The 144179-nt window shown below is 43.9% G+C and overlaps 2 protein-coding genes and 1 long non-coding RNA gene across 9 annotated transcripts; 1 reads left to right on the forward strand and 2 right to left on the reverse strand.

Annotated features, from left to right (window-relative positions):
* Window positions 1-6452: 6452 nt before the first annotated feature.
* On the reverse strand, window positions 6453-24522 carry LOC147379716 (uncharacterized). Its single transcript, XR_015163336.1, has 4 exons — window positions 24392-24522; window positions 19924-20085; window positions 13624-13761; window positions 6453-13203 (listed from the first exon to the last, which is right to left on the reverse strand). It is a non-coding gene; the product is annotated as an uncharacterized LOC147379716 (long non-coding RNA).
* RTP1 (receptor transporter protein 1) lies at window positions 22064-27028 on the forward strand. 3 transcript variants are annotated; one of them, XM_086398651.1, is made up of 4 exons: window positions 22064-22266; window positions 22416-22511; window positions 22914-23066; window positions 25108-27028. In XM_086398651.1, exons 1-4 carry the CDS (start codon window positions 22064-22066, stop codon window positions 25625-25627), a joined length of 972 nt encoding a protein of 323 aa, XP_086254777.1. In that variant the 3' UTR covers window positions 25628-27028. The 3 variants fall into 3 exon arrangements, with proteins under 3 accessions (XP_086254777.1, XP_086254775.1, XP_086254776.1); XM_086398649.1 differs by lacking the exon at window positions 22064-22266 and having other exon boundaries at window positions 22454-23066; XM_086398650.1 differs by lacking the exons at window positions 22064-22266; window positions 22416-22511; window positions 22914-23066 and adding an exon at window positions 24529-24663.
* Window positions 27029-33938: 6910 nt separating this feature from the next.
* Window positions 33939-101835, reverse strand: MASP1 (MBL associated serine protease 1). 5 transcript variants are annotated; one of them, XM_086398655.1, is made up of 17 exons: window positions 101737-101835; window positions 95682-95913; window positions 73211-73388; window positions 71453-71584; window positions 69150-69346; window positions 66796-66943; window positions 64552-64670; window positions 63541-63619; window positions 56930-57067; window positions 56026-56100; window positions 46117-46254; window positions 42936-43049; window positions 41867-42052; window positions 40022-40089; window positions 37593-37692; window positions 36908-37133; window positions 33939-35407 (listed from the first exon to the last, which is right to left on the reverse strand). In XM_086398655.1, exons 1-16 carry the CDS (start codon window positions 101739-101741, stop codon window positions 36943-36945), a joined length of 2100 nt encoding a protein of 699 aa, XP_086254781.1. In that variant the 5' UTR covers window positions 101742-101835; the 3' UTR covers window positions 33939-35407; window positions 36908-36942. The 5 variants fall into 5 exon arrangements, with proteins under 5 accessions (XP_086254781.1, XP_086254780.1, XP_086254778.1 ...); XM_086398654.1 differs by having other exon boundaries at window positions 33939-37133; XM_086398652.1 differs by lacking the exons at window positions 33939-35407; window positions 36908-37133; window positions 37593-37692; ... (2 more) ...; window positions 42936-43049; window positions 46117-46254 and adding an exon at window positions 49368-51795.
* Window positions 101836-144179: the final 42344 nt, after the last annotated feature.

The following is a 144179-nucleotide window of genomic DNA, read 5'->3' on the forward strand; positions in this document are numbered from 1 at the left end:
CACTTTGGATAAAGCATAGAATGGATAGAATGGAATAGAAGAGACCTTGTCCTGGAGGTGTTTTCATATATTAATACTTCAAATATGGCAGGAAGATGCAGATGTTTCCCAAAGGCTTCTAGCATCTTTTATTTAATAGAAGTTTATTTACAGAGCCATTTCTAAGGCTTGTGTCTTGAAGTGAGTGCTAGAAAAGTTCCAAGGGTCATAACTGCAGCTGCCTTTAAATATCTGAAGGGTGCCTTAAAGTGGGGGAAATGGCTATCATTTACTCAATGTGAATTCATAAGGCAAACCTAAGATCACTAATGGATGAAACAGGAAAACAGATGGTTCACTGCATTGAAAGAAAGAGGTTAAAGGAAGACAGTGTTTTTTCAGAATTAGGTAGGTTTTGAAGTAGTGAGTTGACTATAGGAGGAGATATTCAAGAAGAAGTTGGAGACAATATTAGAGAGAAGATTCTTTCTTTGGAATTGGCAGTTGATCTAAATAAACTTTAAAGCCCATTCCAGCTCAGAGGGGCTTCCCAGGTGGTGCAGTGGTAAAGAATCCACCTGCCAGCACAGGAGACATAAGAGATGTGGTGTGGGTTTGATCCCTGCGTTGGGAAGATTCCCTAGAGAAGGAAATGGCAACCTACTCCAGTATTCTTGCCTGGGAAATCTCATGGACAGAGGAGCCTGGTGGGCTGCAGTCCATGGGGTTGCAAAGAGTCAGACACAACTGAGCAACTGATGCCAGACACAGATGCCAGCTCAGAGATGATATAAGAATGACAAACATTTATTCAACATTTGCTATATACCAAATACTCTTCCAAGCACTCTGAATGTATTACCTAATTTAATCCTCACAAGTTCATAAAGTGGGCACTATGGTTCATTTTATATATAGGAAATTGAAACTAGGGAGATCTAAATAAGTCATTTAGCCAATTGTCACATAACTAGGAAGAGGTAGTGCCAAGATTTGAATGCAGAAGGCTGACTCTAGAATCTGCTTTCAAGTCTGAGCCTGTGGCGTCATTGACCACCCCACATCAGTAGGAAAAGCCCAGGAATAACAGTGATAGACTCTGATGAGTTAGTAAATGTCCCCTCCACTCTGTCCCCTCCACTCAGTGAATTACTTAACTCAGTCATCTATAAAGTGTCCACAAACAATGGTACCTTGATGAAATTAAAAGATGCTTACTCCTTGAAAGGAAAGTTATGACCAACCTAGATAGCATATTAAAAAGCAGAGACATTACTTTGCCAAAAAAGGTCCATGTAGTCAAGGCTATGGTTTTTCCAGCGGTCATGTATGGATGTGAGAGTTGGACTGTGAAGAAAGCTGAGTGCCGAAGAATTGATGCTTTTGAACTGTGGTGTTGGAGAAGACTCTTGAGAGTCCCTTGGACTGCAAGGAGATCCAACCAGTCCATCCTAAAGGAGACCAGTCCTGGGTGTTCATTGGAAGGACTGATACTAAAGCTGAAACTCTAATACTTTGGCCACCTCATGTGAAGAGTTGACTCATTGGAAAAGACTCTGATGCTGGGAGGGATTGGGGGCAGGAGGAAAAGGGGAAGACAGAGGATGAGATGGCTGGATGGCATCACCGACTCGATGCACATGAGTTTGAGTCAACTCTGGGAGTTGGTGATGGACAGCGAGGCCTGGCGTGCTGCAGTTCATGGGGTCGCAAAGAGTCGGACACAACTGAGTGACTGAACTGAACTGAACTGAGGGGTCATATCACTGCTATTTACCTGAGGCAGGAATAAGATAATCAAGCCCTTGACAGCCTCTAAGTGATGGATGTTACCCAGCAAGTGGAGAGTAAGTTTGCAGATGCATTTCTTTGCTTCTCTTGCGAGCTTAGAGGGGGACCAAGAATATATGACCCAGTTGTCCTATTCGAGTGGAGGTCCTTGTGGGCAGGAAGTGTAGCCATATTTCTTGAGGCCCAGCATATTTCTTGGGGCCTTGCCTCTTGAGTCAGCCTGGGTTCCCAGACAAGAGCACCAAGCCTGGATAGTTCTGGCAGACACAACCCTACTCTTAAGGGGCTTGTGAACTATTAGAATTGCTGTCACAGTCATAACTCACTCACACTTAAGATAACATCGCAAGTGTAACAGAGGCATCAGAAAAGAGTTTGCAGTGGCTTAGAAGACAAAGGGCGTTTTCTCACAGGGCAGAGTGGGGAAGCTTCCCAGGGCAAGCAGGACTTTAACTCATTCATTCAGCTTTCTCTGATGCTATGCCTTACACATCAGTGAGCTAAGCTGGAGGAGGAACTTGTTCTCAGCTCAGCTTTTCTTGGAGAAGACGGATTATCCTGCCATCACCCAGCACAGTGGATAAGACAGTGGGCACTGCCATCAGATTTCAAATCCCTCCAAGTGACCCATGGCAAGATGCTGAACCATTTCACTGCTTGAGTCATCCATGAAAAGCAGAAAAACAAGAGCTTACTTTATAGGGTTGATATGAGAGTAAAACATGGACCTTTAGCAGGGTGCCTGCTTGGCATATAGTAAGTGCTCAGTAAATGCCAGCAATCTTTATAAATGTGGCAGTATGGAATATGTGGGCTGCTACCGAGAACATATGCGCTCTCTCCCCTTCCACCATATAGGGGAACAAGCATACCCGGCTGGGTAAACTGGTGCTCTATGAAAATGGCAACAAGGCATGTCAGGTAGAAGAAACAGAAAGAACAAAAGAGGAGGTGGATTCCAGGTCCTGTTCTGGAGAAAGAAGCATTGGCAAGGGGGGTTGAGAAGGGCTGATGTGGTGGGAGCTGTGCTTGGTGAATTAGACTGAGAGCAGGTGATAGGAGAACTTGAGTCCCATGGGGACTTATTTCCACACTTGTACATCCATCCTCCTTTGCAGGCTCTGCTGAGTTTATGTGGAATCAGAAAAGACCTGGAGGATACACTGACTCAGGTAAATACATAATCTTGAATTATCTGGATGTGAGGGTAGTTATTTCATAACTTTGGCCGTTTAAAAATCTGAGGAGTTTTCTAAATAATCACCAGTTCCTGTTTATTCAGAAAATATTTCATGAAGAAAACTAAGGGCATAGCAATATCTATTCATTGGGAAAATAGAAAGTAGCTCCTTATATGTTTCTGAGTATCTAAGTAGCTTTTTAAAAATTAATTTATTCTTTTACTGAAGGATAATTGCTTTACAGAATTTTGTTGTTTTTTGTCAAACCTCAACATGAATCAGCCCTAGGTACACATATATCCCCTCCCTTTAAAACTGCCTCCTATCTCCCTCCCCATCCCACCCCTCTAGGTTGATACAGAGCCCCTATTTGAGTTTCCTGAGCCATACTGAAAATTCCCATTGGCTATCTATTTTACATATGGTAATGTGTTTCTGTCTTACTCTTACCATACATCTCACCCTCTCCTGCCCTCTCCCCATGTCCAAAAGTCTATTCTCTATGTCTGTTTCTCCACTGCGGCCCTGTAAATAAATTTTTCAGTACCATTGTCTAGATTCTGAAAATTTGCATTAGAATACAATATTTATCTTTCTCTTTCTGACTTACTTCACTCTGTATAATAGGTTCTAGGTTCATCCACCTTATTAAAATTGACTCAGATGAGTTCCTTTTTATGACTAGTAGTCCATTGTGTATATGTACCATGACTTCTTTATCCATTCATCTGTCAGTGGACATCTAGGTTGCTTCTGTGTTCTTGCTATTGTAAATAGTGTTGCAACGAACAATGGGATACATGTGTCTTTTTCAATTTTGGTTTCCTTAGTGGAAATGCCTGGGCTTCCCTAGTGGCTCAGATGGTATAGCATTTGTCTGCAATGCAGGAGACCTGGGTTCGATTCCTGGGTTGGGTAGATCCCCTGGAGAAGGAAATGGCAGCCCACTCCAGTATTCTTGCCTGGAAAATCCAATGGGCCGCGGAGCCTGGTAGGTTGCCGTCCATGGGGTCGCAAAGAGTCGGACACGACTGAGCGACTTCACTTTCACTTTCACTTTAGGGTATATGCCTAGGAGTGGGATTGCTGGGTCATATGGTGGTTTTATTCCTAGTTTTTAAAGGAATCTCCATACCATCTTCCAAAGTGGCTGCATCAACATTCCCACCAACAGTGCAAGAGCATTCCCTTTTCTCCACACCCTCTCCAGCATTTACTGTTTGTAGACTTTTTGATGATGGGCATTCTGACTGATGTGAGGTGATATATCATTGTAGTTTTGATTCGCATTTCTCTAATAATGAGCGATGTTGAACATCTTTTCATGTGTTTGTTAGCCATCTGTATGTCTTCTTTGGAAAAATGTCTGTTTAGGTCTTTTTCCCACTTTTTGATTGGGTTGTTTATTTTTCTGGTATTGAGTTGTATGAGCTGCTTGAATATTTTGGAAATTAATCCTTTGTCAGTTGTTTCATTTGCTATAATTTCTCCCATTCTGAGGGTTGTCTTTTCACATTGCTTATAGTTTCCTTTGCTGTGCAAAAGCTTCTAAGTTTAATCAGGTCCCACTTGTTTACTTTTGTTTTTATTTCCATTACTCTAGGAGGTGGGTCATAGAGGATCTTGCTTTGATTTATGTCATCTAGTGTTCTGCCTATGTTTTTCTCTAAGGGTTTTATAGTTTTTGGTCTTATATTTAAGTCTTTAATCCATTTTGAGTTTATCTTTGTGTGTGGTGTTAGAAAGTGTTCTAATTTCATTCTTTTACATGTAGCTGTCAAGTTTTCCCAGCACTATTTATTGAAGAGTGTGCCTTTGCTCCATTGTATATTCTTGCCTCCTTTGTCAAAAAGAAGGTCCCCATAGGTGCATGGGTTTATTTCTTGGCTTCTATCTTGTTCCATTGGTCTATGTTTCTGTTTCTGTGCCAGTACCATACTGTCTTGATGACTGTAGCTCTGTAGTATAATCTGAAGTCAGGAAGGTTCATTCCTCCAGCTCCATTCTTCTTTTTCAAGACTGCTTTGGCTATTCAGGGTCTTTTGTGTTTCCATATGAATTGTGAAATTTTCTGTTCTAGTTCTGAGAAAAATGCCATTGGTAATTTGATAGGGATCGCATTGACTCTGTAGATTGCATTTGGTAGTATAGTCATTTTCACAATATGGATTCTTCCTACCCAGGAACATGGAATATCTCTCCATCTGTTTATGTCATCTTTGATTTCTTTCACTAGGGTCTTATACTTTTCTGTGTACAGTTCTTTTGTCTGCTTAGGTAAGTTTATTCCTAGATATTTAATTCTTTTTGTTGCAATGGTGAACGGGATTGATTCCTTAATTTCTCTTCCTGATTTTTCATTGTTAGTATATAGAAATGCAAGTGATTTTTGTGTATTGATTTTGTATCCTGCAACTTTGCTAAATTCACTGATTAGCTCTAGTAATTTCTGATACTATTTTAGGGTTTTCTATGTACAGTATCATTTCATCTGCAAACAGTGAGAGCTTTACTTCTTTTCTGATCTGGATTCTTTTTCTTTCTTTTTCTTCTCTGACTGCTGTAGCTAGGACTTCCAGAACTATGTTGAATAATAGTGGTGAAAGTGGACACCCTTGCCTTGTTCCTGATCTTAGGGGGAATGCTTTCAGTTTTTCACCATTGAGAATAATGTTTGCTGTAAGCTTATCATATATGGCCTTTACTATGTTGAGGTAGGTTCCTTCTATGCCCATTTTTTTAAGAGTTTTAATCATAAAAACTGAATTTTGGGTGCTGAATTTTGTCAAAGGTGTTTTCTGCATCTATTGAGATTATCATATGTTTTTATCTTTCAATTTGCTCATATGGTGTATCACATTGATTGATTTGCATATATTGAAGAATCCTTGCATCCTTGGAATAAACCCAACTTGGGATCATGGTGTGTGAGCTTTTTGATAAGTTGCTGAATTCTGTTTGCTAAAATTTTGTTGAGGATTTTTGCATCTATGTTCATCAGTGATATTGGTCTATAGTTTTACTTTTTTGTGTTGTCTTTGTCTGGTGTTGGTATCAGGGTGATGGTGGCCTCATAGAATGAGTTTGGAAGTGTTCCTTCCTCTGGAATTTTTTGAAAGCGTTTTAGAAGGATAGGCATTAGTTCTTCTCTAATTGTTTGATAGAATTCTCCTGTGAAGCCATCTGGTCCTGGGCTTTTGTTTTATGGGAGATTTTTGATCACAGCTTCAATTTCAGTGCTTGTAATTGGGTGATTCATAATTTCTATTTCTTCCTGGTTCAGTCTTGGAAGATTGAACTTTTCTAAGAATCTGTCCATTTCTTTGAGGTTATCAATTTTATTGCCATATAGTTATTCATAATAGTCTCTTATAATCCTTTGTATTTCTATATTGTCTGTTGCAACCTCTTCTTTTTCATTTCTAATTTTGTTAATTTGATTCTTCTTTTTTCCTTGATGAATCTGGCTAAAGGTTTGTCAATTTTGTTTTTCTTCTCAAAGAACCAGAATTTAGTTTTATTAATCTTTACTGTTATTTCTTTCATTTCTTTTTCGATTATTTCTGCTCTTATCTTTATGATTTCTTTCCTTCTACTATTTTTTTTTTTGTTATTTTTCCAGTTTTTTTAGGTTTCCAATAACTTTAGGTTTAGACAACCTAAAGTTGTCTATTTGATGTTTTTCTTGTTTCTTGAGGTAGGATTGCATTGTTATAAATTTCCCCCTTAGAACTGCTTTTGCTGCATCCCACAGGTTTTGAGTTGATGTGTTTTCACTGTCATTTGTTTCTAGAATTTTTTTTTATTTCCCCTTTTGATTTCTTCAGTAACCTGTTGGCTATTTAAAAACGTATTGTTTAATCTCCATGTGTTTGCATTTTTTACATTTTTTTTTCTTGTAATTGATATCTAGTCTCATAGCATTGTGGTCAGAGAAGATGCTTGATATGATTTCAATTTTCTTAAATTTACTGAGGTTTGATTTGTGACCCAAAATGTGGTCTATCCTGGGGAATGTTCCATGTGCACTTGAGAAGAAGGTGTATTCTTCTGCATTTGGATGGAATGTCCTGAAGATATTAATGAGATCCATCTCATCTAATGTATCATTTAAGACTTGTGTTTCTTTATTAACTTTCTGTTTTAATGATCTTTCCATTGGTGTGAGTGGGGTGTTAAAGTCTCCTACTATTATTGTGTTACTGTCAATTTCTCCTTTTATGTCTGTTAGTGTTTGTCTTAGGTATTGAGGTGCTCCTATGTGGGGTGCATAGATATTTACAATTGCTATGTCTTCCTCTTGGACTGATGCCTTGATCATTATGTAGTGTCCTCCATTATCTCCTGTAATCTTTATTTTAAGGTCTGTTTTGTCTGACATGAGGATTGCTACTCCAGCTTTCTTCTGCTTCCCATTTGCATGGCATATATTTTTCCATCCTCTCACTTTCAGTCTATATGTGTCTTTAGGTCTGAAGTGGGTTTTTTGTAGACAGTATATATATAGGTCTTGTTTGTGTATCCATTCAACCAGTCTGTGTTTTTTGGTTGGCACATTTAACCCATTTACATTTAAAGTAATTATTGATATATATGTTCCTATTGCCATTTGCTTAATTGTTTGGGGTTGATTTTGTAGGTCTTTTTCTTCTCTTGTATTTCTTGACTATATAAGTCTGTTTAACATTTATTGTAAAGCTGGTTTGGTGGTACTGAATTCTCTTAACTTTTGCTTGTCTGAAAAGCTTTTTATTTCTCCATCAATTTTGAATGAAATCCTTGCCAGATACAGTAATCTTGGTTGTATATTTTTCCCTTTAAGTACTTTAAATATATCCTGCCATTTCCTTCTGGCCTGTAGAGTTTCTGCTGAAAGATCAGCTGTTAAGCGTATGGGGTTTCCCTTGTATGTTACTTATTGCTTTTCCCTTGCTACTTTTAATATTCTTTCTTTGTGTTTAGTCTTTGTTAGTTTGATTAGTATGTGTCTTGGCATATTTCTCCTTGGGTTTACCCTGTATGGGACTCTTTGTGTCTCTTGGACTTGATTGACTATTTCCTTTTCCATGCTGAGGAAAATTTCAACTATAATCTCTTCAAAAAATTTCTCATACCCTTTCTTTTTCTCTTCTTCTTCTGGAAGGCCTATAATTTGAATGTTGGTGTGTTTGATATTGTCCCAGCAGTCTCTGAGACTATCCTCAGTTCTTTTCATTTTTACTTTATTCTGGTCTTCAGTAGTTATTTCCACCATTTTATCTTCCAGCTCACTGATTGTTTCTTCTGCTTCAGATATTCTGCTATTGATTCCTTCTACAGTATTTGTAATTTCAGTAATTGTGTTGTTTTTCTTTGTATGTTTATTCGCTAATTCTTCTAGGTCTTCGTTAATTGATTCTCGCATTTTCTCCATTTTGTTTTCAAGGTTTTTGACCACTTTACTATCATTATTCTGAATACATTTTCAGGTAGCTTGCCTATTTCCTCTTCATTTATTTGGACTTCTGTGTTTCTAATTTCTTCCTTAATTTGTGTAGTATTTCTCTGCCTTTTCATTATTTTTTTTTTAAACTTATTGTGTTTGAGGTCTCCTTTCCCCAGGCTTCAAGGTTAAATTCTTTATTCCTTTTGGTTTCTGCCCTCCTAAGGTTGGTCCAGGGGCTTGTGTAAGCTTTGTATAGGGTGAGTTTGTGCTGAGTTTGTTTGCTTGTTTTTCCTCTGATGGGCGAAGCTGAGTGAGGTGGTAATCCTGTCTGCTAATGATTGGGTCTGTATTTTTGTTTTGTTTGTCATTTAGATGAGGTGTCCTGCACAGGGTGCTACTGGTGGTTGGGTGATGCCCAGTCTTGTATTCAAGTGGTTTCCTTTGTGTGAGTTCTCACTACTTGATACTCCCCAGGGTTAGTTTTCTGGTAGTCTAGGGTCTTGAAGTCAGTGTTCCCACTCCGAAGGCTCAGGGTTTGATCTCTGGTCAGAAATGAAGATTCCACAAGTGGTTTGTTATGATATTAAGTGAAATTAAAACAAATACCCCAAAATGAACACCAGACAAATGACAATTACAAAATCAGACAAATAATGATTAAAATAATGGAATATACAGATATACACCCATAAGCAAAATCAAAACAGTCCAACAAAAATAAAGTACTGTAGACTGACCAGGTGAACAAAGGAAATCAAAAATTATATTTACCAGTTAAGAACTGCTGCTGCTAAGTCGCTTCAGTCGTGTCCAACTCTGTGCGACCCCATAGACAGCAGCCCACCAGGCTCTCCCGTCCCTGGGATTCTCCAGGCAAGAACACTGGAGTGGGTTGCCATTTCCTTCTCCAATGCATGAAAGTGAAAAGTGAAAGTGAAGTCGCTCAGTCATGTCTGACTCTTTGCGACCCCATGGACTGCAACCTACCAGGCTCCTCCGTCCATGGGATTTTCTAGGCAAGAGTACTGGAGTGGGGTGTCATCGCCTTCTCTGACCAGTTAAGAACAAAACTGACTAAAGCACAAACTGGAAAACAAAATTAAAGCAGGGTCCTAAGTGGGGAATAAAGCAATGAAAACAAAATTTTAAAATATGTTGAGAGGAAAGGAAAGAAAAAAAAGAAAAAAGAATAGATATGCATAGTTAAATAGAGGTAGATGAAGAAGATTTACATGCATTAAAGATTAAATAGAAGAGGAAAAGAACAGTAGGAAAGGCAAACAAAGGAATAAATGTAGAGAAAATATAATTGGTTTTAAAAGATTAAAAACTGAATTTAAAAAAGATAAAAGAAAAAAAAAGGAAGAAAGAAAAAGAAAGGAAGAATGAAAAAAAAAAAAAAAAGGAAAACCACAGAACTGCAAAAGCCTAACATAGAGGCAGAGGTTTATAACAATAAAAAGTGTGACTGAATATTCACATATACATATACACCCATAAGTAAAATCAAAACAGTCCAACAAAAAAAAGTACAATAGATTGACCTGGTGAACAAAGAAAACCAAAAATTATATCTACCAGTTAAAAAAAAAAAAAAAAAAAACTAACTAAAGCAAAAAGGTCAGTTTTTATTCCAGTCCCAAAGAAAGGCAATGCCAAAGGGTGCTCAAACTACCACACAATTGCACTCATCTCACACGCTAGTAAAATAATGCTCAAAATTCTCCAAGCCAGGCTTCAACAATACGTGAACCATGAACTTCCAGATGTTCAGGCTGGTTTTAGAAAAGGCAGAGAAACTAGAGATCAAATTGCCAACATCCACTGGATCATTGAAAAAGCAAGAGAGTTCCAGAAAAACATCTACTTCTGCTTTATTGACTATGCCAAAGCCTTTGACTGTGTGGATCACAACAAACTGTGGAAAATTCTGAAAGAGATGGGAATACCAGACCACCTGACCTGCCTCCTGAGAAATATCTGTGCAGGTCAAGAGGCAACAGTTAGAACTGGACATAGAACAACAGACTGGTTCCAAATAGGGAAAGGAGTACGTCAAGGCTGTGTATTGTCACCCTGCTTATTTAACTTCTATGCAGAGTACATCATGAGAAACGCTGGACTGGATGAAGAACAAGCTGGAATCAAGATTGCTGGGAGAAATATCAATAACCTCAGATATGCAGATGACAGCACCCTTATGGCAGAAAGTGAAGAACTAAAGAGCCTCTTGATGAAAGTGAAAGTGGAGAGTGAAAAAGTTGGCTTAAAGCTCAACATTCAGAAAGCTAAGATCACGGCATCTGGTCCCATCACTTCATGGCAAATAGATGGGGAAACAGTGGAAACAGTGACAGACTTTATGTTCCTGGGCTCCAAAATCACTGCAGATGGTGATTACAGCCATGAAATTAAAAGGCACTTGCTCCTTGAAAGAAAAGTTATGATAAATCTAGACAGCTTATTAAGAAGCAGAGACATTACTTTGCCAACAAAGGTCCATTAAGTCAAAGCTCTGGTTTTTCCAGTAGTCATGTATGGATGTGAGAGTTGGACTATAAAGAAAGCTGAGTACTGAAGCACTGATGCTTTTGAACTGTGGTGTTGGAGAAGATTCTTGAGAGTCCCTTGGACAGCAAGAAGATCCAACCAGTCAATCCTAAAGGAAATCAGTCCTGAATATTCATTGCAAGGACTGACACCCAAGCTGAAACTCCAGTATTTTGGCCACCTGATGCAAAGAACTGACTCATTTGAAAAGACCCTGATGCTGGGAAAGATTGAAAGCAGGAAGAGAAGCGGACAACAGAGGATGAGACGGTTGAATAGCATCACTGACTCAATGGACATGAATTTGAGTAAACTCTGGGAGTTGGTGATGGACAGGGAGGCCTGGTGTGCTGGAGTCCATGGGGTAGCAAAGAGCTGGAAACGACTGAGTGACTGAACTGAACTAAACTGAACTAAAGCACACATTGGAAAACAAAACTAAAGCAAGGTGCCATTGGGGAGTAAAGCAGTAAAATAAAACAATATGCTGAGAGAAAAGGAAAGAAAGAAATAATAGATATGCAAAGTTAAATAGAGGTAGATAAAGAAGATTTCGGAGAAGGCAATGGCACCCGACTGCAGTACTCTTGCCTGGAAAATCCCATGGACGGAGGAGCCTGGTGGGCTGCAGTCCATGGGGTCGCTAAGAGTCGGACACGACTGAGCGACTTCACTTTCACTTTTCACTTTCATGCATTGGAGAAGGAAATGGCAACCCACTCCAGTGTTCTTGCCTGGAGAATCCCAGGGACGGGGGAGCCTGATGGGCTGCCATCTATGGGGTCGCACAGAGTCGGACATGACTGAAGTGACTTAGCAGCAGCAAAGAAGATTTATATACATTAAAGATTAACTGCAATGGGAAAAGGACAGTAGGAAAGGAAACAAAAGAATAAATGTAGAAAAAATAATAATAGGTTTTAAAAAATTAAAATTAAAAAAGAGAAGAGAAAAAAGGGCAAGAAGTGAGAAAAAAATTAAAAAACACACAACTGCAAAAGCCCAACATAGAGGCAGAGGTTTATAACAACAATAAAAAATGTGACTGAGGAAAAAAAAATGCTCAAAAGCTTAATTAGATTTCATAGTGCCAATAAAATCGACAACTATACCAGAGGGGGGACAAAAAAAAGGGGGGAAAAACCCAAAGGTCTATAGAACAAGTAGAAATGTAAGAATAGTAAATTTTTTCTTGAGTCACTGCTGTCAGAATCCTTTCCCTCACTGGGAGTCACAGTACACCTCACTTTCCTAAGATGCCCTCCAACACTGTGTTGATCTCTGGACCTGCTGTGGGGGCAGCTCAGATTCTAATCTGGTCCTACTCCTGTGTTTTCTTGCCTCCAAAGTCCACAGCTATCAGAATTAGTGCGTTTTCTTTTGGGGGAGCTCTCAGTGTCCTTTTGTATATCCATATACACAGAGTCTGCCTAGTTGATCGTGTGGATTTAATCTGCAACTTGTTCAGCTGGTGGGAAGGTTTTGGGTCTTCTTCCTTAGTCACACTGCCCCTGGGTTTTATTTCCACCTCTGCATGTGGGTCGTCCACTAGGGTTTGCTCCTGAAGCTTCCCTGGAGGACTTGGGTCTGTCCCATTGAGGGCCAGGTGTGGAGGTAGTGTAGATGCTGGGGTTGCAGAGGTTCTGGCAACACCAGGTACTCAGGGGAGTTGGCACCTAGGTCAGCAGGAAATATGGTGCTCTAGAAGGGTATGGCAACCAGTATTGGCCAATATGCTCCAGTATTCTTGCCTGGAGAACCCGCCTGACAGAGAAGCCTGGCAAGCCATGGTCACCAGTGCTGCAAAGAGTTGTTCACGACTGAAACAACCCTGCATGCACAGACATAAGACTTTTTTTGCCTGTGGTAGCTCTGCCCGAGTGAGGGCTGAGCGTGAAGGTGGTGCAGCTGCTTGGCTTGTGGGGACCCTGGTGGTGCCAAGTATGCAGGGACATGGACTGTCTCCATAGCAGAAGTTATGGCCCTATCAGAGTCTTTTTTTCTAGCCTTTTGTAGCTGGCGATCAGAAGACCTCTTTGGCCAGTCTTTCTCCATAGCTTCGCCTGTTCAGGCATTTAGAGGGCTGCCTTGCCTGGGGTCCTTCTCTGTTATCTGGAGCATCAGGCACATAGAGGGGACCCCCTGGCTTGGGTCCTACTCTGTGGATTGGTGTGTCAGGCACTTAAAGGGGCACTCTGGGTGGGTTCCTACTCTGTAGTTCCGTGCGTCAGGTGTTTGATGGTCCAGCCTCTCTATTGTTCAGCTGCTGATGCTGGCCTGTGGGAAGAGAAAGGATATGGTGATGGCTCCACCTCCTAAGCATGACTCAGCATATCACCTTGCTTCCATGGCTGCCTGGCTTCCCTCCACAGGCATTTCCCACCACAACCTCCTCCCTCACATACCCTCAATCCATCTCTCCACAGTGAACAGCAGCCCTCACCTTGGGATTGCTCCACAATCCCTAAACTCCAACTCCCAGCCACTGCACCTTCCAGGGGACCTGCATCCCTGTCCGGGGTATGTATGTCTGAGGCAAGGACTATTTGATTCTCATTCCATTTAGGCTGCCACAGATCAGCTGTTTCACTCTCAACCTTAAATGTTTCTCCTCTGACTCAGACAATTGCCCCGATGTGGGAATCAGACCCCTGCTTCCCCCACCCGCCGAGGGCAGGTCCAGTCCTACTAACATACCTGTTTTTCCCTCTAGTTCCTTCATCCTACTGAGTTTTGCATGGATCTATATATTCTTTTCCACTCATCAGGTACTCCTGTCCACTCTCAGCTGGTGTTCTGCATGCACTTCTGTGTGAAGGTGTATTCCTGAAGTATCTGTGGAGAGAGATGTACTCCATATCCACCTACTCCTCTGCCATCTTATTCTCCTAGGTGGCGTTTGAAGAGGGAAATCCTACCTTTGCCAGAGCTTTAGGTGTTTCATATAACTGTGGGCCCGTAAATTGTTAGGACAAAGAAGAAACTTACAGATATGTGGTACAATTCTATTAACCTTAGGGTTACAGAAATGTAGGACCAGAGAGGTCAGCTTCTTTGGGTAACACAGCAAGTCAGCGACAGAATGGAGACCGCCCCCCCACCTCAGTTTTTCTTGCTCTCATTCATTCCACAATTCTTTATACTTCTCTCTCTCCTTGTAGTTTCTGAGAGTTTATATATGTAGATATGTACTGAATATCATATTATATATAATATGCAGGGGTATATGGCACCATATAGTTAGACAAGAGGCCAGTTGCTTCCAGAAGCAGGTGAGGTGTCCCAGATGTTAAAATGCAATTCAGTCAAACAATGGCAAAGAGTCCAAAGAAAATAGTGAAGGTAACACTTGGGTTAAAATGGCTATGTATGCCAAAATCCTTCTCAGTCAGGCACAAGTGGTCTGGGTGATGCCTGGGTCACTATAACCCATGAGCTCACTCTGGGGCAGACTTGGCTAGTTCCGGGCTGGTGTGTTAATCTGTTTGAGCCTTCTAGACTTGTTCCCCATGGGCACTCAGATAAGGGGCTGAGAGAGGGATAACTTAGGAGTTTGGGATTAACAGATACACACTACTATACACAAAGTAGATAAACAACAAGGACCTATGTATAACACAGGGAACTATGTTCGATATCCTGTAATAACCTATGGTGGAAAAGAATCTGAAAAATTACAGATATATATGTGTAACTATATCACTTTGCTGTACAGCTGAAACTAACACGACATTGTAAACCAATGGTACTTCAATTTTAAAAAGAGGCGGAGTTCGTTTTCTATCTCCTTCACTCTGGCCCTGTGATTGCTTTGACCAACAGAATATGATAGGAATGATATTCTGGGATTTCTGACCCCAGACTTAAGAGGACTGGCAGCTTCCATTTCCTTCCTCTTGGAATGCTCCTTCCTGGAAACCATCCACCATGCAATGAGGACACCTAAGTAGCTGAGGAATGCCATAATAGTGAATAAGGAATTCTGAAAGTCCACAAATGCCACAGCATTATGAAGAAGGAAGAGAAACCTGTATCCATAGTACTTGTCTATTTCAGTTAAAAACAAAGTTCTACCTATTTTCATTTCCCTGATGGAAATGGTCAAGTATAATCAAACTGCCACCAGGTGGTTAGCGGGTTCCCCATGGGATTGTGCCCCCCAGTAAAGGGTTCAATGCTGATCATTGACATCTTGTCATTTGGACACTCAGCAGTGAGCCTAGAGAATACCTTATTTGCCACTATGATATTCTGCATAGCATTGTTTGGGTTCATGCTCACGGAATTCATTTGTCTTACTACATATCCCATCACTCTAAAGTGACTGACCTGAATAAACAGTGGGAGGCCTCTGGAAGACTCATTTATAGAGCCATCTAGGTGACCTTGCAGGGCGTCCCTGGTGGCTCAGATGGTAAAGAATCTGGCTGCGATGCAGGAGAGCTGAGCTTGATACCAGGTGGGGAATATCCCCTGGAGAAGGGAATGACAACCTACTCCAGTATTCTTACCTGAGAAATTCCATGGACAGAGGAGCCTGGTGGGCTACAATACATGGGGTCACTAGGACTTGGACACAACTGATCGACTAACACACAGCTGACCTTGTAGGACTGGGGTATTATTCTCCAGGATGTGGCATATACTCTAAATTAGCAACCAAGGTTTAGTGCTGTTTTCCTCAGCCTCAAGTATTAAGAGGTGGAAAAGCTCTCTCAAAATTACCTCTGATGGTACACTAGTGATTTTAGTTCAGTTCAGTTCAGTTGCTTAGTCATGTCCGACTCTTTGCGACCCCATGGACTGCAGCACACTAGGCCTCCCTGTCCATCACCAACTCCCGGAGTTCACTCAGACTCACGTCCATCGAGTCAGTGATGCCATCCAGCCATCTCACCCTCTGTCGTCCCCTTCTCCTCCCTCCTTCAATCTTTCCCAGCATCAAAATCTTTTCCAATGAGCCATTTCTTCACATCTGGTGGCCAAAGTATTGGAGTTTCACCTTCGGTGTCAGTCCTTGCAATGAATATTCAGGACTGATTTCATTTAGGATGGAGTGGTTGGATCTCCTTGTAATCCAAGGGACTCCCAAGGGTCTCCTCCAATACCACAGTTCAAAAGCATCAATTCTTCAGCTCTCAGCTTTCTTTATAGTCCAACTCTCACATCCATACATGACTACTGGAAAAACCATACCTTTGACTAAATGGACCTTTATTGGCAAAGTAATGTCTCTGCTTTTTAATGTGCTGTCTAGGTTGGTCATAACTTTCCTTCCAAGAAGTAAGCATCTTTTAATTTCATGGCTGCAATCACCATCTGCAGTGATTTTGGAGCCCAAAAACATATAGTCTGTCACTGTTTCCACTGTTTCCCCATCTATTTGCCATGAAGTGATGGGACCAGATGCCATGATCTTAGCTTTCTGAATGTTGAGCTTTAAGCCAACTTCTTCACTCTTCTCTTTCACTTTCATCAAGAGGCTCTTTAGTTCTTCTTCACTTTCTGCCATAACGGTGGTGTCATCTGCATATCTGAGGTTATTGATATTTCTCCAGGCAATCTTGATTCCAGCTTGTGGTTCTTCCAGCCCAGCGTTTCTCATGATGTACTCTGCATATAAGTTAAATACGCAGGGTGACAATATACAGCCTTGACTTACTCCTTTCCCTATTTGGAAACAGTCTATTGTTCCATGTCCAGTTCTAACTGTTGCTCCCTGACCTGCATACAGATTTCTCAAGAGGCAGATCAGGTGGTCTTGTATGCCCATCTCTTTCAGAATTTTCCACAGTTTGTGGTGATCCACACAGTCAAATACTTTGGCATAGTCAATAAAGCAGAAATAAACGTTTTTCTGGAACTTTTTCAGATAATCCAACAGATGTTGGCAATTTGATCTCTGGTTCCTCTGCCTTTTCTAAAACCAGCCTGAACATCTGGAAGTTCATGGTTCATGTACTGCTGAAGCCTGGCTTGGAGAATTTTGAGCATTACTTTACTAGCATGTGAGATGAGTGCAATTGTGTGGTAGTTTGAGCATTCTTTGGCATTGCCTTTCTTTGGGATTGGAATGAAAACTGACCTTTTCCAGTCCTCTGGCCACTGCTGAGTTTTCCAAATTTGCTGGCATGTTGAGTGCAGCACTTTCACAGTATCATCTTTCAGGATTTGAAATAGCTCAACTGAAATTCCATCACCTCCACTAGCTTTGTTCCTAGTGATGCTTTCTAAGGCCCACTTGACTTCACATTCCAGGATGTCTGGCTCTAGGTGAGTGTGAGTGATCACACCATCGTGATTATCTGGGTCGTGAAGATCTTTTTTGTACAGTTCTTCTGTGTATTCTTGCCACCTCTTCTTAATATCTTCTGCTTCTGTTAGGTCCATACCATTTCTGTCCTTTATTGAGCCCATCTTTGCATGAAATGTTCCCTTGTTATCTCTCATTTTCTTGAAGAGATCTCTAGTCTTTCCCATTCTGTTGTTTTCCTCTATTTCTTTGCATTGATCGCTGAGGAAGGCTTTCTTATCTCTTCTTGCTATTCTTTGGAACTCTGCATTCAGATGCTTATATCTTTCCTTTTCTCCTTTGCTTTTCACTTCTCTTCTTTTCACAGCTATTTGTAAGGCCTCCCCAGACAACCATTTTACCTTTTTGCATTTCTTTTTCTTGGGAATGGTCTTGATCCCTGTCTCCTGTACAATGTCACGAACCTCCATCCATAGTTCATCAGGCACTCTATCAGATCTGGTCCCTTAAATCTATTTCTCACTTCCACTGTATAATCGTAAGGGATTTGATTTAGGTCATACCTGAATGGTCTAATGGTTTTCCCCACTTTTTTCAATTTAAGTCTGAATTTACAATAAGGAGTTCATGATCTGAGCCACCATCAGCTCCTGGTCTTGTTTTTGCTGACTCTATAGAGCTTCTCCATCTTTGGCTGCAAAGAATATAGTCAATCTGATTTCAGTGTTGGCTATCTGGTGATGTCCACGTGTAGACTCTTCTCTCGTGTTGTTGGAAGAGGGTGTTTGCTATGACCAGTGCGTTCTCTTGGCAAAACTCTATTAGCCTTTTCCCTGCTTCATTCTGTACGCCAAAGCCAGATTTGCCTGTTACTCCAGGTATTTCTTGACTTCCTACTTTTGCATTCCAGTCCCCTATAATGAAAAGGACATCTTTTTTGGGTGTTAGTTCTAAAAGGTCTTGTAGGTCTTCATAGAACCGTTCAACTTCAGCTTCTTCAGTATTACTGTTTGGGGGCCAGACTTGGATTACTGTGATATTGAATGGTTTGCCTTGGAAATGAACAGAGATCATTCGGTTGTTTTTGAGATTTTAGTTACTGATTAGTTACCCCACTCCAGTACTCTTGCCTGGAAAATCCCATGGACAGAGGAGCCTGGTAGGCTGCAGTCCATGAGGTCACTAAGAGTCAGACACGACTGAACGACTTCACTTTCACTTTTCACTTTTGTGCATTGGAGAAGGAAATAGCAACCCACTCCAGTGTTCTTGCCTGGAGAATCCCAGGGATGGGGGGGCCTGGTGGGCTGCCGTATATGGGGTTGCACAGAGTCGGACACGACTGAAGTGACTTAGCAGTTAGTTAGTTAGAGTGTTTTGTATGTTTGTTTTTGGTTTACTCTTTGCTTCCTTTCTGCCACAACTTTTGGTTTCCAAGGGAGGAATGTTTCCATCAAGGAAGAAAAAAATCGTTTAATTAGGTGGAAGTTGAGATTACCACCTGGGCTCTTTATACCAGCAAATCAACAGATCATGGAGGGGCTTACTATTTGGGTTCAGAAAATGTAGGTCATTTTAGGAAGGACAGTTCTTTGTTGTGGAAATGTCAGGTGTATTTAGATCCTTGGTCTCCAGGCACTGTGTGCCAACAGAAACGTCTAGTCATTGATCCAACCAGCAAACATACCCCCTTGCCCTTTAGGGATATGGCATTGTTCATGGCTGAGAATCACTTGTCATTAGTGTGTTATTTTAAGAGCGAGGATGTTTATTTTTATAACATTTTGATAAGCAATAATAGAATAATAAACTTCAGGAAATATTTCTGATTGAGCCAAATACCAAATTAGACACATGGTTTTCTTCCTTCTTTCTCCCGCACTGCCACACTATTTTCTACTTGGGGATTTAGCTTTAAACTATTTAATGGGTTTAAATTGTGATCACAAACTTTAAGAAACTGGTCAAGGTGATGTCATTGGCTTTAAAGACATCTATATTTGAGACAGGCTGGGACAAGGGCCCCTCTGCTGCAGTGCTTGCAGCTGGACAAACATACCCTCAAGCAAAAAAAAAAACAGAAAACAAAAAACGAAGAAACTATAAGGGGCTAAAAACAATTGCAGGCATGTGCAGTTGGGGCAAATTAAGAACATCAGGATATGAAAAGACCAAAAGCCCACTGCCACTTCAGACGGGTTCAAAGCAAAAACAAGGTTCTGTGCATGCCCCTTGCCCTTAGTACAAGGGTCAAACTACCTAAGCTACCCCTCTGGCACGACCCCTGGACCCACCCCATACAAAGAACTAGCTCATTGCTCCCTTCAGGGAATGAGCAAGAGAACCCCTTACTTGTTTCCACCCCTTCCTGCTGCAGCACAAGTCCCAGCAAAGCCTTGCCTGAATTTTTCCTCTGGCCTCTTATCAATTTATATTGATTAGAGCCCAAGAATCCTGATGCTAAAAGACTGGCAATCTCTAAATTGTGGATTTCATGGCATCAGAGTTCATTTGATAGAGAGCAAGTTGCAATACAGTAGGGTTATTTGCATTGATAGAAATATTATTATATTAGAGAAAATATTCCCCTATACAGAAGGATGTACTACATAGATCTCCACAATAGTAAGCTCAGGTTCTAAATTAAACTTAATTTGTGCCAGTGGGAATTGCATCAGCTGGTTACACACACACATGTGGACACACGCACACACACACACACACACACCTCTGGTGCTTCTTACCTTCTGTGTTCTTGTCTTTCATCATAATGTTTATTGTAGCAACAACTGCAAAATACTTCTAGAGAATTTGTTCCTGATATCAGGTAACACACTTTGGTTTCACAACGAGTTCACATACTTCCTGGAAATATCCTCAGTTTCCACTCTCTCCTTGGCCTGTGGCTGCAATGTAAGACAGCTCCCATCACACCTCTGAGGCTGGTTAGTCAGTTTATGTACTTCTCTGGATATCAACTGCCTTAACTCAGAGACAAGAACACTGACTTGAAGGATAAAAGTTTAATGAGCCTAAAAATCCTTTCCAGCATGAATGTGCTGTGGTTCTGACTTAATTTCTGTCCTTCTTATTATGTCCTATACAAAGCTAGTGGACTGACACCTCCCCAGAGACCTTTAACTACGTAGCAGCCCCCAGACAGACAGACCCTGGCCCCAGGCACTACCTGCGATGCCTCATGAGAAGCGTCCTTCTGCCATCCAGTGGCCTCCAGCCTACATCTTGTCCTCCAAGGATTCGGGTTTCTAAGTATAAAGCTCCATGAATTCATATGTGCCTACAGTCAAAGGGGACCTTAGCCTTGCCCTCTACTCTAATTCTTCACTGAACAGATGAACAAACTGAGGCTAAGAGAAGTGACTTGACCATGGTCACAAAGGAAGCCAGTAAAAGGGCTGAGGATATATGTTGATATCTCCACCTTCCAGTTCAGTGTTCTCTACACTGAACCTGGGTTGCTGCTGCTGCTGCTGCTAAGTCACTTCAGTTGGGCCTGACTCTGTGTGACCCCATAGATGGCAGCCCACCAGTCTCTGCTGTCCCTGGGATTCTCCAGGCAAGAACACTGGAGTGGGTTGCCATTTCCTTCTCCAGTGCATGAAAGTGAAAAGTGAAAGTGAAGTCACTCAATCGTGTCAGACTCTTTGTGACCCCATGAACTGCAGCCTATCAGGCTCTTCCGCCCACTGGATTTTCCAGGCAAGAGTACTGGAGTGGGTTACCATTTCCTTCTCCGCTGAACCTGGGTGCCTTTCATCAAATGTCTATGGCATCACAGGAATGGTGAAGCTGCTGATATTACCTCTGTATAGAGATTATTATTAAGATGAAATAAATTAAGACATATACAGTACTTAGGAAAATGCCTGATACCTCGCTTAAGTGCGAGTGATTGCTGTTGCTGTGCAAATTTAAAATGTATTCACATAAAACACCAACATACATTTTGAAATGATATATATAAATATATTAGGATACCCAAGAGGATATAAGAGCATTCAAAAAAAAAAAAAGAGAGAGAGAAAAAAACTACCTAGGCAAGCAATTTCAGAGCTCCTGCTTTTAATCACCAGAGACACTGCTTCGTTATTATCCCACTGCCTATCTGAATAAACTGAGGCTAAAATAAAGGATGCCAAAGCATCAAGCATTCATGCAAAAGCAGAAGAATCACTTGGAAGACAGTCTCGGGTATCACATAGGCGATTTAGGCCCTTCTTTTTCATCCTTAAGCTTCAGAATCTGTAGGCGGTCTACAAGTTATGCTGTTGCAAGAGCCTGCTTATGTTCTAGCCACATCAAGCTTCTACAGGAGTAGAGCCACAAGCGTGTTTTCCAACTGCAGGAAGCATCATCTCTCATGCCTGAAATGCAGGCCCGTGAGCGTCAGCAATAAGCTTTATTCAAATAGGAAGTGAGTGTAATTGTGAAATGTTGAGAAAAATTAATGCCCCTGCAAAGAGGGTTTCCTAAATAAATTATGCTCAACCATATAACAGCATATAGGCAGCTTCTGAGATGGAATAATATTAATGATGTATGTGTGTATATATGCATACACATGCACATACACACACATATATATACACTTGTACATGTACAGAAAAATAACAGGCAGGGTGTGCACATCATAATATTAACAGTGACTATCTTGAGCACGGGTATTAGGAAGAATCTTATCTTTGCCTTGTTTGATCTATATTTTCCAATTTTTCTATAAAAAACCTGTATGACTTTTATAAAGGAAAATGTATTAAAGATTAGCCAAAGAGGCACCAATAGTAAAGGTTGTTTTCCCCATGGGTATTATGTTCCGCTTCTATAAACAAGTTGAAGATTATCTTTTCTGCGTCTGCCAGGCTGATGCAATGGTCCCACCTTTGTGCACAGGTGGCTGCTCTTCTACATGGCTGTCACAGCACAGATTCTGTTGCATTCTGGTTACTGGTACAACTGTCTGGCATACACAGAGCCTGGCACATGGGTATGTTTGACAAACGAATTGATGGATTGGTACAGGCTCAAAAGCTTGGATTTTGCCAGGAGCTCTGCCATTTATATGCTAGGTGAGTCCCAGTCTCCTGATCTGTATAGTGGCAATAACAGTTGTGGGTCAAGAGACCTCCAATCGTTTTTGTAAATGGCAAAGTGCTGGTTGCAAGACAGGTGAGGGTGCAGAGAAAGGGTTTATTATTATTGCTGCATCTATTAACAGGTCTGCATCTTCCCATCCCTTATTTCTCTTTAGCTCCCAAAGGCATCACGGTTACCACAGCAGCCAGATGCTGATGATACCTCCAGGGACAGCAAGGTAAAGCTGAGCCATTTCCCAGGTCCTCGCCTCTGCATGCCCTTGGCAGGCCATAGTGAGATGATCTGAAGCTCACTCTCCTTTCAGGCCCCCCACCCTTTCTAAGGCCGCTTAGATTCACAAACTCTGCCTCCGCAGCCTCAGTTTGGGGCCCTGAAACACCCCTTCAGAGACTCCCTCCTTCTCAACCTCTGTCTCTTGGCTCCCTGCCTGGTTGCCGTGGAAACAGGTTCCACTGCGGACAAAGGAGGGAGCTGGGTCCCGCTTCCTCCCGGTCCTACTGATGAGGATTTTTAGACCGTGGAGACTGCGCTGCCCTGCCCTGCACCTGCCCTCACTCCCTGTGTTCTCACTCAAGTGGAGCTTGCCCTCCCTCGCCCCTGACGAGACCATGTGTAAAAGTGTGACCACAGATGAATGGAAGAAAATCTTCTATGAGAAGATGGAGGAGGCAAAGCCAGCGGACAGCTGGGACCTCATCATAGATCCCAACCTCAAGCACAATGTGCTAGCTCCAGGCTGGAAGCAGTACCTGGAGTTGCATGCTTCAGGCAGGTAAGTAGCCCAGGAAACAGGCTCTGCAGGCAGCCCCAGGGATACCTTTCCAGAAGAGACAGAAACGTGGAGAACCCATGTGCTAAGGGTCAGCTTTGCTGTGAGGCCACTGTAGACTGGGAGACAGAGGAAGAGGAGCTAACTGGGAGTTGGGATATGTGAGTTTGACCCCAGTTCTTCCACTGAGCACCTGGTAACTTTCCCTCTCTGAGTCATAGCTCTAAGTGCTGATATTTTATCTATTTTTATATTTAATAACCTCTTTGATAGCTCAGTTTTAAAGAATCCACCTGCAATGCAGGAGACCCCGGTTTGATTCCTGGGTTGGGAGGATTCACTGGAGAAGGGATAGGCTACCCACCCCAGTATTCTTGGGCTTCCCTTATGGCTCAGCTGGTAAAGACTCTGCCTGCAATTCAGGAGACCTGGGTTTGATCCCTGGGTTGGGAAGATCCCCTGGAAAAAGAAAAGGCTACCCACTCCAGTATTCTGGCCTAGAGAATTCCATGGACTGTATAGTCCAGGGCGTCACAAAGAGTTGTAGGACATGACTAAGCGACATTCACTTTCAACCTCTTAAAAAGGTTGAAAGCCAAGAGAAGGGGGACGTGCTTGTGGGTTGAGAGATTTATGTTCTGGTCCTGTACCAATTCAGTTTCAATCTATTTAATTCAGCTTGACTTAATATAAAATACTGAACACATGAAGTATGTTGGAAACTAGCTCTACTCTTCATGGCCTTTGAACAATCCAGTTTCCTTCTTGGATCTCTTTCCCCACTTGGTGGAAGAAAGAGAGAACAGTAGTATCGGCATCACCTGGAACTTGTTAAAGATGCAGAATCTTGGGTCCCATTCTAGACCTACTGAATCAGAACCTGCATTTCAACAAGGTTCCTAAGTGATTCGTACTTACAATAATGTCCAAGATGACTTTCCAGCACTCTTGTCCGTGGGTAGATTATGTAAAGTCTTGCCGCTGGGGCACAAGGTTTGGAGGCTGAGTGGTGCAGCCTGGGGGTCAGAAGCAAGGCCTTCCTTCCTACTTTTCCTGGTTCAAGTCACTCAGTTTAATTCAAGAAACATCTACTGGGCACCTGTTATGTGTTGGATACCAGCTCTGCCTCTAACTCACTGTGTGTTCCGCTTTCTTACTCTCTGTGCCTCAGAGTAAAACAAAGGGCTAACTAGGTGACTCCTAAAGTCCCTCTAGTTCTGACATTTTCCATTCCAAGTTTTGTAGTTTTGTTTCAGAGAGGGGAAACAGTCCCCAAAGGATGTGAGTAAAAGAAAATAGATAAAAAATGAAAATGTGGAACCCCTTACCCAGCTGACAGGACAGATGCAAAAGTACTGGACACTCGTTGACAGGGCCCAGGGCTTGTGGGGCTGAGTGGGGAGGGCTGGTTTCTCCTCTTGACCCAGCTGACAGCCTGAGAGCCCCAGCTGGCTCCAGTTAGCTCACTCTGGGTGAAGATTGCCTCCATATCCAGGACTTCAGACACATTAATCTTGGCACTGGCCCAGAGGCTAAGAAGCGATAATGGTGTCATTTTCTCCTGATTTGGGTCTAGCCTGTTCACAGTCAGTGTTGACAGGTAAGAGCGTGTGGATGGATTTTGCGTTTTCTAGGTGATGTGGGCCATCCCTGCTATCAGACTCAAAGGATATTTGAGCAGGAAGAACTCCTTTCGTACAATGTGCACGTTTTCCATGTGAGGAAAGCTGCCCAGGGCCACTCTCCTAGAGGCAAGGCCCTTGGGCATTGAGATGGAGGGCACTGAGGCTTCTGCAGGGCACAGAGAAGGGCCCCGAGATGGCTGAGCACTGCTGGATCCCAAGCGCATCCTGAGGCGGGGTCTCTGGTCCTAGCAGAGTCCACAAGAGGGCGGGCTGAGCAGTCACCTGGGGAAAGCTAATGAACTCAGGGAGGCGTAAACACACCGCCTCCACCTCCCAGCTCTGCCTCCTGCCCCATACCTCCTTCCTGCAATCTGTTTCCACCGTCTCCACTCTGTCCTCTCCTCTCCTCGTCCCCGCAGGTTCCACTGTTCCTGGTGCTGGCACACCTGGCAGTCGCCCCACTTGGTCATCCTCTTCCACATGTACCTGGACCGCGCCCAGCGGGCGGGCTCGGTGCGCATGCGCGTCTTCAAGCAGCTGTGCTATGAGTGCGGCACGGCGCGGCTGGACGAGTCGAGCATGCTGGAGGAGAACATCGAATGCCTCGTGGACAATCTCATCACCAGCCTGCGCGAGCAGTGCTACGGAGAGCGCGGCGGCCAGTACCGCATCCACGTGGCCAGCCGCCAAGATACCCGGCGGCACCGCGGCGAGTTCTGCGAGGCCTGCCAGGAGGGCATTGTGCACTGGAAGCCCAGCGAGAAGCTGCTGGAGGAGGAGGCGACCACCTATACCTTCTCCCGGGCGCCCAGCCCCACCAAGCCGCAGGCCGAGGAGGGTTCTGGCTGCAATTTCTTCTCCATCCCCTGGTGCTTGTTTTGGGCCACGGTCCTGCTGCTGATCATCTACCTGCAGTTCTCCTTCCGCAGCTCCGTCTAAGATTCCCTTGCTGGGCCCAGGGCGATGCTGGGGGCCCAAGGCCCGAGGGGCCAGCCAGCTGGTGGGAGGGGGTGAAGAGAGACCTGGGTTGGGAGTGGGGTTAAGTTCTAGCGCTGGTGCCACCACTGACTCCACAGGGACCCTGCACAAATCACCCAGCTTTTCCATCTATAAAATTAAGGGTTTGGGTTTAATCATTGGCTTTTCAAAGTGAGACCCAGGCCCCCAATGCTCTACATGGTGCCTTAGGGACTTTTGCATTTGGAAGGGAGACTGAGAGAGTGGCTTTCCCACCCTGGTCCTACCTCCCATCCCCATCCCCAACTCCTATTTCCTCCTCTTGCTTTAATCAGAGCAGCTCCATGTTAGATGGAGTTTTATTTAAGAGTTTTGGATGGAAAAAGGTCCAACTGGTTTTAAAAAGTTTGAAAGTTACAGGACTAGGTGATCTTAAAGGGCCTTTCCAGTGATGAGCTCACCCTTGCTTTCTGGTTCACCCTACCCCTTCCCCTCATTATCGCCCACATCCGGAGCTTCGGCCTTAAATTAGCCTCTGCCTAGTGTATGAGTCTCTTCCAGAGCTCTGTCTCCACACAAACAGCAGAGGTTCCTCTCAAAGAGAGAGAGAGAGAGGTGGGGGCACTAGGCTGCCCTTTTTTTCTGGGTATGTCAGGGTCACACTCCCAGTTTCCAGCTTCCCTCCATTCAGGGAAGTCATGGGATTAGGGTGGAGTCCCATAGCTCTTGGCTTCCCACCTGCTACATATGAACCATCAGAGAATTTAGCAGGGGTTTAGAAGGTAGAGTGTTAGAAGTAAAGCACAAAATTCCTAGGAAACAAATCAGTGTGTCTTCATTATAGTGAAGAGTCTGCAAAGTTCAGGGACCAAGTGCAACTGATTCTCAGCGGTTCTGATGGTCAGAATACAGGAAAAGAGACCTGGCTTCCTGGGCTGTTTGTTGAGAGACTTTCCCATACTGGCCAGGCTTGGTTCCTCTCACCAAAGTCAGCAGTGCACCCAGAACTACAGGGTTGGGGGTTCATTAGTAAGAGCGGGAGCATTAAAGATGCAAAGGGTTTTGCCCATAGAGAAGTGCATAGGTCGGTGCAAGAATCCTGATAGTTTTCAAATGGGATGCAATATGGTTTGGAGAGGGGGGAGAGATGATTTCTGACAGTAGGGGTATAGAATAAGGTATGGGGGAGGCAGAGAGCAAGAAGCAGGAACCACCTTCATTTCTGATGGTCCTCATTCACCTCACTTTTGTTAATAACCGACTCCTTCTTCTTCCCTCACCACTCCCCTTTCTAAGAGAAAGTCACCACCATCTGTAGTGGTGGAAGGAGGAGGGCCATTTATATATAGGCAGGGTGCTTTAATAAAGATGAGATTTCTTCAATCAGGCTTTGTAGTCATTAATGTGTGCTTGAGATTCACCAGTGTCCTTGATCTGTAATAGGCTGTTGGATACCCTGATCCCTTCTCTCCCCTTTCTGGGGTCCTCACATAAACTTGATCTGGCTCCAGCTTCCAGGTCAGGGCCAATCATGTACATAATCAGGAGGGATGCAGGCAGCCCTTGGCAAGTCATTCAGGGGAGGACTCAGCATAAGATCAGTCTTATTCTCGGCCTTGCTCTGATTCTAATAACTGGCTGGTGACTTCCTCTGCTTCACGTACACAGTATTCTTTCCTTTATCCAGGAAGCATACCTGAGCACCTTCTGTCTGGCCAGGCTTGATGCAGTGGCCACTAAGGGATGGGCTCTGTCTCTCAGAGATCTCTGCTTACAGCAGATATTCTCAAACTTGGCTGTTGTTTAGAAATCCTGGAGAGCTTTTAGAGAAATGTCAGTGCTCAGCCACTACCTCAGACCCATAGAATCAGACTTCCTGGGTGGCACTTGAGGATCTGAATTAGAATCAGACCCCCAGGTGGCCCACCTGAGTTGCCTGGGGTAATGCTGCCTACCTGAGGAATAGGTTTTCTTCTGTACCCAGACTTATGATTATAAGCCCTGAGATCTTCCTTGATGACCTCGCTTGGATTCTTTAGGATTTGGGCACAGTTTCCCTACTCACTACCCCTCCCTGCTGGGAACTTAACCCTCCCTCAAACCTCCCTGCTCCTGCCTGTCCACCTGTGACCATGGCTTTATCTTGCTCTGAGAGTCTCCATTTTTTAATCTCTGTCACCCTTGCCAGATGCTTGTCAAACTTTGTTGCAATTATTTAATACTGGTCTATAGCTATACTGCATGCTAGAGCATGATCAAAGTTACTCCAGATCCCACTGTCAGGCAGTGGCAGAGCAAGGAGTCCAACTCTCACCTGGTTTTAGTCCAGAGATCTTTGCTAAAGCATTAGGCTTCTTACTGCTCTGTAGAAAGATGTCTAGAATCTATGAACACCTCCTCTGTCTCCCTTATTGTCCCTTATACTTGCTAGGCTAGCTCACAGCTTAGCCCTTGTCTTAGCAAAGACTTCTCAGGGACAGTTCTTTCTTTGCAAACATGGCCACATGCCACATGATGAACTTGTTAGATGTACCCTAGGTGTTATAAATACACACCTCAGGGATGTTTCAGGATCCCAGGCCTCTCCCAATAGAGGTTCTGTGCATTTGTCTTGATGTTCAAGCCAGGAGGAGAACTGTAGACACTGAATTGGGGTTGGAGAGGCTGCAATCCTTGGTTAGGGTCAGCAAGAAGTGCTGCCTTGATCACTTCCTTCAAACTCAGCAGGTCAGGGGATCAGCTCACTCTTCTTGGGGCTCAAGAGTCCTGCGGTTCTTGAGGGGGCTCCAGAAGATCACCGACTAAGGACAACTTCTAACATTAGTAAGTCCATAGGCCGTCAGAGCTATAAGACACATTAGAGGTGTCTTGATTAAGTGCCCTTATTTTATGGAGAAGAAACTGAAGCCTAGAGAAAGCACCAAAGTTACACTCTGGAGTAAGGCAAGATCATGAAATCTGAGGAAGAAACACTTAAGTCCTGGTTCTGCTACTTACTAGCTGTATTGTTGTTGTCCAGTTGCTAAGCCTTGTTTGACACCACGGACTGCAGGATGCCAGGCTTCTCTGTCCTTCACTGTCTCCTGGAGTTTGCTCAAACTCATGTCATTGAGTCAATGATGCCATCTGATCATCTCATTCTCTGTTGCCCCCTTCTCCTCCTGCATCAGGGTCTTTTCCAGTGAGTCGGCTCTTCACGTCAGGTGGCCAAAGTATTGGAGCTTCAGCTTCAGCATCAGTACTTCCAATGAATATTCAGTGTTGATTTCCTTTAAGATTTACTGATTTGATCCCCTTGTTGTCCAAGGGACTCTCAAGAGTTTTCTCTAGTACCACAGTTAGAAGATATCAATTCTTCAGTGCTCAACCTTTGTATTTGACATGGCCTTGGGCCAATTAGTTAAGCTCCTTGAGCCCCATTTTCCTCCTCATCAAAATGGGAATAATAGATTTGCCATGGATGTCTATTATAAGGAATAAATAATACATTATCTACGACATTCCAGATTCAAACCCCATATTCATTCTCTTCTTTCTGATGGGATTAAACAGTCATCCTTATCTTTCTTCTCCTTTCCCTTTCAATTGGCAGCCTCCCCTTTGAGGCTTCAAGGGCTCTTCCTCTTTGTGATTTTGGTTATGTTGCTAAATAATTTAGGAAAACAAGAGTTAACTTCCCAGCCCAAGAGTTGGAAACTGGTTTATTTTAATATATGTAGTATGATTTATTTTCTTCTCCTCATATATCTCTCAAAGCAATGACTTCATTTTTCCAGCAGCATGGTAGCACTCCTCATTCTTCAAAGATAGCTATTAAAAAAGTCTCCCCAAACAGAAAACACCAGTGATTTCTGGGCTCCATTCCCATTGGCTGAAATAGCCAAGAAGGAATTTAGTTCTTTTCCAAGTCCCATTCTGGTTCTCTGTAGGACTCCCAGCTAAGAAATGTCCTTTGGGAACGTTTTCGGCGTTTGCGTGGGTACTGCTGCATGCGTCAGGGGAATGAAAGCTGCCTATTTTATGGCTTTGTTGTGACAGGACCTTGTGAGGGTGGGTGGTGGTATAGAAAACTCATTGACCTGAGAGCCGGAAACCCGGGTTTCAGCCCTGGCTTAGCCATTATCTAGGCATCTAGGCTGCTGACATTGGGTGACCTAGTCTTTTCTCTTCCCTGGCTCTCAGTTTCCTCACTTATCAAGTAAAAAGGTAAGATGATCTGAAGAGTCCCTACTAGCTCTGACATCACTCAAAAACTTCTGCTTAGCCTTATTTTGTCCTCAGGCATTTGGGATGGTGCCCTGACCCTGATCCCTCTAATAGGTCATCTAGTTGTTACACCAAGATTTCTGTCTGCTTAGGTCAGCTTGGAGTTGGACCTTCTTATCTGAATGCCCATAGCATCTTCCTTTCCTTTCTGGCAGCAAACTGTTATATGTCTTACTTTGACTCAACCTCTCTTTAAAGGTATTCACATTTTGAAAGGTAGTTATTTTGAAAGGTGTCACCTTATACAAATACTTGTGTGGTAGTGATGAAATTTCAGCCTGTGTCTTATTCTCTCTCTTCTAAAATAAGCCCAATAGTTTTTCTTCACTTCCATCTTAATAGGCCTATAATTTTATTTTGAGGACATAATAAAATACTCAGTATTTTCAAGATTCATTCACTCAATGAATGTTTGTTGAGTATATATTATGTGCCAGTCATTGTTCTAGGTGCTGGGATACATGGAAGAGCAAAGTGACTAAATCACTGACTTTATGGAGAGTAGAGGAACTAGACAGAAAACAGTATAAGTAGGCTGTGTGGTACACTAGTTAAAGGACTAAGAAGAATCAAAGAGGCAAGGGGGACAGGAAGGGCAGGGGACAGAGTTACAGTTTTAGATTAGGTAGCTAGGGAAGGTCTCACTAAGAGGTGACATTTGGAAAAAAAAAAGATGAAGAAACTATAAGGGGAAGGGGAAGGGCATATGAAGGCCCAGAGGTGGGAGCAGCCTGGAATGCTGAACCATGAGGAGGCCAACGTGGCTGGAATGCAGTTCAGGCTTAGTAGCCATTACTAAGTGGGAATGGGGTGATGGATTCAGAGCATAGAATCCATATAGGTCATTATCAGGACATCGATTTTTAACTTAAACAAGATAAGATGCCATTGGAGGGTTTGAGCAGTGGGGTGATGTAATTCAGTTTACTGTCACTGTGTTGAGAATGACCACAGAGGGATAACAATGAAAAAGGAAAGATTAGCCAGGAGGCTGGTGCAACAATCCAGCAAAGAGGGGATAGTGGCCTGTTCCAGGGTGGGGGCCTGTAACAGGGTGGCAGCAACTGGGATTGAGTCTGGCTATATTTTAAGGTAGAGCTGAGAGGATTTGTCGATGACTCAGATGTGGGGTCTAAGAGAAAGGGGAGTCAAAGACACCCTAAGATTTTGGGTCAGGTCATCTGGAAGAGTAGAGTTACTGCTTTCTGAGACGGGAAGGCTGTGTGAGGAACCGATGTGGGGGCCATATCAGGAGCTTGACTGTGGACACATGAAGGTTGAGATGCTGAAGGCATCCTGTTGGATATTGAACACAAGAAACGCCAAGGCAGGTGAATATCCATACCTATGGTTCCGAGGCAAGGACCAAGCTAGAGACGCAGGTCAAGTCATTAGCATTCCCACCATATTAAATGTCATGAGATTAGATGAGATCCCTGAGGGAGTGAGAGTTGAGAGTCCAGAACGGAGGCCCAGAGACTGAGTCCCGGGGCTGTCTGAGTATAGAGGCTGGAAAGGAGACACCCTCGGAGACAGTGGAAACTGAACAGAGAGCATGAACCACTTGAGTTTTTGGAACTATCAGGTGGCAGAGCTGGCTCTGGAGCCCGAGTCTTCAGGGTCAGGGTCCAGGGCTCTTCCCATGAGTCTAAAGTGCCTTCTCTCCCAGTGGCACCAACTTACTCCTCAGATTGGAATCCTGCCCACGTCCTCCGTGTGGGGTGTGTTGTTTCGGCAGGTCTGAGCTGGACACAGATTTGTGTCTCTGTTTTTTTCTTTTTTTTACAAGCATTTCATAATGTTGAAATGCACTGAAATAAAAAGACATAATGGGAGGCCTAGACTGCCAACATGGATTTGGGCCTTGGGCATACAAACTCAGACCAAAGGGAGTTGTTTTTGGAAAGATTCCATTGTCTGGGATCCCGTCAACAGGTCTGGGCCACATGTGAGTGTTTAGTGGGCCTGGGTTAAATAAGCCAGATAATGCCAGAAGATGGGCAAGATGGAATAGTGGCATAGGATGAATAGCTCAGGGGGAGGCGAGAATCCTCACTGTTAAAGTAGGTCAGCATCTCTGCTGTGCCTTTCGTATGCCTGGGGCTTGTTCTGTTTGGTGCTGGCCCATTGGCATGTTACTTTGCAGAGTCTTCCCCTGGGACTGAAGGATATTAGAGGAAGCGTTCTGTTCCCACCCACACTAATCTGTTCATCATTCTGCACGCTCGCCCTGGGCACAGGCCCAGCTTGGCACATCTTCCCCTTGTCAGAGCACTGTATTGTCCTAAAGCCCCTTCCTCACAGGGGCCTCCCGTGGAGCCTTTGCCTAAATATTGGCAGGGTCCTGGCTCTTTTTCCTGTGATCAGGGGCTCATTGCTGAGAACAGAGCCTGTGTTTTTGCATACAAAAAACATTTTCCTTATCTTCTTGAAAAAAGGTCAGCACATACCAGACACAGGAGGGGGCCACAAAGGCTCTGTTTGTCTCTCTCTCTCAAGTTCAGAGAATGCCCTGGCTTTCTTTCTGGAGACCGCGCTGATGCCGGAGGGTCACAAAACATCCAGGGACCTGAAAACGATGACTGCCTTTGGGTTTTGGCCTCTGCTCTTTCCCCTCTGTGCTCTCTACTTATTCACTCTCACACATGAACAGACGTTTGAACCTCTCTAAACAGGCTTCTCAGGGCCCAGCCCTAGGTCCTCAGAGCCCCTGGAAGCGGGTTCCTCTCCTCCCTCTCCTCAGCCTGCCCTTGTTCAGGGCCAGGGGGTCCCTCGCCTGTTGTTCAGAAGCCATATTGAGTCTCCTTATCTTTAGGCTCTTCTCCCTCAGTTTACTCTCTGCAGTAAACTTGATTTTGAAAGATATAGCCGATCACGTCTCTCCTTGGTCTACAATCCTCAAATTCCCCAAACCACGCTAAGCATCCCAGTCGGGACTTCCTGAAGGTGATCTTTTTTCTCCTGATTTCTCTGGCTCTCCAGGGACAATGGGCCGCTCAGTCTTCCCCGTTCACTACCCTTTCATCTCCCTGCTTTTTCATATCCTATTGTCCATTGTTCAGTTGTTTGGTTCAGAGACTGGGATGCTTTCTTCTTCAGTTTGCAAAGTAAAAGAACACGGTTCTTTCCAGGAAAACACTAAAGTGGAATGTCTTAGTGATGGTGCTGCTGCTGAGTCAGAGTAGTTCTGGATCTAGGGCCAGAGCAGGAGGGTGTCTGCCTCGCCTCTGCCTCCCACCAGATGTGTGACCTGAGTTGAAGACCCAAGCTTGGGAAATACTCCAAAGTGTTATAATCTCCCATAGAACTATTTATATTGATCTAATTTAGTTTCCAAATTTTTTTCCTGTATGTTAATTCATCTGATAGCACAACCCTCAGACAAGGGTAGGGCAAAGATTTTTCTGCCAGTATGTAGATGGGAAAATTAAGTGAATAAAGAAGTCAACCAATGCTTGGATTACAACCTAAGTCTCTTGATTTCAAGACTCACTCTAGACCCAGATTGGCTACTGTTTCTGCTGCAAGAGGCTATAGATTTTCCTTCCCTGATTCTTGCTTACCTTTACTTAAGGACTTCTTGGTGGTGCTGATTCTTTGATTCTGTCACCTGGTAATAAGTTTAATTCATTGCAGAAGGAAAGTACATACTCCAATTCAGAATAGGCTACTCATCAACCTGGTACCATAGTCTCTGAACCAAACAATTGAACACATGATCCAAAAAAAAAAAATGTTTTTTCTATTCTAGGTGTGGATGAATCAAGAAATGTAACTTGGATATTGAAAGATGGTCTTCCTGGAATATTTTGATAACTTACAGGAACAAAAGAATAAGGTATTTCATCAGAACTGACCTGAGAAGCCTAAGAAGTGCTTTGGTATCAATGATTTGATTTTCCCATCATAATCTCTCTCTCTCTCTCCATGGTACAGGGATCCTAATTGGATACAGAGAACTGTTGATAAATGACAATGCAACTCACCAGAACCATCAGTCCATGAAAAACATACAAGCCAAATAGGATGCTTTGACTCAATACAGATGTTTATTGGAAAAAATGTGCAGTTACAGCTACACATGTTGTAGAGCAACAGTTTCTGTTTCTGATGAAATTGGGCATGATCAGTGTTGCTAATAACAACATTCCATGGTACAGAATCCTAGCTTTAGATATACTAACTATTCTCTGGGAGGTGAATTGTGGTTGCATAGAAGAGAGACCTCTCTAAGAGATAGTCATTTTGACGTTGAAATTGGCTATATTTGGAGGTAGCTAGTGTCATATCTTTAGATATGCTCAAGAATGAGGTCATAGAGTTAGACAATATGGTCCTAACAGACCCTCCAACCCTCTGCTTCTACAACCCTGTGAGACATTTGGGTTTCTTGGACCTTAGCAGCAGTGCAGGGGCTGGCATATCTAGTAAATGCTCATAGATCAAGGGTAAGGTAAAGTCCAGCAGCACATCTAGACATCCCTTAGATAAGGATGAAGTTGCAATTGGAATAAACAGGATAAACTCATCCAGCCAGAAATTGGCATTTGTACACAAATCTCGAGGCTGCTTCAAGTCCTAGAATTGCCTGAATTTAAGGAGAAAAGTTCTTCTAGATATTGACTCTGATTCCAGAGTCAGAGCACTGGTCTGCTGGACACGTCATTTTTATGAGAGAAGAATGGACATGTGCTCTTATTGTTGTGTCTAGAAGGCCTCCTTTTGTCTTACCTGTAGAAATGCCCACCTTCTTCAAGGCCAATTCCAACACCGTCTCCTCTGAGATGCTTTCCTGGTGTCCCCTCCTCCAATGCCTGCATACAGGAATGGCCTTTCTTTCACATCTGTGCTGTTCTGACACATAGCACGCAGTAGGGTTCATTCTGTTATGGTGGATACTTGTGTAGGTGTCAGTTCTTTGTGCAGGAGCTCCTGGAAAGTATGAATCATGTTCCCTTCATCATGGTGGTACCCATAGCAGTCATGACAGCCTGGCACAGGGAGGGACACTCAGGCAGTGCTGTGAAATGAGCAGGCATGATGTTTGGAATGCTTTAGGTAGTTCCAAAACTTTGCATTGTGATTCTTCTTTGGTATCTAAAATAGAGCTCCAGTTTGCTTGACAAATGTCTGGTGGGACTGAGTATGAAGGCCGCCTTCTTTGTAGAGAACAAACAGCAGGGCACAGAGAGGTAGAATGCCCTGCTCAGAGAATCAAAAACTGGCTGTAAATTGCTGTCCCTGAGTGGTCAGCCTAGAGCTTAGTGTTCATAAGTTCTCATTCCCAGTATCTTCTTTCGGCAAGAGACCTTGAATGATTCTGGCGGCTGCAGTGCAGGTCAAGAACTGAAATCTCCCATGAAGACCAATTTTGGAACAGAATTGAAGACAGAACAGAAGACAGGACTTGGAGCTTCTGATCCCTTGAAGGCCTCACATCTCAGAGTTCTGGAGGGGAGGAGGACCCTGGAATCTTCCTGAGAGAGAAGGTGGCTCCTGAAGGGAAGAGGCATTCTGCTTGGGAAGATTTTATGACCCTGCAGGGCTGGGGTGTTCTGGCTGAGGAACAGGGGTGAGGAACCAGGGGAACGGTGCTTGGGGTCAGCTGTGGACACAGGGAGCGAGAGTACAGGGGCCTGAGTCTGGCCTCCCAGGGCCCACCTCATGCCAGGTTCCCAGGAAGAAAAGGAGGTGGGCACCTAGAACAGAGGCTCTGCTTAGGAATAAGAAAAGGCCCCTAGGCTTGCACTCTGCCTGGGCTACATCCTGGGGAGCCAGGGTGTGGTGCACGGGGTAGGTGTTGCAGTAGCAGCAGGATTTGGTCTGCATCAAAGCTCTACGGGTTCTGGTGGCTCAAGTGGTAAAGAATCTGCCTCCAATGCAGGAGACCCGGGTTCAATTCCTGGGTCAGGAAGATCCCCTGGAGAAGGGAATGGCTACCCACTCCAGTATTCTTGCCTGGAGCATATGGGGTCACGATGAGTTGGACATGACTGAACAACTAACACTTTCACTTCAAAGCTCTATTGGCCCTTTTTGACCTTTTGGTAATTTTGGCTTTAACTCATCTCATCAGGGAGAAATGGCTTTGTTGGATCCTTGACTGTCAGAGCTGGGAGGGTCTTTGTTGGGATGAGGGGAAGGGACTTGCATAGAGTCACAGGGAGCTGGGGGCGAGCTGGTTCCCAGTCTCCCCTCTCCCTGTCTCTGCTTCTCTCAGGCACTCTCACAGTTCGGTATCCAGCTCAGTCATAAGTGCATCACTATGGGACCTGCAGAGACTCAGACTGTCTCTTTTACCTTTTCATGGAGAGGGGTGGGAACTGGGGTTGGGGAATGCGTGGCAGCAAAGAAGCATAGTGCATTTGGGGGCAGGCGAAGGCTATGGTCAAGGTTGAGGGGACAGGTACACACTTGCTCAACCCTAAGGCCCAGCCAGGATTTATAAGCGAATGCAGTGTGCCTGGTAGACACACCGGCCTTCCACTAAGTCACATTTATTCAGCACTTAGTTTATACCTGCATTGTGCTGCTGCTGCTGCTGCTAAGTTGAGTCAGTCATGTCCGACTCTGTGCGACCCCTTAGACGGCAGCCCACCAGGCCCCGCCGTCCCTGGGATTCTCCAGGCAAGAACACTGGAGTGGGTTGCCATTTCCTTCTCCAATGCGTGAAAGTGGAAGGTGAAAGTGAAGTCGCTAAGTGCTATGAAATAAATTTGATCTTCATCATATGTTTCTGAGCAGGTAAGGTAGGCCATTTCCATCACAGGGATGAAGAAACTGAGGCTCAAAGAGGTGAAGTCACCTGTCCAGTGTTGCAAAGCTAGTAGGCGATACAACCTGGGTTCTGATCACTCTGCTACTCTGCTTCTTTAAGGAGAGTGAGAAGATGGCTGAGATGCCCCCTTAATTGGCCAGTAATAGGTGGGCTGAATGAGGTGCGTGTAGGGTGAGGGCCGTCTGGCATCAGATAATTATCCTCTGGTGCTGACTGACCATGGGCAGGTGAGGCAGAGGGTGAGGAACTGAACTCAATTGCTCATGCCGGTGACCCTCCGGATCCAGTCCTTGTTGTGGAAGATGTACGAATACACTCCGTAGCGGTCCTTCTTTCCGCAGTCCACGCCCCAGGACACCGTGCCCACCAGGTACCACTGGCCTCTCTGTGTATCCAGTGTCACCATGGGCCCTCCAGAGTCACCCGCACAGGCATCCCTGCCCCCTAGAGGAAGAAGTGACCCGGGTTAACGTGACTCCTTCCCTAGACCCAAATCCAGAGGGCCCTCCCTCTCCCTACGACTGACATGTAGTTCAGAGAATTGGACACCAGGGGGCGCAGCAGACCGTTGGACTGAAACTTGGGCTCTGAGGGTTGTAGTCAGGCCTCCTCCTACCTCTGTGATTTTAGAAAGCCTAGGTTCAGGACTCTCGGTTACATAGGGGGAAACCCGGGCTGGGAGAAGGGAAGTATGGAAATCCCTTACTTGGCACACTTTTCTCTGATGTAACTTCTCCAGTGGAATCTTTCCTCTCATGATCTTCCTCCCCGTCCCCAGCCTCGTTCCTCCCCTTCCTCTGCTGTTCAACCTGCCAGCTCCAAGGTCTGCAGGGCCGCCTTTGCTGGGCGTGGTACCCCGCCCTGGCTGGTGGCGCCCTGCTGTAGGCAGGCGTCTTGACTCACCTTCCTTCTCCCCAGCACAGATCATGTCTCTGGTCACTTTTTTCTTCAGTGGAGCATAGGCCTCCCGACAGATGTGGTGGTCAACAATTGGGATTTCGATCTGGAACACAAGACCGTTTCTGACACCCCATCCCCCGCTCTGTCTCCTTCCTGGACAAACCTGGGTCTGCCTTAGACCTCGCCTCAGAAACTGCCCTCTGGTACAGGTACTGAACGCAGAACCAGGAGGTCTGTGTTCTGGTACAGTCTTAGTCATGAACCTGCGGTGTGACCTTGCACATGTCATTTGCCCCTCTGGACCTGTTTTCTCATCTGTCAAATGGAGATAATTTTGCTTAGCATATGCATTATTTCAAACACATCAGCATATGCAAAACCTATGGGCAGTCTTCTTTTCCCCACCCTTAACATTACTGGTTGTGGGATGTGGGACATGTAGCCTTCACTGTTTTTTCAGATTTCTGAGACTCTGTTTCCTCATCTGAAAAATGGGAATCATAATATTTGACATGCTAATTAAATGGAGTTGTTACGAAGAGAGGAGTTGAACGAGCAGATGCTCTGTGAACTACAAACCCTGCATACACAGTGGGTGGTGTGGGCTTCCCAGGCAGCGCAGTATAAGGGATCTGTCTGCCACTGCAGGAGGCACAAGAGATGCAGTTTCAATCTCTGAGTTGGGAAGATTCTCTGGAGTAGGAAATGGCAACCAACTCCAGTGTTCTTGCCTGGAAAATTCCATGGACAGTGGAGTCCGTGGGGATCGCAAAGAGTCAGACATGACTGAGCCACACACACACTCACAGAGGTTCGTGAGGCTCACCTTGCAGCAAACTTCACTTATGTTCTCCCTCACCATGGTTTGAGTTTCCATACCCTCAGACTGTATGTTGCACATTTCTATCTTATATAGCTTGGAACATGGTCACTACTCAGGAAATGTTATTTTGAATTGAGATGATGCATTGATACATAAAGGTAAGGTATTGCATTTCTTATTGCCCTTGATTCAGCTTGAGGGTAAATGTTGGAGTGGGTGCCTAGAATAAAAAGAGGAATCGCATGAGTCTCATTCAGCCAAACCAAGAACTGAATGAGTCACATCTCCCACAAAGCACAAATTCTATTGGCCCTTGCTGGGAGGGTACCAGAGGTATCCACGTCCCTCTGAGGCATGGCCTTCCCAGAGAGGTGGGGGAGGCGAAGCCAGGCAGGGTGGTATAAGCACCTGTCCTCAGCAAACCATCTAGTGTCTGACTAACCTCTATCCACCACTCATTACATCGCTTAACTGTCACTTCCTCTGGCCTTCTGCACTCCCAAGACAAAGTCAGAGCCTGGTTATATATTCTGAAGCATCCTGCACCTCTTCCTCATTCCGATGATCACACTGATGAATACTTTCTGTCTGTCCCTATAAGCCAAGAAGACAAGGGGCCAGATCTGTCCTCTTATCCCCCTGCATACTTAGTAGTTAATACAATACAAAGTCGTTAATACAATGTCAGTCGTGTCTGACTCTGCGACCCCATGGACTGTAGCCCACCAGGCTCTTCTGTCCATGGAATTCTCCACGGTTGTCATTTCCTTCTTCAGGGGATCATCCCAATCCAGGGATTGAACCCATGTCTGTTATGTCTCCTGCATTGGCAGGTGAGCTTTTAACCACTAATGCCCCCTGGGAAGAGGCACTGAATAAACACTCAAGAGTGAATGATTGAAGGGGTAAATGGTTGTTGCAAACCCCAAAATTTAAAGTGTGGTTAAAATAATGTACATTGAACAGTTTAGAAACTAGCCGTGGCTCTCGTAGAACCTGGCAATGTCCAAGCCAGACAGCTCTTGGAGGACATCTAGTGTTGCTGGTGGCTTTGCAGCTTGAGAAACGACACTGCAGTCCAGAGGCAAGATGACTTGTTTAAGATCACCCAGTAGGTTACTAGGGGCTGGGACTTGGAAGTGTGGCTTCTTACTCCTGGTTCAGTGTTCTTTTCTGAAATGATGAGAAATGTAAACTTTCAAATGCCATAGTCAAGTTCATTGCTGCAAGGACTGTGGCTCTCAGGGCCCATCCCTTGACCCATTCTTGGTTACTGCTATGTGAGTCTTCCTGATGTATACAGATGGATCACCTTTTAGGGTGTCCAAACCTTCTGTTTTTCTGGAAGTGTTTCCATAAATTGAGCTTTTAATAAGCTACAGAAATACTAAACAATGTTTACAGACTAGAGTCTTATGACATGTAGAACAAATAGATCAAACTAGTTGGGATTCAATCTCACTTAACTTTGAAGGTGAGTCTGGTCCCTTTGTACCTGTCTCACTCATCCCCAGTCCAAACCTCCAAACCCCTGAGAGACACTGGGGCTCAGAAATGCCCAATGTGGGGCACAAGTGTCACCCTCTGAAGGGTATATATTGAACTTCACCTCCATCAGGGTCTCTGGGAACCTTTGCAAGAACTGCTTCCCCCAACCACTGACGATGACCACGGCCCCTGGAGGAGAGAAGACACAGTGAGAGCGGACAGGCTGTCTGCAGGTTTTTGGAGGGTGGCACCTTGCAACCCCCTCATCCCCTGCATGTGGAGGAAGCACTGAGTGTTCCCCCTGAGAAAATGCCAGCATGGTGAGGAGGAAGACTTGGGCTGGAGCTTACCTGAGACAGTGGTTTGGGCATTTGTTTCTATGAGATGTTAGCTGGTTTATGTGTTTAGTTGTCTGTTCTCTCCCACTCCCAACTAGCTTGGAACCTCAGCTCCGTGAGAGCAGTAATCTCATCTGCCTTATTCAGGACTGTATCCTTATGCCTACAGCAAGGCTGACACAGAGTAGATGCTCAGTCAATAACTGAATAAATACAAAGTCCAGCCTAGCCCACAACAGGATGTGCTCCCTCCCCTTCTGATCCTTAGTTTTCTCATCCATAAAATGAAGAGGTCGGACTCGGTACTTCTAAAACCCCTCCTAGCTCTGATGTTCTAGAAGTCTGTAAGGTTGGCAAATCTTGAGGCAATGTGAACATGGGCTGGGCATTGATAGAGCACTTACTTGTTTCATCATTTGAAAAGAGCCTGGATACTGAAAACAGCTCTGGGCCTTAAGTTGGAAGATCTGAATTCCAGCCCCAGATCTACTTCTTACAAGCTGAACCTCGGGTAAAGCACTTCCCTTTGCCAAGCCTCAGTTTTCTCACCTGAAAATGGGACTACAATACTACTTCACAAGGCTTTTATAAGTAGCATGTAAATTAATTAATGTAAATCAAGTGGTACATGGCAGACACATGGTATCTGATGCATCAGAGCCTTTCCTGTGGGCTCACTTCCCCTCAATACTTCTCATATTCCATTCAGTCATTTTTTTAAAAATAACTTCGTTGAACTAAAGAAGGTTAGCTGTGACATGGCACCACTGAATTTAGAACAGGATGAAACAAAAACCAACTTCCCTGAGTTGGACTCTCACTCCATGCTGAATATGTTTGATTATTATTTCACTGAAACATCACAACCACCCATGGGGTATTTATTATTCCTAGTGTAAAGGGAAGGGGCTTGAAGTTAGGCAACTTCTTCAAGGCTGTCCAGCTAGGAGATGGCAGCCTGGAGAGTTGAGCCTGTGTTAGCGATTAAGTCATTATCTCTCAGCTCCAGCGTACCCTTTTATGCTCTGCTTTGTGATGCTGCGAATGAGACTCTGGAATGGCAGATCCATTTTATCAGGAACATTCCTGAAAACAGGGGGCAGTTCCAGGAAGCCCTGCTGTTCACCCTAGTGATGGCTCCCCACCCCAGCAGTGGCTGTTGCTTCCCGGCACCGTCAGCACAGGGCCTCTTCTGCAGAGTCTGAGTTCCTACTTCACAGAGCCCCTGCCTAAACTTCCAGGCTCTGTAACTCCAACCTCTTCCCTTTGTTCCTCCACCCCCAGGACTGGCAGTTCCTCCCTGCAAGTGCTCTCTCTCTGATCTCAGCATCCTGCTTTACTTCTCCAGCCCTCCAATACCCTGTATTAAATTCTTTTTGTTACAGTAACTAGTCTGGTTTCTGTTTTCCTGTCTGGACCCTGACGGATACTTGCTTGAAATACTGACCAAGCCTGCCTGCTTTTGTGCACCGCCTTGAAACTTGTTTTGGCTTAGCTGTTTTAGGGAAGGCGGCTGAGGAATCAGGCAGACACAGTCAGCTGACTCAGCTGGCACTGAAGCCTGACCAGCGCTGGAGTAAAAGCCTCCACGGAGGCTCTGCCGAGGTGGAATCAGGTGGGTGCGGTACCTTCCTCCGGTGGCCTCTGGGGTAGACAGATGGGCATCACAAAGTCATTTAGCACCGGGCCCCTCGACAGCTCCAACAGAGCAACGTCATTCTCGTACGTGTTGGGGTTATACAGGGGATGGAAGAAGAGTTGTTTGACACTGAGACTCTGTTCATTCTCATCTGACTGGGTCCTCCGAAGCTTGCCTGGGCAAGAAGAAGGCATGTGAGGCATGAGGGCATAGGAAGCTTGGAGGATGAAGTCCCACCTTGTTCCCTGCCAGCCCCTGCCCATGCAGCCCATGCTTCCAGCCCTAACCCTTACAGTGCCCTTCATGTACCTGTTTTAAGCCATCCCTCCCCATTTGCCTTTCCCCACATATTGTCCTGGGCTCGAACCTCTATCTTTCTTCATAATCTGATCTGATCCCATCGCCTCATAATTAATACTCATTCCAGGGCCCATTACCATATGTCCAAACCATAGTCGCCCTTCCGTACCCGGGTAATGTGTTGCCTCCTCCGTGAAACCTCGGAGATTCTTGAGTTAGACGCTTCAGTTAGGAATCTCTTCCCTATGAACTCCCCCTGTTCCTCTCCTACAGAACTTACTGCTTCCTGCATTTTATTAGAGGGCTTTGTGCTCATATTTTATTCCTTTATTAGACTATCAGTCCTTGTGGGCAGGAACTTGTGTCTTTAGATCTGACATAATGTCAGGACATAAATATGTGGTGAACTGAACTCCATCAGCCAGTTTACAAAGGAGAAGGGAAGCTTGGATTGTTTGTGTATGAATCACTTGAAACCACGGATTCATAGAAGCCTGAGACATCTTTGGAAGTTATCCAGATGGGAGTCTTTATTATAAAATATAAGGCCTCACCTTCAATGATCTGCTCATGGTCCTAACATCCAAGAATCACTGCCTTGGGCTTCGACTGTGATCCAGGACTTGGGCAGGTCCCTGGACTCCTGTCCTGGCTTGTCCTTCATTTCCAATGACTCCCTCCCTGATGACTGAGTGAGTAGATACACCCCATCCCCAGAACCACAGCTGGATTCAGGAATCAGCTTGGCCCACACTCACCCATGATGATTTTGAAGGCAGAGGGGCTGAGCAAGTCCAAATCACGGAGAGTTACGTCCTCTGAATCCGGCACTTCATGGAGACAGTGAGCCGCAGTCACAATCCATTTGGAGCCTGAGAACAGAATTGTGAACACACCCTGTCCTCATGGCCCCACCTTGTGTCCCACTACCTCAAGCTGAGGGCTTCAGACCCCTCTCCACAGCACCCTACTCCCTTGCATTTCACAGCCCCCAGGGCAGAAACTCATTGATCTTAATCTGAAGATGAGGAGTTGAATCTGTGATTTCATCTACTTCCCCAACCTAGGTCAACACTGAACATTTTAAAAATGATTCCAGGTTTCCCTTAAATGCATGGGGTTGGCAAGCTCCAGACAGCCCAAGGCGTCCATAGTCTTGCTCACCGGTTGCCCCTTGGGCCTTGCTGCTCAAGGTGCGGTCCCTGGACTAGCGGCCTCAGCCTCACCTGGGAGCTTCTTGGAAATGCAGACTCTCAGGCCCCCCACACAGGTCTACTGAATCAGAATCTGTACTCAGTAGTAAAATCTGAGAATCTTAAAAAGAACTTCAAGTAACTTCTAGGCGTATTAAAGTTTGAAAAGTATTGTTGCACATGATTCTTCTCAAATGTGAGTACACATTTATAATAGAATCATGTGGGGAATTAAAAACAAACAAAGAAATCCTCCCCAGACAATGTCTGGGCTTGAGCCAGACCATCTAAGTCGTGGAGTGAGGCCCAGGTACAAACACACTTTAAAAGTGCCCCCAAAGTTCTGCTGTCACGAAGGCTGGGAACCACTGCTCTGACCCAAACCTCTCATTTTATAGACATGGATTCTGAGGCCTGAGGGGAGCCGGGATGTCTAGGGCAGCTCTGTAGGTGGGTGGCAGGACCAGGGCTGACCGTGGGTCTCCTGATGATCAGCCTAGCACATCTCTTGTATCTTGGCTCTTTTTCCCTTGCTGGACACATTCCTGCTCTTTGCTTAATATAGGATCAGGGCTTGGTTCATCCCCAAGGTGAATCAGGTGACAAACCCGTAAATAGCTGAGCCCAGAGACATACTGGGATGAGCCAAACAGAAAGAAAGGTACCAGGGCTTTGGAGTGTGGGTATCATAGCAGAGTTCAGAGTTGCGGGCAGAGGTCCCTTTCTGTGCAGGTTCCTGACTCTCTCAGGGGCAGCCATGTGCTCCGGCTACTGGCTTCCAGATAGTGCCCTACACAGGCCATCCTCTTTCCCCTGGTGGTATTTTTGATCCCTGTCTACAGCCAGGGGCTCCTGGATAATTTTCCAAGTGGATAAAGTGGAATGAGGCACCCAGATTAGGAAGCCTGCCATGGAACAGGGCTGGGGAGAGCAATGATGAGACCAAGACATAGCTTCATCTCCCAGCTCTGCAGATAGTGAGTCCCTGAGTCAGGACCCCTCTGCACAGGCTTCATAGTGGGCACTGAACGGGCAGGTTCCCTCTGTCTGTCCCTCAGCTTCTTCTCAGTTTCTTACGCCCTCTCCTGCCTTTCCTTCCCTCTACAAAACTAGACAACAGGAGGAGGAGGAGATTCTAGATGAGAAGGGCTCTGGGCAAGGCTGAGGATACCTTGCAGAGCTCTTGTAGCTTGGCTGAGGTTAGGGAAGTGGGAACAAGCGTGCAGTAGACACAGTGAGCACTGAACATCATTGAGCTGAAACACCCAAAGCTTCAGAACAGGAGTCTAACCCTTAAACAGTGGGTACTTAACCCATCTCTCTTACATATAATACATTCTAACAAAATCAGAAGTGTCTTTGCTCTCGTCCACTCTCCCTGTCTGCTCCTCCCCTCTCTGCTTCTTTTCTGATGCTTTCCTCTCCTCTGGTCCCCCTGCTTTTCTCCTTTCATGATTCTCTATCTCTCATTTCCTGCCCTACCAGTTTCTCTTTCTCTGTTTGTACTTGTTTTCTTTCATTTCGCCCTTCGTCTCCCTTCACTCCCCTCTCTAGGTCTCTGACACGCCCTCTTACGCTATTTTTGTCTCTGTCCTTCTAACCCCTCTCATTCTTGGTTCTCTCCCCTGCCTGCTCCCCACTGGGCTCCCCTTTAACCTGTGCTCACTCACTGTGACCCTTTGGGAGGCTCCAGAGAGTGAGAGCTCCTGTCTTTGTGTTTGTGGGAATATAAGGATCAGCCCCTCTGCTGGGTTACCACTTCACGTAACCCAGATGTCCAGGCTGCAGCCTCACCAGTGCCCGCACCTTCCCTCAGGGGTCCCTTGTCAGGGAGCTGTCCTCCCCTGAGCGCACCCTGGAGGAGAGGGTGGCTCAGGGTGAGGCAAGGCCAGCAACCCTAGAGCTGCCCAAGCAGAGGTGGACCCGTCCATGCCTTCCTCCTCTGTGATGGGGTCAGAGGGACTTTAGATTGCTATTAATTTTTATTATGATGTCAGAGCTGGGATGGACCTTAGCTCATCTTAGCTGAACTGTGATAGGAAGAGCCATAAATCATTTCTTTCTTGCCTCTGCTGCCACTCCCAACCACGTTCAGTCCATTACAAAAGTCTGGCAGTTCCCTTTTCCAATGGCTTTGAATCTGACTCTGCCTGTTTCCATCCCTCATCCCCTATTCTTATTCTGAGGCTAATGACTTCCCTCCTCACTACTGCAATCTAGCCACCTCACTGGACTCTTGGCTTCCAGATTAACCCTTCTTTCAATCCATGTTGTCTCAGGAGAGGACTTTTAGGAACATGATTATAAACCTGGAGTAGCATTTAAGATGCATCTTGATTCCCAAGCATCGCATTCAAAGCTTTGAAAATCTCCCTTCTTTGACTCCTCTAGGGTGGGTTTCCTGGTTCTCCCTCGGCCCAGGGCACTGGCACACCCTGACTTTGAGCTGCATGGAAGTGCTTTGTGTTGTAGTCCATGTTTAAGGGTCTGACTCCCTGACCCTTCTCAGTGCCAGAGAGTGACCAGGGCTCAGGAAGTGTTGCCTGAAGGAGCCAGCTGGAACAGAACAAGTGTCTCCCTGCTCCAGCTAAGGGCTCTTTCTACCACATTGTGCTTCTGGGCCCTGCTGCTAGAGTGGAAGCTTCTCAGTGAAGAAACCTGGTCAGTCTCCAAGAAAAGGGTCAGGTCCCTTTCCTCTACCCCATCCTCTAATCCTGGATCCTCCACCCCTTCCACCTCTCCTTACCTAGAAGGGAGCCCCCGCAGAAGGGCTGCCCATTCAGGTGTGACAGCATGGCAATCCAGGGGGTGGTGCCCTTCTGGGCAGGGCGTCCATTGATGATCCTGGCCAACAGATTCCGGGAGAACTTGGGGATCCCACACACTGCAGCCAAGGGAAGGAGGATAGGTCACACTCTGGGCTCCACCTTGCCCTTTGCAAAAGCTGCTAGCTCATCACCCTCTGTAAGGAATATCTGTTATTTTTGATTTCCCAGCACCCATTGCCCCTTTCACTAATAGCACCCGAAGTTTCCTCTAGGGTCCTCTCTTCCCCCATTTCTTGTCCCTTTAGCCTGAGTTGCAATGATCTTACCTCTGGTTCTAGGGGTAGGAATGTGACCATGACCTGACTAGTGAAAGCCTCCTATACTCTGGTCACAGTGATTGCTCAGAGATGGGAATGTAACCCTGGACAGGCCAATAAAAGCCTGCCTTGGGAGTTTTGCTAGAAGGTCCTTCTCAATTGGGGTTGCTAGACTACGGACTATAAGCCCAGACCTGCCAATCATCACTTTATGGAAAGTTTGTAGAAAAAGTCTCAACAAACAAACACAAAGCCCACAAGAAACCATCCTCCTTTGTATCTACTCCCTCTCTAAACATCTCTTCAGAACTGATTCTGGGCTCTGGATCCCCTCACTTTCAAACTCTTGGGGACCTGGTTTTGAGGATTCATACCCTTCTCCTCTATCTTGCACTTCTCCTTTCTTTATGCCTCCAAAACATGATCAAGACTTTTCATGCTAAAAATTGCATTTTCATTTTCTCAGCTTCTCATTCATTCCATAGTCTCTCCCTGTCCTTTCTTCCATAGTCAAGCTTCTGGAAAGAAAATTGACACTCAGTATTCACATCCTTCCCTGTCCTTTGGAGGTGGACTCAAAAGAACAAAGTACCATGGTTCACACAAACTTGGACATAAAGTGGCCATTTGACAATCTAATAGATTTGTAATCATATGACAGAATGGCTCTGGACCCATAACTGGAACTTCAGTGGTGATATTTACATGTATAGGAGGACACTATTTCTGAAATTTTCTCTCATGTATTCTTCATCTCTAAGAATTCTCCTCACCTTGCAGCTAACCACTGTTAAAGCTGGAGCATCTGTTGTTTTAGGTGAGGCTAGATACAGCTTTGACTCATGAAAGAGCAAAACAGAAACCAAAGTCTGAAAATACAAACTCATTTGAAGAGTCAGACAAGAACAAGAGGTTTGTATTAATTGGTTTCAGGGGAGCAAAACCTGGAGAACTGAGCAAAGATGTCCCAGAGAGGCTGCCTCAGGAAAGAGATAAAAAACCTAGGAAAAGCTTGAGAGAGAGAAAGAGAGAAGGAGGGAGACAGTGGGAGGGAGAGAGCAAGGAAGAGAAAAGTGGGAAAGAAGGAAGAGGCTATGGAGGAGGAAGAGGAGGAGGATTAGGGAAATGGAGCATAAAGGAAGGGGGAGGAAGGGCTAGGGACTTAAATATGAGCATGGGTCTGTCCCCTGGATCCTCTTCCAGACTTGATGGCAGTTGTTGGTCCTGGTGCCTAGGAACATCCAGCCTGGAAGTGTCCTCTGGACTGTCCCGGCTCATTTGCATTGTTGATCACTTTTTTCTTCTTGACACTTTCTCTCCTTGGCTTCTGAAGCTCTTTTCTTCTCGTGTTTCTGATTTCCCTTTTCTATGTCTTTCTTGGGGTTTTTCTTCTTCTTTCCATGCAATCCATGCTGGTGTTCCCCTTCTTTAGTCCTCAGCCCCCTCGTCTTTTCTTTTCCTTTCCAGTGGATGATGCCACTTCTTCCCATGCCATCACACCACACTTAGACTCTGATGAATTTCAGATCAGTGTCTCTAATCTGCCTTCTCCTCTGGACTCCTCCTTTCTATACCTCCAGCTGGATTGCTCATAAACTCCTCAAACACAGCAAAACCAAGTCCTGGTCTCCATCCTTCACCAGCCATCTCCCTTTTGTTACTCCATATGTCTGTTAATGTCTGCACAGACAGTGTCCTTGTTGCCTCCCTTTTCTTCAGCCACCATCTTTAATCAGCTACTGGTAAAAAAAAAATTACCAGGAGAAGCAGAGAGTAATGTCGCCGTGTGCTCTTCATGCAACCCCATGACACTTCAGTGTCTCAATACATCAACAATATAAATCCAAAAACCTAGAGGATGTGATGGAACACAAGACTGATAATCTCTGAAACCAGCTGCACATAAAGTGTAAGGTATAATGTAGGATTCTTTTAGTTCTCAGTAGTGTAAAAAGCATGACAGTTTCAATATGATACAAATCCCAAACACAAACTGTGAGCGTATGACATGGGAGCCCTCACTAACATATTAGCTTGTGTTCCACTACATCTCCTGTCTGCACTATTTCACACAATGCCTCTGCACCAAGTTCTACCCACAACACTACTTGAACGCTTTCAGACTGCACCCCTACATCTTCGGTGTCACGCCTTGGTCTGGTGGTTTGCACCACCTCTCTCCAGAATGGTTGCACTGATTTCCTATCACTCTCTAGGTTGGTCCCTCCCTTCACCCCCTCCACTTGCCACAGCCTGCTGCCCACACTCAGCCTACTGATTCAGAACCTGCCATGGGTGAGACCTAGGAACCTGCATTCCTAATAAACACAAGTGATTCTGATATGCCCCAAATTAGGCAGTCACTGGCTACAGGACAGGGCACTAACACAAGTATGACATTCAAGACTGTCCACTCTCCCCTACGCCCTCTGTTCCCATCCACTCGGGGCACACTTTCCTACCTGACCTTTGTCCCCTCTGCCCTGCCCTCCCATCTCCCAGTGTATTCTTTGTAACCTCTTTGAAAAGTTACCCAGACCCCTTTCGGCTGTGTGAACCTCCCCCTCCTTAAATTCCCATAACACTACGATCTCCACTCCGCTCAGGACATTGAACTCCCCTTGCCTGCGTGAGACTTGGGTGCACACGATCTTGCTTCCTGTGCTTATCTGGGCACTTTGAACTCAAGGACTTAAATGGCAGGCACTTCTATGATGGAACAGGTAGCCTTTGAGAGAACACATGTCCATAACCATCTCCATTTCTCATCACCCTTTCTTGGATAATGTCCAGGTGACAAAAACTGTACCCTTTCCACAGTGAGAGAGATTGTGGCTTAATGAAGGGTCAGATTTTCTTCAAAAGGTCAAAACAAACAAACACCAACAATAACCAAACCCCCAAACAAAGGCTGTTGGTTATCCACAGAGGATTTATTTCCATTTTGGCCCCCTGATGGAGGAAACAGCTCAGAGGAACCTTACAGAGGACTGAAGCTTGTGATATAAATATACAAAGTATAGCATCCTCTACATGCACCGCTCAGACACAGGAGTGTGCTGTCAGGACCCAACTGGAAAAGCAGATGCTTCCCAACTGCTCTCTTGGAATCCTTCTCAAGGCTTCTGTCTCTGGTGGGGAGTCCCCAGGAGAGCAAACCCCAGGGAGGAGGACGGTCAGGCTGGGGATAGCCAGGGAGAGGTTGCTGGCATTGGAAGCAGTGAACGCTGGAGCTGGAAGCACCCTGAGGGGGATCCGATGCCTTCCTTTTACAAATGGGGAAACTGAGGCCCAGGGAGGGAAAGCAATTTGTCAAAAGTTACAAGCCAGTTTTGGGGCAGAGCTGCGGCTTGAACCCAGGACCCTGGGCTCTCCTTCTCCTCTTACTGCCTTTCTTGGGCAAGTCCATGCTTCTCTTGACTTGGCTCCTGGAAGCTGGAGGAGTGGGTCCCTCAGAACATTCATGCCAGGTGGGTTCTCTGTAGAGCTCAGACTGCAGGAATGCTGTGGGGGGAACAAGGTCTGGTGCGAGGAGGTCACTCATATAATCCTCCCTTCTTCCGTTTCCCTGCCCAGAGGCACAGCAGCATGGTGTGAGCCTTCTCTTTCTCCAAGCAATCGGGTTGAGTCTCCACATCTAGGGCTGGGGCTCGGATAGCCCTTTCAGGCGACACATTTCAAGACTGGAAGCTTGCTTCGTGCTTGTCTGGAGAGTCAGGTGTGGATGTACCCAGATACGTGTTTTGCGTTGATGATAGGAATTTAATGGGGTTGGAAAGCTTCCCACTGTTCTTCTCCCCCCGGTCATCATAGAGTTTCCCAGCTTTCTCTTTGTCCTTTGAGATTCCTTTAACAGGGAATAGAAGAGATAAGACTTGGACTACAAGAAGCTTTGGGGAGAGAAAACCCAGGGATGAAAGTACCACAAGGCCTTATATTTAGAGAGAGGGGCCTCTGGGGTGTCATCCCTGTCTCCTCAAATCTGAGGGCTTTTCTGATAGAAAAGGGTCTAGACCAGAGGGCAGAGTGGGGAAAATATATGGACTCAGCTCTAGGCAAGGAAACATTTTCTAACAGTCAGGTCCAAGCTCAGTTACACCGATGGTGGTGCCACTGGATTTGATGCACAACTAGGAGTGAATGAGGCCCTTGGGGTGGGCATTCCAGGAGAGGAGTCCGGGCACTGGCCCGAGTCTAGCTCCCTCCCCGTCCTGCGGGAGAGTGAGGCCCCGAGAGGGAAAGGGACTTGCCCCAGGGCCAGGGACCCAGGTTTCTTATGTAGGGCCTTTTCCTGTACCACACTGCTGCCTCTCAGGGAGCCAGGAGCCATCTGGGGAGGGTGGGAACAGTGTGTCCATCCCTTGGTCTTGTGAGTAACAGTGGAGTGCGTTGTCATTAGGAGGGTGCAGTCTTGCTGGGGCTGGGCAGGGAGGTTGGCAGGCAGGAGTCCGGCAGCTCACCGCTCCACCTGCAGCTCGCCCAGGCCCTGCGGGGAACCCATCTGCTCCCACACCCAGTCCACATAGTTGGAGACCTTCGTGTAGACCCCATACACCTGCTTGCTGCCACATTCTTCAGGGCCTCCCCAGGACACCAGGCCTTGGGCCACCCAGCGCTGGCTGGCGTCGTCGAGGATGACAAAGGCGCCACCGCTGTCTCCTAGGCACGTGTCCTTGCCGCCCTCGTAGTAGCCGGCGCAGAACATGTTCTCGGTGACGCTGTAGTTGCCTGACCGCGACTCGTAGCTGGTCTTGCACTCGGCGTGGGGCACCACGGGTAGCTTGACATACTGCAGGACGTCTGACAAGGTCCGCGTGCCGCTGCCGATGATCTCGTCCACTGTCACGTTAGGGTTGGAGATGCCCCAGCCGGCTACCAGCCCCAGCACGTGGGGTGCCGGGCCTGCCGGCTCGGGCGGCGGCAGGCAGACGGGGAGGATGTGGGGCCCCAGGGGCACGGGCTCCCGCAGCTGCACCAGGGCGATGTCATGGTTGTAACTCTGGATGTTGAAGTCCGGGTGCAGCACCACTCGGGCGGCCGAGCTGTTGACAGCCCCGGATTTGTCCCGCACGTCGTGCAGGCCCAGGTGGACGGTGACGTGCTCCTTGGAGACCGGTGTCACTGTGTTGTCTCTGCGCTGGGAGCGCAGCACGTGGGCGGCCGTGAGGATCCAGGACTCGGAGAGCAGGGCCCCGCTCCCAAACCACTTGTCATTGGGCACCCTTGAGGTGTCCTCCACCACAATCAGGGCCTGCCACGGGAAGAGGCTGGGCTCAGCGTTGCGGCCCCCAATGATCCGCTTGACCAGGTTTGGCAGCGAGCGTGAGGGCTGACCGCACACTGTAAGAAGGAGGGGGAGGGACGAGAGAAGGAGACTGGTCAGGTCAGCCAGGTGCAAAGAGCCTCTTAAAGAAATGCACATCTCACCCACTGTAGATTATGCCACTGTGGACCCTGGCCTATGTTTGGGGGCCGTGCTGGCCTGAGAAAGCTCTGAATGGGGTCATTTTTGGCCTAAGTCTTTCTAGCCTGGCTCCTCTGTAGTCTGACCCTTCTGTAGCCAGGACCCTCTATGGACCAGACACGTTTACTTGTGGGCCTTCACCATCCTGAACCCTTCCAGCCAAGACCACCTGTGGTCTGGATCATCTTTACCAGGGCTATCTCCAGCAGTAGTCCCTTTGCCCCTTTCTTCTCTAGAAAAGGCATCTCAGAACCCAGATATGGTCCATGCTGTGGGCACTTGGAAAACTTCTGAGAACCACAGGTCAATGGCTTTGAGAGACAGGAGATTAAAAGACTGTCTAGCAGGTCACAGCAAACACTGGAGTGGAAAACAAGACACTTGGGGTCTTGATCTGGCTTTTCTCCACTCTGTCCTGTGTGACTCTGGTAAGTAAATTTCCTTCTCTGGATTTCACTTTTTGATCTGCTAGATGAGACTGTTGGTCAAAATGATCTTCAAGGATCCTTTAAATTACAAATTCCTTTGATTTTTATTTCATTTGCCCTGGCCACTCTCATTTTATAGGTGAATAAAACTCTCCAGAGGGTAAGTGACTGACCCAAGGTCACATGGCTGTTAAGCTGGTTAGCAAGGGCTTAACTAGATTCTAAGATGAATGTCTTATCCTGTATTCCACAATGCCTCATTACATATGAAGGGCGTGGTCTCATGCCCTGTAACCTCTTCTTCTCTGGCCTATGGGACACATGCTGTGAAGGGATGGCCAGGGCATCCGAGCTTAGAGAAAGGTGGCGTAATCTACAAGCAATGATGCATGGGCTCTGCTCTGAGCCATCCATCATTGCACCCAGGAGCCCAGTAGTACCTTCAGGGGAAGAAGAAAGGTCTGATCAAACTTCATTCCACCGAGTTGTACCCCGAGCATGCACATGCACCACCAGTCTCCTGCAGCCATACGCCTTTGGCCCATGAGCAGAGGGTCTTCAGTACCAGCCCCCTGCTGGCTAAGAACCAGCTCACAAGGGCCCCTCTCAGCAGAGTGCTTAGGTCTGGTAGGTAAGCCTGGTATGAGCATTGACCTCCTCTTGGTTGCAAATTGCCAGGGCTACACCCCTTGGCCCTGGATACTTTCAGTAATCCTTTAAAGACCAAGGAGCATTTGAGTTGTCTTGGCAACTTTGAGAGGTCAGGCTTCCAGCAACCTAATGCTTTTCAGATGCTCTTCTTCCGGACGTTTTATGTGATCCTGAGGCACCCTGCTGTTCACCCCAGGCCAGATGTGAGCTGGGTTTTGCTAATTGGCTGTGGCCGAGCCTTTCAGAGTTGAAGGCCAGAATCCCAATTATAAGCAGCAGCCTAAAGAGTGACTTCTCAAGGTCGGTCTGTGACTAGCCCTTTGCAGCAACTTATTGAGTGCTGAAAGACCCGCATCTGATGAAGGACATGCCTATGGCTCAATCCATGGTCAGAACAAAGCCAGCACTGAATGGTGCCTTTTCCAACCAAGGTACCTGTGGCATACCCAGGTCACAGAATGTCTCCAAGCTGGGGAAGCTTGGAGAACGGCTAATTTACTGATGGCGAAATTAAGGTTCAGGGAATGCAAGAGATATATTCAAAGTCATTAGTGACAGAGCCAGGAGTGGAGCCTGTTTCTTTGGATTCTAGCTTCATTTTTTCCACTAAAGTCTTTTTTTCTTCTTGATATGCTCTTGTCCTTTCAAGACGTTGAATGATGCCACAAGCCTTCGAGAGTGCTCATTGAAATGGGGCCATTCTTTTTATCTGCTACCATTCTCCATCCAGTCTTTCCTGGGACAGAAGACTTGACTTGAAATACTAGAGCTTCAGCTGTGCTGAAATCAGATTTGGGCTCTAGAAGACTGGAGGTACTGAGGGAGGGCCCTAAAAACAAAATTGTGATATTCTGGAATCCTGGGTTCCTGAGGATGGCAGAGTCAAGAATGGCTGAGCATTGCTTGTGTTGACATCAGAAGTCTTGAGTCCACCTTCCAGTTTTGCCTTTAACTTTTTGCAGATAACTGTGGTTAAATCATTATACCTTCTTGGTCCTTAGTTTTCTCAGTGTAAAATAAGGGGAAAATAATATTTGCTTAATAGTTTACTTGGAAAGGTGGATATTATGATGCCAGATGAAATGGCTTTCTCTATTCTGGCTTGTCTCTGCATTCAGTCTCAGTGTTTTAGAAGAGAATTTGTAATTTCCTGGCCTGGTCCAATGATACACCATGTTCTGCTCAAGACTAGGTGTTACCAGAATTTCAAGACTCATTATATCCAACATGCTTTGTATGAATCTAGAGGATGATGACCATCAAGAGTCATAGAATGTCATGGATCACCTGATTCTGCTCCCCTACTTCTGAGGTATGAAATCCTAGCCCCAAAGAGGTCAGATGACTTAACAAAGATGGAGATCAGGAAAAGGCAACACCAGGACTAGGAGCTGGGCCCTTGACTCCCAGCGTAGTACCTCATCCCTTCTAGACATCACAACAGTACTGCCCAGGATGGAACCCACCTACACTGCCATTTTCTTTGGCCCACATAGTATTAGCAAAATGAGGAATTGATCTCTAGTTTGCCACAGCTGTACCATACCCCATCTTCTCCAAGGCTTTCCCAGCTGTGGCCCTTAGGTGTGCTCCTGGCTAAGCCTAACTGAGATGACGGGGGCCAGCAGAGTGTGGATGGGTTGACCTTTTCCTTCTTCCAGATCCTCATGAATTCTTTGAATTCTTGCTTAGATTGAAAGCACTCTTAAGTGAAGTCTTCCTAACCCGTCCTCATTTCTCTGCTCCCAGACAACCACAGGTAGGAATGTCTTCCTTCTCTGAGATCTTGTAGCAGTTGTGATGGCCAAAGCTGATGCCCAAATGCTAAAACTTTCTTCAGGTCTGGTAGACGGCTCCATAGCCTTTCCATTTTAATGCCTAAATCTAGAAATCTACTGAGTGAATATTGGAGGTTACTACAATGTACCATTCAAATAATACACTATCTCAGTTTACCCAACACTCTAATTCAGTAAAATATGAATGCCACTCAACCCTGAACCATATGGTAAAGCTACTGCTGTTCAACCAAATGATGAAATCAACACTGCTTTTCTTGAATGATTATATCTTTCAATCACTATTGATTGAATCACTATTCTTATTTCTTTTTGAAGTGTAAATTTCTGTGTTGTGAATATTTAATTTTTGGTGGGTTATTTATTTAACCCTAGAGTGTGCATTTAGGGCTATACTATTCTAAGTCAATTTGAATATGTGCATACATCATGATTACGATGTAAATCATTCATCCATTTAATACCAATGCAGATATCCATAAAATAGCCCCCAAATCTATATGCACAGGGACACTTCCTGTTACCACAAAACTCTTTGTTCATTTTAAAGTAGGGTCAGTAAGTGAGCTCAGGGGAGACAGCAGTCACTAAGACTTGAGCATACTGCTTTTTGGAAGAACTTGTTGCTATGTCCTGTGGTTATTTGGTGCTTGTCTGATTTCCACCTCCTCTACCCCGTGGTGGCTCAGATGGTAAAGCATCTGCCTACAATGTGGGAGACCTGGGTTCGATCCCTGGGTCAGGAAGATCCCCTGGAGAAGGAAATGGCAACCCACTGCAGTATTCTTGCCTGGAAAATCCCATGGACGGAGGAGCCTGGTTGGCTACTGTCATGGGGTTGCAAAGAGTTGGACACGACTGAGCAACTTCACTTCACTACCACACAGCGAGTGCTCGAGGAGCAGGTGCCCACTTTCTCACTTTTCCTGGTGCACAGCCGATACAAATACCAACTGTGTGAGATGAGAAGCCTGGCAGGAAGAGAGCAGAATGGCAGAGAGAGGAGGCAGGAAGTGTCCTGTTGTGATAGAACAGGTTGAACATACAGGCTGGTTTGTTCGAGAAGATGTGAGGCTAGGCTTTTCTGACCTTTGACCATCTAAAGATATCTCTTCAAAAGCAATCAAAGCATCATGCTCCCTACCCCTTACTCCATTAACAGCCAGAGCACCCGTGGACCCAGTGCCTTGCATGGGACCTTGAGGCAGAGAACTTGAGAGCAAGGTACCTGGCAAGCAGGTGGGCTGGCTTCTCCCCAGGACTTCATTCATCCAGACTCCTTGGGCAGAACAGGTATATACACCTGGGTGAGGGAAAAAAGGTTGAAGAAAAAGGAGAACGTGGTTGATTCATAGCACATGGAAAATAGATCTGAGCTCTTAATTCCTCCGCTGTGAATCACTGCAAGTCTTCCAAAGAGTCTTTCTGATGCTGTTCTTTCTGAGCCAGTCTGGTCTGCAACTTGAAGCATCTTTCTAAAATGGGAATCTGATTTCGTCCTGTCTCTGCTCAAAATCACAATAGCTCCCCATTGGCCCCCAAAATAAATGGCATGCTCTTCAGTATGGTGTCTCTGAGCAATCTGACTCCTGCCTGTGGGGGCCCCGCCCAGACCCTGGAGGGCACTTCTCATCATTAGTCACACAGCTCTGGTGGCGCACTTGCCCTGCCCCTGCTTCCCCACTTAATAAGCGCTTTCATAAACCACAGTCGTGCCCACCATCCCATGAGGCTTACACTAGCTCTGTGAGCTCTGCCACTACTCCTCTTCGAAAGAGAGGACTTGGAGGCTCTGGGAAATTTGGAGCATTTTCTTGGTTCTTGTCTGTGGTGGAGGCAGAACTGATTGGCCTTCACATCTTTTTGAGGGTTCCTTTTTTGCGGGGGGCTGTGAGTGTGTCTGTGTGGGTATGTCATATAGGTCCTAGCAGTATGTCATGCTGCTGGGGTGTCATGAAGCTTAACTCTCAGGGTGCAGGCCTGAGGCAGGGAGAGGTGAGGTACGTCTCCAAGGGTTTCTCCTCCCAGTTCCTCTCAAGCGATGGCCAGCAGACTGGCTGTGTTAGCCCCCAGCCTAACCCTGAGCTCAAAGTATGAGGAGGGAGTGGGCTGGGTAAGGATGCAGGGCTCACCTGTGGTATTGTGTAGCATCTTGTAGTAGGGCCTCTGGCAGGAATATCTGATCTCAGACTTGTATGTGGTGAGGTTGTTCCTGGTGGAGAAGGTGACCACTCCATTTTCCAGCTCTGCCGGAGCTCCACAGTCCGCAACTGAGAGGGAAGAGAGCAGACCCCTCAGATGGCCTTGCCCCTTCTTCTTGGGGCCACGTGGTGGGTCTGTCCCATACGAAGTGCAGGTTGTCCACTGCACACAGCTCCAGAGAGCAATGTTACAGCCTTGCATTTGGGGTCTCTCCCATCTGTGATAGTCCTGCTGGGTGGTCAGCTCACCTGGCCTGGTGTCAATTTCAGGGCAGGGGCTGGTCTGCTGAGATTCAAGCAGATCCTAGACTTTTCCCCACCAGGGCCCTCTCCTTGACTTCCAGTTCTATTGTGCAATCCTCTTATCCTCTTCTGTCCAAATATGAAACCCGTGGCTCAGTGAGAAAATTCTGGCTCATATAAACTAAAGAACCTTCACTTCTTCCAGCCCCAACCACATGCTGAGTAAGAGCAGTTACTGTGTTCACTTTGAAGCTTGGCATTTAAGAAAAAACAAAAACAAACAAAAACTCAGCTCCTGCATGCCTGCACAGCCCCACCCTGCTGGCTCCCCGCAGGCACAGAAGGCAGGATGGGGGCGGCTAGGGTGAACCAAACTTTCATCTTCACCTGCACATTTTCTCTGGTTGTGGGTGGCTGCTCCTGGGGGCTGGCTGAAGGACAAGACCAAAGATACCTGCTCCTCAGAGGTGGTCTTAGGAGAGCTTGCCAGTCCAGGCAAGTCTTGGGAGTTGCCAGCACGAGTCTGCCAGGAGCCAGGAGCAATATCTGAGGAGCCAGTTTGTCAATATCTCTTCAAGGGCCTTGTTAGGGGGTGATGCTCCATTCTAAGGAAATCATAATCTTAGACCAAACAGCCTCTGTCAGAACTGAAGAATCCCAGGGAGCTCAGAACTTCCCAGGGGGAATGGAATCTGAAGTTAGGCAATCTAGAACATCATCTTTACTTACAGATGAGCCAGAGAGGAGCCTTGATTGGTCTAAGGTCACACAGTGAATTAGTCAGAGAACTAGACCTGATCTTAAACTCAATGCTTTTTATAAGTAAACCAGACTGACAGTTATTAGAATCTGTTTTCTAGTGAAAATGGCCTATAATCAATATTCTGGGTAAGGCTAGACATTAGCTGTCTGATGTCAGAGGATCACATTCTAAAGCCAGTTTCCTTCCTCCTGAATTTGCTTGGAAAACAGAAACAGGGACAATTTACCTGTGAGATGCTACTCAGAAATTGTGATTTTTTAATATTAGAATTCCAAATTTATCTTTTTTACTGAATAGAGTGTTATCTAGCTTAAAACATAGGTGATCTTAAGAGCCTCCAGCATGGAGGAGAGGGATGAAGGATGGAAGTAAATGCAGGTAGGTACCTCCTATCCACAAGAAAGGCAAACACACCCAGAAAACTGGTTAGTGGTGTTTCCTGGCCTCCAATCCCCCTGGATGAATCACTCCCATTTGTTTTGATCGCCCAAAAGTAGAGACACCCTTCTACTCTGGGCAGGGGTGGGGAAAGTGTGTAAGGGTCAGCACTACGATAGCAAGAGGGAATAATATTTACTATCTAAAACTGTAAACAATTTTACATGTATTTTCCTGATGAGTCTCAAAGCAGCTTTTTCTTCCTTTTTTTTTAGGAAATATCATTGATTAGTGTCTGGATCTTTGTATGAGCCTTGTCTCCCTTAACTTAGGTCTAGCAGTTTATTTTGCCCAAATTATCCTCAAAACCTAGTATCTAGTATTAGGTGGAGCAGTTCCAGGGCTAGGTGTTCAAGCCCCTGAGAGCCTGTACGTGTCCAGCACTAGCAGAAATTGTCTGGACTGAGGGTCTGCTTTCACTTCCCTCCAGAGAAGTCACTTGGCCCACTGATGAAGCTGCTCTTACAGCCACACAGAGGGTGTGACAAATAGTGGAAAACAGAGGATCACTGCAGCTTGGATATAGTGAGTGGGGAAGAGGTGCACCTTCTCTCCAGGTCTACAGTAGTAGGCAAATTACTGTATCTCTGTGGGACATGGAGACAACTTCCCTTAGCAAAACCCTTTGAGCTCTGCCTGACACAATCCAAGATGGTAGATCAGGCCCTGTCTCCTCAGTCTATCTTCTTTGCTTGAGGAAGGGTCTTGACATCTTCTCTAAAGTGCACCTGGTCACTTCCGCACTCTGGAATCAAAATACGCTTCCTCCCTCCATTCCCTCGGCCCCCCTTTCTCCTGCATCTCTGCATGGGGCTCTGCTACCCAGACCCTGTCTTCACTCTCACTCTTGCTGTCGTTTATTTCCCTTCAGACATGTTTTTCTTGATCCGCCATCCTGAAGATGCTTTGACAGAGTCTAGGGGAGTCCTAGGCAACCACACACAATTGGCTCACCTGGCCCTCAAGATCCGGAAATGCCCAGCCCAGCCCACCCAGCCCCCAGCCCCATCTTCTGGGCATCCCTCCTGTGGTGCCCTCGTGCTCCAGTGTCAAGGACCCCTCACTGTGCTGCTGCTTTCCCACTCGGGGAAACCCTGTGGTTCATGCTCTGCCCACGCTTTGACCTTGATCAAATATTGCTGCTTCTTGAAAGTATTTTCTCATTCTTTTAATTGGGTACAGCTGCTTCCACATTTTTCTTTGCATGGCCCTTTATTCTTCACCCTCTGATGCATGTATCTTTTGTTTCCTGGTATTGTAATTATTTGGGTTCATATCACATCTTCTGCCTAAATGATGATCCCCTCTATCACACTGAGTGCAAGGCCTGTTATCCTTTGTGCTGTTAAAAATATTGATTCAACTGATGATTATTTTTAGTGATTGCCCCAGCTCCTCTCTCAGGGGCACCCTTGACCTAGAATGGCACTTCAGTCTCTGGACCATTCTTTGGCCAACTTTGCAGGATTCTGCCCTCATCAAGAGGCCATTCAATCAGGGAATAAACTAATAAGCAGTCACAGTGTAATGCAAGGGTTCTTTGATATGTCTACCTAGATTTTGTTCAGGCTGAAGCAGAGACTCCCAACCTCTGCAGCCCCTTCTTCATCATTGTTCATAACCCAGTGATGTCCCATGACTCCAAAGCTGAACACTGCTGTTTTCAAGTCTGATGCCTATCTTTTGAAAAACTTTAATTAGGAAATTTTCAGAAATGCAAACTTTGTAAGCCCCAGAGGAAAGATCTCCTGGTGATGGGATTTTAGCCCCATTTTAGGTACAGGTGGAAGAGAAACTTTTGGGCATGAGACTAGATCTAGGTTTCCTAAAAACCCACACTATATGAGTTATTGTTAACTTCACCTACTCAGGGTTGTTAAGAAAGTAGCAACAGGTACAAATATTAAAGTCACAAAGTGACTCTGGCCCATTTAACCTTGAGGTGTGGAGTAGAAATCAGGGCTCACTTTGACCTGGTCCTCCTAAGCTTTTGAATATAAATTAAATCAAGTGTCTCTAGAATCAAAGCCATTTTTTCCTTTCAGAAGAGTATAGTCCACATAGAAGTGCTAAAAAAGAAATCCCCCATTGTCTTTTCATTATTTTCCAGCACAATGTTTAAATGATGGGTGAACCCTCAGAAGGAGAGTTGTTCTCACACACTAGGCAGTTTCAACTGCTTGGGCCTGAGTTGCCTTGCTCAGCATCCATTCTAACCCGCACTGAAATGGGAAATGGAGTGTTGGGAAGATAGGGAGGGATGGAGGACCCCTGGGACCCAGGGTCTTGTGAGTGGTCCATTCCTGGATGTCTGCACAGTGTGGGGTCCCAGCATTCACTCTGCCACTTGCTCTGACTCAGGTTCGCTTTCCACATCCATTTCCGTTTCTGCCACCATGATGAAGATCAAAGAGGGGTTAGGAGGTGCAGAGAAAGGAAGCGGAGAGAAGGGAGAGAGAAAAAGAAGAGAAAGAAAAATTAGCAAGCAAAGCAGACACAGTTTATGCAGGAAATACAGAAATTGCTCCACCAGAATTGATTAAGAATGCACAGTGCAGGTAGTCAGCGTGAAGGACAGCTTGGGATTGTGGGATGTGTACCATTCTGAGAACTCGCACAGTCATAAGTCCTGGCTCGCGGCAATGGTAACATTCTGCTCCCTGAGCAAGCTTTGCATTCATCTGTTCCAAACCCTTATTTGACAGATGGCATCAGAGCAGACCAAGACTTGTTTGGAGTCACCACAGCAGGTGGAGGCAGGGCCAGGACCACAACCCATAATTCCCACTTCCTGTTCCCATGCAAGTTTCTTCACTGCACATGTACACTTCCTGTCTGTCTCAACCCCTTTCCCTGGGGACTCTCAACTTCTCAGTCTTTTTTGCCTTTGCATCTCTCCTAGGACCCAGCACATGCCTGGAACAAAAGTGCTCAATAAATACCTACTCAGTGAACAAGCAGAGATGCCGGTGTGTCTGAGAACTGGTATGTGGGAGAACCAGGCCATATTAGGAAGGAAAAAATTCCTCTTTTCCTGATACTTTTGTATATTAATATGTCACATAAAAGTACCATCAAACACATGAGTTGCCCTGCTCTGTCAACACTTCTGTTACCATAAAAAGTATGTGTCTCATTAGGGAAGAAAAATTATTACCCAAATTTCCAAAAGCATGAAAGAGAGACCAAAACCTCTTCTTATAAAGGGCGTTGGATGGGGGAGATGAACAAGCTTCTACTGAGTTTTCACTTATTCCTGGTGCACCTTAGGTATGATGTGTACATTAACTCAGTTGTGCTCAGTCATGTCCTGAGCACAGGACATGTTGCCTGCCAGGCTCCCCTTTCCCATGGAATTTCCAGGCAAGAATACCGGAGTGGGTTGCCATTTCCTCCTCCAGGAGAACTTCCTAACCCAGGGATTGAGCCCGAATCTCAATTAGTCCTCAGAACAATCAACAATGCTGGAAACTGAGGCCAAATGAGGACGAGCCAATGGTTCAGGGATGTTGAACTGGTGGAGTCTGGATTGGAATCTAGAACTTCTTGTCTCCAAAGCAATATCCTGTCCTTTCTACCCCTTGTCCTCCGATTCCTTCAGAAAGCTCCCTTGCCTTGTCCTGCAGAGTGCTTCACAAAGGCCTCAGTCACAGCACCACACAGGAGCCACCTGCTGGAGGAGGTGGCACACATGTCTGCTGGCATTTGAGTTCTTTACCGTCTGACCTTGTCTTTTCCATCTGAAATCCCTATGGACTTCTGCATAGGCAACCAGGGGCTTCCCTGGTGGCTCAGAGGTTAAAGCCTCTGCCTGAAATGTGGGAGACCTGGGTTCGATCCCTGGGTCAGGGAGATCTCCTGAAGAAGGAAATGGCAACCCACTCCAGTATTCTCACCTGGAGAATCCCATGGATGGAGGAACCTGGTAGGCTGCAGTCCATGGGGTCGCAAAGAGTCAGACGTGATTTCACTCATTTTCACTTAAACGTCTGTTGAAACTTTTTGTTGGAGTCATAAAATGCCCCTCTTTCCTACACTGGGCTCTGACTCCAGCCACAATGTCCCATTAAAAATAAAATTTAAAACAAGCACTTTCCGATCCAAAATTATGCCTGGGATTTGCTTCAGGGGAGCCCCACCCTGAGAGTGTCCCCTTGGGAATGCATCTGCCTGCTTACTGGACTCGAGTCATTTAGGACTAGGGAAGGGAATAGTATTTCAAAGTTTATATAGGGTCATGAAATGGGGCTGGGGCTGGGTGAAGAACCACTCTAGTTCTTGACGTCTCACCTCTCCATTCAAAAATAAATCCTCCTCCCCTCCTTCCCTTCTTCTCTTTCACTTTCTGTCACTATGCCTGCTCCCATCATTTTTGCCACAGATGTCCTCTAAAACTGTGGTCCTTACAAGTCTTGCATTAAAATCACCTGGGTAGCAGGAGAGGGCGTGGTGGCGGTCAGTTTGTATTTTTACAAAACTTACTGAAGGATTTATATGGATTGCATTATTTCAGAACCACTGGGATATATTCTAGAATATTAAGGCTAGTCCAAACTTCTTTGTAGCTGAGGTGAAGGATCTTATCCATGATCACAGCATGGGTTAGAAGCAGAGCCAAGGCAAGAACTCTGGGTTCCAAGAACCCCTGCTTCACGCAGGTCCACTGTGCTGACCTCACCACCCTGCCTTCACAGCCATCCCAGGAGACAGCGGATACAGCTGATGGCCACTTAAAGACGGTCAAGGTCACCAGTGCCAAAATAGTGTCCTATATTAGCAAATGCCAGAGCTAGTTTCAAACGTGGAGACAAGCTATTCACCTAGCAAATTTGGCAACCTGTCTGCAGGCAGAGGTAAAATTAGTATTTGGAAAGCAAACTGGGACTCACAAGTAGTGTCTTTTGAAATCCTAACACCTTACTGCTGAAAGGAACATTTGAGAGCTTTTCATCCAACCGCACTGTGTCTGTAAAATTCCTGCCCCATCCCTCTCAGGGTGCACTTGCCAGGCTCCCCCCACCCCGTGTGGGCTCTGCTCACATCCCCCCAGTGCTGGGGGGCTCATGACCCTTATAACCAGCCAACAGTGTGTTCTTACTTTTACAGGTGGGAATCTTGCTACTCCACGTCCCGTCCTTCAGACACTCCATCTGGAATGTGTCCATCTCCACATTATCCTAGGAAGAAGCATGAAGAAGGGGAGGAAAGGAGGGGGAGTGGGTTGGTGACTGTTTCCCAGTGTAACCAGCTCTCCCTCCAGAGCTGGCTGTTCTCCGCTGGGCTTTCCCAACGGGGGCCTCCAAGGGCTTGAAATCAAGGGGAGGACAGACACTGAGTTCATGTCGCCCGTTCCTACTCTGGAGAGACACCTAGTGCTAGGGTGGGGCTGGGGGGTGCGGGTGTTGGTTGGGGGCTGGGCAGCTGTCTGAGAAGGGACACCTGTACTGGTGACGCCTTCTTCAGAGCTGTGGTTCTGAAACCTCACTCAGTGAGCATCAGTGTCGCAGGCCCCCTCCCAGAGTTTCTGAATCAGTGGCTCTGGCCTAGGGACCAAGCCCTTGCATTTCTAACTAGTGATGTGCTGGTGTGGTGGGGACCCCACTTGGATTATCATTCCATGAGAGCAGCAGTCCACTAGCTTGGCTTACACTGAACTCACCTGGGCAACTTAACAGACAAAATGATCACGGGCCCTGCCCCAGAGATTCTACTTGATCTCAGGTGGGGCCTGGGAGGTGGTTTTGTTAACTAGTGGATTCCTAGGAGAACCACTGTTTCAGAGAATGAGCAATGCTCAGCTGCCACCTTTAAAAGCTCAGCTTCTGTCCCAGGGCTAGTCGGTAAGCCTGATGAACTGTGTTAAGGCTGTTTGTACTGACTGTCGGGCTAAATGGATATTTTGCTCGGACTTTTGTACCACTTTCAGAAGGGAGAGTCTGGGACACATGCTTTGAATTTTCAGAAGGCTGGAATTTTTGGCGCATTGTGGGAAAGCTCAGAAATACCGTGGTGGGACCAGGACAAGCTCTGGAAGCCCATCTGCCCTGGGAGGCTCTGGGGAGTTTTCTCTAGCCTGGAGACCCACCCCTCCCCTGGGAGGACCCTGTACCTTCAGCACTTTGTAGCCTGTGTCACAGCTGATGAGCACCTGGTCTTTGAAGGAATACGTGGTTTGCAAGGGTTCGATTTTCCCATGGACAGGAGGCTGCAGCTTGGGGCACTCATTCCCTGGTGGGGAGCAATGAAAGGAGTAGGTGAGAAAACAAAGGAAAGGGGGGTCATGAGAAGCCTTTCCCTAGAATTCAAGGCCTGATGGAGGTGGGAAAGAACACGTGAAAACCGCACCCCCAGGGCATGGGGGCCTAGACCTACCAGGCCCTGTAGAAGGCTTACTTTGGACACTTGAGCAGGTCACTTTCCAACTTGGACCTTTATTTCCTCATCTGTAAAATGAGGTGGTTTGCCAGATGATCTCATCAAAACTCAGGGTAGGAAAAGGTATTAAATGTCTGAGCATAACTCTTGTCTGATGTTTCCTTTCCATCTTCCACAGTAGGCCTGTGGGACACTTCTACAGGGACGAGGAGCTCAGTACCCACCAGTGTGTACCTTTCATACTAGACTCCTCCAATGAGAGGAACAGAATTTTCATATTCCGCTGAAATTTACACCCTTCAAGTTTTTACTCAGTGGGAGTAGTTGGCTCTTTTGGGCCACTCACGATGACCCCACTCTTTCTTCCCAAGATCATTCTTCACAGTGCCAGAGAGACTGTGATTTGCACTTCAAAAGGCTAAACTGGATAGAATTCCTATGCCTGACGCATTTCCTGGATTATTCTCCCTCATTAATATCCTCTTCCTGCCTCTCCCCACAAGCAGGCACTGAAGCTGGTGATGAGCCAAGGCCAGGATATAGCGTCTTTGCACTGTGTTAGTCACACCCAGCTGTGGTCCTGCCGCTGCCCCTCTTCCTCCAGTTACTGTACACCCCTTGGTCAAGTAACTCCAGCAGGGTTTGGACCAGGACCGGGTGCCTCAAGGTATTGGGCGATGAGGCCTGTGGGCTTTGTCACTCTGGGTGCTCAAGGAGGCAAAGCACCATGATGAAGCATTTTGTACTAGAGGCCTACACCCAAATTTATGCCCCAGACTTTGGAAGGCCTGGGGCCGGAAGGATCCTCTCCAGGCCCAGTCAATCACAGTGTGAAGTTCTGGAAACTATTTTTTTTGAAAATTATAGTTTAAAAAAATTATTTATTTTATTGGAGTCTAATTGCTTTACAATGTCGTATTGATTTCTGTTGTACAACAAAGTGAATCAGCTGTATGTATACATTTATCCCCTCCCTCCACCCCCCACCCCCCATACTGTCTATCTAGGTCACCACAGAGCACCGAGCTGAGCTTCCTGTGCTTTATAGCAAGTTTCCACAAACTATCTATTTTAGATAAGGTAGTACATGGGATCGCAACTGAGCAACCTCACTTTCACTTTTCACTTTCATGAATTGGAGAAGGAAATGGCAACCCACGCTAGTGTTCTTGCTTGGAGAATCCCAGGGACAGGGGAGCCTGGTGGGCTGCCGTCTATGGGGTCGCACAGAGTCGGACACGACTGAAGTGACTTAGCAGCAGCAGCAGCAGCAGCAATACATATATGTGAATCCCAATCTCCCAATTTGTTCCACCCTCCCCTTTCCCTCACCCTGTGTTTGCATGTCTATTCTCTTATATTAGCATCTCTTTTCCTGCCCTGGAAATAGGTTCATCTGTACCATTTTTCCTAGGGCATATACTCTGAGAAAACCATAATTCAAAGTGACATGTGTACCCCAGTGTTCACTGCAGCACTATTTACAACAGCCAGGACATGGAAGCAACCTAAATGTCCATCGACAGATGAATGGAGAAAGATGTGATGCATATATACAATGGAATATTACTCAGCCATAAAAAGGAACGAAATTTGGTCATTTGTAGAGATGTGGATGGACCTAAAATCTGTCATACAGAGTGAAGTAAGTCAGAAAGAGAAAAACAAGTATCATGTACTGATGCATATATGTTTTTTGTTTTTAAAAATCTCCCCACTTGATTCTGAAGTGCAGCCAGTTTTGAAAACGTCTTATCCAAACCCACCATCATTGCTGCCCTTTATCCCATTTATAGATGAGAAACTAGTCAGCAGAGAGAATCTGCCTTGGTCCCAAGCTGCTCAGTGGCAGGGTTGGGAGTCCTGCCACATCCCCGGAGGAGCCCAGGCCAGCACCCCCTCACACTCCCTGGCTGCTACACCATGAGGGCTGAGCATGGAAGACAGGTGTGACCCAGAAGGGGAGAGACTGTGTTACCTGTCGCCCTGTATGACAGCCTCCAGCCCCGGTTCTCCCCCGAGTTGTCACTGCGAAACAGGATCTGGATGCTGTGGCTCTGGGTATTGATGGGTTCTGGGGCTTTCTCTCCACAGAAGGGCCCCAGAACTTTTGGACCAGCTTTAATCTGTGAGGGGCAAGATAGAAAAAAAGCAGGGTCACACCTGAGTGGTGGCAGTGACTGCTTCTGGGATCATCGCTACTCTGCACCCAGGGTTTTCTGGAAGCTTCCATGTGAGTCCATGATGTTCACTCACATTCTTAGTGGGCATTACCATTCACCAATGGGTTCCATCTCCATTCTGCCATTCACAGATTACAATGACCTTGGAAGTGGACAAGGCAGGCTGATTTTCCTCTCCTCAGAGATGAACATATTATGGTTCAGAGAGGGGCAGAGCCCTGTCCAGATACATAGGACAGAAAATGCCCCTGCTTGCAAAGATCCTGCAGTCTAGTCCAGGCAGACTAATAGATAAAAAAAAAAAAAAAAAATTACCAGCTGTAGTAAGTATCACAAAAATAATCAGGGTGATATATAACATACATATATAATATAAATGTATGCTATATGTTTATAATTTAAGTAGTAAAATCTATGTAGTCTCTATAATTTTCATCATTAATATAGTAGATGTTGTTTAGTTGCTAAGTCATGTCCAACTCTTTTGTGACCCCATGGACTGCAGCCAACCAGGCTCCTTTGTCCATGGAATTTTCCAGGCAGGAATACTGGAATGGGTTGCCATTTCCTTCTCTAGGGGAATCTTTCCTACCCAGGGATCGAACCCCTGTCTCCTGCATGTGTCTCCTGCATTGCAGATGGATTCTTTACCACTGTACCACCAGGGAAGCTTCAGTATAATAGATAATAACTTTAAATAGTTAGGGAAGGCCTCTTTGTGGAGGTAACATTGGATTTGAAACATGTAGGATGAATAGGAGCTTGTCATTTGGAGAGGAGGGGAGAATACATTCCAGGCAGGGAAAACAATGTATATAAAGGTTGAGGCCAAAAGTGGGAAAGAGCCTGGTAAGTATCAAGAGCAGGAAGGAAGCCAGTGAGGCTGGAGGAGAGGGAATGCCATGGCTTGAGGATGGGAAGGCAGCCATGAGCCATGCTGTGTTGAGGAATTCATGTTTATTCCAAGTACAATCTTGATATAACCTGACTTTTATAAAATTTACCCTGGATGCTAGAAGATAACATACCATGCAGAGCAAGAGTGGATGCCAGAAAACCCTCCAGGTAGCTTTGCAGCTGACCAGAGAGAGCAGGGATTGGACTCAGGAGAAGGCAATGGCACCCCACTCCAGTACTCTTGCCTGGAAAATCCCATGGGCAGAGGAGCCTGGTGGGCTGCTGTCCATGGGTCTCGAAGAGTCGGAGACGACTGAGCGACTTCACTATCAATTTTCACTTTCATGCATTGGAGAAAGAAATGGCAACTCACTCCAGTGTTCTTGCCTGGAGAATCCCAGGGATGGGGGAGCCTGATGGGCTGCCATCTATGGGGTCGCACAGAGTCAGACATGACTGAAGTGACTTAGCAGCAGCAGAGGCAGTGGAGATGGAGAGAAGGAAGAGGCACTCTGGGCTGGTCCAGATTTCCAGCCCCCAGGCCTGGGTCCTGCCTCTGCTTTAACTCTTTCTCCTTCCTCCTCTGAGGACCAGCACTTCTTAATCCTCATTTGATGACTTCTATAATCCTGGGTATATCTTCATCTTGTCACCCTTACTGTGGTGAGGGGGACAGTGAAGCCCCTAGAGTTACCTGCCTAATGATAAGCTCATAGCATAGCAGCTGGGATATAATGTATGGTAGACAGAGTTCTGGGCCTGCCTTGTGGCTCAGATGGTAAAGAATCTGTCTGCAATGTGGGAGACCCGGGTTCCATCCCTGGTTTGGAAAGATCCTTTGGAGGAGGAAACCCACTCCAGTATTCTTGCCTGGAAAATTCCATGGATAGAGGAGCCTGATGGACTACAGTCCATGGGGTCATAAAGAGTCAGACATTTTTTGACTAAATGACTAACACACACAGACAGAGTTCTAAGATGGTCCCCATGATCTTCACCCTGGTGTCACTTCATGATGATATTATGTTACCTGGCAGAAGGGATTTTTCAGGTGGGGCAAAGGGCTGATTTGGGATCAGGGAAGTTCCCTAGACTGGGTCCAATGAAGGTGGTGGATGTTATTTTAAATAATTACTTTTTAGGAAGCCACCTGCTTGGCCCCCTATCCTGGAAGAAGGTAGAGAATGTCAATTTTCCCAATTCAGCCAAGATTTGTCAGTATCCCCAGGGCGTATAGCCACTGCTATCTTACCTTGATGTAGTCATAGGGGCAAGACACCTCAGGATGGTCCTCAATGTCGAAAATATCCTCAAATTGCAGGCTGATCATGAAACCCTCCTCTAGCTCAATGGTGTAGAGGCATTCAGAACTCTTGGGGTAAGGGCTGGGGAAGTCGGGGCTGGTGATCACGCCGGTCCGCTGGGTGAAGAGGTTGTCACTGCACTCCACTGTGGGAAGCACACGGGAGCAAAGTGGTACACCACACTCAGGGCCACAGCAGCCCGTTTCTTATCTGCTACGGCACAATTTTCCCAGTGGTTCTGAGAGGCAAGTGGGGGAAGGAGTCACTATCCCCATTTTACAGATGGGGAAACTGAAGTTCAGTGAGGGGAAGAGATTTACGCAAGGTCACACAAGCAAGTAATTTTCAGGGTTAAGACTCACAGGCAGTGAGTGTGATATACCTTTTTGTCCAATTCTCCGATCTTGGTGTGGGGCGTGAGGGGTCTCAGATGAAAGGTTTTGAGATGTGTGGTCAGGGAGAGGATCTTCTCCTCTTTTGTGCTGCTCTCCCCTCAGCCCAGGACTCCATGAAATCTCTGCTCAAAGCCATCCTTGATCCCTCATTAACACAGGACCCTCACACATACCCTCACTCTCTGGCCCCTGGCCTTGCCTTGTTTCTCTTCATGCTGTTGACCACTGCTTGCATTGTGAAATGTATTTCTTGGTGGATTTTCCTGCCCCCACAAATCCCCTGAGCTCTGGGAGTCTGCTCTGTTCCCCATCACAGTTGCAACCCAGCAACCAGTATCTTGTATCCTGGCCATGGCTTAACCCTGCAAAGGCCCTGTGATATGCCATTGAACCACTGTCCTTGGATCTGGCATGTCAGTTCTTTCTGGTCATTTATAAATGAGAAAACTGTGGCCCAGAAAGGGGGCATAGCTAACCCTAAAGTTCCTCAGTTACAAGCTTTAGAACAAGGTTTAGAGTGGTCTCTGAATCCCTGTGCTTTAATATTCTACCCCAAGCATTTTCATGGGGATGACATTGCTCCCAGAGGGGCCAAAGTTGGTTCTTAGAGAGGGGAAGTTGTTACTCTTTTTATGCATAACACACAGGCAGACATATAGTACATAAACATATATACAGGGTATTTGTGGTATTAAATTTCATGGGTGAGACAATTAGGAACAGAAAAAGGCTCTTGGGGGGCAGAAGCAAAAATGAAAAACAGGATTCATAAACATTGCTCAGTCTTAGCCCCTCTGTGGTCAGCACATGGTAGATACTCAATAAATACTTACTGAATGAAAACCATGGAAAATACAACCCTCTTCAACACTCATGTATGTGCCTGCTTTATACTGAGGGGTTTTATTCAGAAGTAGAAGTTTTTGAAGGAGGAAGGAAAAGACATCCTGTTTCTAGCATGCCCTCCCCCAATGCTCCCTCACTCAGCTTCCAAGCAGTCTTTCTGGGACCCACATCCTTACCCTGCAGTCATACTGATCTACTGGCAACTCCCCAAACATTCCGAATCCTGTCATGCTTCTGAATGTTTGCAGAAGCAGTTCTCTCTGCCTGTCATGCCCTCCCTTTCCTTGTCCTTTTTCCTTCATCAAGGGCATCGTCTCTGGCAAGTGCTTGCTCATTTGCCGCAGACTCAGGTCTGACGGTGCCACACCCACACTTCATTTACAACACTTACTAGATTTTATTATTTGCCTGTGTGGCTATTACCTGCTAGCCAGGAGGTCCTCCTGGAAATGTCTTAGTCCTCCTACTTCTCCCTCCCCACCTCAGCCTGGATACTATGGCAGAGAAGGCACGTGGATGAGAGGGGAGAGCAAAGAGAGCAAGAAGGAAAGGGATGTTTTCTTGCTGTCTTATCTTTGTCTCTCTCTCTCCCCTTCTCTCGCTTGCACTGGGGTTCCCTCTATCACAATATAAAAGTGAGAGGCCAGGGAAGAGCAGAAAAAAAGGAGCTGGTGGGTAAAACCTAGTGCAGGGTTCAGACCTGGGAAACCTGGGTTTTCCCTTGACTTGGCCTATTACTTACAGGAGGAGAGGAAATAGGGACTAAAGAGCAGAAAGCCCTGCTCCCCAGGAAGAAAGATGGCCTAGAGGCCGGGGCTTCTCAAATGCAGTTCTCTGAGAATCTGAACCCGACTTCCAGGCTGGTGGGCATTACAACATCTTTATTCTTGTGGTTCGATTGTACTTTTAATTGTTCCTACTGCCTGTCCATCCTTCCTCTGAGCCTCCCCTCATCTTACTGGAAAATATGACTCCTAAAAGTGATGCACAGAATCAATGCTGGGCCCCACCTCGGCACGTCCTGTTGTCTGTGTGGAGAATGTAGCCGAAGCGACAGGAGCAGTAGTAGCCGCCGATGTAGTTATGGCAGTAGTGGTCACAGGACAGCTCCTCGTCCTCCCGCTCCGTGCACTCATCCACATCTGTAGGGCAGGTAGAGCCTCTCACAACCAATTCAAGTGTGATGGTGAAGAGAACAGCCAACATTTACAGAGCACTCAGTGGAGCCTCTCACTTTGTTGGGAGATACCTGCATTGTCTCATTTAAGCCTCACCTAAGCCTCCAATTACAAACGAGGAGACTTACCCAAGGTCACAGAAAACCTGGTCAAACCTGGGCAGCCTGACTCCTGGTGCTGCCACTGTTCTCTAACAGTTGTGATGACAGCAAGCAGGACGGTTATGACCCCCTTGTTATAGATGAAGAAACTGAGACTTAGAGCCATTAAAGAACTTACTCCAAGTCACACAGATAGTAAGTGGAGTCCTCGTTCAAATCAAGGTGGGCTGGCTCTAAAATCTGGGTTTTTAACCTCTCCTCCATGTTGCTTCTCTCTTTCTAAGTTTCTAAGGTGGGTCAAGCCCTATCTTAGGTATTGGAAATATAAAGATAAAAAGATGTATGTTCTCAACCCAATTTGAACACATATTTCTTCCCAAAAGATACAGGAATGGCCAAGAAGCTTACACATGAACAGATACTCAGCATCACTAGGTGCCAGGAAAATGCAAATTAAAACCATAATGAAGTACCAACGCATGTCCTCTGGAATGGTTAAATTTTTTTTTTTAATTGATGACATCAAATGTTGGTGAGGATATAGAGCAGCCAGAACTCTCATACATTGGTGGAGGGATACAAAATTGTGCAAACACTGTGGAAAAAGACTGTAAGACAATTTCTTATAGAACTAGACATACACCTACACTATGATTAAGCAATTTTGCTCCTAGATATTAATATATATCCTACAGAAGTGAAACATATGTTTACAAAATGGCTTGTACAAAAATGTTTGTGGAAATTTTTATTAATGAGATCCAAAAAATGGATAGAACCCAGGTGTCTGTCAATAGGAGAATGAATAAATAGATTGTAGTATATTTATATAATGGAAAATTACTCTGCCAGGAAAAGAAACAGTTACTAATGAATTGTAACATTAATGAAAATCAAAAACTTTGTGCTGAGTAAAATATTTCTCATCTCCAAAATATAATCTGTATGTGTTCATTTATATTAAGTTTTGCAAGAGGCAAAACTAATCTATGGTGGTGAAAAAAATCAGGACTGTTGTGGTGACCTCTAAAGAGGTCAGAGTGTGGTGTAATTGGAAAGGAGCATAAAGGAACTTTGGGGGTTAATGGTAAAGCTCAACATCTTGTTAGAGATTCAGTTATATACAAATATATATTTTTCAAAGCTTAACAAATGTACTTAAGATTTATGCATTTCATTGAATATACAGATTTTACATGAAAAGAAAAAATTGTGAATAGCTGTTGAACCCTAGATAAACAATATGCATGCTAAAGTATTTAGGAAGAAGAGTACTGATGTCTGCAATTTATTTTGAAATGTGTCAAAAAAAATGAATTGATGGATAGAGGATAGATAGATGTATAGATGTGCGATAGACTAAATGCAGTAAGACATTAATGGTAGAATTTATGTAGTAGGTGTTCATTTTAAAGAAGAGAGCACAAGACACTTAATTTTGAGAGAGAAAGGGAGATGTGGGGATGAGTCACCCACTTCTCCAACTTACCCACAGCCACATAGTGGGCATCAAATCCTGTGAATCGCTCTTCATCGGAGAAATCTGACCGGAAAGTGATGGACATAAAGGAGCCGGGGGAGAGAACCACTTCCTGGCCAGGGGTTTGTTCTGTGTCCGTGGTCTCCCTGCCACAGAAGGTTGCCAGCACCTGGTCTTCAGTTTCTACCTTTAGGGTCAAAAAGAAAGGGAACATGATGTGCATCTTCCCAAATTAGCTTCTCTGCTGGTCTCAAGGAGAAAAGACAGAGGAGCTGCCCACAAGTGGACCAGGCAGCCTGGGAAGCCCAAAGAAAGAGGCTTAGGAATTCTGGAATTTGAAGAAAGACACATTACAGGTTAAGCCAATGTATCTGTCCTCTCCCCGTTTCATTCATTTTGTTTAAGTCCATCAGAAGTAGCTTCACGTTAGTCCTGTTGGCAACAAAATGGCTTATTTGTTAAAAAAAAATTCAATGTTAAAATAAATTTTCATATTTAATAAAACAGAAGAGTTAGATTTCACAGATGGATTCTAGATACAACAGGAACTTACATTTCCAGGAAAAGAAACTATACACAATATAAGTCATTCATTGAGAATTCAGTGTGTGCCAACCACGGAACAAAGCGTGGGATGGGGATGATGGGAGATGACTAAGCCATTGAGCTGTGCATGCGGAAGGGCTTCCCAGGTCTCTCAGTAGTAAAGAACCCACCTGGCAATGCAAGACACACAGATGCTTGGGTTCAATCCCTGGGTCAGGAGGATCCTCTGGAGTAGGAAATGGCAACCCACTCCAGTATTCTTTCCTGGAAAATTCCATGGACAGAGGAGCCTGGCAGGATATAGTTCATGGGGTCACAAAAAGCTGGACACATCTAAGCGACTGAGCACACACATGCCCATGGGGAAGCAGTGTTCAGATGGCGGAAAACAGACAGAGCTATCATACAGTGTGACAAGTGTCTTGTGAAGGATGTACTCAGAAGGAGGCAAAAGATCACCATTGGAATATAAGCTACAGGAAGGTGAGACTTTTAGTTAATTAATTACTTTATTATTGGTATATTTGAGCTTTATTTTTTAAATGATACATTATCTATATCAGAATTGGAATTTTTAAAAATGTAAATTGTAAATAAACATTGTAAATAAACCATGTGTTTAGTTACAATGTGTTAGTTTCAGGTGTAAAGTGATTCAGTTACACACACATACATATTCTTTTTCAGATTCTTTTCTTTACAGTTATATCTTCAGTGCATGGAATAGGACCTAGAATATAGCAGTTATCCAATAAATATTTGTCAGCCAGAACTAAAAGTGCAAGACCTATTCTGAGAATAATGAGAAGCCAGAAATTCTGTGGGGATTGTAGGAAAAGATGTATTTGGAGGCATAGGTTGAAACTAGATTATTATTGACCTTGAATCATGTAACAAGTGACTTGAAATCCCATGGACAGAGGAGCCTAGTGGGCTACAGTCCACGGGATTGCAAAAGAGTCGGGCACGGCTTAGCGACTAAACAACAAAAAGGCAAGTCACGTAATCAGAACTATATTTAATAGGTAGTCTTACTAATACAGAAACTACTGGAATCACCCCAAAATAGTTGCATTTTTTTAAGACTCAGCTGCAAAAATTGCCTATTTGCTAAAGAATTCCCTATTTTGCAAGAGCCGGGGGCCCTGGGTAGATTCAGAGACCCAAGGAGAGATTCTAAACTGGTTGTCTAAAGCAGATTTTGTGTGTTCGGTTTGGGAAGCAGTGTTGTAGCTGGCTGGTATGTTTTTATGACTACCATACTTTGCTTACCTACCATTCTATCATTTATACCTATCTCGATCCTTTTAGGACTTCCCTCGTGGCTCAGTCGGTAAAGCGTCTGAAGCATTTCTATCTGCATCCTCCAGATTGATGTTTTAGCCAAGATGCATGAGAAAAATCTGACCAAGAATGATGTCTGCTGCCTTTCAAAGCCTTTAAAGGAAAGTTCTCAAAGGCTGCCTATCTCTAGTAGCTTCTAATGAATTGTTTTGTTCATTAGCTTAGTGTGTCAGAAGTATCTTGACATTTGACACTTCTGTTTTGAAACTAATGATTTATTTATTTAAAATAAGTGGGAGCTTTAAAGGAAAACAATTTGCCCTGGCAACAAAACATGAGGACAATTAATCACTAACTTTGGGAATTGAAGTGTAAACAGAAGATGAGATCATGGCTTTGCTATGTTTTCCTCTACTCTGCAGATACTAGCCAAACTCACACCAGCCTTATTGCTGTAGAGTGTTCCAACCTACACACAGCTGAAATGTCACTTTCTTGAACATCTCAGCTGCTTTGTTGTTTTGATGATCTGAGTTTTCCAGGTAGCTGAAGTTTTACCTATGATTTTTTTAAAAACTGGGGTGTTTGTGAGTGTAATGCTTTTCAAAGCGCTTTATTCAAATGCCTGCTTTCTCAGGAAAATATACTAATCCTTTTTGGTGATCCAAGGACAGTATTATAAACATCAAGTTTCTTGGGGATATTGGGTTTTGTAATGTTGCTTGCCCTGCATTGAAAGCCCCCAGACTATAAAGCCTTTGCAATTCTTATATCTTCTTTATGTAGACAGGGTTTTATTTACTGTTTTAAATTCAGGTAGAAATTCATTCAGAGAAGGCAATGGCACCCCACTCCAGTACTCTTGCCTGGGGAACCCCATGGACGGAGGAGCCTGGTGGGCTGCAGTCCATGGGGTCGCGAAGAGTCGGACACAACTGAGCGACTTCACTTTCACTTTTCACTTTCATGCATTGGAGAAGGAAATGGCAACCCACTCCAGTGTTCTTGCCTGGCGAATCCCAGGGACAGGGGAGCCTGGTGGGCTGCCGTCTATGGGGTCACACAGAGTCGGACACAACTGAAGTGACTTAGCAGCAGCAGCAGCAGCAGAAATTCATTAAGCTGCTATCATTAGAATTTTATGAGAATAAGACTAAATACATAAAGAGTGAGGGTCTGGGAGGAGGCTTCTTCTATGAGTAACCACATGAGCTGAAATGCACTATCTCGGTGACCTCTGCATTGGAGCGAAATGTATGGACCTGGCTGTTAGAGGTCCGGACCCCTATTTCTGACTCCACCAAAAAGTGGTATATGGCTGACTCCTGACTCCTCAATTATCTACCTGGTAAACTAGGGGTTTGAACAAGCTGAGTTCTACGTTCTCTTCCAGTCCTGACATGCTAGTATTCTAACAAGGCATTATATCCATACATTAAATAAACCAACTAGAGCAGGGGTCCCCAGCCTCTGGGATCTTAATGCCTGATGATCCGAGGTGGAGATGATATAATAATAATAGAAACAGAGTGCATAATAAATGTAATGCACTTGAATCATCCTGAAACCATCTCCCACCCCCGGTCTGTGGAAAAATTATCTTCCACAAAACCAGTCCCTGGTGTCAAAAAAGTTGGGATTCGTTGAGCTAGAGAATGGTGAGGAGGAGTTTCAACACAGAGAGTGCTTCCTACTTAAGAACTTGAACTTGTTTGTGGTCTATACCATGTGTTCTAGAAGCAATTACTAATGAAGAGTCAAGCCTTGAGCATCAGCATTTCTAGACACGACAGCCTCATTCCTCGTTTGTTAACCCCGAGGTCTCCAGGGTTCTATAGTACCTGTAGCATGAGACTTTCAAGTGAAACCAACCAGAGATCTTTTGGATCAAGGAGAGACCTAATGAAGGTCTACGATAAACAGCCTCCCTTCTTGTAACTTCCAGGCTTAAGGATACCTAAGTTTATGATGGCAGATAAACAATCCTCACCTGTAGTGCCTCACTATTTCAGAGGACAGGTAAGCATGCCCCAGCTGAGACCCATGGGAAAATCTGAGTCTGATAGACCTTTAGAAGCAGGAAAGAGAAGGCCCCAGGGCCCTGGGAATTCAGCCTGTAGCTCCAAATGGAGCTGGAGGGAGGGACCTTTAAGAGCTGTTTCAATCCCCTCCTTCTAGAGGAAACTGAGGTCCAGAGAAGGGCAATGACTTGCTCAAGAGTAGAGAGATAACCACGAGCATTTCCTGATACCAGATTTGCTTTTGGAACAGTTCTGACCCTGGAGAAAGGAGCCCACCAATCCAGAGACTGCAAGGCAAATGACACAGGCACTTTGCCAAACAACTTTTTGGCTCAAGGGCCTCTTGAAACTTTATCTGGCATGCATGGACTGTCTCCCAGAGAGGATGTGGCTCAGTGACAGCTCTGGTCGTAACCTAAACAGAGGGGTCACTGGCCCTACTTAATATTTGCAGCCCTTGCTATGACTGTAAAATTCTACAAAACCCATTGACTTCTGAGTACAGATGGAGGATTGAGCCCTGGCTTCTGTTTGGACTGTCCCTGTACTAGGGTCATTGTATTAACATGATGGGGGGAAATACCTTATCAAATGAAAACAAAAAATTCATAATAGTAGAAAACCATTTGGCTGGGGATCACAGACTCTTTTATTTTTCTACTTATTATGGGCAGCCATGTCCTTTCAGCCGTGTCCTATTGTGATTTTCGGCACTAACATATGGATGCATGTCCTCAATTTGCTTTCTTTCATCTCAACAAATATTTATATACCAAGTTCTGTCCTCATTATAACATGAAGGATGCCAAAAACTACTAATTTGTTGCATGTGTTTAATAAGCAAGCCCCCTGCCTCTGGGAATATAAAACTTAGTAGGAGAATAAGTACTCACATGTGTCTGTGTTAGGGAATTACCAGATTATAGTTATTGCAATGAAAGCTAGGAAGTTCCTCAGGTTATAAATGGGAAAATATTTCCAGCCTAGGGAATCAGAAAACAGGAAGAAGAGAATGGTCTCTGAGCTGGGACCAAAAGGTGAGTAGGACGTAGGCAGGTAGAAATCATAGGTGGAGGGCTGGGAAGGGGGCAGAAGGGAGGACATCTAGGTAGAGGGAGTAGCAAAGTTCTGAGGGCATTTGGAGTCTCAGCTGCCCCTCCCTACCCACCACTACCTGATATAGGAAAGGGGTTCTTGAGGACAGGGAGCAGGAAAGAGAGATTGAAGGAGGAGAAACCAGAGCCTGCTTTCTATGAGCTGTCCATCTTAGTAGAAATAGCACAAACCTCCTAGGCAAAGCTAAGGCAGGGCAGCAGAAAACTTGGTGAACTTTCTGTAAGAGGACAGCTATGGCTTCTTTCCACATGTCCATAAAACGATCCCATCAGAGACGATCAATGCATCGACATCCACCTAGTGACAAACTTGAAGCTGAGATGATTTCAGTGACTCAATCAAAGCCATTATCTAGTGAGCGGTGGCTTCAGTTTCACACTGCAGCTTTCTGATTACCCAATCAGTGATGTCTCCTGCTCCTTTAAAACTGGTGAAAGAAATCAAAGAGGACACTAATAGATGGAGAAATATACCATGTTCATGGATTGGAAGAATCAATATAGTGAAAATGAGTATACTACCCAAAGCAATTTATAGATTCAATGCAATCCCTATCAAGCTACCAACGGTATTCTTCACAGAGCTAGAGCAAATAATTTCACAATTTGTATGGAAATACAAAAAACCTCGAATAGCCAAAGCTATCTTGAGAAAGAAGAATGGAACTGGAGGAATCAACCTGCCTGACTTCAGGCTCTACTACAAAGCCACAGTCATGAAGACAGTATGGTACTGGCACAAAGACAGAAATATAGATCAATGGAACAAAATAGAAAGCCCAGAGATAAATCCACGCACATATGGACACCTTATCTTTGACAAAGGAGGCAAGAATATACAATGGATTAAAGACAATCTCTTTAACAAGTGGTGCTGGGAAATCTGGTCAACCACTTGTAAAAGAATGAAACTAGACCACTTTCTAACACCATACACACAAAAAAAACTCAAAATGGATTAAAGATCTAAATGTAAGACCAGAAACTATAAAACTCCTAGAGGAGAACATAGGCAAAACACTCTCCGACATACATCACAGCAGGATCCTCTATGACCCACCTCCCAGAATATTGGAAATAAAAGCAAAAATAAATAAATGGGACCTAATTAAACTTAAAAGCTTCTGCACAACAAAGGAAACTATAAGCAAGGTGAAAAGACAGCCTTCAGAATGGGAGAAAATAATAGCAAATGAAGCAACTGACAAACAACTAATCTCAAAAATATACAAGCAACTCCTACACCTAAATTCCAGAAAAATAAATGACCCAATCAAAAAATGGGCCAAAGAACTAAATAGACATTTCTCCAAAGAAGACATACAGATGGCTAACAAACACATGAAAAGATGCTCAATATCACTCATTATCAGAGAAATGCAAATCAAAACCACTATGAGGTACCATTTTACACCAGTCAGAATGGCTGCGATCCAAAAGTCTACAAGCAATAAATGCTGGAGAGGATGTGGAGAAAAGGGAACCCTCTTACACTGTTGGTGGGAATGCAAACTAATACAGCCACTATGGAGAACAGTGTGGAGATTCCTTAAAAAACTGGAAATAGAACTGCCTTATGATCCAGCAATCCCACTGCTGGGCATACACATTGAGGAAACCAGAAGGGAAAGAGACACACGTACCCCAGTGTTCGTCGCAGCACCATTTATAATAGCCAGGACATGGAAGCAACCTAGATGTCCATCAGCAGATGAATGGATAAGAAAGCAGTGGTACATATACACAATGGAGTATTACTCAGCCATTAAAAAGAATACATTTGAATCAGTTCTAATGAGGTGGATGAAACTGGAGCCTATTATACAGAGTGAAGTAAGCCAGAAAGAAAAACACCAATACGGTATACTAACGCATATATATGGAATTTAGAAAAGATGGTAACGATAACCATGTAAACGAGACAGCAAAAGAGACACTGATGTATAGAACAGTCTTTTGGACTCTGTGGGAGAGGGAGAGGGTGAGATGATTTGGGAGAATGGCATTGAAATATGTATACTATCATGTATGAAACGAGTTGCCAGTCCAGGTTCGATGCACGATACTGGATGCTTGGGGCTGGTGCACTGGGACGACCCAGAGGAATGGTATGGGGAGGGAGGAGGGAGGAAGGTTCAGGATGGGGAACACATGTATACCTGTGGCGGATTCATTTTGATATATGGCAGAACCAATACAATATTGTAAAGTTTAAAAATAAAATAAAATTAAAAAAAAAAAAAAAAGCAGGGCTTTCTTCATATACACACACACACACAAAACACAAGGTGAACAAAAATGGCTGTCCACTACTATGTGATATCCCTTATATGTGGAATCTAAAAAATAATATGAATTGACGAATATAACAAAAAAGAAACAGACTCACAGATACAGAGAACTAACCAGTGGGTACCAGTAGAGAGAGGAGAGGGTGGGGACAAGATAGGAGTAGGGAATTAAGAGGAAGGAGCTATTATGTATAAATAAGTAAGCTACAAGCATACACTGTACAACACAGGGAATATAGCTAATGTTTAATGATAACTATAAGTGGAATTTAACTTTAAAAAATTGTGAATCACCATGTTGTACCCCTGTAACTTACATAATAATGTATAAAGAAGGTTGAATGCCAAAGAACTGATGCTTTTGAACCATGGTGTTGGAGAAGATTCTTGAGAGTCCCTTGGACTGCAAGAGATCAAACCAGTTAATCCTAAAGGAAATCAACCCTAAATATTCATTGGAAGGACTGATGCTGAAGCTGAAGCTCCAATACTTTGGCCACCTGATGGGAAGAGCCAACTCATTGGAAAAGACCCTGATGCTGGGAAAGCAGGAGGAGAACAGGGTGACAGAGGATGAGGCGGTTGGAAGGCATCACTGACGCAATGGACATGAATTGAGCAAGCTCTAGGAGATGGTGAAGGACAGGGAGGCCTGGCGTGCTGCAGTTTTTGGGGTCACAAAGAGTTGGGACATGAGTGAGTGACTGAACTACAACTGTATATCAACTCTACCTCATTTTTTTTTTTCAAAAAGGCTGTGGTATAAGTCCAAATACCTCAGAAATTTGCTTGTCAATGTTCCCAAGCTACATCCTTGAGCCCCTTTGACATCTTCTCTGGGCCCTTGAAGAGCTATTCAGGCTTAATTTAGGCAGATATTCAGAGTGTGCTGTTACCTTCAGAGGTCACATGGCTCCACTGACACCTTAATTTCAGACTTCTGGCCTCCAGAACTGTGACAGAAGAAATCTCTATATATTTATTTATTTATGAATGATATAACCAATAGGTTAATGGTAATTTATTATGACAGCCCTACAAATTGGAAATGCTCTGTAAATAGGTTTTTCTCATTTGTAAAATAGTGAAAATAATAGTATTTGTAAATCAGAGGACTTGGTGAACGTATATGTAAACTATGTAGATAGTTATCTGAAATATAGTCAGCACTCAGTAAATCAGAGAGAAAAACAGGAGCACTAAGACTGAGCCAACTGAGGTGACATCTTTCTGGGCTCCCAGATAAGTGGAGTGTGGGTAATTTCACACATTTGAAGAAGAATTAAGAGATTGGAACCATTCCTGGATGCCTTGTTTTCTGGTTCCACTCCTTCATTCCTAACCTCGCTGGAGCTAGCAACACAGACCTCTCTTTTTATGAGGCCCCCAGATCACAGGTTAATGGGGTGGGAAGGGAACCGAGGGAGCCCTCACCACACGGCCTCCTCATCTGACAGGTGGCACCTTAGGTCTCTTTGACTCTCTGTACTTTACAAGCTTCCTAATGGTCCTGGGAGGTGGGTGGCACAGTGAAGATATTTTCCTAATTTTATACGAGAGGACCAGAGTAATTTAAAGGATCTCTGACAGCTTATATCCACAAGAGAATAATATTAAGTCTAGAGACCTCCCCCTTACTGTCCTGGGTTTCAAAGGATTTCTCTAGGTGTGTGAATTTAGGCCAGTGTTTCAGTGACAGTCCTGGACCCAGAACTCCTGATTCCAAGGACTGAGCCAGGGGCAACAGCCCAATGTTACTGCTTTACTCAGCTGCCCAAACTGCAGTTAAAGATCATGAAAGTGAAAGTGAAAGTGAAAGTCACCCAGTCATGTCCGACTCTTTGTGACCCCATGAACTATACAGTTCATGGAATTCTCCAGGCTGGAATACTGGAGTGGATAACCTTTCCTTTCTCCAGGGGATCTTCCCAACCCAGGGATCGAACCCAGGTCTCCTGTACTACAGGCAGATTCTTAACCAACTGAGCCACCAGAGAAGCCCAAAGACCATGAGAAGGAGCAAATTAAAAATACCAGATGCTAGACAAGAACCTGGGACTAAAAAAAAAAAAAAAAAGGAGATGTGTGTATGTGTTGTATTTCAGAAGTTCTTGAAAGCCACGTAAGTAAAAATAGCACAGCTGGTGTGGTTAAGACTCAAGTTGGCCATATTTGAGAGGGGCTGTAGGTTGTTACTTCAGTCCTGACCAAGTCATTTGGCTATAAAATAGTAATGATAATAATAATTAAAGTACTTAATAATTACATATTTTATATTATTATAGTTTATATTTTATTATATTTATATATTATTATATTTTATATTAATAATAATTAAACTAGTAGTGCGGGCTTAGTCCTTTAGTTGTGTCCAACTCTTCGAAACTCTGTGGACTGTAGCCCAACAGGTTCTTCTGTCTATGGGATTATCCCAGCAAGAATACTGGAGGGGGTTACCATTTCCTCCTCCAGGGGATTTTCCTGACCCAGGGATCAAACCCACATCTCCTATGTCTCCTGCATGTCTAGGCAGATTCTTTACCTGCTGAGCTATTGGGGAAGCCCACTAGCAGTAATAGTAGTAGCTCAGTTCAGTTCAGTCGCTCAGTCGTGTCCGACTCTTTGCAGCCCCATGAATCGCAGCACGCCAGGCCTCCCTGTCCATCACCATCTCCCAGAGTTCGCTCAGACTCACGTCCATCGAGTCGGTGATGCCATCCAGCCATCTCATCCTCTGCCGTCCCCTTCTCCTCCTGCCCCCAATCCCTCCCAGCATCAGAGTCTTTTCCAATGAGTCAACTCTTCACATGAGGTGGCCAAAGTACTGGAGTTTCAGCTTTAGCATCATTCCTTCCAAAGAACACCCAGGGCCGATCTCCTTTAGAATGGACTGGTTGGATCTCAATAGAAATAATCCACCCCCACTTTCCATGTGGATTTCCAGTTGACAGGGTATTTTCAACCATCTTTAGGTAGTCTTGTAATGAATGTACTTCAGGTAGATTGTAGTTTCCGAACCAGACTGGTGATATGAATCTCCAAGTTCACATAGCCTGGGAATAGCAGACCTAAGACAAAACCTAAATGTCCTGACATGAGTCAGCCCTGGTTCAATAACTGGAATTACAAGACCATAGCAGATCAGAGATAGAAAGGATTTTAAAGCTATCTTTTTCCTCTCTTAGATGAGGAAACTGAGCTCAAAGAAGTGAAGTACCTGGTTGAAAGTCACATGGCCACATAATGGTGAAGCCACTGTCAAGGCCCAGCTCTATTGAGAGTCCCAGTAAAGTGTTCTTATATATTTGTTAGTTCAAGTAAGAACCTCTTAATGGAGATAGGGGAACCCCCTAACCCTAGCAAGGTATGTATTGTGCACATACAATTACTGGACATCAGTACTGGACGCCACTAACAGTGTGAGGGCCTAGACACGCTGGCAGGTCCTTAGAATCCAGGAATCCCACTGCTACCAGGAAGGATTGCCCATTTGCCAGGAGGGCCCTGGGCAGAAAAGGAGATGGTCTCCAGGCAGCAGAGCATGGGGAGAAGAAAGAGCTGGCTGGGGAGGGGTAACCTCCAGCGTGGGAAGCAGGCATCCCGCAGGTGGGAAACTGGCGGTGCCCAGCATCTCAGTGTGGCAGGGCTGGGGGTGTGGGCCGAATCGTCTGGGAGTCATGGCTGGGAAGGGGGGCCAGGAAGGACTTTACTCTCATTGGCCTGTGAATGGCTTAGACTCTCCACACACCCCTTCTGTGACTTCAGAGACAGGCCTATTCACATGCAAATCTCCTTTGGGACTGGGAGGCTGAGCCCCAAGTGGTTCAGGGGCAGGAAAATAGCCTGGGGACAGGCAAAAACAAAGCCTTGTTGTGTTCTTCTATGGCAGAGGCAGCCTGGCTCCAAGTCAGTCGCAGTCAGCACTGGGGTGAAAGCAGTGATTAAGTAAGTGCCTAGCAGAGAGAAGGGACCTGCCGCGGGCCAGCGTCACCAGGCACTTTCCAGGAATGTGTAAGCTGGTGTGTCGCTCATTAGAGGGACATCGCCCAGGACTCTGCCCTGCACCCGCCTGAAAGTACATCCTCAAATCTTCGCAGGGAAAATTTTAAGGTCCCTGGAATAGGGACCTAAAGACCTGGGTTCTGGCCACCACCCTACCACTCATATGTGTTATTTCAACCTCTCCCCAGCACGTGCCCTGAAGCTGGCTCATATCAACCTATAGGGACCAGCTGTCACTTCTCAGGGATTTTTGCTATGCTTTTGTTAGACACAGCCATTATGAAAGATCCAGTTTTATAAACTTACAGTTAAAAAAATTATATTAAAAAGAAATAAATTATGTAAAAACTCATCAATTCAGTTCAGTCGCTCAGTCGTCTCCGACTCTTTGTGACCCAATGAATTGCAGCATGCCAGGCCTCCCTGTCCATCACCAACTCCCGGAGTTCACTCAGACTCAAACTCATCACCTCCTAACAATTCTAAAATTTTACCATTATCTCTGCAGTTGAGTTTACTAACTTCTAGAATATTGGAGTGGTGAAGAGCAGGCTCCTGTCTGCCCTCCCAGTCCACCCCCCAGTCCAGACTCAGTTGCTGATTATGATAAGTACACTGCTGGGTTCCAGCTCAGTTTTCACAAACATACTACTAGGTGGAACTTCGTTCTATCCTCTAAGAGTCAGGAGGTCAAATGGCACATGGGCAGAAAAGCAGCTAGTAAAGTCTGCCATTGCCTGTGAGCATTCAGCAGGGCCCTTATTTCCCAGGCCCCGAGGCGATCCAGCTCCCAGGTGTACCTCTGTCTTCATCTTCTACCCCTCTCCCTTGTGCTCCAGCCACACAACCTTCCTTGAAAGTGAAAGTCACTCGGTTGTGTCCAACTCTTTGAGACCCCATGGACTATACAGTCCATGGAATTCTCCAGGCCAGAATACTGGAGTGGGTAGTCTTTCCCTTCTCCGGGGGATCTTCCCAACCCAGGGATCGAACCCAGGTCTCCCACATTGCAGGTGGATTCTTTACCAGCTGAGCCACAAGGGAAGCCCAAGAATACTGGAGTGGGTAGCCTATCCCTTCTCCAGTATATCTTCCCGACCCAGGAATTGAACTGGGGTCTCCTGCATTGCAGGCAGATTCTTTACCAACTGAGATATCAGGGAAGCCAGCCTTCCTTGCCATTCCTCAAATACAGTAGGCATTTTCCCTCTAAAGCCCTGGCTGTTCTCTGGTTGAGAGCTTTTCCCTGAAAGCCACATGGCTGACTTCCTCAGTTTCTTCGTCTTTGCTCAAATATCACCCTTTCATCTAGGACTGCCTTGACCAACACATTTCAGTCGTAACACTCACCCTTCTTTACCCTGCTCTATTTCATTTATTTGCCTATTACCTTACTGGTGGTGGTGGTTTAATTGCTAATTAAGGTCCAACTCTTTGCAACCCCATAGACTATATAGCTCGCCAGGCTCCTCTGTCCATGGAATTTCCCAGGCAAGAATATTAGAGTGGGTTGCCATTTCCTTTTCCATATCTTACTACTCACTATATAATTAGCTTTGGATTGTGTTTAGTGTTTATTGTCTGTTCCCCCCAGTGTAATGTAAGCAGTGCCAATAAACATTTCTGTCTTAATTACTGCTATACTCCAAGTGCTAGCAAATGGTAGGCATTCAGTGAAGATTTATTGAATAAATGAATACTTCCCTTTTTCTTGTATGAGCACCCCAAAGTAAACTCACCCTCTGCTTTTTACTAAGGTGTGTCTGAGAGCAGCCTGTGTACACTTACACTCACAGATTTGCACACCAGGGCACTCCAGAGCATTCCACCTCACTCTTGCCCACATTTTCTGCCTCAGAGCTGGGACCATACTCCTGTTTTTCATCACTCCCAAAGCTGTGCTGCTTGTATCTCCTGCATAAAATAAGACTTTGTCACACTGTTTCTGAAGCTCATTTTCACTTCCTGATTCTTCTGAATCAACTAGAATGGATTTGGGAACCGGGCATCTCTGGAGTGGAGGAATTCCACTAGGGAATACCATTGAAACTCATGAGAAACATTTGCTCATTCTTCTTTTCCTTCAGGGGCAAGGCCTCCTATCTACTCCCAGACAATGAGCAGAGCTGCATCAGTAGTTGAAGGTCGAGGGCATGTTCAGAGTAAACACAGAGCACTGCACAGAAATTAGGAGCTGGGGGTCAGAGGAGTCAGTCTTGAAGCAGGGCCATGAGAGGGACTTATCTCTCAATTATACAGCAGGGTGTAGACTGACCCAGCGAGGCTTGTGAAAGGAGAATCAGGACTGGAAGGACTGGGAGAGGCCAGCCAGTCCAATTTCCTCATTGAGCAGATGGAGAAACTGAGGCTGAGAACAGACAGGTGACTTGCCAATGTCTTGGCAGGAGTCAGTGGCTCACCTCTAAACCAGAGCCCTTTCCTTTATGCTCACCACCAGGAGACCCATGCTTTTTCCTGTTCTGCCCCCCAGGACTGTGTTCACTACAAGAAACAAACACAGACACAGGCCCTGAGCTCATGAGGCTGACAGTCCATGCAATGACCTTGAGTTTACTGTTAGAACTTGTGTACCACAAACAAATAAATCAAGCACTTTCCATCCTTCATAGCACAGAGTCCATTTCCTCTTATTTTTATAAAATATTTTTTTCCTCACAAAGTCAGGATAAGAGAAAAAGTTCTTTAACAAAACCTGGACAACATAGGGACCCTCAAGGTCCCACAGTTTTACAAAATTTTACTAAATTTCTCTTGTAACCCAGGAAGCATATAAAAATCCTGATACTCCGTTCAGGATAAAACCTGTTCTGAGAAAGTCCAAACAGAGAGACCCAATCTTAACTTGGGAGTAAGAAGACCAGGGATTGAGATCTGGCTTTGCTATAAAGTTCTAGACGAATGCACTTAAGCTCTTGATGCTCAGCTTCCTTTCCTGTAAATTAGGTATAATAATTCTGACTCTCCCTAGTCCATGAGCATCAAATAAAGTAATAGATTAGAAAGTGCTGTGAAATGAAAATATCTCCTGCCATATCAATAAACAGGAAATATCATAGCCATTGTTGATTTCTGGCCTCCAAATGTGAATGAGGGCTCCCAAAACTGGCATCCAACAGATGCTGTCAACCCTCTACCGTGATTGCTAAGGAGTTGGGGGAAGGCAAGAAGCAGCCATCTGCCACTCCTTAAGGTGAACAAGAAAACAGGGTTTGCGCCCCCCCCTCCCCCCAGAGCAGAGGTGCATATGAAAGGAATGAATTCACTGAGCCCAGAGGCTTGTATCTTCCCATATATAGAACACTAAATTCCTTAACTTGAAATCTGATCTTTGATGTTCAGATTGCCTGCTCCGTTTGTTGTAAACCAGTATATAGTTGGACTCCCCCTCTGGCCTCCTTGGAACAGTTTTCTCAGAGCTACTGAGACGCTGCCTCCCGAGCTTGGAGTCCTAAACATTCCCACCAAAGAAAATAGCTCCCTGTTTTCAGGTTGTAATTATATTTTTTAGTTGACGTTGCCATAAACTTGTGTTACTACAAGGTGAACACACAGAAGAAATAAACAGCCTCTTGCATTTGATCAGTCTGTTCAAAGTACTTTCCCATAAACTGAGAAACTCAGTGACTTGAGCAAGGTCATAGGCAACCAGTTAGTGTTAGAGGAGATGAGGAAACTGACACTCACTGAGCATCCGATAGTATCAGCTGGTGCTTCAGTACTCACACCCTTGCCATCATCACCACTGAAACAGTACTTACTGAGCTCATTACATAGGCATTGGACACATGCAAATACAGCATCTACCTCACTTGGCGTTCACAATAATAAGCCCAGGAGACAGGCATTATTGTTATCCCTATTTTACCATAAGTAGTGGAGATAGGAAATGGCAACCCGCTCCAGTGTTCTTGCCTGGAGAATCCCAGGGACGGGGGAGCCTGGTGGGCTGCCGTCTCTGGGGTCGCACAGAGTCGGACACAACTGAAGCGACTTAGCAGCAGCAGCAGCAGCAGTGGAGATGGGACCTGACTCTAGGTCTGACTGGCTCTAGGCCCTGATCTCCAAACCATTGAACATGTTTGCCTTTTCACAGTATTGATTCCACTCAGAGCCATCATTTCACTTAAATCCTCATATAACCTTTGAGGAAGGTACTGTATTATTAAGTCTTTTTTTTTTTTTTGGTATAATCAAAAAACCAATGCTTAGGGAGATCAAGGTATTTAGAGAATTGTTAAATAGAAATTGTTAAATTCCTATTTATCCTTCAAGACTTATCTCAAACATCAACCATTTCCAAAGCCTTTTTTGAACCTCCAGAAATGACCACTTTACAGCATATATACTGCCTCATACTCTTGTGTTCCTCTTCCTGGCTTTAGCTTATTAATTATATACTTGTCTCATGAAATACTATGAAACTGTGAGTTCCTGTAGGGCAGGTACTGTTTTACTCATCTTCATGGGCCCCGTCTTTGGTGCAGTGTCCAACTTACAGTAGGATTTCAATAGAATTCTTGGACTTCATTCTATAGACAGTGGGGAACCGTTGAAAGGTTTTGAGGGTGGCAAAATCAAAGCGGTATTTAAGAACATTTCTCTGGACACATGTAGCGGAGGATTGGATGGGGAGAGATTGACTGCTGGTAGACATTTAGGAGGCTATTATAATAAACTAGGTGAGAAGAACAAGAATTGGAACAAGGGGCTAAAGTGAAGAGAATGGGGAAAAAATGTTGAATATATCAAGAATATAGGATTAAGAGGAGAAAAATGGTGTTACATCATAAGAGCATTTAACAGTTGCCAGTTGAGTTGTATGCATTCAACAAGAGAAGGAAAAAGAGAGAAAGAGAATAAAAGCCAAATGTAGGTTTTTATTATCTCCTTTTCCAATGAACAGATGCCATGAAGTGAACTCGAAAATAGGATGTGTCAATCTGCTGTTCCCTTGGTGGTTCTGATTTCTGAGTACCTTTTGTAGTAAGTATAGCTCCAGGGCTCCTTTCTCAGCACAAATCAGTTACTTCACCTGATGCTCAATTAAAGGAACCATAATTGGTTGCATTTCTGAAAAAAAAAAGTCTCTTCTGGACATTCTAAAAGACAGTGCCCTACTGTATTTAAGAGATTAAGTTTGATTATAGACAATATTTGCCTTCAGTTCCATTCAGTCGCTCAGTCGTGTCCGACTCTTTGCGACCCCATGAACTGCAGCATTCCAGGCCTCCCTGTCCATCACCAACTCCCGGAGCCTACCCAAACTCATGTCCCTTGAGTCGGTGATGCCATCCAACCATCTCATCCTCTGTCATCCCCTTCTCCTCCTGCCCTCAATCTTTCCCAGCGTCAGGGTCTTTTCAAATGAGTCAGCTCTTCACATCAGGTGGCCAAAGTATTGGAGTTTCAGCTTCAGCATCAGTCCTTCCAATGAATATTCAGGACTGATTTCCTTTAGGATGGACTGCTTGGATCTCCTTGCAGTCCAAGGGACTCTCAAGAGTCTTTTCCAACACCACAGTTCAAAAGCATCAATTCTTTGGCACTCAGCTTTCTTTATAGTCCAACTCTCACATCCATACAACACTTGCGTTACATTACACTTAAAAGCCTAAGCATCCATATGATGGGGGATTTCACTATGACTTAATATTTTTAAAGGAAAAAAAGACTGAATGTTTTGAGATATAAATTCTGGTCGTAGTGTGACCTTGGCCCAAGAATTGCCCTTCCCTGGGCTTCAGTGTGATGATCATGAAGTTGAACCATGATTCCTGGGGTCTTTGATACATAGACTATCAGGGCTAGATGAGCCTTAGAGACCATCTGGCTTAACTCCTTTATGTGAGAGAGGAATCCCTTGCCCAGGGTTTCTTAGTTATAGAGAATGGCCACAAGAATCCAGGCCTCCTGTTCCCTGGCCCATGTCTGTGCTCTGCCCCTTGCCTGTGGCATTAACCAGATGGGACTCCTACGCTTGTTTGTGCACTGCAGGAGTCCATACATTGCAGCCACATTCCAAGGAGGCAAATACTATCGTGCAGATGCTCATGAGCCTTGAAGACCAAGGACTGTGGGAGATTAGGCTGGAGAGGAATTTTCATAAAGTGAGAGTATCTGGACCACAGCCTTGGGGTCCTGCTCTTCTTCAAGCTGCTGATGTGCAGTGTCAGCAATTCCGTCATCATGACCCTGATGGGCCAGGATGGGAAGGGCAGTCTGTGGAACTGTGGCTGGGAAGAAAGGATTCCTGTGAACTGGAGGGTCCTTTACTTCCACTCCCAGGCCTGCCAGGGGAATTCAGTCACAGAGTGAAAGATCCCCAGGACAGGAGTATTATCTCACTGGAAGGAAATGTGTGATATTCACAGTTCCGTGGAAAAAGAACAGCACTAGAATGATATATTTACAAGTTCTCTTTAAATGATGTGTCACTAAGGCAACTCCAGCAGACTGTGGTCTCTTACCAGAGTGCTTATGGCCAAGGAACTTGGAGAAGTGGCTGTTGTACCATATTATTATTTTCTGGCATTATCCTACCTAGGATAATGAGGATTTAGTGAGGTCATCTGGAAAGCCCTGGAAAGGAGAATTAAGATTAAAATTCTGGAATTTTAAGGACTTTAGGGATCATCTCATCTTACTCCTCATGGAACAAATGAAAGAACAGAAGTTTGTAAAGCCGTATTGACTTATCTGAGGGTGATATAACCAGTAGGCTCACGCTTCATTCAGATGAGAAGGGAAGAGCCTCTTTCTCATTCATAGCCAGAAAATCCACATATCCTGGGGGCAGAGGGTTAGGGAGAGAATGCAATTTGAAAAATTCAATTGGGTTCAACTATATGTGGAAGACTTCTGGGTTTGAAAGCTTCTGAGTTCTCAGATGGAAATACTAGTCTTGTACCTGAATTGAGAACTTAGGGAGTATTTAAGCTGTAATTGGGGCTTCCCAGTTGGGCTTCCCTGATAATTCAGTTGGTAAAGAATCCACCTGCAATGCAGGAGACCCTGATTCAGTTTCTGAGTTGGGAAGATCCACTGGAGAAGGGATGAGCTACCCACTCAAGTATTCTTGGATTTCCCTTGTGGCTTAGCTGGTAAAGAATCTACCCACAATACGGGAGACCTGGGTCTGATCCCTGGGTTGGGAAGATCCCCTGGAGAAGGGGAAGGCTACCCACTCCAGTATTCTGGCCTGGAGAATTCCATGGACTGTATAGTCGAGGTCTCAAAGAGTCAGACGCAACTGAGCGAGCTTCACTTTGACTTTCAGGTGGTGCGAGTCGTAGAGCACCTGCCTGCTGGTGCAGGAGATGAAGAGACGAGGGGTCAATCCCTGAGTTGGGAAGATCCCCTAGAGGAGGGCAGGACAACCCACCCCAGTATTCTTGCCTGGGAAATCCCATGGACAGAAGAGCCTGGAGGGCTACAATCTATAGAGTTGCAAAGAGTCTGATACAACTGAAGCAATCTAGCATGTGCCCATGCATGCATACAGACTGTAATTCCTACAAGCTGTGACCTTCAGGGGGACCAAGAAGACTAAGTGAGCAGAGTGAGCTTCTGAGCCATCTTCAGCCCCAACAGCCCCACTTCTGTTTCCTGAATCAGGACTACTAGAGGATTTCTAAGGAGAAAAACGTCCATGGGGCAGAAAGTATTTGAAAAACAATAACAACAACGTGGGTCTAGGTGGGTCTCCAGTGGCCCTCTGCAGTCTGACATTCCATAAGTTCTTGAGTCTAGGAGGGGAACTCTGCCAGGGGCGTGTGAGCAAGGGCACTGGGCCTGTCTCCATGTGAGCATCAGTTGACAGCCGATCAGGGTGCAGTAGGAAGGCCTACTCAGGCCCCATGGCTGCTAAAACCTCTGAAGAGGGGCCAGTGATGATGCTGGACAGCATTCTGGAAGGAAGAGAGCTGTGTAAGCCCGAGGAAAGAAATACCTCTCTGTCCAATATGTTAATCCCTTCTAAAGGAATTGGGAAAACTGTCGGGCACTTCAGATAGGTGGCTCAAACTCTGTGTTGTCTCACCCAGACTGATTCTTTGCTATGCTCAGAGGTCTAATTTTGGAGCAGAGAGTGCTAAATTATTGTCTTGTCCACTCCAAATCATTCGGGAGTTAGTGGCAGATCTGGGACCAGAACAGGAAGTTCCCAAACTCCAGGCAAGGACCCAGAGCATGCTGCCTTCCAGAGGGCCTAGTCCCATGTCCTTGAATTTTCAGGAAGGTGTCATATCACCCTGGATAGAAATCATCAATTAGTCTCCAAAATATTCTCCAGCCAGAAAAGCCAAGCTTTGGGCATCTATGTATTCCAGTGTCCCTAATTCAGGGTCAGAAGAGGTCTTCATATTCTGTTGTGGCCCTTGAAAAGTACAGTGTGTGTGTGTGTGTTTCCATTACAAAATAGCCAATGTCAACCCCTTAATCTATCTTGTCAGGAGAATCCACTTATTTGGGAGCAAAGGAATGGGCTGCGTCCTCTGTTGTGTGTTTATCATCTTGGTAGTGGAGTCCTGTGCCGTGCTGTGCTTAGTCACTCAGTTGTGTTCTACTCTTTGCGGCCCCACGGACTATAGGCCACCAGGCTCCTCTGTCCATGAGGATTCTCCAGGTAAGAATACTGGAGTGTGTTGCCATGCCCTCCTCCAGGGGTTTTGCCAATCCAGAGATCAAACCCAGGCCTCCTGTACTGAAGGCAGATTCTTTACAAGCTGAGCCACCAGGGAAGCCCCAGAGGTGTCCTAACAAGGTCAGACTTGACCTCTGTCTCAATAATAGGAAAACTTGTTAGAAAAAAAAAAAAAACAATTGCAAATGAATTGAGAGTGAATTCTTGCAGTGGAGGGATGGGAAATAATGAAAAACAAAGTCATTGTCATAGCTAAAGAAAAAAAAAAAATTGCAATTTTCTGTGGTCTTGAAGCCTCAATTACTAATAAAGGCAAATGTTTCCACTGGCAAAATTTCTAGATGTTTGACATGTTTGAAAGTAGATAAAAAGCAGTTAGGAAGTTCACATCTAGCCTTGTCTAAATCCATGGAATTTACTCTTGTATTAAGCAATGTTTGGTCATTTTCCTTCTGCTAAGTTCACTTTCCAACCTAAATATCTGAGAATACAATGGTGGTACAGCCAGCATTAGCTAGGGGAATGGGCTGGGGGATTCTGCTAACCAAATGCCCCTTACCCATAATACATCTGGGATCCTGGAGTTTGGTTCTTCCAGAGGCTAGATTATATCTTAGAAGACATAACTAGCCTGTTTGTTAGAAATTTCAATTTACGATGATGAACACTTAGGGCCTTGGTGAATACTCCCTGTTTGCTCCTTGTGACTCTGAGAAGTTGGCTCCATTTGTAATGAATTTATAGAAACTGTATTTGATCTAGATTACCAGGCCACATCATCTCTGAGAGCAGATAGTTTCAACATTTCTCATTCTTTCTTTGTCAGTCTTTTATCATCATTACTCTTCTCCACCTTGTGCAATGGCTCTTTTTCTAGGCTCATCTCTTTTGGTAATGGACTAGATTTCTAGGTCCTTAAATTCTCACAGTTCCTAGCACAGGACATTCAAAGATGGGCAGCAGCAGAGAGAGAGCAATGGTTCTCACATGTGGAGTTTTTGCTCCTCTGGGGCTATTGATAACTGCTGGAGACATTTTTGGTTGTCACAACTGGAATGTGAGTGCTATTGACATCCAGTAAGTGAAGCCAGGGATGCTGCTAAACATCCTATAATTTGCAGAATAGCTTTCTTCGGCAAATACTTATCTGGCTCAAAATGTCAATAGTGCTAAAATTGAAAAACTGTGCCATGGAGGACCAATTTTAGAAAGTTTTTAGTCACAGAAAATTTGCTTTAAATGGGATACTTGATGCATATCCAACATATGTAATCAGCAACACTCACCATTCAAAATGAGTTAATCAGGGTAGGAGTTCACAGCCCCAGTTACCAGGCTTTCCCGGCCCCCACCCCAGTGCTCTTGTCAGCCTCTGCAGTATCCTAGGGCTCAGTGGAGTACAGCTTGTGAGCAGTTTGGAGGAGCCAAAAGAATGAAAGTCATAAGACATGGATTTGGAATCTTGATCCATCATTTACTAGCTGTACAATCTTGGGTGAGTTGCTTCACCTTCTTGGGGTTGTGTCTTTGCCTCTAAATGGGATAGTAAACCTATCTCATAGGATTGTTTTAAAGGTTGAATGAGATTATAAGTGTAAGCACCTTGCCAACTCACTTCTTTGCTGATGATCAAACATTCTGGTTAATACCAGGTTAATTCTTACTGAATTACAGCTGTAGAAAAATGAAACTATACTAACCAAAAATATAGGAAATTTATGCTAGAGTGGTTTAATAAGAGCTTCTTCCAAGAAGCCAGAGAGAGGTTATAAGTAGGTTCTTAGGTCTTCACCTCTTTTTGAACCAGATACAACTGTAATATGTGTCATTTCTCAGAAGTACTTTGACCTTTCTTAGCTCCACTTTTAAAAGAAAACAGCTTCATATCTATGGCATTGCTTGTGGATTCTTTCTAAATTCTGAGAAATTGTTGTTTGATGCTGTAATCATTTCCTGCTCCTCTTTCCTTTGTTTTTTACATCCATTGTCACTTCCATTTTCTGTGATGACCCCTTACTGTTGCCCAAACTCTTTGTTAATAAAATCCAAACTTTTTAGCATTACATTCAAAGCCCTTCAGGACCTCACTCCAATCCAACCTTCCAGCCTCACCTCTTATTTCCCCTGTGGCATACTCTACACTTCTATTACCTTGATCATTACCTAGGGAACTGGACAATGCTTTCTAATGCCTCAGCTTTGGATATAATGATAGCTTACTCTGGAGTCTCTTTTGCTTGTTGAATTAAAGGTGACATTGGAGCAGAAGTTAGCAGAAATGTTCGACTTTGAGAACAGAAAGGCAAAGGGAAGGCTGTATTTGAGTAACACGTTGCCAACTTCATCTTCCCTTAAGATCTTTTCTAGGTCTTCCTACTCAACCTGCTCCTAGTGTACCACCCGCAACCTTCATTTATCATGTTATGATACTGTATGTCTCCCTCACTGGACTGCCAGCCTGCGGGGCAAACACATGATCTAATTCATCTAGGTTCCTCTAACTCCCAGCAGATTCTCCAGTAGAGAACCGGCCACGGCAAGGGAACATCAGGATCTCACCTTCACATAGTCGTATTCACAAAGGTAGGAGGATTCCAAGTTGAAGTGCATGAAGTAAAGCTTGATTCGAAATCCCTCTGGGACAGTGATATTCCAAGTCACTTCTGAATCACTTGGATAGGCGTCCGGATAGCCAGGAGACTGGATCTGGCCAAACATGTTGTTAAGCTCCACAATGTGGGCTGAGGCCTTCAACAAGGAGAAGCACAGAGCATGAGAGAGAAGGAGCCACCTGAAAGACATGAATGGATTCATCACACTCGGGTAACGGTCCTTGTCATTTAACTAAATCAGCAGCCAGGAGACAAAGTTCCCAGCACATCACTGACCTGCTGTAATGATTTTTCCCTTACGGGCCTTGCTTATCCACTGTATAATACTGGAGAATAGTAACTTGATTTCTAAGGTTACTCCCAGTTGTACTCTCTTAAAGATTCAATAATAGTATTAAACTTTCCCAGAAAATATCATATTTGGGACTCTGAGACATATTGTTTTTTGGTTTAAAGTATAAATGTCATAGTTAGGTAAAAGCTGATATAATTTCTTCAGCTCAGCTTAATTTAAGAATCATAAACTCTTGATTCAGTTTCCTAAAAAGTAAGTAATAGTAACATGGAAATATTGAGATAAGGCTTGTACTCAATGATGGGATCTGCAGTATCTTAAACAGATTTGACAAAATTAATCAATAAATATAAAATTTTGAATTAAGAAGAAATTACCAAAACAAGTTGTTTTCCCCCTCCTTTGACAAGTGTTCTTATAAAAGGATAAAAAACTTACAATCTATTTCCAGTTGTAGGAATCCAAGATAACAGACTGTTAAGAGTTGCATAAGGGGCATGGGAAATTCAACTAAAACTTACAGAACACACCCAAGTGGCTGATTCAATAATGAGGCAGAATGTCCAAGGCTTGCCAAAAACCTAATGGTCAATGTACAGTACAACCAAGGCATCCAATAGATTGTTCCCCTGCAAGACTCGAGGACCTTGAACTCAAACATCTCAAACCTGGCTTGTCAATTTTTCCCCTAAATCTTATTTATTCTGATTCCTATGTTTTGGAAACCCTCTGTTTCTCCTCAGTCAATTAATTTAAACGTTCTTATCTGGACTATTGCTACTGAATCCTAACTGATTTCCTTGGCCCCCATTTCATACCATTTAGCAATCTTCTGCCAAATTTGATTTTCTAAAACACAGACGTGTCCATGTGGCTTCACTGTGCCTGCGGGGCAAAGCATCTGCTACTGGGCTGGCTGATGAGCCCTTTTTGATCTAGCACTGATTTGCCTGTCCAGCTTCATCTCATACCAGCCTGAGGCAGATCATTCTGGAAGCACGCCACACCCATCTGGGCCTCAACGCCATCACACATGCCCCACTCATTCCTCACCTGGTCATCTCATTTATCCTCCACCATCCAGCTCAAAGCTTCCCAGGATACCATGGAATATCCTTCACTCCAGATTGCAGCTCCCTGTACATGCTTCCAATTAGAGCAATGCTTTAGGCACGGCTCTGAAGTTAGGTGTATTTGGGTTCAAATCCCAGTTCACTTCCTTACTGGCTGTGAAATCTTGGGGAATTAGTCTCTGAGTTCAGGTTTCCTCAAATGTAAAGTGAAGATTATAGTCTTTAATTTACAGAGCTCACATGAATATTAATGATAATGTATGTAAAGGGCCCAATATAAAGCCTGGTATATAATAGATAATGAATGAATGAATGAGCTAAAGCATGAATGTGGGGCCAGAGCCTTATTAATATATAGTCTAAAAAGTAAGTTCTGGGGAACTATACCAGCATTTTAACATTAATAGTTAGAATTTGGCTAATCGGAAAGTTGTTTCTCCCAACCTACCCCTCCCTGCTCATTAAAAAGATGCATATATGTGTCTACATGCATATATATGAATTTTTGAGTGTATGAACACAATGAGATAACTGCAATGAAATTATCTAGCTGTTTTATATAATATTTACATAAAAGGTAAATACGTAAGTGCAAAAAGGCCTAGAAGGGTATCACCGGGGTATTAACAGTGGTTATCTCTGAAGTGGTAATATAAAACTACACTCAATAAAAATGAGTGCTTTCAATTTTACTTTTGTGTATGTAAAATGTTCAAATTGTGCTATTTTTTCAATTAAGAAAAATAGAGGTATATTTTTTTCCAAGGCCCCTACAACAGCAACACATGAGCTGCAACTGAGGAGACAAAATGTTTTCATCCACTTGCCAGGGTCAGTATTGTTATAAACCAGTCTGTGGAGGAAGGGCCTCCAAGGCAGAGAGAAAGGCAGGCATGGGTCCAAGCTCCCTGATGAAGTAGTAGGAAAGGTAAGTTTGAAAACTCTGGCTTGCAGGGGTCAGGCAGCCCCACTTTGAAATGAGGAAATATACTGATATTTCCAACCTGCACTGGAAATTCTGGTTAAGTGCCCCTTGAGCAGGGGTGGGCACTAGTCTTGGGTTGGAAGAGCTGGATTCCAGTCCAGACTTTTATTTCATTCATCTAACCCATCTCAGGGAAGTCATGTAAGTTCTCCCTCTCAACCTCTTCATTCATTAAGTGTCATAGTAATGACACCCCCCAAGGCTGCTGTCACAATAAAGGAGGATTGGAGAGTAAGTACTTTGTCAGCTGTCCAGCCCTAGTTAAACATTAGTTACTATTACCCCATCAGGCTGCTTCCCGAAAAGCAGGGGTTAGGAATGAGCTTTGGTTCCCAAACTGGACTTCCCTGCAATAGCAACACTCTGATTATGCAAGGCTGAAAGGTCAGCTTTCTCCACTTCTGCTTTTTTCAAACCACATGGAGAAGACCCTGAGCTTCCTGCTGCTAGTTCTGTCATGGGCTGGCCCAGGCGGATGGCTCCATCTATCCTCAGAGGCCTCAGACCACGTGTAGTAGGCAACTGGTCAGCGTAGGAGGAAGGCCTGTGAAGCACTCTGTTCTATTTTGTTTGCATTTCAAAACAGTTTCAAACATATGAAACAAATCTCTCTTTTCACATAATAAGCCTGAGCATATGCTCACTTGCTTGCTTGCGGGGCTGCAAATCAAAGAATGTAAGTGGCGGCTTCCATTTCCCATCACGCTCTCTGAGTGTTTTTGGCTTCTTATCCACCAGGCACCGGCTGTACAAATTCTGACACCTGCTATCTATTCTCCGACTAATCAAAAAGTTTAGTTACGTTTGCTTGAAATGTCACAAGTAATATATAAAGCCGGGATTTCATAAGCCCTACTGTAGGCACAGGCTCTGAGGAATGCATAAAAAATGCCGGCATATAGCCATGGTTGTGGAACGAGTAGCACTTTCTATCCTTTCCATTCACTCCTCACTTCAGCCTACGCAACACCAAGACTGTTTTGGGATAGAAGAGTTGAAAAGGTTTGTGTAGATCTCTTTGACAGTCTTACTTGACAGAGGACAAAAAGGATACCCCAAGAGGTGACATGTCACGCCCAATGCCATATGGTGAGTTAGCTTCCACAGAAAAAAGCAATAACAAAAGCTCACAGAGGAAGCTGGGTCCATGCCCATATCATGCCTAGGCATCTGGCCAAAGCAATTAATCCTGTGAAAAATAATTTCAAAAACCCATAGCTTTATTTGAAAATTAAAAAAAAAAAAAAAAACTAATACAAAAGTATTTAGTTTAATTGGTCAGATTTTAGTTTAATTGGTCTGGAGTGAGGCCTGGTCATTGGCATTTTTTTTAAAGTACTATAAATTGTTCTAATGTGCAGCTAGGGTTGAGAGCTGCTGATGTACAATAATATACTTGGTTGAGAGTCTGGCACAGTATTATAGAAAGAAATCCTAAACTTGGAGCCCAAAGATCCAAATTTGGGTCTCGGCTTTTTCAAGATCATCAGTGCGGCTTTGGGCAAGTTGCTTAACTCTTTTATCCTCATGTCTCCATAAACCCTTACCTCATCCAAAATCTGAAGACCAGATGCAACAGTGACTATACAAGTGCTTTGCAAACAGTGTTGTGCTTGTATGAGGCAAGACCTTTTGGAGACTTCTGCTGCTGCTAAGTCACTTCAGTTGTGTCCGACTCTGTGCGACCCCATAGATGGCAGCCCACCAGGCTCCCCCGTCCCTGGGATTCTCCAGGCAAGAACACTGGAGTGGGTTGCCATTTCCTTCTCCAATGCATGAATGTAGTGGAGCACTTTTCCAGGAGAAGTTTTGCTATTGAACAACTGAATTCAATTCAGCCAGTATAGATTGTATGCAAAGAAATGATCGTATGTATGAAACAGACATTATGCTAGGTACGAGGCATACAAAGGTGAACAAGCCACAGATCCTATTCCTTAAGGAATATTCAGTCTTGGAGGAGGAGGTGGACATTTCAACATGATAATATTAAGAGAGATAACTCCCAAGGACAGAAAAAGCACAAAGGATAAGATGCTGACTCTGGGGAAGCTGAGCAGGGAAGAGGAGGTGATGTTTGAGCAAGCTTGAGTGATCAAGTCTTGTAGAACAGTGGTCCCCAATCCGTGGGCCGGCCGAGGACTGGTACAGTCTGCCGCCCATTAGGAACCGGGCTGTGCAGCTGGAGGTGAGCAGCAGACCAGTGGGCAAAGCTTCATCTGTCGCTCCCTGTAGCTTGCATTACTGCCTGAACCCCTCCCTTCTTCCCTCCATCCCTGGAAAATTTTCTTACATGAAACCAGTCCCTGGTACCAAAAAGACTGGGGACCACTACTCTAGAAATAGGGGAAATAAAAGAGTTGAGGGATGAGCAAATGCCAAGACAGAACTGGTCATCGACCCTGTAGTTTGTATGGCTGGGGTCCTGGGTGGTAGGGTGAAGACTTGAATAGTGGACAGATGAGTCAAATTGTCATTCCATGTAGATGGGCATAAATCTCATCTCTTAGGAGAAAGGAAAATGAAGTTAGACGGCAGGTTTAACATTACAATGGATTTAAAAAGAACCTAGTGATTGGATTAACCTTAAAGACCTGATTATCTCTCTAAACCACAGGTAATCTGAGTTCAAAGAGTTAACACAGCCTGAAGCCCCTCATTGGCCCCAGACCCTGAAAAGTTGCTAGGTGACTGCAGAAGAGAAACAAATAGAAACCCTTTTCCAATTGAGAGTAAAATTAACGGGAAAAGAGGTGTTCAGAAACTTAACACATCTCTGGAGTGTTCGTTTTTTCTTTTTTGTATTTTTAACAGTATTAGCACTTATAAGTAGTAAAAATAATTATGGTGGCTGGATTTTGACACTTAGAGAGGAAAACTTACAAGAAATGTCTGGTAACAAGCAGCTAGTAACTAAGTATAGGCTGAGACATTGGAAATATTGAAGAGCTTGGAAACAATTGCAATTTAAAATCTTAGGTTCAGAATCAGGAAGACTTTTTTTTTTTAAATTTGAAATATCCCTTTAAGAGTCATTTGGTGCAATTCATAGCCTGATTCATGCTACTGGCGGCCTCTGATTTCAGTGAGAAATGCAGAAATTTATAGGGGACTGTAAAATGTGGACAGGTTTTTGCTTTTTTAAACTGAGGTTTAAACTAGCAAACTTCTGAAGGTTTAAGAAGCCACAGAGCTGAGCAATGGGAATCTGGTTTCTTTTCCGGTCAGAACAAATAAACACACAAACACATATTTAACTCACAGAGTGTTGGAAGAGAGAAACCAGTGCTCTTTTCAAAGGAGGAAAACAAAAACTCAACCTTGTAGGCAACAGGAGAAAAGTCACATTGGCCGGCGGGCAGCACCCTGCGTTGGCAGAGGAGAAATCTGAGCTCCAGCGGCACCGGCGGCATTTGCACACAGCCACAGCCTCCCGTTTCAAGTTGCAAGTCTCTGGAGTCCCAGGCAAGGCCCCAGCCTGGCTCCCTTCTTAGAGCCCCAAGAACTGATGAGGAGCCCCTGCACCAACCATAGGACACGCAGGTGAGTCTGCCCAGAGACAAGGTCAGACCTTCCAGAGCTACTTGGCGTCTGGTCCCTGAAAGCCTCCCCCCACCCACCCCATGCCCACTTCTGCCCTGGCACTCACCTCATTTTCCTGCCTTGAGTGCTCCTGGCTGCCTGGTCCCCTTGGCCTGGCTCGTCCGCGAGCTCGTCCCCAGTGTGGTATCAGCCTTATCTTTGTTCTGAGGTCCCTGTGTGACTCTGGAATTGGCTGGCATTCTCCATTCAGGTCACGCCTTCCCCTGCCTGCAACAGATCCCCTCTCCCCCTCTCTCCCTCTGCCTTCTCCTCTCTCTCTCTCTCCTCTGACTTGCTCTTACACACACTCAGAGGAACCTGACAGAACAGAATCCGTCTTCTTCCTTACAAGATCTCCTCCTCCAGTTCCCTCCTTCATCCTGTACGGCTGCTTCCAGCTCCCGGGAGAGAATCACTGAGCAGCTCAAATAGGTATTTGTATCACCGTGTGTGTGTGTGTGTGTGTGTGTGTGTGTGTGTAGACAGTGGAGAGGGACAACGTCAGCTCTCCCTAGTCTCCCTTGCCAGATGGCTATAATTCTCTGCTCGTCTTCAGGACACTGGCAAAAGGACGTCAGTTAACCAAGGACAATACTAAGAAGGCAATTCTAGTATCCTACACTAGGCAGGAAAAAAAGATCCAAATCCCAAAGCTTGTCTGTCTACAAACAACCACAGGCTTTTTGGTGAACTGAGCAGCTGGCCGGGCTTGTGAGCTAGCAGCCAGTCCTTCACTTGGCTAGTTGTTCCTCACCACTTGAAAGTGAGGCTTGAGTTTTTTACCAACTCAGGCTGAGCAGGGGCCTGTTACCGCCCAGGGAGGACCCACCGCAGTCAAAGAGCCTCACACCCCATGGCTGTGAAGAGACCTGGGCCTGTGTACGTGGCTAGACCCAGGGATTGTGAAGAAAAGCAGCACCGGATCTCAGCCGAGCTGAAGAAGGAAATTTCCTTTCTCCACAACCATGACCACCAGTCCTGAACAAGGAGAAGGATGTCTGGTTATAAAAAGTACAGTTCACTGAGGACCTTTTCTGTGTTAGGCACAGGGCTGGGTGCAAACGTCATCTCAATTATTTCCACAAACTTGAGAGGGTCACACTATCATACCCATTTTACAGACAAGAAAACTGAGGCAAGAGAGGTCCATAACTTGCCTAGATTATCCAGCCTCTTATTACTCCTACTGCTGTCACAGCTAACAATTAACATTTACTGAGCACTATGTGTCAGGTACTGGTCTAGTAATGAGTTAACTGCTTTTGATTGTCTTTACATTTTGCAGAGCTGAGTAAGTAATATTATTCCTGCTTCCAGATGAAGAAACTGCTCAGAGAGTTTAAGTAAGTTACCCAAGATCACACAGCTAGAAAGTGATGGGGAAAAATCTGAGCTGGTATCCACTATGTTGTGCTGCTTCTCACTAACATATTATAGTGCATATGGCATTACAAATACATACCACATTCACAGAGAAACTCAATTTGAGGCATTTTTTGAAAAGAGCAATTAGACTCAGAGTTAGCTATAATCTTTCCTTTCTATTCAAGCGAACTGTGTACTTTGGACTCAAGAACATCTCTGATCCTATTTCCTCATCTGGAAAATGGGGTTTGCTATGAGACTTAAAGGAAATTATTCTTATGCTTTTTTAGCTGTTCAGTGTACTCAAGAGATGGCTCCCACCCATTCCAAGCAAGGCGGCAAACACATGCATTCTCCATACTCTGATAACACTGCTTTGGCACATTTGGGGGAACAGTGCCTTGAATCTTACTGAAGTTCTCCTTGTTCCATTTTTTCTCCAGTTGCTCTGTTTTATCACCTTTAAAGGTCAACTTCGCTAAGCTGGGCATTATTAAGAAGCTGTGTTTGATATTGTGGGTGCAAGTATATGCGATGAGGAAATGTTTGAACCTAGGCACTGTTTTTGCAAAATACTGCTTTCTGGTTTAGGCAAGAGAAAAAAAAAAATCTGTAAAAGTCCCATTAAGAAGACTCACAGGCTCCTCAGACATCAAATAACTCTCACCAACATTTTAATGATTTAAGTGTAAATGAATCAGAAACACATGGACTGCATTTCTCTTGGAATATACAAGCATTTTAAAACCAAGAGAGGAAGAACTTGGCACAAAGCACCCTGCGCCATGCAGAGGGCCCTGCCCACTAAAGACATTCCCTCCATTAGTGCTGCAGATGAGCTGGCCCTCTCCTAATTTAGGGCATATCCAGGGAAATGCAGTCATTTGTTCTGGGCAGAGAGGGGAGAGTTTGGGAGGGAAAGCCATCAGCTTCTCCTTGTAAAGTGTCACAGAGCCACTGAGCGTCCCAGAATAATTTCCTATGTTTTTTTTTTAAGGCTGCCAACGCTCAATGGGAGGCATTTGAAATATGTTCTGAGCCAAAGTTCTGCCAATATACAGCAGAGCTGATATGTGCTTCCTTGGGAGTTAGCCAAGGCTCAGATGGAATCTGCATGAAAACTGCGTGGCTCAGGACTGATCTGGCCTGGATTCAGGGCAATTTCCCATTGTGTGGGGCTGCACTGGTGATACCGTCCTGATCTTTTGATAAGAACGTCCTGGAGCGACATGAATAAATCATGAAGAGTGGGAGGAATGGAAAAGACAGTGGTCTAGGAATAGACTCAAACATGGGTAACTCATATGTGACCTTGGGCAAGTCACCTATTTTCTCTGCTGCAGGAGGGGAAGGAGGGACATCAGTTTGCTCTACTATAAACTCAGGGGGTAGGAGTCCATTGGGAGCACAGAGCACATGTAAATGTGTGTGAGGACTATGGAATGAAATTGCAGTGGGGGTGGTGAGGTGAATTGCTAATAATCTGTTAAAAGTCAAAGAGCCCAGAGTGGCCTTCTAATCTTGACACTTGCTTTTATCTGTGGTTATAATATCACATCACTCAGGATCCAATCATAGGTATTTAGAAAGATAATTTCTAAGAAGATTCAACTTGTTTTAAAAAATGTTGATGAAAAGGTTCACATACTTACATATAAGAAACTAACAGTATGTCAGTTAGAATCATAAAAGTGTAGAATGACGGATGTTGGCTCAACATCCCGTTTATAGTAAGGGAAACGGATCAGAAACCTACTACTAACAGAGTAAATACTACAGCATTCCTACAACTAGAACAGGGCTTTGTTTACATGTTCTACCAAAGTGTTTATTATATACAACTCTTCAGCACAGACTTTCTGGAATTCCATGAATGCGTTGGAAAAAGTAAAATATTTGGGCAAAAGTTTTTATTGACCAAATGTGAAATCCAGGCTTCCTATAGAATATCTAAAAACTGATAAATGACCCCAAAGATTATACCTTAGAATTAAATTTTGGGTTATTTAATACACTGACTGACAGAATGCTGGAAACCCTGACTTCAGAAACTATCAGATCATCAGACTAATATGGGAAATTAAAAAAATAACAATGCCTGAGCTTCGTCTCAGAAGATTAAATTCAATGAATCTTGGGAGGGGCTTTTGAATCTATAATTTTAAAAGCTCCCATGCACAAGTGTCCCATTTTGGGTACACATAATGGTGTGTCATAATTAATGACATCTTAGATTTGATGTAATATTCTTAGTATCTGCCAGATACCTTCATGTACATCAGTACATGTAATGTTGACATGTTTTTCCAGATGAGGTTCAGAGAGACTAAGTATGCCAACAAGAGGATGATCAACATCTAGAGCCTTGGACTCCTGACCCTAAATCCAGCTCTCTTACTCCTCATCTGTAGACCCCTGATTCTGCCTGTGGATTTTGAGCATTCATGAGCCATGCTGTCATGTGACTGCAAGATTTTAGGGGAGGGAAAAATAATTTATATGCAAAAAATAAACTAGGCTCTATTATGGGCTGAATTGTGCTCCTCCAAAATTCATATACTGAAGCCGTAACCCCCAGTATCTCAGAATTTGTTTGGAGACAGGATCTTTAAAGAGGTGATTAAACTGGAGGTTGTTAGGGTGGGCTCTAATCCAGTATGACTGGTATCCTTATAAGAGGAGGAGATTAAGATACAGACAACACAGAGGAAAGATGGGGTGAAGAGACAGCCATCTGTGAGCCAAGGAGAGAGGTCTCAGAAGAACAACCTTGATCTTGAACTTCCTTAAAATACCTGCCAACACCTTGAGCTTGAATTTCTAGTCTCCCAAACTGTGAGAAAATATATTTTTGCTGTTTAAACTACCTAGTCTCTGATCCTTTGTCATGGAAGCTGGGCAAACTAATACAGACTGTGTAATAGAAGTTCTCCCAAAGCGTAAGTAAGCCCATACTACCATGCTGCTGCTGCTGCTAAGTCGCTTCAGTCGTGTCCGACTCTGTGCGACCCCATAGACGGCAGCTCACCAGGCTTCCCCATCCTGTGTCAAGCTAATTTCAAGCATCACATACACGGAATTAACAAACACTGGGTCAGTTAAGGTTTTGTTTGGTAGGTGATAAGAGAAACCTTGACTAGTGCTGAAACAGAGTTTATTTTCCTTGTGTAGCAAGAAGTGAGGCAGAAGTTGGGCCTGAGGACATTTTCTTTTTTTTTGTCTTCTGCCAGTCCTAGGAGGGGTGATGTGTCCTAGGGTTAGGTACATGAAAAATAGACCATCTGTTATGGGCTGAATTATTTCCTCCCCAAAATCATATATTGAAGCCTTAACTCCCAGTATCTTAAAATATGAACATATTTGAAGACAGGAGCTTTAAATAAGTGATCAAGTTAAAATAGGGATGAATGGGCCTAATCTAATTATTAATGTAAGAAGAAGAGTTTAGGATACAGACAACACAGACAGTAGGGGGACCATGAGGGAATGCAGTAAGAAGGCAGCCATCTGCAAGCCAAGGAAAAGGCTCTCAAAAGAAATTAAAGCTGCCAACACCTTGATCTTAGACTTCTGGCCTCTATAACTGTGAGAAAATGAATGTCTTTTACTTGAGTGACCAGTCTGTATTTCAGTATGGCAGCCCTAGGAAGCTAATACACCATCTATACTTGCCTTACCTTTGCTCACCTAAATATGTTTGATAAAAATCATAGTTGCTCTTCACTCATTTTAGGTCTCCCCTCCCCCAGAAGTTCCTCAGATGCTAAGACCACATGGATCAAGAAGATACAACCATCAGACAGGATTAATTAGGCCTTAAGAAGCAAATGAATAGCAGGGGTCAGACCTTGTGAAAGGTCAGGGGGTTCAGGATTATCACCTCCCTAACTCTCTAGTGCTGTTTCATGACCATTACTTTTCCAAACTCCTTCTAAATTCCCCTGCTTTTCTATCATTCTGGCACACTCTACTCATCTCTACTACTGTCATCTTCCAATTTCTTTATCCTATCCTCTGTTCCTTTCATTCATAACTTAGGCGTGTGACACTATGCTCACCTCTCCTTCCCGATTCCTCCTGACATCCTGAGTGACAGTGGTCTCTCATTGCTTGACCTAGTTTAATGATGATTTCTTCCATTTCACCATAGCCAGCTACTCTACTTATAGCCATATCTATGTCTGAAATCTCACTCTTGTGATACCCCATTCCCTGACCACTGTCTCCCATCTTTCTAAGTCTGACTTCTTCAATAACTCTAGAATTCAACCTCATCAGGATAGCTAGCCCTCTTACACCATTCCAATTCTAGTCTATCAGATTCTCTTGGCTTTATATCTTTTCTGCATTCCACAAACAAGCACCATCACTCCTTAGTGGATTCTTTTTTTTTTAACCAGTTTCTCGACTCTCTTCTTACTTAAGAGGAATGATTCTTAATATTTCTGGTAAATCATTGAGAATCTAATGAAAGCCAGATCCTTCTGTTTTGAATATCCCCAACAAGACCACATAATTCATTCCCTCACTCCTTCAATTCTTTCTAAAAATGTCACCTTATTAGTGAGGTCCTTCCTGGCCACTCTATTACTTCTATTCTCACCCCCATTTGCTCTCCCCATATTCTGCTTCATTTGTCTTTGTGGCACTAGCCACCAGCTAAGATGGTATTTATTTTAAGTTTTCATTGGTTTGTTGCTTGTTCTCTACCCCATTAGAATAACACTGTCTATGAGTGGACAAGTATTTTTGTATGTTTTTTGTTTACTGCTCTATTCCCAGTACCAAGAATAATGCCCTTGGCTTGCACAAAATAGGACCTTAATAAACATTTGTGGAATGAGTTTTCTTCCAAGAAACATTTAATAGGCACTATTCTTCAAATTTGGGATATAATTTCAGGGGCTTGATGGCTCTCCTAAAACAATGAAACTCAGAAGCTCAATTGTAACCAGTCTTCTCAAATATTTTTCATACATCCCACTATAGTTTTAAAAATCATTACATACTGATCACTAGCAAATCTACTACTTCTTTAGTCTAAATGTCTTTCCATAGTTCCTCATGCTTAAGTAAAATGTCTATTCTCATCTCCATCTCAAGGTTCCATTAGGCAGAAGTCATTTTCTATATCCAACCTGCTCATTTTCTCATATGAACAATGTTCATGAACTACTAGCAAATCAGAAATTCAAGCCAGATATTTGAGTGTCATCACTGACTTATTTTTTCCTTTTCTTCTCATCTGCCATCAATCAATAACTCCTATTGTTTACATATAAGTATCTTTAAATCCATCATTATGCATAACATCCATTCCCCATTGCCCTTGCACTAGTGGAATGATTCATTAGTTTTCATTGGATTATTTCAATAACTTCTCATTGGTTTCTTTACCTTTAGTACCACTCTTCTAAGTATATAAGTCTCATTAATTCTCTCCCTTTGATAGACCTTTCAGATCCTTCCTTTGCCTAGAGAATAAAATAAAAATACCTTAGAATAGCCTTTGAGCCTTAAAGTCTAATGCTGCCGTGAAACTGAAGTAGCCTACAGTGCTGAGCCAACATGTGGAGGACAGCTGCCTGGAGAATGGCCTGGATCCACAGCAGACTGCCTAAGCGAGAAAGAAACTGTTGTGTGAAGCCACTGAGCTCTTGGTATTGTTTGTTACTGTAGATAATTTAGCCTGCTCTGACTGACACAATACTCTTATATGGGTTTATTCTTTCACCTCTGTATTTTCCCCCAGAACCAGCACGCCTACACATCATACTTTACTGTCTAGAACTGGTACCAAACTAGTTTCATATTCCAGATTTTATCATGCTCTCTCATGTCTGTAGGCACTTACATACTTGGTTCTATTGGTCTTTAATGCTGTTTTCTTCCTCATTTGTCTATAGAACTTCCTCTTATTTATCATTTGAAATCTTTCTTAAACATCAGCTTCTCTGGAAAATTTTCCCCAATCATTCAGCATGGAAGTAAACACTACCTTTGTTCCTTACACTTAAACTTTAAATTTTACTTTAAATTGCATGTGTCAAATTATAGAGCAATTTTTTTGTTGATTTGTGTCATTCTTTCATCACAATAATTTGAGGGTCTGAACAATATCCTTTGTACTTTCAACTCAATAAATGCTTATTGAATGTATAGATGTCTAAATAAAATTTTAGAAAGATATCAGGACAGGTAAACATATAATTAAGTCTATAATTATAAATTATGAATACTGCTACACAGAAAGAGAGCTATGAGAGAGGCTAATAGAAGGGCTTAATTTATGCAGAGTGGTCAGCAAAGTCATGGTGAACTGTTATTTAAAATCAATAGGATGAGTACAAGTTTGCTAGTGAGGAGCTGGTGATTTCTCAATGATGGACTACCCTACTTGGACATCACATGTGTGGAAACTCCCCATTTTTATAACCCAGTTCGTAGAAATAATAAAGATATAGAAATGTGAACAGCTGCACTCAGAGGCAAGAAAAGGAATGACCTGTGGATGAGGAAGTGGGAAAGTCCATAAAAGGAAGGCGGTAGATGAGAAGTTATGGCAGTGAGTTTCCCACAGTGGGAACCCATCTTGACCATGTGGGAGGTCTTCATAGTCCCGCTGGGGCTGACAAGACTGTATGTAAAGTCACTGGGAAAGGAGAGAGAATCACCAACACAGAAAAATTGCCAAACAATAGTCAACAAATATTTCTCAAAGCCTATATATGGAAAAGTGATACTAAACTCAACAAGAAAAGGATTTCATGGAAGGAAATAGAGTCAATAGAACCACAAGAACAGAATTTTAAAATAACTGTCTCCAGAAAGTTAAAGGAGGGGATATCATCTATGAGAAAAGGAGAAAGATTTGAAATACGAACAGGTTGAAATGCAAAAAAGAAGCACTGGACAATTAATGAAATTAAAGTAACAATTTACATTTATTAAATGTTTATTGAAATTAAAAAATAAGATGCAATTGTAAGTATAAATAGCTGAATGGCTGCAAATGAAAAATTAATTAATGATTTGAAAAATCAAGCTGAAGAATTCTCTCAGATAAAGAGATCAGAAGTATAGAAAAAAATAAAGGGATATAGATTCTGAAGTTCTTACATATGTCTACTAGAATTTTCTTTAAAAATGAAATAAAGAGGGGGAATGTGAAACAATCTTTGATGATATATTGGCCTTAATTTTCCCAGAATTGAGAAAAGATAAGAATTCTCAGACTGAAAAGATCTACCAAGGCCCAGGTGAGATATTTACATAAAATTAGACCTAGATTCCTTGTCATGAAAGGTCAATGTATTAAGAATAAAATTAGAATCTTAAAATTACCAATTTTTAAGAGAAAAAAATTAAATTAGATTATCATTCATACATTTTCACCAGCCACGTGGAAACAAAAGGGAAATAGAGAATATCCAAATGTGAAAAAAGAAAATACCTTTAAATTTATCATTTTTTTACTAAGAATTATATACATGAAGCTGAAATAATGAAGACATTTTCAGACTCTAAAAAGCCTACCATTTGCAGGCCCTTTCAGAAAGAGTTACTGGAGGATGTTGGAGCTGGTTAGCGTTGGTGAAATTGTGGAGAAATAAGCACACTAGAACCCTGGTGTCTCAGATGATAAAGAATCCATCTGCAGTGTAGGAGATCTGGGTTCGATCCCTGGTTTGGGAAGATCCCCTGGAGAAGGAAATGGCAACCTCTCCAGTATTCTTGCCTGGAGAATTCCATGGACTGGTCTGGTGATCATGGAGTCACAAAGCCCCTGGGTTCACAAAGAATTGGACATGACTGAGCAACTAACACTTTCAACACTTTCAAGTACACGCATATCATGCTTGTCAGAACATAAAGTGGCCTGGCTACTTGGAATACAATCTGGGGATATTAACAAAAGAAAAATGGGCATATCCTACAAACCAATAATCTTACCTCGAGATACCTGTCTCAGAGAAACTTCTATTTGCAAACATATTTATTGTAGCATTATTTGTCAAGGTGAAAAATGGGCTTCCATGGAATAATGGCTAAATATAATATAGTCATACTATGGAACACGAAACAACAATAAGAAGGGATACGGAAGATCTATTGATATATGCATCAACCTGGATTTATCTCTAAGATTTACTGTTGAGTGAAATGGGCAGGTTGAAGAATGGTATATGCATTAGGATACAATTTATTTAATGAAAAAGCAATAGGTTCAACACGAAATACACATTTTGCTCATTTCATAGATATTTTGCATATATTTTCCATATATAACTGACAAAAGTGGAAGGAAATAAATAAAAAATAACTAGTTACTTGTGTGGAGGATGTGGTGAGAGGCTTTATTCATATTTATAATAAGCAAAACTTTTAGTGACTGATCAAGGCTGTTTAAGCAGGGAATTTTAAGGGTAAAAGAGGACTCTGGGTATTGTGAGGGAAATGGATTTGGAGGCCAGTTTGGAGCCTGTTGCAGTACTTAGGACCATTAGGCACTCTGGGCACAGAGCCTGGGGCCCATGAAAATGTTTTAATTTCTTTTAAAATCAGAATTAAAAAATAAAATGATAATGGATATATAATAAAGAATCCAATTATCTTTGTAGCAATGCAACACTAAAATATAACATTTGTTTATTTATTTATATTTTTATGAATAAAGCCCAGGTTAGGGGAGAGAATGCCTGGATGGATTGGACTGGTGGTGGTGAACATGGAACCCAGAGGATAAAGACAAAATATATTTTGTCTTTCAGAAAAGCCTGAACCTGGCTGTAAATTGAGAGTGAGAAATTCAGGGAAAGGAAGACAGCAAAGACAACTCCCAGAATTCTGACTCAAGATTGTGTTGTTGCCACTTACTGAGATGGGGGAAGAGAGGTAGAAGGTGAGTGGGGGTCAGGGTGTAAGGGGCCTTGCATGCCACACTAGATGCAGAAAACCTACTAGGCAGGCTGAGGATTTTCTCAACTCTGGATAAGTCCGAGAGTCACATGGGGAGCTTGACAAATTCAAATTTCTGCCACAGCTCCCAGACTTGATCCCATCCAAAATCTTGAAAGGGTTGAGGAACACTGACATTTTAGGCCACAGAAAGGCAAGATTTTTAAACAGAGAATGACCTGATCAGGTAGCGTTTTGTTTTGTTTTTAAATTCATATTTGATAGCAGTAATGAGTTCACAAGAGATTGGAGGATAATCAGGAACTATAATACCTAAAAAACCCAGGCTGTCTGATTGTCAGCCACTCCCAGGCTAGGAAAAATTTAATGGAACTAAAGCTGTTTGGAAAAGAGCTGAAAAGACCTCCTGGCCAGACCCAGCCCAGAGCACAGCTTGGCTGAAGCCCAGGGGCATTTGGAGCACATGGGCCTTGGGGCCATCAGCGTTCTCTGGCCAAACCGCAGTGCTAATTTAAATGTTCAGTTGTCACAAAACAGTGAACCTGAACCATAATGAATTTTTAAAAGCAGGATTTTAAGACTAAAAGTACTTCACACACACAAAAAAGCATTGCAAGAAAGCTGGCCATCTCTCAGATAATGATTTTTAAGTGGTGGGCTTCAAAATATTTTCAGGCCCTAGATGAAGGGGCTGAAGCAGGAAGGGGCACGAGCTCTGTGTGTGTCTTTACCATATAGGACTGTGAAGTATGCCTCTTCTGAAGACATGCCAGCAGACCCTGATAGTTAACATGATACTCAGTGCTGCACTCATCAGGACAGTGAGGGTATTTGGGTAAGCTGTGGTAACTCTCTGGGCCTGAGTTGTTTTGTTTTTCCCCACAAGATGGGAGAAATGAGAGCACTTTTTTTCACATCTTGTTTCAAGGAAACAGTTGTTCTTAAAGTCTTTTAAATGAGTGATACCTTTGGGATTCTAAGAAAAGTTGACCTTCTCTGGAGAAAAGTATAAAGTTTTCCTGTATCTAGATATTTATAAGACTGGTGATTAATCCTTGGTGATGTGAAAGTGAAATTCGCTTAGTGGTGTCCGACTCTTACGGAATTCTCCAGGCCAGAATACTGGACTGGGTAGCCTATCCTTTCTCCAGTGGATCTTCCCGACCCAGGAATCAAACCTGGGTCTCCTGCATTGCAGGCGGATTCTTTACCAACTGAGCTATGAGAGAAACCAATCTTTGGTAATGTTTATAAATCACCTGCAAAGCTCCTGGCCCTTTGTGGAGATTCAACCAATAGTAGTTGTTATTAATATAATTAGAAAGTAAGAGTAAGGACCATGAAAGGTATACAAAGAAAGTGGCCTTCAGGATGGGCCTGAAAAGATGAGTAGGCTTTCAACAGGCCGAAAGGAAAACAAGAGCTACAGTAATGGCAAAAATTGAAGTAAGACTCAGTGATGAAGGGAGTATGCAGGATGAGTAATACTACTGAGACTTAGCTCCGTTCTAGGTGTGATATGCATTATTTACTTCAACCTCTACAATGAGATATTGTTAGAGAATAGGAAACAGAGAAAAGGAAATGTTCTTACTCAGAATTACCCACTCAACTTTGCTCCTGCTTCCTTAGCAAATAATTGATTATTTTTCTGTCAATACAGGTTCATTTGCACTTTCTAGAGATTTAAGCCAATGGAATCACATAGCGTATATTCATTTTTGTCTGGCTTCTCTCACTTAGCATAATTATTTTGAGATTCCCTCATGTTGTTACACATGTAATTACTTCATATGTCATGATTCGCTTATTCATCTGTTCATGGACACCTGGATTATTACCAGGTTTCAGCTATTACAAATAAAGCTTCTATGAACATTCATGTATGTGTCTTTATTTGGAAAGATGCTTCCATTTTTATTTGGTCCATCTCTAGGAATGGGATGGCTAGATCAGATTGTTGGTGTATGTCTAATGTTTTAATACACTACCAAACACTTCTCCAAAGTGGTTGTACAATTTTACATTACCATCAATAGTGAATGAGCATTCCAGTTGTGCCATACTTGTGCCCAAACTTGGTAAGTTCGATTTTTGAAAAACTTTAACCATTATCATATATATGTAGAGGTATCTCATTGAATTTTAATTTGCATTCCCCTAATGATGAATGATTTTGAGCATTTTTAAGTGTTTTCATTCATGTATCATTTTTGGTAAATTGTTCAAACCTTTTGCCTTTTTAGAAATTTTTTGTGTTTTTTTTTCTAATTATTGATTTATTTATATATGAATCCGCTGTATATGGGACTTCCTAGGTGACACTAGTAGTAAAGAATTTGCCTGCCAATGCAGGAGACACAAGAGCCATGGGTTTGCTCCCTGTGTCAGGAAGATACCCTGGAGGAGGAAATGGCAACCCACCCCAGTATTCTTGCCTGGAAAATCCCATGGACAGAGGAGCCTGGCTGGCTACAGTCCATGGGGTCATAAAGAGTCTGACATGATGAAGAGTCTAAGCACACCACTGTATATGAGATGCGTAATTTGCAAATATTTCTCCCTCGTCCACGGCTTGTCTTTTCATTACTTTAATGTTTTTTGCAGAGGAAAAGTTTTTAATTTTGATGAAGTACAAGATCAATTTTTTTCTTCTATAGATCATGCTTTTGGTGTTGTATCAAGAAAATCTTTGCTTAACCCAAGTATTCACAATAATAAAATACCATGTACTGGGGGTTTAAACAACAGACATTTATTTTTGACATTTATTTTTCAGTTTTGGAGGCTGGGAAGCTGAAAAGCAAGGTGCCACAGACTGGGTTTCTGGTGAGAGCCCTTTTCCTGGTTTGCAGACTGCCTTCCTGTGGTGTCCTCATATGGGAGAGGGAAAGGGTGTCTTTTCTTATAATGACGCTAATCTAATCATGGGCACCACCCTCATGATCTCCTCCAACCTTAATTACTTCCCAGTTTCCACCTCCAAACTATCTCATTGAGGAACAGGGCTTCAATATACGAATTTTGGGGGATACAAATGTTCAGTCTGTAACACCAAGGTCACAATAGTTTTTCCTTTTTTTAAAAAATTTTATTTCTTCTAAAATTTTTAGATTTAGATTCACATTAGGCCTTTGATACTATGATTTACAGTTTGGTCTATGATCCATATGGAGCTGATTTTTGTACATTGCACAAGATTTGGACTGAAGCTCATTTTTTAGCATATAGATATCCAATTGTTTCAGCATCACTTGTTAAAAGGACCATCCTTTCTCCACTGATTTGCTTTTACACCTTTGTCAGTTGTCCTTAAGTGTGAATTTGTATCTGGTTTCTCAATCTGTTCTGTTCATCTATTTGTGGATCTGTATGCCAGTACCACATTGTCTTAATTACTGTAGCTTTAGAAAAAACTAGAAATATGTAGTGTTAGCTCTCCTGCATTGTTCTTTTTCAAAGTTGTTTTAGAAAGAGTTTGTTAATTCCTACCAGAAAGCCTGCTGTGATTTTGATTGGAATTCTGTTGAATCTAAACATCAGTTTGGGGAAGAATTGGCATCTTAAGAATAATTAAGTATTCATATTAAGAACATTCAGTATTCTTAAGTGAACACCATATATCTCTTAACTTATAAAGTTCTTTAAAATTTCTCTCAGTAATGATTTGTTGTTTTTAGTGAATAGTTCTTATCTACCTATTGTCATATTTATCTCTAGGTCTTTCATAAATTTTGATTTCATTGCATATGACACTTTTGATTTCTGATTGCTCATTGCTAATATAGAAATATAAGTGATTTCTTTCTGTCTGTCTGCAATCTTACTGAATTTACATTTTAGTTATGATAACTTTTTTTAAGATCCCATCAGATTTTTTACATAGATGATCATATCATCAAAAGAATAAAGACGGTTTTACTTCTTTTCTTTTCCTTGCTTTGTTGCACTGGCAGGAACCAAAAGTGTAATATTGCATAGAAGTGGAGACTGACATAAAAGTTTTATTCTTGATCTTATGGAGAAAGCATTCAGTCTTTGCCATTACGTTATTTGCTAACTGTGGGGTTTTTGTAGTTGTCATTTATCAGATTGAGGAAGTTCCCATCTATTCTTAGTTTGCTAAGAATTTATACCAGGAATGGCTGTTGGGTTTTATCAGTTATTTTTTTCTGCCTTTATTTATTTATTTATTTTGGCCATGCCACACGGCTTGTGCGATCTCAGTCCCCGACCAGGTAGTGGAAGCACAGAGTCCTAACCACTGGACCTCCAGGGAATTCCATTTTCTACTTTTATTGACATAATCATATGATTTTTCGTTTGTTAATATTTAAAATGTCAGTATTAAAAATTTACCACTTTAAAAATATGGTAAATTACATTGATTTATTTTCTCGACTTTTCCAGAAAGTTAATCTTGCATTAACTCTACTTGGTTATGATATATTAATCTTTTTGTAGATTGTTGAATTCAATTTTATAAAATTTTGTCAATAATTTTTTATATATGGTTTTGAGGCATACTGGTATGAAGTTTTCTTATAACATTGGCTTCAAAGGATGAGTTGAGAAGCATTCCCTTCTCTTCAATTTTATGGAAGAGTTTGTATAGAATTGGCATTCTTTCTTTCTTAAGCATTTCTTAATACAGTGAAATTATATAGGCTTGACTTTCCCCCCCTTCTTCTCTGTGGGGAGATAATTTTAACTACAAATTCCACTTATTTAACAGATAAAAGGTTGTACAAGTTATCTGTTTCATCTTGAGTAAATTTTTGTGTTTTTCAAGGAATTTGTACATTTTATCTATGCTGTCTTTTTTTAAATTTATTTTTAATTGGAAGTTAATTACGTTACAATATTGTGCTGGTTTCTGCTTAATGGCATAACATTGTTTACTGTAGTATTGCTTTATTGTACTTTTACTACTTATAAAATCTTTAGTAATGTCACCTCTCTTATTCCTGAATTTGGTAATTTGCATCTTCTCTCTTTTTGTGCTGATCAGTTTTGATAGAAGTTTGTCAACTTTATCACCTTCTCGGAGAGGCTGCTCTTGATTTCATTGATTTTTTTTCCCCCAACATATCTCTATTGCATATTTTTAATGGATTTATCCTCCAGTTCTTTAAAGTTGTGTATCTGGAAAGGTCTTTACCCTTCTTTTGTTTCAAAAAGATATTCTCACGGAAGCAAAAGAGTCTGTATTAATTTGAGTGCAAAGAAAGGCATAATTAACATGACAGTATACATATATCAAGCACTTAGGTTATGCCAACAATCTTCTGAGTTAAACATCATTATTATTTGCATTATACAGACTTGGAGACTGAGGCTCAGAAAAATTTAAGGTTTCCAATGTCATATACCCAACAAGCAACAAAGCGACATTTACACAACTCCGGAGTCTCTAATCTTAACAAGGTAGACAAGATTCTGCTGTCTATCAAGAAAATAAAGGACACATGAGTATACACTCCAGGAAATGCTTCATGCTTGTAGTCCTGAGAAAAAAACTTAAGTCACTTGAGAGTCATTCCAGACTTTTTCCAGGACGATGGTCTTAGCAGGAAACTCCTGGGACCCTGTGAAACCATACAGCTCCCCAGAGACACTTACACAGAACACAACCAACAAAACTCCAGGACATAGCTTACTGATCAAAGCCACCCAAAATCATTCCCAGAGCCTGAGAAATGGCTCCATAAAATTAGCAGCTGGGGGTTGGAATGGGTGTTGGTTCTAAGAGGGCATTTCCCTATGGATGGTTGCGCACATTTAGATGAAAAGACAGCCTCGCTAATAGTGTTGGGTGGGGCAGCATGTTCTTTTTTCAAATGTTCTGTGGAAATAGCATGGACAAAGAACACTGGGTCTGCACACATGCTACCTGAATGGATGGATTCAGATCAAAGAACCTGAGCATCCCATGTTACTTGCCTGGGCCTGTTTCCTCATCTATAACAAAAAGACATGAGTGGTCGTTTAGCCTACCATTTGGTGCTACAAAAGTGAGAAAGATAATTATTGTTGTTGCTGTTAATACTTTTCTGAACGTTTCAGGATTCTGCATGGAGATACAATGAAAACATTTTATATCACACACTGAAAACTGAAATATACCAAAAAAGCTGCACCAAGTTAGGATTTGGAACAGAAATTATTTACAAAATAGGCAATGCTACTGGGCATGTTTTGGTCTTCAATTAAATTCTTTTTAAACTCTGGCTCCATAGTGTAATGGTTTTGGAATTAGTAATAATAAAACTTTAGTTACACTGGTGAGTAATGGTTTTATTTAAAACAAGATGAAATGTTAACCCGGTGATGCCCAGAACCAAATGTAAGGCCTCTAAGTTAATGTCAGAGGCCAGCAGTGGGGTCATTGCTACTGTTAGGTGGAGGGCTGAGATATACACAGCACAGCTAACTGAATCTCACCTTATTGTTTCATCTTGCTGTTTATCTGTGTCCTAACATCCTTTGGAAGCACTCAATATTGACTTTTTTTTTTTTTTTTTTAACACTGGCAGAGACACCGGGACTCAGAAAAATTGATTGGGTCAAAGTCTCATGGCTTGTAGGAGTGCAGGGCCCAGGTCGTGACCATGCAGAGAGCACTGTCTGATATCAGGTGTCAGTTGGGGCAGGTGTCTGTGTAACTGGGGAGCATCCACTATGTGAGCACGGGGATAATACCTACTTCAGGTGCTTACTCAGCGCCTGACGCTTACTTAAGTACTAAATAAAAGTTAGCTATTCTTCTTCATCTCCCACCTCACTTTTCATTGCAGCACATGTGGGTCTTGGCAAACATAAGCACAGCCACAGGCAAGCTCCCACTTCTGTAGTCCTCCACCCACCAGGAACGTGCCCCCAACAAACCATTCTGGAATGGACTCCATTCCACTCCCCTCCCAGCTTGTGAGTCTTGGGCTTTGGAGGTCCTCCCCCAGGGCTCCTTTCCCTTCCTCTGCCAGGGAGAACTTCAGAACTTCAGCCTGGGTCTATCCTCACCTGATTCTGGTTACTTCCCAGGGATGGGAGTGAGGGCAGAGGGGCTGGAGGGCAGTGCTTCATTTCAAGTGGGAAGGGAGAAAAAAAGGAAAAGTTAGAGTGACCTTCTCTTGCAGGGCCGGTCCCTGCTCTGATCTCTATCAGACTCCCTCCCATCTGTCACCCTCCTCCCAGCCCGCATCTCTTTCTCCTCTTTGGCTTCAGGCCTCAGGGCCAAGCTCCTTGGCAAATCTGCATTTTTTTTTTTTTTCTGGAACATGGGGCCTGTAGCCATCTTCTGGGTTTGCAGAGAACCCATGCCAGCAGTAGTATTATCTGAGGACTTGCTGAAGACCCACATTCCCTGAAGGCACTAGGCCTCAGTTCAGTTTGGTTCAATTCAGTCGTTCTATCGTGTCTGACTCTGTGTGATCCTGTAGACAGCAGCCCACCAGGCTCCCCTGTCCCTGGGATTCTCCAGGCAAGAACACTGGAGTGGGTTGCCATTTTCTTCTCCAATGCATGAAAGTGAAAAGTGAAAGTAAAGTCGCTCAGTTGTGTCTGACTCTTAGCAACCCCCTGGACTGCAGCCTACCAGGCTCCTCTGTCCATGGGATTTTCCAGGCAAGAGTGCTGGAGTGGGGTGCCATTGCCTTCTCCAGATGTACTCTGCATATAAGTTAAATAAGCAGGGTGACAATATACAGCCTTGACGTATTCCTTTTCCCATTTGGAACCAGTCTGTTGTTCCATGTCCAGTTCTAACTGTTGCTTCCTGACCTGCATACAGATTCCTCAAGAGGCAGGTCAGGTGGTATGGTATTCCCATCTCTTTCAGAATTTTCCATAGTTTATTGTGATCCACACAGTCAAAGGCTTTGGCATAGTCAATAAAGAAGAAATAGATGTTTTTCTGGAACTCTCTTGCTTTTTCCATGATCCAACAGATGTTGGCAATTTGATCTCTGGTTCCTCTGCCTTTTCTAAAACCAGCTTGAACATCTGGAAGTTCATGGTTCATGTATTGCTGAAGCCTGGCTTGCAGAATTTTGAACATTACTTTACTAGCATGTGAGATGAGTGCAATTGTGTGGTAGTTTGAGCATTCTTTGGCATTGCCTTTCTTTGGGATTGGAATGAAAACTGACCTTTTCCAGTCCTGTGGCCACTGCTGAGTTTTCCAAATTTGCTGGCATATTGAGTGCAGCACTTTCACAGCATCATCTTTCAGCAGTTGAAATAGCTCAACTGGAATTCCATCACCTCCACTAGCTTTGTTCATAGTGACGCTTTCTAAGGCCCACTTGATTTCACATTCCAGGATGTCTGGCTCTAGGTGAGTGATCACACCATCGTGATTATCTGGGTAGTGAAGATCTTTTTGTATAGTTATTCTGTGTATTCTCACCTCTTCTTAATATTTTCTGCTTCTGTTAGGTCCATACAATTTTTGTCTTTTATTGAGCCCATCTTTGCATGAAATGTTCCCTTGGTATCTCTAATTTTCTTGAAGAGATCTCTAGTCTTTCCTTTTCTGTTGTTTTCCTCTATTTCTTTGCATTGATCGCTGAGGAAGGCTTTCTTATCTCTTCTTGTCATTCTTTGGAACTCTGTATTCAGATGCTTATATCTTTCCTTTTCTCCTTTGCTTTTCGCTTCTCTTCTTTTCACTGCTATTTGTAAGGCCTTCCCAGACAGCCATTTTGCTTTTTTGCATTTCTTTTCCATGGGGATGGTCTTGATCACTGTCTCCTGTACAATGTCAAGAACCTCCGTTCATCAGGCACTCTATCAGATCTAGGCCCTTAAATCTATTTCTCACTTCCACTGTATAATCATAAGGGATTTGATTTAGGTCACACCTGAATGGTCTAGTGATTTTCTCTGTTGCTGCTGCTACTGCTAAATTATTTCAGTTGTGTCCGACTCTGTGTGACCCCATAGACAGCAGCCCACCAGGCTGCTCCGTCCCTGGCATTCTCCAGGCAAGAACACTGGAGTGGGTTGCCATTTCCTTCTCCAATGCGTGAAAGTGAAGTTGCTCAGTCGCGTCTGACTCTTCGCGACCCCATGGACTATAGCCTCCCAGGCTCCTCCATCCATGGGATTTTCCAGGCAAGAGTACTGGAGTGGGGTGCCGCTGCCTTCTCCAGTGATTTTTCCCACTTTCTTCAATTTAAGTCTGAATTTGGCAATAAGGCGTTCATGATCTGATCCACAGTCAGCTCCCAGTCTTGTTTTTGCTGACTCTATAGAGCTTCTCCATCTTTGGCTGCAAAGAATATAATCAATCAGATTTTGGTGTTGACCATCTGGTGATGTCCATGTGTAGAATCTTCTCTTGTGTTGTTGGACGAGGGTGTTTGCTATGACCAGTGTGTTCTCTTGGCAAAACTCTATTAGCCTTGGCCCTTCATTCCGTATTCCAAGGCCAAATTTGCCTTTTACTCCAGGTGTTTCTTTACTTCCTACTTTTGCATTCCAGTCCCCTATAATGAAAAGGACATCTTTTTTGGGTGTTAGTTCTAAAAGGTCTTGTAGGTCTTAATAGAACCATTCAACTTCAGCTTCTTCATCATTACTGGTTGGGGCATAGGCTTGGATTACTGTGATATTGAATGGTTTGCCTTGGAAACGAACAGAGATCAGGGAACTCTAGGGGCAGGGCCCAGCGCTCTGTGTAAGAAGCTCCCCAGGTAATTCCAAGGCAGCAAAAGTATGAAAATTACTGTTCTAGGGAAATGAGGCAAAAGGAAGCTGCTGCTGCTGCTGCCAAGTCGCTTCAGTCATGTCCGACTCTGTGTAACCCCATAGACGGCAGCCCACCAGGCTCCCCCATCCCTGGGATTCTCCAGGCAAGAACACTGGAGTGGGTTGCCATTTTCTTCTCCAATGCATGAAAGTAAAAAGGGAAAGTGAAGTCGCTCAGTCGTGTCCGATTCTTCGTGACCCCATGGACTGCAGCCTACCAGGCTCCTCTACACACAGGATTTCCCAGGCAAGAGTACTGGAGTGGGGTGCCATTGCCTTCTCCGAAAGGAAGCTGAGGACCTGACTATTCAGCTCTGCTTCCCGAGCACAGTCAGAACCTCCCAAACTGTGGTTAAAGAGGATAAAGTTTTCAAATTTCTTCTGAGTAGATAAAGAAGACAGGATATAAAAAGAAATAAGAAAGGAAAGAGTTTTCTCAGCAGGAAAAACAGGTATCTGATTTTCCTGGATCCTCTATTGCTTCTCCAGAGACCACTCATGCCTTCCAACAAAAATCTCTGGGTCTAAGCTTCTGCAGGTGCCATCCAAAGGGACACTGGTAGCAAGGGAGCAGTGACAGCATTCCAAGAACTTAAAAGTTCATGAAACCTTTGGGGGGAATCTCAGAGCTCAGCCACCCAATTCTTCATCTGATGCTTGAGTTTCTATCAACCTCTGAAGGGAACTCACTCCCATTCAAAAGCCTAGAGTTCTAAAAAAGTTCTTTCACTGGACACCAGAACAGGGCTGTGCTTTCTTGTTCACTCTGATATTCTTACTCCCCCTGCTCCCACAGGGCTCAATAAGTACAGTGGAATGAATGGATGGATGAATGAACTAATGAGCAGACGTTCTGCCCAGTTCATGTGGTTAGAAGCATAGCCTTCCTATGAAGGAGGGTGGCAGCAGTATGCCTGGGACACTGCTTCTGCGACCCACCCAGCCAGTGCCTTGCTGAGGGTAGGAGCCCTTTGAACTTGAGATGGATGGGAGAGCTCCAGACTAAGAGGTCCCTGGCATGGGGAGATGACTCTTTCAAGTGTTCTGAATGTCAGGGCCCAGTGGCAGCTTTCCTCCATGGCAATGACTTATTACATTCCTGAATAAGTGAAGGGAAATTCAATCCATATGTTCTGGAGTTATTTGCACAATACTCAGCAAGATGCTGCTGTTGTGTAAGAGCCATTTGACGTCGGTGGCATGACTTTCTTCTTTCTGTTCTGAGAAGAGTCCCTGAAGAAAAGCCAATTCTACTCTCCCCGAAGAGGGAGGGGCAGGAGAACCGGGGGCAAGTCATCTAGGGCCATCCTGCAGGCAACTCAGCCCTTGAGGAGACTGGCAAGTCTCAGAGAGGAGGCCGAGGAGAGGGAGACTCTTGTCCAGCTGTACGCCCACGTGGGCCCAGCCAGCTGCTGCGGGAACAGCCTCAGTGGAGGATGGGGTGGAAACAGCTTAAGGAGTTGCTGAAGAACAGGGAGGAAAAGCCGATGCATTGGAAAGATGGGGGCATCAGGAAGAGCACCTGGGTTGCATTCTGCTGTAACTTTAGGTAAGTTACTTCCTCCCTTCCAGCCTCAGTTTCCCCTTTTGCAAAGTATGAGGCTATACTCATGTTCCACCATCCTTACGCATCCCGATAGACTATTCTAGGACCCTTTTTTTGTGTCTTACTGTGAATATTATCTGGAAATGCCTGGATAATATTTTTACCACAATCCTTAGTAAGAAATACATTTCCCAGGGTAACTTAGTATACAAAACTGAAACAAAGTTTTCACGAATCAATGCTTACCCTTCCTGCAAGCACTAACATGTTCATCAGTGGAAACCAGAGAGAATCCAGAAATAAACCTACACATTTACGGTCGAGTGATTTCCACCCAAGGTGCCAAGGCAATTCAACAAATAAGAACAGGTTTTTTAGGCAGTGGTGGCACAATTGGCTATCCATATTCAAAAATACATACATATATATATGCATCTGTACACTTACAGCTACTTCACATGACACACAAAAGTGAATTAAAAATGGATCAGAAACTGAAATATTAAGGGCTAAAAGTAAGTAGTGAACTATGCGTGTATGTTAACCACAAGGATGAACCCTCATGAACATTATGTGAAGTGAAAGAAGACAAACATGAAAACTAAATACTTTGTGTTTCCATTTACATAACATTTCTATAAAAGGCAAAACCTTAGAGACGGAGAGCAGATCATAGGTTTTCCTGGGCTGTAGGGCTGTGTGTGGGAACTTTGTGGAGTGACAGCAGTATTCTAAAACTTGATGAATGTTATTCAGCCCCGTAAATGAGCTAAAACTCATCCAATTGTACACTAACATGAGTGAACTTTACAATATGTACATTATAACTCAAAGAGATGTGACAACTAATAAAATTAAACCTGAAGGATAAAGATGATACATGATTTATTCAATTGTGTTGTTTTTTAGGCATGATGAGTTAGTTCTGGACCACCTCTTATTGCCTTATTAGTCTCTCTTCATATCTTCCATAGCATCATTGCACATAAATATACTACTCATGAATACTAGTCATATGAAAAGATTAGATATAGAGTGATTAGGCTTATATTGAACACTAAAACTTTTTTAAGGAGTTTATAAGCCTGAGCAAGTCTTCTAACATTATGCAACACCAACAAATGCCATTCAGTTCAGTTCAGTTGCTCAGTGGTGTCTGATTCTTTGCGACCCAATGGACTGTAGCACGACAAGCTTCCCTGTCCATCACCAACTCCCGAAGCTTGCTCAAACTCATGTCCATTGAGTCAGTGATGCCATCCAGCCATCTCATCCTGTGTTATCCCCTTCTCCTCCTGCCTTCGATCTTTCCCAGCATCAGGGTCTTTCCCAATGAGTCAGTTTTTCGCATCAGGTGGCCAAAGTATTGGAGCTTCAGTTTCAGCATCAGTCCTTCCAATGAACATTCAGGATTGATTTCCTTTAGGATTGACTAGATTTGATGTAGACCATAATTAGCCATAGTTTCACGTATGTAATTTGTCATACTCTCCAAAGGCATAATATGATAGCTCTGAGTACTTGCAAAACACAAGGAAAAAAGTTCTGTTTCTCCTTAGTAGCTTAGTGTGGCAACCAGACACCCCCAAAGATTTCCTAATAAGTTCAGTGACTTCCAAACCTAACGGATCATGAGAATGATTCATGGAGAGCTTCCCATCTCACTCCCAAGACCCAGGCCATCAGAGCATCCGAGGGGTGGAGATTTAGGATTCTTTAGCCTTAGAAGGACTTCCTAAGTGGTCAGGGAGATTTGTGAGTTTCATTTGGTGAGATCAGTGTGATTAGATTTGAGATAGAACACAATGAACTAGTTTCCAGTTACAGTTAAAAGATAAAAGTTTGCAAATGAATGACTTAAATGTAAAGCAGAGTATAGATTAAGTTGTCTCAACAATCACACCACCCACTCTTTCTCACTTTCATTCCTTTAGAAAGGGATGGAGTAACAGCCTTAATCTAGAATTCTGCAAATTCCTGGATCCTACAGTGATAACCTCAAATTCTTAGCTTTTAAAAGCTTCATAATCCTTTTTAGTTAAATGGAGAATATCATCAATTATTAGTTTTTAAAAATAGTTGGCTGCCATTAGGTTAAGTTACCCTTTTGTATTTTCAGAAGCTAATTTTTAAACCAAGTGCAGAATTTATATTTGCATGGTTAAAGTCAGTTTTTAGGTCTTCATTTGAGACTCAACATTTTTTTAACTCTTAATCCAGTTATTTAATGAACTCTCTATTTCTCCCAGATTTATTTATCAACTCAAATTTTGACAAGGTAAGTTTACATATTTACACTATTTGTTTTCTTTTGTCCCTTAATTTAGTCAACCTGCAAGCCTATTTGCATTCACGCTCTTCCTCTTATCATCTACCTCAAGAAAGGAGGGTCCTGCCTCTGGGGGCTCAGGACAGCTCCCCAATCCTGCCTGCGCTCTGGGAGCCCCACCTCTCTCTCCTGGACCCTCTGCTCTGATGTCAGCCCATGCATCGTCCAGCGCATGGAAAAATATCCCAGTTTTTCCCATCTAAAACCAAAATGCCTCCACACCATCAGTCCCTTCCCACCCAGCCTCCATTCCCCTTCTCATTTTCTTTCCTAGTCAAGCTTCCAGAAGGAAAATCCCCTGAGTACTGGTGCTTCTCTCCTGCAGGGACTTCCTACCCTGTGTTGTCTGGCTTTTGTCCCCCCTGTTCAATAGACCACTGCTGGATAGAGTCAGTAATGACTGTGTAGTTGTCCAAATCCCATCAACCCATTATCTATTCATACCTAATTTAACTTTCATGTTGAGTTTGTTTTGAGGAATAGTCTCTACTTTTTTTCTTTTTTTTGTATGTGTGACTGGTCCTTATTTTATTTTTTAATTTTTTAATTGGAGGAAAATTGCTTTACAATGTTATGTTGGTTTCTGCCATACAACAATGCAAATCAGCCATAACTATACATATATCACCTCCCTCCCTTCCCCTTATTCCTTCCCTCTAGGTCATCATAGAGCACCAGGTTGGGCTGCTTTACACATGGTATGTGGATGCCACTTTCTTCATTTGTTCCACTCTTTCCTTCCCCTGCTGTGTCAAGTCCCTTGCCTATATTTGGGAAGGAATAGTCTCCCCTCCGTAAAGTAGTCTTCCTTCCGTTTCTCCCTTCCACTTCCTGTTGCCAAATTGCTTTCCCTCCACCACCAGCTTCACTGCCCATCCTCTGCGTGTTGCCCGTTGTCCTCTGCTCTCTCCTCTCATTCTCCTCTGTGATACCTCAAGTGTGCCCTCAAGTCATATGTATCAGAAACACTCAAAAAGTTTGCTTCTTGCTGAAAGTGCAAATGCACAGACCTACTGAATCAGAACCTCTGCAGAGGACCTGGGAATCTGCATTCAAGCTGTCTGTCCTGGGAATTCGAAAGCATGATGAAGTGTGAGAACAACGAGCTCTATGGACGTCCACTGGGCCCCACTTTTTAGTCCAGTGTTTCCTGACTCATCGGCCCCACTGCTGTCCAGTCCCCATCTCACTGTTCTCCTTAAAGTCTTGCATGGCCTTCTCTCCCCAGAAACTGAGGCTAAGCTCCCAGATCCTGGCATTAAGGCCTTTGTCATTTGGCCCTGGTGCAGCTCTTGGCTTAGGCTTCTTCTCCCCACAACTCTCGAGAGTTCTCCATACCCTAGATGTACCCTTAACACACCTGCCTGCTCCACCTCTGGGCCTGGTTGTTTTGCTGCTCTCCACCAAGGTTCTCCTGAATTCACCTTCAAGTCCCAGAAACTTCCCTGAACATTCTTCACCGAAACTACCCTGAGCCTGATAGCCGTACCACATTCTCTTTTTGCCCTTTGGGCACCCAGGTGTAAGCCTCCCCCAACTCAGTATTGTCCTGGCTGGGCCTCCTACCCCCTGGAGCTCTTCAATAAGGGACCCACACCTGCTCTCTCCAGGACCCCAGAAGCATGGGGTTCCATAGCAGAGAACAGGAAGACAGTGGCTGTGGTGAGACGTGTGGTGAAGATGCTCCTGGTTCAGACACAGACTGTGCTGCCCACCTGGTGAGCAAGATGACAGGTGACTTCTCTCATCAGTTTATATCTGCTAGGCTCTAGGCTGTGAACCGTCTCTGCTCTCACGGGTTTCTTGTTGAGTAAAGGACATAGGAAAGTCGATGGAGAGACCCTGGGTAGAGAGAGAATCTGTTATAGAGGGAAGTGCGGGGAGCTGTGGAAGCATGGAGGGGTGCAACCAGACCGGACCTTGTTTCCAGATGGAAAGTGCCTGTCCTAGGAAAAGGGCAAAAAGATAGGAAAGATTAAACACAAAACACGGCACAGGGTGTGAAAGAGCTCCTGAAGGACAGCAAGAAGGCTTAAGCCTCAGTTTGGGCTCTGCCACTGATAAGATGTGTGACACGTGCTTATACAATTCCTGAGCTGCAACTTCATGTAAGTAAAGGGAGGAGTTTATACTAGGTCCAGTTCTGAAACCCTTGAAAATATCTGAGACTGAACTTGATATACATACATGTTGTAAAAAGGTGCATAATTAGCATTAGCCACCAGATGGCAGGAGAGGATCTCTTTTTTTTTTTTTCCCCCCACAAACTTGGGTCTTGCCTCCATATCTGAAATCTTGTTTGGGGGCAGTCCATTAGACTTGGGCCTGATGGACGCCACCAGCTCCAGATGTGGCTTCCATGTAAGAGGCTCTTCTGAGATATATGAGCAGCATATAAATACCTCACTTTGGGGAAACTTGTCATTAGCTGTCTTTAAATACACACTTTTGAAAAGCAGCCCCTGATACCTGCTGAAAGTTGTCCTGGCATTGCTGTTGCAGCCCTGGTTCTGACAACATGGGCTAGATACTGGAGGGAGATATTTTGTTCAGGTCCTAGTGGGAAAATCAGCCCACACCTCAGTCTCTGTGGGGCCAGGTATTGATCACCTGGGCAATGGAAATCGAAAAGAAATGGTTGGGATAACTTGCTAGGGACCTATGTCCCATCCCTGGGCCTTTGAGCAAAGCTGGGAAGTCGGGAGGTAACTCCAGATTCCCAGTGGCTGGATTGAAATCAGAGAACTCTGTGAGGATCTGATGGAAGCCATGGATGCTGTCCTCCAGAACACTCATGCTGCTGCTGCTGCTAAGTCGCTTCGGTCGTGTGCGACTCTGTGCGACCCCAGAGACGGCAGCCCACCAGGCTCCCACATCCCTGGGATTCTCCAGCCAAGAACACTTCTCCGAGAACACTTCTCCAATTGCCTTCTCCGAGAACACTCATGACACACATGTTATTTCAGCAGCTTCTCAGACCTTGTTTCTAGGGACCCAGGCTGTGAACCACTCAGAATTCTCAGCCTTAAGAACCTAAGGTCATGTATTCACTCTCAGTGGTCAGCTGTCCTGGGCTTCCCAGGTGGCTCAGTGGAAACGAATCTGCCTGACAACGCAGAAGATGCGGGAGACGTGAGTTTGATCCCTGTGTTGAGATAATCCCTGGAGAGGAAATGGCAACCCATTTCAGTATTCTTGCCTGGAAAATCCCATGGACAGAGAAGCCTGGCTGTCTCCAGTCCATGGAGTTACAAAGAGTCAGACACAACTTAACAACTGAGCATGGGCAGCTATGTGTATTGCTTTCTGATTTGTGGTTAGACTAAACTCTTGGTTATTTTCCCTAGAGAAGAAATAGAAGGAGTGATGAATCCTGAGCCTTACTATGGCTAATAGCTAAAAACGAAATAGTGGACCATGAAGCATCAGTTAGATATAACTAAGGTGTGTTTGGATGTGGGTTTCTTATGAGCACTTGAGCCCTGCAGAAAGGCTGTATTCTGGAGCTCTGCTCCAGGGGATGCTGAAGAGCTGCACATGTTTCTGCCTGCTGGAACACACTTTGTTCTGCACAAGGAGGGCGTGGAGCTTTTTGTCAGCTATATGCCCACATCTCTGTCCTGAGTTTTCTTTGAATATCTTTCTCTGTGCTGGAAAACCTTTGCTGCCTGTTCTGTGCACTGGATGGCTGTTACACATACTCATGGCTTTAGTGTTCTTTACTTCCTTAGGCTAGTGACCTAGAAGCATCAAGGGACCAAATGACTAGCAATGACCTTAGGTTAGGAGGCTCTGCCTGGCTCTGGCTCTGCCACTTATTAACTGCGAGTCTCTGGGCCTTAAATCTAGAATGGGGATAATATCTCCCTTTTGTGGTCCCACAGGGTTTATTTATTTGACAGATATGCACTGACAGCCTATTTTGCACCACTCCCTGCTCCAAAGACCATGGATACACTGAATGAAACAGACACGGTTCTCTGTCCTGATGAAGCTGACAGTCCAGGCTAGTCTGAGAATCAAAACCAGAAAACATCTGAATACCTTCTGTTAACTACGAAGTGCTCTGCTGACATGCAATCTTCCTACTGGTTTTGTTTGAATGGTTTTGCAGGCTGTGGTGGCAGGAGACAAAGTTCAAAATAGACACAGACTCGGGGCTCCAAAGAACACAAATATGAGGAACTTACCTCCTAGCAGAGTTGATGGACCCAGTCCTGCTTGGTGGGAAATTGTAACTGGTCTGACCATGCCCATCCTCTTTTTCTTTCTTGAAATTTTTCTTCTGGAAGATAAGAGCATGGGACTGGTGATACCAAACAGGAGCCTCTGGGGTTCCTGGGAAAAAAGCCTTTCTGTGTCCCTCATTTCTTTGATAACAGGAAATAGGCTTCATTCACCCTGGTGCTATTGGTAAAGAATCCATCTGCCAATGCAGGAGACATAGAGATGCAGGTTTGATCCCTGGGTGGGAAAATCCCCCTGGAGAAGGAAATGACAACCCACTCCAGTATTCTTGCCTGAAGAATCCCACGGACAGAGGAGCCTGGCGGGCTGCAGTCTATGGGGTCGCAAAGAGTTGGACACGACTGAAGCGACTTAGCATGCACACACCCTCCATGATCTTCCCTAAGTTTCAACAGGCAGATTCAAGCAATTGTTAATTAGGGAAGGGAGGGGATGTGAAACCAGGGAGAAACAAACAGTCAAGAGAAACAGTAGAGCATCCTTGGGGCAAGGTCTTGGTTCCCCATTAAGGGATACATACAACAATATCTGTGAGATATTTTGCAGATACTGAAACACCAACCAGGCAGGAGAAGTTAACAGTTAGTGACAGGATGCTGACCATAAAGATGTAGACCCCAGACCAGCTGGAACCAGAAGGTCGATGATGTTGATTGACTTCCATTTACTGCCTCACCAACCAATCAGAATAATTTCCATGAGCTGATCATGCCGTCTTTGAACCATTACTATAAAGCTTCACTGCTCTCTCCAAGGGGGACACAGTTTTGAGGGCATTGACTCCCTTTGCTTGGTGAAGCAATAAAGCTACTCTTTTCTGTTTCACCCAAAACTCTGTCCTGAGATTTAATTCAGTGTTGTAGTACAAAGGCTGGATTCAATTTTACTGGGGACGTCACTATTCAAACAAAACACAAAGGTCTCCACTGAGATTCAGGCAGACATACAAGACCTTATGCGCTGCTGGCCAGGGAAGTACCCCTGGACACCTCCGAGTCTCCTGTTCCTTGTGTTCTTCCTCACGGTGTCCTGAGCCTCCCAGGCCATCCTAAGACAACCAGTTGTAGGTTTCTGTCTGGTCTTACTGCTTCATGTGATACCAAATTTCCAAATCATAGGCTACCTACACAAAGTAATCTAATGTTAGTAATGGGGAGTTGGGAGACCCTTGGTCCTCTTCTCCACTCTTTTCCCCTTTTTGTCTCCAACAAGGCCCATCCTATGGGTCAGGCTCTGTCTGGGTGAGCCTCTGTCATTGAACAGATTGACATTGTGTAGCTGTAGAAATCCAACAGCCCAGAGGACACTGGATCAGAAAATGAGGCTGGTCCTTACCCCAGGTGCTTAGAAATGTAAAACACAGCCCTCCCCCTCCCTGTACTCCTCTCAGTCCTTTGAATACTCACCCCTCTCACAGGGTGGGCTTTAAATCAACACTGACATAACACCATACACAAAAATAAACTCAAAATGGATTAAAGGCTTAAATGTAAAGCAGAAACTATAAAGCTTTTAGGCAGTACATAGGCAATGCACTCCTTGACATAAGTCACAGCAAGATACTCTATGACCGTCCTCTTAGAGCAACAGAAATAAAAACAAACAAACAGAAAAAACAAATGGAACCTAATTAAATTTAAAAGCTTTTGCACAGCAAAGGAAACTATAAGCAAGGTGAAAAAACAACCCTCAGAATGGGAGAAAATAATAGCAAATGAAACAACTGACAAAGGATTAATCTCCCAAAATACACAAGCAGCTCATGCAGCTCAATACCAGAAAAACAAGCAACCCAATCAAAAAGTGGGCAGAAGACCGAAATAGACTTTTTTCTAGAAGACATACAGTTGGCTAATAACACGAAAAGATGCTCAACATTGCTCATTATTAGAGAAATGCAAATCAAAATTATAATGAGGTATCACCTCACACCAGTCAGAATGGCCATCATCAAAAAAATTGACAAGCAATAAATGCTGGAGAGGGTGTGGAGAAAAGGGAACCTTCCTGCATTGTTGGTGGGAATGTACGTTGATACAGCCAGTATGGAGAATAGTATGGAGATTCCTTTAAAAACTAAAACTACCGTATGACCCAATAATCCCTATACTGGGCATACACCCTGAGGAAACCAGAATTGAAAAAGACACATGTACCCTAATGTTCATTGCAGCACTATTTATAATAGCTAGGAAATGGAAGAAATCTAGATGCCCATCAACAGATAAATGGATAAAGAAGTTGTACTAAATATATACAATGGAATATTACTCAGCCATTGAAAGGAATGCATTTGAGTCAGTTCTAATGAGGTAGATGAACCCAGAGCTTATTAGACTGAATGAGTTAACTCAGAAAGAGAATATTGTGCATTAACACATAAAAATGGGGTCTAGAAAGGTGGTACTGGCGAACCTATTTGCAGGGCAGCAATGAGATGCACACACAGAGAACAGACGTATAGAAACAGTGAGGGAAGGAGAGGTGGGTGAATAGAGAGAGGAGCACTGAAACATTACCATATGTAAAGTAGGGTAACCCAACAGATGGGAATTTGCTGTATGAGGCAGGAGCCTTAAACTCGGTGTTCTGTGACTACCTGGAGGGGTGGAATGGGCTGGGAGGTGGGAGGGAGGTTCAAGAGGGAGGGGACATGTGTATGCCTATGATTGATTCATGTTGATCCATGGCAGAAACCAACACAACATTGTACAGCAACTATCCTCCAATTAAAAATAAATAAACAGATCAACGCAGAGCCTTCAGACAAAACCTGCATGTTGAGGGTCTGAGCTCCCCCAGGAAGCGCTGTGAGTGTGTGGACATCTTTAAAGTTGCATTTTAATTAAACAATATGTTAGACTTAAACTATTCTATTATGTGAAAGTTATTCAGAAAATGAGTTTTCCTGGACAGAGTATAAAAAGGAAGCAAGGAAAGCAGGAATTAATTATCAGGAATTCTGAGGACAAGCTCTTCTCTCTCAAAAACTCTTCTCTGCTTTATAGAAGACATATGTGCAATGTTTGTGTACAAAACAGTTTTATTTAATACAACTCTTCCTCTGTCCTGCCCTCACATACATCTTCTCAAAACCAAGAGTGTCCTGTGGGTCATGTGCGGTGCTGTGAGTTCTCCCACTCTCTGGGGCTCGGCCTTAAAACCATGCTGTCTTTGTGACTCCTCTTTCTCTTATGCCACAGATCCAACCAGTCAGGAAATCCTATTGACTCTATTTTCAAAGCGTGTCCGGAATCCAACCATGTCTTACTTCCCTTACTGTGATCTGAGATTTCACTAGGATTAGTGCAATAGCCTCCTAATTGCTTTCCCTACTTCCCCCATACACTCTATTTAAAAAATTATACCCAGGGTGGTCCTGTAAAACCTAAGTCACCTAAAATCAGTTCCCTTGCAAACCCTTCTGTCAAAATAAAGTTACAAACCATTTGCATGCTCTGCTGATCATGGGAATGTCTGACAGGCTCAACAGAGTCTATGTGTCCTCTGTTCAGTAGTATTAACTACCACCAGCTCTTGGGTTTGGACCTAATTCTCCTAAAGTCTCTTAAAGTCTGAAAACTCCAGGAAATGTGGTAACAGCAGAAATAGGCTGAGATTTCTTTGAGATTATTAATTTTATTTCTCTCTAGCTAAATTGGGCCTGAAGTTCTCCTGAAGAGCTCAGAGCAGTGATTCAAGCAGAGCCCTGCCGGGGTAGGTCCAAGGGACCCATCCAAGTCTGACACAAGGGAGCTGTCAGAGGAGAACTGAAAGAGCACATGCGAAGTCGTTTGGAAATAAACGAGCCTTGCATAATCACCTATAACTGGCAGGTTTCCCCCCTTTACCCAGGATCTTTCTTTCAAGGGGAAATCTGCCAGCCCTAGATCTTCCTGCCACAAAATCTGATTTGAATATGGATGATGCATAATATTATTAAGCATGTATTTTGTGCCACACAGTATTCTAGATACTTTATGTTCATCCATTCATTTATTCACTCATTCAACAAATATTTACTGGGTATTTAATAAATTTACATATAAATCAGAAAAATACCCCCTGCCTTCCAGAACCTACATCCTAGTACAGGGAGACAGAATTTATATGATAACCATAATGAATAAATAAATGATATTGCATATTAGGAAGTAATGGGGCAGGAGAAGGGAAAGGGAACATCTGAGAACAAATCACAATTTTATTGTTGGTCCAGGTAGGCCTCATTGAGGAAGTGACATTTGAGGGAAGATGGAGATGGTAATGAAGTTATCTGTGGGGTTACCTGGGGGACCAGTGTTCCAGTGCAAAGACCCTGCAGGGAGAGCAACCTGGGCACTCTGGGACCACCAAGGACCCCTGTGCCTGGAGTGGAGGGAAGGGGGATGAAGTCAGAGGCCATGAAAGGACCAAGAAGCCACAGGAAGTACCAAGCTTTCTCTATAATCAAGGGAGAAGCCATGGAGGACTTTACTTAAGGTGACCTGTGTCTTCCAGGAGCTGACCACTGTGCTGAGAATAGAGTGCAGGATGCAAGGGGAGAAGTAGGGAACCAATTAGGTGGCTGGTGCAATAATCTTGGTGAGAGATGGTGGCAGCTTAGCAGAGGGAATGAGAAAGATTTAGATTCCAGATATGATTTAAATGTAGAGTTCTTGAACTCCTTGAATCTATGGCAGAAGTGAAAGTGAAATGGTAAAAACGAATACCAGATTTTGGCCTAAGCACCTGGAAGAATGGAGTTGCCCTGTCAAGGTGGGAAGAAAGCAGGAGAAGAGGCTTTTGGAGGAAGACTGGGAGTTCAGTTTGGAATATGCTACATTTGTGTATCTGCTGGAGTGGGCAGTTGGCTATGCTAGCCTGGAGTACAGGGGAGTGCCTTGGCAGGAAGTGTGCAGGTAGGTGTCTTTGGCACATGGATGGTTATTAACTCTAGAGCTTGAATGCATACACTGAGGGGATATATGTTGTGCATAGGTAGAGAGGACCAAGGACATGACCTAGGGGTGGCCCACACCTTGAGTCTGGGAGAAGATGAGGAACTACCCAGGGAGAATGATCAGGTGTAGTCAGAAAGGGAGGACAAAGTCCGCAGCATGTAGTCCCAGGAGGTAAAGGAAGAAGTGCCTCAAGGTCACAGTAATGACCTGCTGTGTCAAAGGTCACTAGTGGTTCAGACATGGATAGGACTGAGCCGCCAGGTAGACACAGCAATGTGGAAGCTGTTAGCGACCTTGACTAGAACCCTATGTGGAGTAAAGGCCATGAGAGCATCAAACTCATGAGAGAGTCTGAGTGTGTTTAAGAGAAAACAGGAAAGGAATTGGAGATAATGAGTGTATCAACATAAGAAATGTTGCTGCAGAGTGTGGTAGATAGAGAAGAGGTAGCAGGCAAGGCAATGAGTGTCAAAGGAAGTTAAAAGCAGTAAACATCTTTTTGAGATGGAACAAATTACAGCCTGCGTGGAGCTGATGAGAATAATACAATAGACAGAAAAAATTAATGCCTCGGGGGAAAGTGCTGCTGGAGCCAGTGTCTCTGGGTCTTCTAAAGGGGGTAGAATCTAGTCACTTAAAAGACTGAGGGTCAGCTTTTTGGTAGTTTTCTGGAGCTGCCAATGCAAAGGACCATAAGCCAAGTGGCTTGAACAATGGAAATTAATTTTCTTGTAGTCCTGGAGGCTAGAAGTTCAAGGTTAAGGTGTTGGCAGTGCTGGCTCCTTCTGAGTCTATAAGGGAGGATCTATGTGTAACCTCTCCCCTGGCTTCTCGTGGTTTGCAGGAAATCTTTGTCATTTCTTGGCTTGTAGGCACATCACCCTGGTCTTTCCTCCCTTTTCACTTGGTATTTTTCCTGTGTGTGTCTGTGAGCAAATTTCCCCTTTGTATGAGGACACCAGTGGTATTGAATTAGAGGCTCACCCTACGCCAGGGTGATCTAATCTTAACTAATTATCTCTGCAATGTCCCTCTTTCTAAATAAGGTCACATTCAGAGGTGCTGAGGGTCAAGATTTCAATATAAAGTTTTGAAGGGCATAGTTCCACCATAATAGCTTTCCAGAGGAGGTGGACAATTTATCTTTACTAACAGAATGGAAGGTAGAACACTTGTTTGAAAATGCTGGCAGGTTTATAGATAGATTTGTGGGAGTCCATGGAAATGCTCTTTTGATGGCTTCCATTTCTCAGTGATGTGAAAAGCAAGGCCATTAGCCAAGAGTGTGGGCAAAGGCAAATTGAGGAGGAGGATGTTGTGAAGTTGTTCCTAACAGGGTGGGAGAGTGGTTGGTCCAAGGGGATAAGAAAGGGAGGCTGGACAGTCTTAAGTGCACACCTGTGGTCCTTGGTCCTGCATCTAAAGCAGTCAGTGTGGTCCTGAGCTTTTTTCAAGCTCCACTCAGCTGCAGGAGGGCAGGCAGAGAGCTTGGGGAGACTTAAAATCATTAGGGCGTGATCTTGCAAAGTGAGTACAGCACAGGGAGGAGAAAGAGCAGCAAGGGAGTTGAGACTAAGTATTGATACAAGCAAGTTGTCGTGAGAGACTGTGGAAATAAAATTGGATAACAGGGAAGAGAGGATCCTATGTGAGGATCCTATGGTTACTCTGATTTCACAGATGGAGAAAGTGATGTATAGAGAAGGGAAGTACTTCTGGGAGTTCAGTCAGTGGCACAGTCAGAACCCAAGTCCAGAGAGTGTGGCTCAGAGCCTGTGTTCTTAGAGACAAGACCAGAAATTTGGGAGGAAGGAGGCAGGAAGGATGCAGCATCAGTAGTTATGAGACTGTTCTCTCCACCAGCTCCACATGACTATAAGCAAGGCATTCCCCTCCCCTGTAACACAATACTCCACAATTCCAGTACCTTCCTCCTCTCTGGAGAACAATTTTTTCTCTTTTGTTCTGACAGTTATTCTCTTTTATTTAAGACAGATATATGTGTGCAAAGTAATGTAATGTCTCTGCTTTTGAATATGCTATCTAGGTTGGACATAACTTTCCTTCCAAGGAGTAAGCGTCTTGTAATTTCATGGCTGCAGTCATCATCTGCAGTGATTTTGGAGCCCCCAAAAATAAAGTCTGACACTGTTTCCACTGTTTTCCCATCTATTTCCCATGAGGTGATGGGACCGTATGCCATGATCTTCGTTTTCTGAATGTTGAGCTTTAAGCCAATTTTTTCACTCTCCACTTTCACTTTCATCAAGAGGCTTTTTAGTTCCTCTTCACTTTCTGCCATAAGGGTGGTGTTATTTGCATATCTGAGGTTATTGATATTTCTCCCGGCAATCTTGATTCCAGCTTGTGTTTCTTCCAGTCCAGCGTTTCTCATGATGTACTGTGCATATAAGTTAAATAAGCAGGGTGACAATATACAGCCTTGACGTACTCCTTTTCTTTGCCAACAAAGGTCCGTCTAGTCAAGGCTATGGTTTTTCCAGTGGTCATGTATGGATGTGAGAGTTGGACTGTGAAGAAAGCTGAGCGCCGAAGAATTGATGCTTTTGAACTGTGGTGTTGGAGAAGACTCTTGAGAGTCCCTTGGACTGCAAGGAGATCCAACCAGTCCATTCTGAAGGAGATCAGCCCTGGGATTTCTTTGGAAGGAATGATGCTAAAGCTGAAACTCAGTACTTTGGCCACCTCATGCGAAGAGTTGACTCATTGGAAAAGACTCTGATGCTGGGAGGGATTGAGGGCAGGAGGACAAGGGGACGACAGAGGATGAGATGGCTGGATGGCATCACTGAGTCGATGGACGTGAGTCTGAGTGAACTCTGGGAGCTGGTGATGGTCAGGGAGGCCTGGCGTGCTGTGATTCATGGGATCGCAAAGAGTTGGACATGACTGAGCGACTGAACTGAACTGAACTGATATGTGTGCATAGGAACCTCCCATTCTCCCTTCCACTCCTCCCTTAAATATATACACTGTGTCATTGTTTACAACATACCTTTCTATTCATTTTCACATTTTGCATTCACAGCCACCCTGCTCAGGCAGTTATCTTCAAGATAAGGAAATGGAGCTTAAAATAGTAAAAAGATGGACACAACAGCCAGTTCATAGTAGATGTAGGCCTCAAATCTAAACCTTTAATTTAAAATTCAATTCTCTTTTTAGCTCTTAGAATACTTTCTTTGAAAATGGTGATTTTCTGATTTTGAAAGAGGGTGAATTGGAGGGCAGGTGTATCCCTGACACTGGAGAAGTTCAGGAACGTAGATTAACAGTCTTATGAGATTCTGAAGAGTAAATGTGCTATTTATTCAAGAAATAAATGTGTTGTTAGAGTACATGACACTCACATTTTCCACCCTTGGCTCCGGGATAAGTCATAGAATATATGTCTATGTTAATAGAAGGAAAGCTAGTTGAACATTTTAGTTATGGTACACTACTGTTAATATCATGTTTAATATGGTAGCTGCTAAGTCACTTCAGTCATGTCCAACTCTGTGCGACCCCATAGACGGCCTCCTACCAGGCTCCTCTGTCCCTGGGACTCTCCAGGCAGGAACACTGGAGTGGGCTGCCATTTCCTTCTCCAATGCATGAAAGTGAAAAGTGAAAGTGAAGTCGCTCAGTTGTGTCCGACTCTTAGGGACCTCATGGACTGCAGCCTACCAGGCTCCTCCGTCCACGGGATTTTCCAGGCAAGAGTACTGGAGTGGGGTGGCATTGCCTTCTCCATTAATATAGTAGGTGAAACTGTTATTGGGGCATTCTTTGTATATTAACAAAAATGCTTCTAAAATATTTGGTCAAGTTCCTCAATGAAGTTTATTCACTCAAACATTCAACCATTCATTCATTAAACTTTCATCGAGCCCTTGCTATGAGCCTGAAAGTGTGCTAGGCATTGAATCCTTGTCTTTAGGAAAGTCATAATCCATGAGGTGATACAGACCTATGAATAAACACATATCCTATAAACACTGTTGGGAGAAATGAACTAACTGCTAAGGAGCACAGGGCTAGGCCTGACCAATTGCCTGGGCTGATGAAGGAGGACTTCAAGTTGGAGGTGACATTAACACTTCTTAGAGGAGTTTTCCAGGCAGTGCAGGGGAATGACGGCACAGCCCCTCATAGTTCTCGCCATCCCTATACCCCAGACTACTCTTAGCCTGACCTCCACACCTGTAATGACAAAACACACCCACACTAATAGTTTGAGACAAGCGAAGAGCAGAATGTTTCTTCATATCCAAGATGCCATGGGATTCAAGACACAGACATTGCTGGACCAACGTGATTATGGGGAAGAAAGGGCATGAGTAGGCAGAACTGAGGATCCATCTAGGCTTCTTGTATGAGACAGAAACTCCATCCACGCTTTGTCAGTCATGTGTTCCTCTAACAATAGAATAAAGCAAAGTCTTCTATATCAGAGAGAAGGACAGAGGACCGGTATGGAGAAGACTCAGCCAATGACTTGTTGACTGATAGATGGTCAGCTGACCACTTCCTCTTCCTCTTGACTACAGTTCATACAATATGGAACTGATATTGCCAATTGTGATGGGATTACAGAAAAAAACCTTTTCTTTAAATTATTTTTACTTTTTCTGTATTTTCCATATTTTCTGCAATGAGAATGTTTTAATTGACCTTAAAATGTTAACGTATTTATTAACCTTTAAAAAAGTGAAAATGAAGAGGTTGCAGTAAATGACTTCTGAGACCCACTCCAACTAAAAATCTGATTTTAACCTCCAATTAAAATAAATAAATTTATATTAAAAAAAAGAAACTTAAAAAAAAACAGTATGGAAAGCCTCAATAAAGTCACCATGATACTTAAGATAAAAAAAAAAAAAAGAGTAGAAATAGAGAAAATAAGTAGAGACTATTGACTTTTGGTGGCAGTAATACATTATGCTGATGATGCTTCTTTATAGCAGCTCTCATTTACTGAGTGCCAAGTCTTATGTAAAACACTTTATGTACATATTCAAATATATATCTAGAAATATGTAGTATATACTGCTACTGCTGCTAAGTCGCTTCAGTTGTGTCCGACTCTGTTCGACCCCATAGACGGCAGCCCACCAGGCTCTGCCGCCCCTGGAATTCTCCAGGCAAGAACACTGGAGTGGGTTGCCATTGCCTTCTCTATTGTGTGAAAGTGAAAAGTGAAAGTGAAGTCGCTCAGTCGCGTCTGACTTGTAGCGACCCCATGGACTACAGCCTACCAGGCTCCTCCATCCATGGGATTTTCTAGGCAAGAGTACTGGAGTGGGGTGCCATTGCCTCCTCTGATGTAGTATATATATCTACCTATTTATATATCTGTAGACATGGCATATATCTGTATATAGATATTCACATAGGTATCTATATATATATCATATATCTCTAGATAGATATCTATATATAGATGTAGATATATTCTTGGGATAAGAAGAAGCAAAATAGTGAAGTGCCTGGGGTCCTTCGGACTTGGAGTTAAGTTCTGGCTGGGTCTACACAGTCCTTATCTGTCTCTGATCCCAGTTCTAATAAAATTTAAAGACAGAAACATTTCCTCTTTATGTGAGCATCAGCAGTATCTCTTCCCCAGGTCCAGACTGTCTCAAGACCCACTACTGGTACATCAGTCCCTATCTCCTCCCTTCAGTGCGAGAGCTGCAAGCTGCAAGAGTGAATGCCTTTAGATCAGGACACCTCTGAGTGCTGGGGCTGCAAAGAAGGGCAGGGTCTGTGATATTCAGGAGCAACTGGGAGCTCCCACATCCAGAAATCTGGCTACAGGTGCAGCTCATTGCCTATAGCACATCCCCACCCTCCACTACAGGACTAGAGTCAGATTTTGGTAAAGAAAAAGCATTCTCAGCTGGCCTTAAAGGCAACCTCTAATAAAAACTGAGCATGTTACTAAGAATTGCTAAAAATTTAAGGAAAACAAACTGATAAGAAAGCAACAAAACTCAACAGACAGAAATACTGGCACCCTAGGAAAGACAAAGTGGACTAGACGAAAATGGAAAAATGTAATTAATACTTACATTTATGAAACATGAATATTATGAAAAATACAAATTGGAGATTTCAAAAATGATTAAAAAAATGCATGTTGAAAAGAAAAAGTGAATAAATGAGGTGCAGAGCACATTAGACATAACTGAACAGAAACGAATGTGTTGTAATACAGAGCTGAGCTAACTGCCTGTTTTTATTTAATTTATTTACTTATACTTTTAGTAGGAAGATAATTGCTTTACAATGTTGTGTTGGTTTCTTCCACACAACAACTCAAATCAGTCATGAGTATATATATGTCCCCTCCGTGTTAAGCCTCCCTCCCCACTCCCATCCAACCCCTCTAGGTCACCACAGAGTGCCAGGTTGGGCTCCCTGTGTTATACAGCAGTTTTTCACTAGCTGTCTATTTTACACATGATTGTGTATTATGTGCCAATGCTACTTTCTCAACTCGTCCCACCCTCTCCTTCTCCCACTGTGCCCACAAGTCCATTCTCTAGGTCTGCATCTCCATTCCTTTCCTGCAATAGGCTCATCAGGACTATTTTTATAGATTCATTTATATGTGTTAATATACAACATTTGTTTTTCTCTTTATGACTTATTTCACTCTGTGTAACAGGCTCTAGGTTCATCCATATCACTTCAACTGACACAAATTTGTTCTTTTTTATGGCTGATTAATATTCCATTGTATATATGTATTCACAGTGTTTAAAATAGAAGGACCAAGAACCAAAGCATACAGAGAAAGTAAAGATATGTTGAGGACAGGTTAAAAGTCCAATATATAGATAATAAGAGTTGAAGGTGGAGAGAAAAGACAAAACAAAAGAGAGAAAAATCAAAGTAACAATAGCAAAAATATCCCAGTTCTGGAGAAATATGTTTTAGATGGAAAGAATCACACCTTGCTTCTGAGTAGAATGAAAAAAACAAAACAAAAATTCAACCTTAGATACATCCTGATAAAATTTTGGACACTGAATGGGAAAAAGGAATCTAAAATCCTCAGAAAAAAGTACCTACAAAGAAGGAAGAATCAGATAAACAACTAGCTTCTGATTATCAATAATGCTACAAGGGATAATGGAATAATATCTTCAGTGTTAGGAGAGGAAATAAATTTGAGCCTAGAATTCTATAATTATCCAAATGATCATTATTATCAATTAATTATAATTCTATAATTACCCAAAATATAAAGTCAAAATAAAAGGATTTTAGAATACAAAGTTTGTACAACTCATTGTAAGCATTTCTGAAAGCTAGGGTCCAGCAAAATAAAAAATGAATAAAAGAGAAATTATTGCAGAGAGACAATTTTAGATTAAATCTTAACAATTGTTGCCTATAAAAAAAATAAATCAAAATTATGTTAGATCCCAAATACAAAATGATTCATATGTATGCTATGGGGAAGAGGAAGCTACCATTTTTATTATTACAAAAATGGGAAAATATAGGTACGGTTTAGTTTTAGATTACAGAAAAATATGTTTATTGTGTTGTTTGGACTGCAGCAATAAGTGTGGATTGTTTTCAGAAATTGAAAGGAAAATCAATAAGATACGTATAAAAGAAGAAAAAAGAGACTAGCTTCGAAATGCATTAAATGGGACCAGCATTCTTAGCTAACATCTCAATTACTGAACCAGAGAAGGCAATGGCACCCCACTCCAGTACTCTTGCCTGGAAAATCCCATGGACGGAGGAGCCTGGTGGGCTGTAGTCCATGGGGTTGCTAAGAGTCGGACATGACTGAGCAACTTCACTTTCACTTTTCACTTTCATGCATTGGAGAAGGAAATGGCAACCCACCCCAGTGTTCTTGCCTGGAGAATCCCAGGGACGGGGGAGCCTGATGGGCTGCCGTTTATGGGGTTGCACAGAGTCAGACACGGCTGAAGTGACTTAGCGGCAGCAGCAGCAATTACTGAACAACTTATTTCCTTCTAACATCTATTGGCTGACTGTTGAAAAGTAAGAATGGAGCTTTGCTCAAGCTTTGCTGTTTGTTAGAATCATCTGGATAGTGTTTATAACTCTCATCACCCAAAAAGTGAACGAAGTTGCTCAGTTGTGTTCGACTCTTTGCAACCCCATGGACTGTAGCCTGCCAGGTTCCTCCATCCATGGGATTTTCCAGGCAAGAATTCTGGAGTGGGTTGCCACTTCCTTCTCCAAAAAGTGAAAGTCGCTCTGTCCTGTCCAACTCTTTGGGACCCTGTGGACTATACAGTCCATGGATTTCTCCAGGCCAGAATACTGGAGTGGGTAGCCTTTCCCTTCTCCAGGGGATCTTCCCAATCCAGGGATTGAACCCAGGTCTCCTGAATTGCAGGCAGATTCTTTAGCAGCTGAGCTGCCAGGGAAGCCCAAGAATACCAGAGTGGGTAGCCTATATCTTCTCCAGTGGATATTCCCGACCCAGGAATCAAACTGGCATCTCCTGCATTGCAGGCGGTTTCTTTACCCACTGAGCTATGAGGGAAGCCCTGCAACACCCAGGCCCCACATTAATTAATTCCACATTAATTATGTTAGGATCTCTGGGAGTGGGACCCAGGCATAACCTGTGGCGGATTCATTTTGATATTTGGCAAAACTAATACAATTATGTAAAGTTTAAAAATAAAATAAAATTTAAAAATAAGTAAATAAATAAATAATTTGTAAAACTTTACAGGATATTTCAGTGTGTAGCTGAGTTTGCTATACAGGGGGTAGAGGAGGGAATCTCTATGGAAAAGGTCACACTTCAGGTGGGATTAGATAGCTGAGACTCTGATGGACAGGTCCTTGCACGCTCAGATATTCTGTGAGTGGTCAGAGTTGCCAAGCAGGAGCTTTATGCTCATGGCCTTAGGCTCATGCCCTGCATGAGCCAAGGAACTCTGATTCTATAAGACCAGTCTCAAAAAGAAGAGAATTTTTGTTTACTCCCTTCTAAACTCTACCACCTGGGACCCATCTGTGTATAGAGCTCAGCTCTGCCTGGTCATCAGAACTGACATCCACACAGTTGCTCTGTTTGCACTGGACTCTGTTTGCATTAGGAGCTTGCCCACAACTATCAGTAAAAAAAAAAAAAAAAAGGCCCATCAGGACTTTCTCAGTCTATGACAGTGGCTAGTAGTCCTGCTGAGAACTGCTGCTGGATCTAGTGGCAATCCTTGCCCAGGCTGAAATACCTTCTCTCTCTTCCCTGCCTATTTAGGGTACACTCCATTTCTCTAGTAAGATATGGCTTCTTTCTCTCAACTCCTAGTAAATACTTAGGAGTATTATCTTAGCCCCTAAATAGATGTCAACCTCCTATTTGGCTTAAAAAAAAAAAAAATCCTCCAAATGCTTGT

Source organism: Bos grunniens, chromosome 1, assembly GCF_055505025.1.
Source record: "Bos grunniens cultivar Pamir isolate PY7600 chromosome 1, Bosgru_T2T1.0, whole genome shotgun sequence".
Lineage (NCBI taxonomy): Eukaryota > Metazoa > Chordata > Mammalia > Artiodactyla > Bovidae > Bos > Bos grunniens.

Excerpts from the sequence above, each read along its gene's own strand:
- RTP1 (XM_086398651.1), top strand. The coding sequence starts at position 22,064 with ATGCAATGGTCCCACCTTTGTGCACAGGTGGCTGCTCTTCTACATGGC. Across the intron at positions 22,267-22,415 it reads CTCTGCCATTTATATGCTAG|GTCTGCATCTTCCCATCCCT; the intron begins GTGAGTCCCAGT and ends ATCTATTAACAG. Across the intron at positions 23,067-25,107 it reads GAGTTGCATGCTTCAGGCAG|GTTCCACTGTTCCTGGTGCT; the intron begins GTAAGTAGCCCA and ends TCGTCCCCGCAG.
- MASP1 (XM_086398652.1), bottom strand. Across the intron at positions 64,671-66,795 it reads GCTGTCATACAGGGCGACAG|GGAATGAGTGCCCCAAGCTG; the intron begins GTAACACAGTCT and ends GCTCCCCACCAG. Across the intron at positions 56,101-56,929 it reads GATGCTACACAATACCACAG|GTGTATATACCTGTTCTGCC; the intron begins GTGAGCCCTGCA and ends TCCCTCACCCAG.